The following is a 121,898-nucleotide window of genomic DNA, read 5'->3' on the forward strand; positions in this document are numbered from 1 at the left end:
CTACCAACATCTATCATTAAAATTTGTGCCAAAGATATGATTAATTCCACCCATAACTGATGAATGTTTTCTGGCTGTATTTCTCAAGGCAAATATCTCTAATAATACCACATATTAAAAGCCGTATAAATACACAGATGGAGAAACAAAAACAGACACAGACCATGTAAGCAATAAAGAGTTCGTGCAGAACTAGAAACAAAATAGAAGTTCACCTCGGTCAGAGGTATGGGGTTAATTTCTCTTGCTGAGGCTCAGGTTTCCCCTTGATGGGTCTTTAAACTTCACCGAAGTTCTAGTGGAGGGGTATCTTTCTTCTTTGTTAACCAAACATGCCCAGGTAGAGCTGCTTCTCTTTCCGATGGTAGCTGCTGAGTTCCGACTGCGTTAGCTGAAGGTACCGCCGGACACTGGCGTCTTAGAACAGGGCAAAGAAGGCAATTAGAGACAGGCCATAATCGTACCTCTGGGCAGAAGAGGATTATGAACACACTTCCATTTCCTAAAATCTTTCCATTTGCATATATCACAACAATTCTATGCAATAGTAAATCTCATTCATTAATTATGTGCATTATCAAAAAATCTTGTACAGGGATGCTAACTTAATAATGAAAAGGAGCTTGAAGAGATAGTTTTTGTCAGAGCAAGTCTCTAAAGCTACTATACATGGCTGGCAGTTAATCTATGTACTTGAAGGTAAGAAATGTGAACAACGGCTCATATATCTTTATTAATTCATAATGGCTTTCCCGTTCAATTAGAGAGATTTTGCTGAATTATTGTAAGTTTGGGGACCCTCTTACTTCAGTAGCCGCTCTAAGCCAGAATGCAAAATGGGAGACAGTTTTCAGTGCTGAACCACCAACACAGGAATGAGTCTGTCATTCTCTTCACAATATTCTTTTTCCCTTGGAAATAAGCCTCAAATTTTCTCTCAGGAGGCCTGTCCTTCTAAGAAGGTCATACCTGGGGTTAGCTGAGCTAAAGGATAAATGGATAGTTAAGCAAAGGATAGACCCCAGCTGGAGAACTGGTAGAAATGAGGATTATCATGTTTATTCATTGGAATCCAGATCCTATTTTTGTCCCCATCTCGGAACTGAAACTTGAAAAACAACATTTTAAGATGATTTCTGGAGCATATATAATATTGCTTTCCTGCAGAGGCAAGAATACAGGAGTAGAAGGCCTGTTTGTCATGTATCTTTTTACACTTTTTGAATTTTGAACATGTGAATGTATTATTACCTATTTTCAAAATTCAATAAATTGAAAGATAAAATAAAACACTCTCCCACAGATACTACCTCAGTGGAACAATTTTTTGTACTTACTACTTCAGTCTCCTTCTCTCACCTTTTGGTTGCCTATTGACAGCGGCCATGAGGTAATGCCGAGCCTGGTCATAGTCCTGCAGGTGGAAAAAGGCCACTCCAGCCCGATACAAGGCCTTGGCATTATCAGGCTGTCGCTCCAGGACTTTCTGACTGTATTCTTTTACCCGTTCGTAGTTTACTGGCTCCATCTGAAGAAGACAGGCTAATGGGGCCAAATGGAAGGAAGAGAGAAGAGGGAGGAGGACCTTATTACACTAAGTACCACTGCCCAACTCAAGGCAGTACCAAACCTAGGATGACGTCAACAACATTTACTCATCCAACAAATACATTTGAGTGTCCACCACATGCCAGACGTTCTTCTAGCCATTGGGGTTACAGCAGTGAATATAAGCCTTACATATCTCACAGTTTACTTCACTATCTACCAAATGCCTAGCATGTACCTAGTGTGGGACAGGCCCAGCTATAAAAGTTGATAAGAACATACTTTAAAATTTATTTATGGGGACTTCCCTGGTGGTCCAGTGGTTGGGACTTCGCGTGTCCACTGCAGGGGGTGCGGGTTCGATTCCTGGTCAGGGAACTGGGATGTTGCATGCTGCGTGGCACAGCCAAAAAAAAAAAAAAAATTATTTAAAACTCTTCATTGTATCTCTTCTACCCAGGGCTCTCTGTCTTGAATCTCCCATTTCACCACAATGCTTGTACCGAAGCTCTGTTAACAACAACCGTTGCCATTAATTGTGTGAGGAAATAGTAAGCGCTGTGCTATGTGCTTGTTTAATCTTCTCATCCACCCTCTGAAGTCACTATGTGTTACCATCTCCATTTAATGGATGAAGAAATCAAGGCTCACAAAGGTCAAGTAAGTTGTCCAAGATCCCACAGCTTCTAGGTGGAATGAGTAAGAAATCTGAACCAAGGACTCTCTAACTCAAAAATTACCACCATTCTCAATGCTAATATATTACTTCACTGTTCCCTTGGATGAAAGAATGGGACCTCAAACCACAAATCTGTTTAGGAGGCAATGTTCAGGTCAGTGTTCTGCCTTTCTATAAGTAAGAAGGGAAATGCATTCCCTGTTTCATAACTGTAGGAATTAAACATAGCATTATTAAATCACGGTGCTGAGAAGGAAGGAGAATCAGGGCTGATGTCTCCAACCCTTCTACAACATCCCCACCAAGTGGCCATATGGTTTATATCAATACTTAGGTACTTCCAAGCGGTCAGCTAACCCATCACTGTAGCTTCATTCATTCATTCGACAACTAGTTATGGAGCAGTGACCGCGTGCTAGGCGGAGTTAGGAGCAGGAGAGGAGAGGAACAAGACAGACACCTTGACGAGTAAATAGAGCTTGCATCCCAGTTCCCAGGTAGGAGGAATGCACTAAGAAATTCACTTATTTATTAGTGCTTTGAGGAAAACAGAACTGTGCTGGGACAGAGAGTGAATGAGGTCTGAGTGATGTTTGATTACAGAAGGCCTCCCTGAGAAAGTGACTTTTGGGCCAAGATCTGAATGACAAGGGTCATTCAAGGGACAGGGCATTCTAGCTGACAGAAGAGAGCCTACAAAGCTGGAAGGTGGACGCATGCTTTGTGAATTCGGTCTATGGAGGAGCCAGATCAAGTCAGGCCGTGCCGGGGAAGGTCAGAGTTTGAATATTTTCCTAAGTGTAATGCGATGCCATTGGACGGTTTTAGGCAGTGACATGGTCTGATTTCCTTATCTGTAAAATGGGGAAAATCATAACTACCTCGCAGAATTTTTATAAAGATGAGAGATACTATAAATAAACTGCCCAACATGTAAATTTCACTCACATGTAAGTGAAATTTAATTTTAGTGAGTCTTTATGGAGCATCTACCAAGCACCCCCAAGCAGAGGGTCTATAGATGGATAAGCCATAGTCTCTGCCTTCAAGTCTACCTGGAGAGTCATGATATTTACAAGTACCTATCTCATTTCCTTGATTTCTGGTCAATTCCCCAATGTGCATTCTATTCTCTAATAATGTACAGTATTCTGCAATAAGAGCTTAAGCTCTGCAATTAAGACTCTTCCCAGGTTTAATTTTAGCTCCACCACTTATTAGATGTTTCCTTAAAGCTACCTCAAAGGATTGCTGTGACACTTAAATAGGTTTATATGTATATTTGTATAAAGGGCTTAAACACGGCATTTCATAAATGTCACCTTAATGAGCCTTCCCTGACCACTACCTAACACTTCCATGCCTACGGCACTCACTATCCTCATTTTCTTTTCTTTTCTTTTCTTTTTTTTTGGGGGGGGCCACTCCACGCGGTATGTGTGATCTTAGTTCCCTGACCGGGGATGGAAACTGCACCCCCTGCATTGGAAGCATGGAGTCTTAACCACTGGACCGCCAGGGCAGTCCCTATCCCCATTTTCTGCTTTATTCTTTTCCGCATTACTTATCATCTTCTAATATATGTTACCTCTTCTGTTAATTGTCCATCTCCCCATGAGAGCAGGGATCTTTATCTGTTTAATAATACTGCAGTATCCTCAGTACCCAATAAATAATTGTTGAATGAACTGAAATATTAGCTACTCTAATTACTGTTACTTGAGTCTAAGAGGAGCTCTGGACACACACTGTAAAAAAGCTAGATTTTCACCAAATCACAGCTGATGAGTGTTGTATAAAGCAAAAAGAAAAAAATCATTTAAACAACTATTACAAAGTATAAAAACTACTCCTCGGCTTCCCTGGTGGCGCAGTGGTTGGAAGTCCGCCTGCTGGTGCAGGGGACGCGGGTTCATGCCCTGGTCCGGGAAGATCCCACATGTCGCGGAGCAGCTGGGCCCGTGAGCCATGGCCGCTGAGCCTGTGCGTCCGGAGCCTGTGCTCCGCAACGGGAGAGGCCACAACAGTGAGAGGCCCGCGTGCCGCAAAACAAAAACAAAAACAAAAACAAACAAACAAAAAAACCAAACTACTCCTAATGATTTCTATGGCCTCAACTGGGGACCATTCGAATATCTTAATATACTTCAAAATAACTTAATTAGCTCTATGGTTATTTTGCCTGCCATAAAACAGACCTAAGAAGTCTCCCTTCTTTTAGCAGATTAATCCTAGCGATACTAACTCTGGAATCCACCTCTTCATTCAAGGCCAGCTGGATAAGGAAGATACTGGTTACCCAGGTTACCATCTAGCTGATTTATAAGAAGAAGGAAAATGAGGAAAAGCTAATCAAAATATCTAAGATGGATAACTTACACCACCAGTTAAAGCAAGTGCCTTCTTTCCTATATTTTAAATATTAAAGAAACAACACTCTAAACGTAGGTTCAGTATTTTCTCCATAGCGTGCGAAATTCCCTAAACCTATCAGCATCACCCGGGAGTTTGTTAGAAATGCAAATTGGTATACACATCGCCCAACACACAAACCTCCGACCCATTAAATCGGAATCGTGGGGACAGGGCTCAAGAAGTTGTGTTTAACAAACTCTCCAAGTCAAGTCTGAGAAGCACTGCTCTACAGAAACTCTATTAGACCCTACAGATTGAAAATAAATCTCAGTTCTTGGCAGAATAACTAGATGACGGCAGAGAAGCACGTCAGTGTTTTTCCCAATGTTCTCAGACTTTCATGTCCCGGCCTTGACACTCTACCCACCCTTCAGCCCTGTTCTTACCAGCTAGGTTGTTGTAGCAGTCTGTCTGGGTGGTGCGCAGTACGTTTTCTTGTTCAGGTGTGAGGGCCGGGCCCTGGGGTCCCAGATTAGGTATCGGGGAGGGCAGACTTGGATCCAGACCCCGCAGCTGCAGCAGAGCTCGATGGTACCCACTCACAGCATCTCGGTACTTCCCCTCCCGGTAACATTGGTTCCCTTTCTCCTTGTACAGCTGGGCCTCCTGCAGGCGCTTCTCCATAACTTTGTAGCCCAGTGCTCTTGAGGAATTGGGAAGTGAAAGAGCAACCGAAGCTCTGGGGATAGGAGCGAAATAACCGATTTTGGTAGCCGACTTAAAAAAGCAGGAAATTCTCCTTCTCCAGGAGGCCTCTCAGGGAATGTTTCCTTGATTCTACTACAGCCCCTTCCTTTCTTCTCTGCAGTTATTTTTCAATCTCTAGAAGTGCAGGGGATTGATCAGGGAGAGGACGTGGGAAGAGTAAAGCCAGAGATTAATTGATTTCCTAAAGCGGCGACTCCGGGGTGAGGAGACTGCACGAAAAAGCGAAGGTCGTACTATAAAATTGTGGCCGGCGTGCAAACGCCAGCGGAATTTGCTTCCTCCTTTCCTTCGGACACACCTCCCTGACCTGGAAGTGGAGGGGAGTAGGCGGGGACAACTGCTAAAAGAGGTGTAGAGGGCTTGCCTCCATCCCAGCTCTTTGTTCGCACTTATTCAACCACCATTTGTTGACCTCCGGGCCAGGAGCTGGGGAACCGAGGTGAATGCGGTCCGTGCACCCCAAACACAGGCCGAAGGTGACGCGGCCGCAGCGCCGCTCTTGCAAGCCTCGCATGCCCCGCGCCCAGCCCCTCGCCCCCAGCAAGTGGCCGAACCCGAAGTCTCCCCGCTGGGCTTCGATTTACCGGCGGAGAGTACGGAGAGGGCAGGGTCAGGCCTCCCGACCGCTTGGTGTCTAAAGGGTGGCGCGCATTGCTCCACGCCGCCCAATCAGAAGCGGCCCCGGAAAAGTAATCCCGCAGAAACGACCCCGCCTCTCCAGCCTCCCCAGTGGACCAACCGTGGGGAGGGCGGAAATCCTCTGGCAGCTTCGCCAATTGAAAAAAAAAAAAAAAAAAAAAAATCCGAAAGATCTTGAGGGACCAATCAGAATTGCAGATGACGATTCAAGTTGGCCAATACGGCGAGGTCAGGGTGTCTGTTGCTGGGTAGAAGTTGAAGGATGGGGGGGGGAAAAAGAGGGCCAGGGTTAGTTTCTGCAGTCCTTGCAAGGTTTTAGAGAGCCCTTTCGTTGACTAACCAGAAAGACAATTGCCAGTAGGCGTTCACGTTGCAAGAGCTTCCCTGCTTTCCTTCTGGCTTTTTTCTCTCTCAAGAAGTGGCTGCACGAATAGACACTAGGGAACAGAGATTAGCGAGCAAGCCCTACGACAACAGTGCGATCGGGTCAGACGGAAGTAAGGGTGGTGACGGGGTGGGAGGGGCGTGTGGCGAGGGAGCTCCGGGCGGCTGCGCGGAGCCCCGGCTGGAAGTACGGAGAGACGGGTGCGCTCACGCCTCGGTACTACGAGGCACTTGAGCCGAAGCCAGCCTTTCCCGTCTCCGGCTCCGGTGCGACTGCGCCGTGAAGCCGCTGGCGGCGATTGGCCCAGGGGGTGAGAGGGGGCGGGAGGTAGAGAGAGGGAAGTCCCTCGTCCTCGGCGCGCGCCCACCCGCCCGCCCGCTCGCGGCAGGGGAACCAAGGGGGCTGGAGAGGAAGCAGCTCCCCGCTGCGTTGTATTGGGCTCCGAGGGCCGAAAGGGGGAGGAAGGAAGGGCGAGAAACAAACACTACGTAGCGGAGGCTGCGCGCGGCCCTCTGCCTGCGTGCCTACGTGCGTGCGCTCGCTCGCGCGGGCTCAGTGCTGGCGCGTGAGGCGGAGGCGGGCGGCGGCGGCGCCTGCGCGGTCGGGCTCGGTCGACTGTTCGCAGGGGAGGAGGCGGCGGGAGGCGGAGGAGGCGGCGGCGGCGATGGAGGTGAAGCGGCTGAAAGTGACCGAGCTGCGGTCGGAGCTGCAGCGGCGCGGCCTGGACTCGCGCGGCCTCAAGGTGGATCTGGCGCAGCGGCTGCAGGAGGCGCTGGACGCCGAGATGCTCGAGGACGAGGCCGGCGGTGGCGGGGCCGGGCCCGGCGGGGCCTGCAAGGCGGAGCCTCGGCCTGTGGCCGCGTCGGGCGGCGGCCCGGGCGGGGACGAGGAGGAGGACGAAGAGGAGGAGGAGGAGGAGGACGAGGAGGCGCTGCTTGAGGACGAAGACGAAGAGCCACCCCCTGCCCAGGCCTCGGGCCAGGCCGCACAGCCGCCGCCGGAGCCCCCGGAGGCGGCAGTCGTGGAGGCCGCGGCCGAGCCCGATGCTTCCGAGAAACCGGCGGAGGAGGCCACAGCCGAGTCAGGTGGGGTGAACGGTGGCGAAGAGCAGGGCACCGGCAGGGGGGAGGAAGATGAGCCGGAGGATCGGAGCGGAGACGAGACGCCGGGATCCGAGGCGCCGGGTGACAAGGCCGCAGAGGAACAGGGTGAGGAGCTGGCAGCGGAGCCCGGCTCCAACCTGCCGGGTGCGCCCCTGACCCAGCACCAAGCCCTGCATCGCGGGGTTCGATTCCCATCGCCATTCGGTGGGACTCCCCAGGGGAGGTGGCTTTCGTCCTCTACCCACCTTTTTGGGGGGTTTGACTACCTCTGGTGGCCCCACTCTCTGCAGGCGGGAGGTTCCTGCCTAACTTGGTTGCTTGGTGGTAGTGGATGGAAGTAAGCGATGTTGCTTGCGAACTGCTTATGTGCTACCTGTTGGAGCAGCCTCCCGCGGTGCTGGTTATCTTTTCCTAAACCGAGAATGCACTGAGGAATTGTTGATTACACGGACAGCCAGACCGACTGTTGGAGGCTTCGGCCCGACTGTTGACTTTTTCGCCATAAAATTAAGCAATAAGCTCAGTTCGTCAAAGTTCGCTCCATCGAAAGCTCAATATTAGAGTTTGAGCCACACCGAAAATCTGGAAATCTAACATTGCTCCTGCTTTAGCAGCAGCTCCTGCTTCAGCAGCCTGTGGTGTGAGGGTGTCAAGTTTAATCGTTAACTACGGAAGAAAAAATTTTAATCTACAGCATTTAGAATGTTAATCAACATTATTTGGCTAGGGGTTTAACCTTGCCTGAATTCTTAGAACTAAATTTTGATCTTTCATCTGAGTGGATGGATGGGCAAATTTGTATATTTGCTGTACACTTAGCTAGCTTTTTACATTTCGGGTCCTTGACTTCCTGAATTGAAATGATTGGGGTGTTGGTGGGTCCATTGAGTAACCTTGTGGAAGAGACTGTATACAGTTGCCCTAGGGAGTTAGTGACCTTTCTCTCTTTGAAGTAATTGGATGGTTGGAGCTGGTCCATAACTGTCTTGTCAGAGTAGGGGGGAAAACTAGAGCTGCTTCCCATTCTTAATATGAAGTGGCTTGCTTTAGTTCCTTTTATAATACATTTTTTTAGGCTGCTGCTTGGTATGATGGTATAATTGGAACCCATTCTACAACAGCCACATGCAACTTGCAGATTGTCCTATGTTCTGGAACAAAAATCCCATTACATAACCTTTGACTTAACGTGTACCGCCAGATAGCAGATAAAAAAAGGTTAAAGGATAAAGGACTTCTTTAAAGAAGTTATTATTAAAAACTTTAGTGTTACAAACCAAAAACAGTCCAAGGAAAAATTGGTTTTTTTCTCCTCTTGTGAAGAATGTTGCTAAATATATGACAACACTTTTCTGCCCCAAATTACGTGCAGTAAAGATGCAGTATTATTTATGGGTCTCTTGTGAATTAATGGTTTGCTCCTGCAAGTTTCAGTAAAAATCTGTGATAAAAATACAGCTCTGTATATACACCACAGTCCATTAGCTATGTAGGTAAAGCTGTGGATGGCTGTGCGTTTCAAAGCTGGAAAGGCAAACTCTTAAAAAAAAAAAAAATTGAGGCTTCTGTAACATGAAGCTGTGGAAAAGTGTTGGAAAACATATATTAAGTGTCCAGCTTAAATCCAAATCTGATAGTCAGGAATCGAAGTTATGAAGTTTTTAAAAAACTTATGGGATGTTTCTTTTATGTCATATTGGTGGGAAAATCTGCAAGTTTGACCTGATTTAAGCAGATAAATTTAGAATGCAAAAATTGCCGAATTTTTAATCTACTGCTTGACTGTAATTAGCCCATAATGTCCCTTTTTTTTTTTTTTTTTAAATAAAATCCCAGCCAATGACAGGAAGATGATCATCTTTGGAAATAAAACATTCTGTGCATGCAATGGGAAAAACCTGGCTCTTCTGACGAGACAGATATGCAGGTCCTCCTTTAGTTTCTGTTGGTTCTGAGCTTATTCTACACACCAGTATGAAAACTGCTGATTTTCTTTCCCTCCTTTTTGTAGGAGATGACCAAGATAGTGAAAAGTCAAAACCAGCAGGCTCAGATGGTGAGCGGCGGGGGGTAAAGAGACAGCGGGATGAGAAGGATGAACATGGCCGAGCTTACTATGAATTCCGAGAGGAGGCTTACCACAGCCGGTGAGGGAAATAGTCCCTTTCATTGAAGGGAGTGTCTGCTCTGATTTTGGTATACCTGATGTTGACTGGAGAGTCTGGAAAGAGGGGTGGATTAAAAATGGAATAGGTTTTTACAGGCCTAAGTTTTAGATTAAATCTACCCTGAAAGCTCCTGTTGCCCTTTTCACATTTGTTGAAAGAAGCTGCCTGCTGGAATTTTGTATTTGCTGATAAACAGACCTGATGTCATGCAGACACCTCTCAAATTAGAGGACTTTGGTTACACTGTATTTGCTTTTCTCTCATGTGTATAGTTCAAAGTCTCCACCACCCCCGGAAGAAGAGGCAAAAGATGAGGAAGAGGATCAGACTCTCGTGAACCTGGACACGTGTATGTATAAGGCAGACAGGTTGAGGTTTTAAACCAATCAAAAGTGATTTTGGAGATTAAAACTTCATGGCCTGCAGCTTTGAAGAGATTTAAACTTTGTATCCATTCTTGAGAACTGGGTATATTTGTGTTCTGTTGGTGGCTTCAAGTGTTGGGCATTGGAGTAAACAGATTGCTTCTTTCTTAACAGATACCTCGGATCTCCATTTTCAAGTGAGCAAAGACCGCTATGGAGGGCAGCCACTTTTCTCAGAGAAGTTCCCCACTCTTTGGTCTGGGGCAAGAAGTACTTATGGAGTGACAAAGGGGAGAGTCTGCTTTGAGGCCAAGGTAGTGTGTACAGCTCATTAGGACCACTCATTTATTAAATTAGTCATTAAACTACTATGTAGTGGGCCCCAGTACATAGTAGTTTACTGCCCACCAGTATTTTATTAGTGCAAAAGAAGGTACCACACTTGAATGACAACTGTAGCTCCAGTAACCGAGAAATTGACCCTCATGGCTTTGGTTTAAGTTCATTGACAGTTGTTTTTCTGATGTTGAGTTGTGATAGTTGTCGTTTTCGGTTTGTATCAAAATCTTGTCTAACTCAGACTTTGCTCGAGTATCTGAAATTTCCTTTCCTGACTTGGCCAGGTAACCCAGAATCTCCCAATGAAAGAAGGCTGCACAGAGGTTTCTCTCCTTCGAGTTGGATGGTCTGTTGATTTTTCCCATCCACAGCTTGGTAAAGTTATTTTAAACTTAATCATTTTTGTGTTTGCTGCTCTGTGGGAGGTTTGAGTGTAGATAACTAATTTGCTGATTATTCTAGGTGAGGATGAATTCTCTTACGGTTTCGATGGACGAGGACTCAAGGCAGAGAATGGGCAGTTTGAGGAATTTGGCCAGACTTTTGGGGAGAATGATGTCATTGGCTGCTTTGCTGTAAGTGCTCCTGAAAGTTGTAGGTTTGTAGCAAGGAGTAAACAGAGGGCACTAGGGATCAATTTGCTTCCCGTCAGCTGCTATCTTTTCTGCGTTTGATGCATTGCTCACATAGTTGTTTAGTACAGCAGTTGGAGTAGAGAAAAAAAGAGTAAATTGTAAGATTAATCAACCTCAAGTTCTGTGTGCCCATAAATGCTCTTGTCTTTCGTCATTGTAGAATTTTGAGGCTGAAGAAGTAGAACTTTCCTTTTCCAAGAATGGAGAAGACCTTGGTGTGGCATTCCGTATCAACAAGGAATCCCTGGCTGACCGGGCCCTCCTACCCCATGTCCTCTGCAAAAATTGTGTTGTAGAATTAAATTTTGGTCAGAAGGAGGAGCCCTTCTTCCCACCGCCAGAAGAGTTTGTGTTCATCCATGCCGTGCCTGTGGAGGAGCGCGTGCGCACTGCGGTCCCTCCCAAGACCATAGAGGAGTGTGAGGTATGTCGGAGAGTGTGCAGAACCTTGGTGCTCATGCTTGGAATGGTGGGTGGGTCGCCTTTCTTCTGAAAACTTTACCCAACTTGGGGAAGGGGAGGATGTTCTTAAACTGGGCTTTGTAAACATGACCCTAACTTATTTTTTATAGCATTCCTGGTTCTGTGTACTTGCAGGTGATTCTGATGGTGGGACTGCCTGGATCTGGAAAGACCCAGTGGGCACTGAAATACGCAAAAGAAAACCCTGAGAAAAGATACAATGTCCTGGGAGCTGAGACTGTGCTCAATCAAATGAGGGTGAGTTGCTGAGAGGGGTTAGTCAGCTGTGATACTAGCTCTTGAGGTACCAAGAAACTTATATAATCTTCTCCCAGTGGAGTTGGTCTTTCAGGTGTCTGAGAACAAGGGTCCCACAAATAAAGAAATGAGTTCTCAGTATGTGTTTATGGTAGATTTTTTTCTTTTCCTTTGCTGTGTTGTCAGATCTGAAAGCTGGTAAAGTCTGGCGTATATCCCGATTGAGACTGGAAATGAGTTCTGTAGGAAGTGGACGACATTCACAGCACTGAGGGATGTCAGTGAACTGACGTGGTGGTGCGGCGTTTACAGGGACTCTGGGCTTTAACTTACTGTGTAACTCTTTGTGTTTCTCTTCCTCTCAAACTCGTTAGATGAAGGGGCTCGAGGAGCCACAGATGGACCCCAAAAGCCGAGACCTTTTAGTTCAGCAAGCCTCCCAGTGCCTTAGTAAGCTGGTCCAGATTGCTTCCCGGACAAAGAGGAACTTCATTCTTGATCAGGTATTGTTCAAACATTCAAAAGAAACCTAATTTAACAGTAGGTCCAAAGATAAAAGATTTGGTATCCATTTAATCTGATAAAATTGCTCAGGGACTTCACTGGTGGTCCAGTGGGTAAGACTCCATGCTCCCAATGCAGGGGGCCTGGGTTCAATCCCTAGTCAGGGAACTAGATCCCGCATGCATGCTGCAACTAAGACCCGGCACAGCCAAAATAAATAATTTTTTTTTTAATCCCTTAAAAAAAAAATTGCTCAGAGTCAAAATAGGGTGCATATATAGAGAAAGACTGAATTAAGTAACAGCATCAGGTTACCTGATTATGACTGAGTGGTTGTGTTACGGTTGTAATGTGTTTTGAACTCAGAGATACAACTCTTAGTGTTTTTACCAGAGAGTGTATGGACCCAGACTGTAAAACACATTGTAGAGGCAATGGAAGGAGCGTTGGAGCTTTGGATTCATGGCTCCACCACTTACTAGGTTTGTGACCTTGGACAAGTCCTGGCCTCTCTGAGTCTCAATTTTCATGTTGTGTAAAACAGGATAACATCATGTAGCTTTTGAAGAATTCAAAGAGATTGTGTAAATAAGACCCCTAATCTAGTGCCTCACTTGTGAAAGATACTCAGTAATTGTTGGTTGAATTAGTGTTTAATTTTTATTCCTAAAACGTCTATTACTCCTCTTGTCCCTAGTGTAACGTGTACAACTCTGGCCAACGGCGGAAGCTATTGCTGTTTAAGACTTTCTCTCGGAAAGTGGTGGTGGTCGTCCCTAATGAGGAGGACTGGAAGAAGAGGCTGGAGCTGAGGAAGGAAGTGGAGGGAGATGATGTGCCTGAGTCTATAATGCTGGAGATGAAAGGTGGGCTAAACTCTACAAGTTAGGGGTCCTGTCCTTGGTCCATGCACACCTCACTAGAGCCTCTTAGCACCTGGAGGATTCTCCACATGTAAAGTGTAAATCTGTGGAATAAATTAATGGGTGTGATCACTTGAAGATTAATGAATGAGCAGAGTGAATGGTGAAGCAGTAACCCCTTGATTCATTCTGATAAAATACAAAAAGAGAAATGGTGTTAGACCACAGGATGATAGCCTTAAGGCAGAGGCTTCAATGAGTCAGTTATTCATTTAGTAAATACTTAAAAACGAGTGTCTACTATCTGTCCAGTACTGTTCTAGACGTAGGGAAAGAATGAATGAAATGAAGCTCTGCCTTCACCGAATTTATATTCTAGAGATGGGACATGCTTGTGGTTCAGATTAAAATGGTAGTGGTTGGAGTGAATGATCTCATCAGTATATTTTGATTTCTAGTATCACGTTAGGCCTGTTTTTTATTTTTGTTGTTTGTTTGTTTTGGTTTTTGATACGTGTGTTACAAAGCCTTTCAGCAAGGTTCCCTAGAAGGCAAAATTAACTATCTTGATTGATCTAGTTTTTTTGCTGTTCACCTCAGAGTTTGGTTTTTCCCCCGTGCTGCCTTCAGCGCCTGGCATCCCACCTGAGCTGTCAACTACTGGCTCTTTGAATTCTGATAATGCCCAGGCATGGGAGCTGGTTACACATTTAAGAGCTGGATTCTCCAAGTTTACTTAGAATGAACTAGGCCAGTCCGTAACCGGTACTCAAGCACTTGGAGGAATTTAGTTCAGTTTTATAAAACGGAGGGCTAACTGGATTCATCTAAGAATCAGGAGAGCCTCATTGAACTGAATTCTGCTGGGACTCAGCCTCTGAACTTGATGTCTAGAGACTGGCGAGTGTGCTGGCCCATCACACACGGGGTTTTCATGAGGACCCCTGCTCTTGTTAACTGGTTTCCTTGTATAGATGAGTAAGTGCCTTTAGGCTGGGGTCAGTTTCTTCTTGAGTCTCTTTAAAAGTGTATTTCTTATCTCACCAACACCAAAACTTTCTCAGTTACTTTTAGCCTCTGGCTGCCTGCTTCTGTCCTGATAAGAAACCTTAACCCAGTTCACTCTTAATTTATTATGGATCACTTGAGAACTTGTAAGTCTACAGTTTGCAGATAGCCCTTTGCCTGGGGCTGTTACAGTTCAGGGAAAACCCATAGAGTGAACCCAGCACGCTTCTGTGCATTAATAGATGAGGCTTAGAAAATCCTATTCTTGTAGTGGGGTTTTCATTATGAGATCTTATCCGTCTACATACTTGGAGGCCCACAAGCTTCTCTCTTACTCTTACAGCCAACTTCTCTCTGCCTGAAAAATGCGACTATATGGATGAGGTGACATACGGGGAGCTGGAGAAGGAGGAAGCTCAGCCCATTGTCACTAAGTACAAGGAGGAGGCAAGGAAGCTGCTGCCCCCCTCGGAGAAGCGGACAAACCGCCGGAACAATCGAAACAAGCGAAACCGGCAGAACCGAAGCAGAGGCCAAGGCTACGGTGAGTCCTGGGGACCTGCCAGCCCGAGCCTCAGTCTGTTCTCTGTGCTGAGTGCAGCAGGACCCACAGGGAAAGGGCAGGCAAACCAAGTCAGATCACCAACAATAAGGAAGTCCCTTCTTATGGAGCTTATTTCTTCCTGTGTTCTTTACTCCCAGCTTCTTGTGCTTTTTCCATAATCCTTCAACAAAAGGTAGTTATTTTTCAACAAAAATATTTGTTTCCTTGAAAAGCAATGCTTGAGCCTGTTCATTTATCTAGTTTTCATTTTTACATATGGATTCCCCATTCACTATTGTAGTTTATTTGAAGGATTTGTGCAGTGAAATCAGATTCTTATCTTTTTCCTTGCTACTTTGTCTATTGGATCAACCCAACTGTATAGAGCAGAAAGTGAATGCATTATTCAGTAATCTGGGGGGGGGGGCGGTGTTAGACAGTAAGTTAGCTTATTAGTGGAATTAATTTCCCTCCTGAATGTCTAGTTTGTCAGTTAACACCCCCCGCCACAGTGTGCACTCACTGTGCATTAAAAATGCGTGTGTGTGTATGTGTGTGTGTGTAATTATAAGTGTAAGTCAACAAAATTTTTGAGTGCCTGCTACGTGCTGGGCAGTGGGAATACCAACAGTTCCTACCCTGGAAGAGCTTGTCATTTAGACTTTGTTCATTTGTATAAAATGATGGGTCTGGGTTATATGATATCCAGGATCCCTTCCAGGGCTGAAAGTCTGTGACTCTACTAATGGCAGTTTTTACTCATGTTTCTAACTCTGCCATGTATCCTTTTGGCATCTTAAATGTTTTGCAGGAATTGGGGAGCTTCAAAAGGTGAAACCAAGGTGGCTTGGTTTTCTTGTGTCTCTATTCCTCTGCCCTCCCCCACCTCAGACTTTTTAAAAGATCCTGGCTGGTGCTTTAATTAACATTGTGTGAGCCTGGCAGAAGCAGGCCTCCTATTGCCCCAGAATTGCCTTTGGCTCCGACTTTTTGATTTCCACTCAGATGTGGAGCCAGGACCCCATGCCAGCTGTCTGAGCGCGCTCTCCATTTCTCTTCCAGTGGGCGGGCAGCGCCGAGGCTACGACAACCGGGCCTACGGGCAGCAGTACTGGGGGCAGTCTGGAAACAGAGGGGTGAGTGCAGCTCTCCTTCTGCTCCTCCCTCTGGGCCGTGACAGCCATTCCTATTGGCTTGGGGGAGCAGAGTGGTTTGGGCTGTTTTCTCAGGGCTTAGGGTTTTGCCCATTTAATTTGTTCCTCTGGAAGACTTTATCCTGGGAAGGTCAAGCTTGTTTATAATATCAAGTGAAGATGTGTCTCATTTAAGACGGGGGATAGCAGTGGATTGTGATGACGAAAGCCCATACATCTTCACTCTTTCTCTTTCTCCTTTCTCAGGGTTACCGTAATTTCTACGATCGATACAGGGGAGACTACGATCGGTTCTATGGGCGAGATTATGAGTACAACAGATACAGAGACTATTACAGACAATACAGTCGGGATGTAAGTATCATCTGGGGATAGAGAGATGAAGGGGGGCAGGACCAAAGGGATGAGTGTCATGCCTCTCCGTCCTCAGCCAGCTGTGGCTCCAAGTGATGGAGTTTCCCCTTTCTTCTAGTGGCAGAATTACTACTACCACCATCCCCAGGACAGAGACCGATACTACAGGAACTACTACGGTTACCAAGGGTATCGGTGAAGCCCCTGCCATTGTCGCCTGTCAGCCATGAAGCTGAATCTCTGGGGGTGCCAAGCACCCCCCAAAACACAACCAAGGAAAACAGGGGCTGCCGGGGTGGGGCTGAGCTGCCGGGGAGGGGCGGTGGGGGGAGGGTGCGCAAGCAGGGGTGGGGAGGGGGGTGGAGACAAACAACAAAACTGTACATTTTTTTTTAAAGTTTGTTGAAAAGAATATTGTCTTATTCTATAAAACATTTCAAACCTAGTTAGATATTTGTAATCAAAAAAACATTTGCTCAGAAAGCAGCACTTAGGGCTGCCTGTCCTATACCCTGCAGTCAGACAGGAAAAGAACTGAAAATGTCACCCTTCTGACATTCTGAGGCCGCTGGACTGGCAGCCGAGTAAGGGAGAGTGAAGGCGAGGTAGTGCGCAGAGGGTGGGGAGGCGTGTGAGGGCACCCTCCGTACAGGCAGGAGCTGGGACAGAGGGAGAGCTTGTGACTGGGGCAGTGAAAATAAACGATCAGCTCTTATCAATCACTTGCACCAACTAACCGTTTGTATTTTCTTTACCGACCTTTCCCTCTTGGGATATCTGGTCCGGTGGGCTGGGAGGCCATAGTGTCCCTATCTCCACGTTCCTGTGCCTTTGTGCTGTTTGGCTGAGGCATGGAGACTACCAGTTGGGCGGTTCTGTTATATAGGATCCCCACGCCAAGGAGGCATGGGGACTGTTCCTGATTGCAGGGCAGAACAGCTTGCAGCCTCTCTGTATCTGTTAATGGATTTCCATAAAATCCGGGGGAAGAGTTGGGGTTGCAGCCCTCAGCCTGAAGACTGTGATTTGCCAGTCTCTACTCTCTGTCTTCCAAGGTTGAGACAGGTGGGAAGTCTCTGAAATCATCTCTGTTAGAGAATCTGTCCTCTTATAGTTCAAGAGAAGGAACGTTTCTCAGGGTTTCAGCTCACACAGAAACGAAGCAGGATTCTTTTCAATGCAGCAGGATATGTATATAGGCGAATCCTGTGGTGTGGGCTACCAGGCCCAGGCGCTGAGAATAGCAGCTATTTTCTACAGTGTTGAGGGCCGGGGCCCTGCTGGCTTTTTTGATACACAGCTAGAGAGTGAATAGGAAAGGGGAGGGTGGGGGGTGGGAGGCAGCTCCGTGGGGCTGCTGGAACTTGGGAAGAGCATGAATGTGAGCGTGTGCAGCGTGTGCATGAAAGAGAGCACCCCTTCCCGGCTCGTTGAAACAGGATTCCTCCTGGGCTGCCTTCCCTGTGTGTCCCAGAGAGGCCTCTAGCCAAGAGACTTCAGTCGGGAGACTTAATTGTTTGTAACTTTACCAGCACCCTCCCAGTTCTTGACAGACGGCTTCAGGTTGCGGGTTCAAGAATATGGGTGGGTTATGGGAATGCTCTTTCAATACTGAGCTTCAGTTTTCGTTCACCTTCCTGCTCAGCATTGTGTCAGCCAAGAACTTACTCAGCGGCCACCACACATCGCTGCACTACATGGCGAGGGGAGCCCTGGGTTGTGCTGCTAGAAGGTACTTCACTTCCATCTCCGTACCTGGGCAGAGTCCTCTGTTGAAAACTTTGTGCTGAGATTGGACCCCTCTCTCCCTCTCCCACGGTTACTGCCGTGCCCAGGAGGGTGCACAGGCCCTCGTTCTGGCCCTCTAGTCGCCCTTCTGCTCCACGAGGACCTCTGACCCGGAGGCTGGAACGGGGGGCTGGTAGGCAATACGTTTGCTTGCTCAAAATGATGTCCTTTCTCTGGGCACCTGCTTTTTCTGTGGTGCCATCAAATGGATTTGTGTGTGGCAGTGGGTGAAGTGATTGCATGAATTTTTCTGTAACCCACTAACTTTTTATTATCATTAAGGGGAGTTTTTGAGAAAGCTTTGCTCATAGTGTCAGGGAGGTAAAAAGGAGGAGGTAGAAACTGGAGCCCAAAGAAATTCCCTTAGGGCAAGATTATGTTATAACAAAATTGACTCTGAGGCAGAATCTGCCACCCCTATTCAAACGTTTAGTTCTCCAGCAAATAGCATCTTTTTATAGTCTACAACACGGTTCGGGGATGCTAGGCCCTCAGGACCAGGGGGACAAAGCTTTAGCCGCTTTAGGTTTTTTGGGGGGGAGGGGAGGTACTTGCTGTTAATTTTTGACACTAGAAAGTCATTTTTTTAAGAAACTTTTTCTAGGTGGGTGGAGAGTGAAACTGCCACGTCCTTGTCGGTTTAGTCCAAGAGATCACTCGCAACAACAGTAGATGTCTGGGTTTTGCTTCTGTTTTTTTATTATGAAAAAACAATGTTAAGGGGGAAGATATGGATTAGCAGGCGGGATCCCTACCCTTGTTTTCCTTAGAAGACTTGTTTAGTGTTTTATCAGACGTCTGTTGTAGTTATAGATGGAAAAGCTTGTGAGAAAAACAAACACCACATGGAGCCTGTAAATGTTATTGCACAACCTGTAAAGCATTCTTGGAAGTGGCCAGTAAAAAAGGGTTTTACCATTTAAAAAAAATGTAACTGTGTCATTGTTTACATCTGTAACTTTTTCCTCCCCTGTTCTCATTACAACATTATGGCAAAAATGTAGGCACCGTAGCTTCCAGTTTTAGAATAAATAACCATTTGGATTGAATTCACCCTCTCTCCTGTCGCCGCACTGACTGGGTAGAGTGTGTCATTGGGGGCTTTATTTATTTCTGATGCTGCTCCTCAAGTTGTACTGGGTTCCGACCAAGGTTGGCTTTCCTCTTTGATGGCTTTTCTCCCTTCCTATTCTGCCATGCTTTCACTTGGGAACCAGCCATACCTTCACTCGGGGTTTGTTGGCTTACTTAAGTGCTTGATTTTTTACTAAGAGCTTGAGCCATTGGAGTACAAGAAAATAAATTATAACTCATGACCTCTGTGTATTTGGCCTATACTAAAACCAGTTGGATGCTTGAAGTTAAATGTAGGGTTCCATTTAGGAGCCAGATTAAGTTTATTCGTAATTACCACTTAAGAGGAAAAGTCTACTTATTCAACAGAAGATGTTTGATGGGGATTCTTTCCTAGTGACTATGTAGAATGAGAAGGTAACTTTGATTGACAAAAGCACTCCTGCATTACTAGCACCGAACTGATACTGATTGTAACTTCTGATAAATGGTCAAGGACTTATTAAGGCTGGGCTCCCACAGGCTTATGACATCTAGTGTTTTGAAGCAGTGGTGATACAGGTATAGTTATTGCTCTAACTCCTCCCTCTGTACATGATAGAGAGTCCCACCCCAGGGGCTTACAGCTTTGGGCCCAAAGGCTATCCTTGATTTCAGTGTCTGCCCATTCTCTAGGATACTTAAAGTTACTCAGTGTTGTAGCTAATCATTTTAAATGGTTATTTATAGCTCATGCCTTGTCTCTAGTAACCTCTAGACGCCCCCTTTGCCCCCAGCTAGGGCTGCAGCCATTCATCCCTAATCTGATGAGTATGAAAATTGAATGTGTAGACAAATTGAGCAGAGGTTGCTTTTTTTTTTTTTGTTAAATAACCTAATATCAAGATCACATTTATTGAGCACGTCTGACTTCTTACCAAGTCTGAGCTGATGCGGGCATTTTCAGTTACCCCTCTGGAATTTGCCCAACACTGTAATACCTTAGGAAAAGAGAAAGATTCTTCTAGTGCCTTCTATGCCCTGCTTGCCATTTACGCATGTTTAGTACAATCGTGGGATATCTGGATGCCTGCCGTACGCCAGACACTTGACAGGATGCACTGATTAAACAGACTTGATCCTTAGAGGAGTTTTCAACGGGCATTAAGAAAGAACTAAGCAGGCTCCTGAACACAATGGGGGTAGGTCCCTACTTCAGGAGGGCAGCCAGGTTACTTTCCTTGGTTTCTTCCTCTCTGGGATGAGGGAATTAAATATCTCCAGGGCCTATGAGGGCTCAGGAATTCATCGACAGCCGGGAAGCTGCTATTCCTGAAGGTGCCTCAAGTTCACTGGGTACTCCTGGAGCCCGTGGAGACGTCCATAGGAGACTTAAGTTCAGTTCCTGGTAGAACCCCCTTTATTCCTTCGGTTTCCTCTCTGTTCCCCTCCCCTGCTGTCTTCCTGTGTGAAGGTGTGGGCAAGCTGGGGGCGATGTGCTGTCTCTAATATAGGTCACCCCCTTCTGCAAGGCAGCCTCTGGCAGCCGACCCTACCCGCAAGTGTATCCCAGGACGAAGCATGACCCAGGCTTGCCCCGGGAAGCATGTATCACTGGGTAGGGGGTGGGGAATCTTGACAACCCATGAGGAGCAGACATCCTGAGACTTACTTTCTCTGCCTTGGCCCTGGTCCCACCTCCGTATGTGTCTTTCTTTCCCTTGGAAGGTAACGGCTTCTGGAAAGGTATTCTGGGGCTTTATAAACCTCCCGCCAAGTTTGAGTCCGGGAGGCGCTCATGAGACAAACCTCTGGCCGGGCAGCTTGCTGGACCACTAGAGGGGTGGTAGGCGCACCAGGGGCGGGGACACTGCTCCTGGCGGATGTGACAGAAGGGGCCTGAATGGGAAGTGGGAGAAGAGCAAACCCCAGTTCTAACAGGAAGCCCAAACTGAGCAACTTCGGGCTTATCCAACTCCTAGGGAGAAGAGGAAGCGCCCAAGGAGCAGCGCCCCGAACCGAACGGCGCCGGGCATAGTCAGTCCTCACACTTCTGTTTCCGCTCCAAAGGAGTCTCTACTAGGCAAGATAACAAGAGACCTAGATTCTCTCATAAGATCCACGCGACCGGCGCCTACTGCTGGCGTGCTTGCTGGGACCCCCTCGTCCCATGATCCTTGGCTATAGCCGCCAGTGTGCCTTCACCTGGATCGGGTGGACGTCGGCTTCCGGCCTCCGGGTTGGGTAGGGGTGGGTAGGAGTGGGTATCGAGTTGACGAGGGAAGGAGCAGCCATTTTGAGACTGATGAGCACGGAAGGGACCATATTGAGAACTCTGGATGCCTGGGGCCGCCATTTTAAGTATGGGCCCAGCTGAGAAGCCCTGTACGGTGAAACGCGGTGACATGCGGCCGCCATATTTGTGCGGATCCCCCTGGCGGCGGCCATCTTGAACGGAGACCTGCTGTGGGCGTCGCCATCTTAGAAGTAAAACGGCCCCTTTCCAGGAACTGGAACCAAGCTCTTCCCCTCTCACTGGGTACCTCCTGTCTGCGACTGCCCATCGGAATGCCTCCCTAAGTCCACCCCGTTCGGTCTGTTTTCATTTTCACTTGTCTTCATTGCTCTCGTGTGTGTGTGTGTGTGTGTGTGTGTGTGTGTGTGTGTGTGTGTGTGTGTGTATGTGTATGTGAATGCTCTCCGTAGCCTCTAAGTGTCTGTCTGTAACTTAATTCTTCCACTTGAGACGTTCTCTCATGCCCGCCATCCACCCTAACCCGGTGGATCTCCGATCCTAGACAATGTCGAACCCGCTTTGACTGGCCCTGTTCCCTGGTTATGGCAAGCTTTTCCACCTGCCGCACCCACTCCCTATCCCCCAAGAACGGTAACACAGGACCTGTCCTCTGAGACTCTGGATGACTTTATTCTTCAAATGGCTTTACACTTCCAATAGTTCCAGGTGAGACTGAGAGCAAGCACCCAGCCCATCCCTCTCTTCATTGTCTGAGCGGGTCACAGAGGGAAGCGGGCAGGACGCCGGCAGAGTCTGACAGCCCTTCTGTGGGTGGAGCTAAGGGTGCCCCGAGTCACGGGGTGCTTTGGGTCCGCCTCAGTGGGCGAGGAAATGGGGTCGGCAGATAGGTGAGGGAGGGCCTTGTGCTTCAGCTAACCTCACAGGTTTGGGAAAGGGCTACGGATGGGATCCAGGGACCCTAGGGGGCTCACCACAGTTCCTGACATAAATGAGGAAGGGCCCGGGAGAGGGAAAGGTGAAGAGTTGTGAGGAGGGACAAGGCAGCTCAGAGGAGGGCACAGAAGAATTTCTTCTCCCGGAAAGGGTTCTCCGAAGTGGGCACAGGGGTGATGAGGGGATCCTCACAGGCGTGGGCATCACAATAAGTCATCAGGTCTGCTGCTGCCTTGGACACCTGGGGCACAGCCAGGAGGGGAACTGTTAGCCAGAAACCCTGAAATGGACTGCAGCCTCCCTCCCCAAATGGATAATCTTTTGCCATCTCTAGGGCTCCTTAAGACAGTCTTCTCTTCCCTCATCACCCACAGAGACCTGGGGCCAGCTCTCCTTAGTCGTCTCCCAAGACGACTCCTGTGATCTCAGGGAGTCAATGAAAGAAAGCATCTCTTATCCTGAGGTTTGGGAGCCTACGGTACAGGCTGCCAACTAATGGGATCCAGGGCCCCACCCACCTTTATTCGGCACAAGCTGGCTTCAATCTTAAGCTGTTCCACCATCTTGCGGGCTTGCCCAATACTCATAGTGCTGTTCACAGGGGTCTCCCCTTTCATCCTGGAGAAAAGAGAGAGCTCAGAGCATGATAGGGGGCCCTGCACAATCTCAGCTGAAGGCCCCCCTCTGTGCTTACTCCTCATCAACCTTTACAAGGCCGGGTCATATGCCCCAATATTTTACTCCCCTCTTATCCCCAACCTCCGTGGTCTTTCCCATTCCTGTCTTCCTCAGCTAAGGGAATGGAGAAGTGGGATGAGATGCTCCCCAAACTCCTACATGGCCTGGGCCACAGATCATTAAACATATAAATGATTTAAGGCTTCCGAGCCCTCAAGTTATGTGTGTTTCCAGCTCTGAAAACCACAACTAGAAAGAGGCCCGCCCTAATGAGGAGAGTACAGAACCCCCACCTGCCCCCTTGAGCCCCAAAGGGAGAAAAGCAGGATGCTCGCTACTCACCTGAGGCCACGGGCAGCGACAGTCCTGGGGAGAAGGATCGTGGGGTGCACCAAAACCTTCTGCCTGAGATGGGTGCCCCACCTTGCAGGGAGTTGGCAGCTGAGAATATCTGACGCAGCAGCAGAAGCAGCTAATACAAGGCCACTGGGGAGGGTCAAGTCAGAGGCCAGTGGAGGGCTGGTCCCAGTTTCTGCAGCTCCAGCACTGGCTGTTACCTGAAAGATGAAGGATGCTAGAAGGAGCTGCTCAGATCATGGCACATACCAACTGTCTGGCCAGTGGGGGAGCCTGGCTGCTGCCTGCAGCCCCCGTGCACGCCCCCAATGTTACTGTCTCACTACCTGCCCCTCCCCCATTGCAGGCATCCAGAGTCTGTGCTAGAGACCTCCCCAAAGGAGCTGGAAGTAGCTGAGTCCCAGGTAGATTCCCCCCTCAAATGGGGTGGTCTGGACCTGTGACAGCCCCTGCAGTGGAGTCAGTACTGACTGCGTGAGACCCTGCTCATTTGAAAATCTGACATCAGCTGGGCAGTCGCCCCCTCCATCCCTCCTCCCTCTACTCTGACACAGCATTTAACACCTGAATCTTCATTTCTCTCCCAGGGACCCTCCGTTCCCCATATCCAGGAAAATGTGATGAGCTACAGGTATCAGCTTCTAGATCACCACTTTAACGTTCTAGCTACAAGTGACTCGAGTGGAAGATCCAGGGACAGCGAGGTCCATCAGGAAGATGTCTAAAGAAATGGCAGACCAAAGAGAAGAAGGAGCAGCTGGGGAAAGAGAGGCATGCAGAGATCAGATCAAAGAATCGGACAAAGACGAGGTAGGGGAGAGTCGGCGGGTGTTTCTGGAAATAGATGGGCTTCCTGGGTGGGTGTGTGTATTGGTTTGAGATTGCCTCCCACGGCTGCAGTGTGTTGTGCTTGGTGCTGTGAGATGGACGCAAAGATGTACACAACACTGATCCTTCTGAGGAATCTTATTTGGGGTGGATAGACATATACAAGAGAGAAAGTGCCACCCGCCAAAACCTAGTCTAGATAATGCGCTGTGGGGACTCTGAGGGAAAGTCTAGTTAGGGTCGGAGGAGGTCGATCACGCATCGTAAAAGCTGGAGACAAAACACGGGCCTGAAATGCTACCGCTCTTGTGAATAGGGGACAGCCAGCCCGCTGGCGCAACGCGCAAGATGCACAGGTACCCGCAGACTGCAACGCTCTCGGGGTGAATGCTCTCTGCCTTGGAAGCCCACAGATCCAAGGAGCTGTGGGCAATGAAAATCAGCGCCAGCTGGATGCCCGCCTCTCCCCCTCTTCAGGGGTTAAATGGCGGAGAGTGAAGGTGTGGGCGGAGGGCCGTGATTGCGGCCTCGAGGGGCGGGCTGAGGGATCCTGCTGACTCATATCTGGAGCATATCTTGGGGCCTGGAGGGAGGCGCCTGTCCCCTTTGGTTTTGGTATCCGGAGGGTAACGGACCGCAGGAACGGACAGTGCCGGGCGCGAGGAGGTAGGAACTTGGCGGCCCGGAAGGCCCCGCCCCCTGCACCGGGCCCCGCCCCGGACGAGCCCCGCCCCCAGTGCTACAAAGGGGGCCGGCGAAAAGGGGGAGGGACTTCCCCGGGAGGCGGAAGTGCCTTCTCGCGGTTGCCCAGGCAGCTCGCGGCTGGTGAGTCTGCACCTCTGTGGCGGCCCGCTGGCTGGTTTCTATGTTGCTGCGGTTGGGTGGGGGCTCCGGGCGCCGCGGCCACCGCCGAGCCAGAGGGGGCTGGCGGGGAGCGGCCGTTGGCTGTAGGACGCCCTGCCCGGAGTGGGGCGCGGCCTTCTCTGAGAGCGACTGCAGCTCCAGGAGGAGAGAAGCTCGGTAGGGAATTGTGGCTGCGCTGAGGTTGCTGGCTTTGAGTCCGGCTGTGCGACCTTAGGCAAGTCGCGCGTGCTCTCCGTGCAGCCACCTCGCAGTGTGGAATCGTGTCATCGTGTGTGTAAAACCGCCTTGGAAGAATTTTAAGGTGCTCATCCTCTGTATGTTACGTATTACTATGAATGACTGTCAAGGCGGCTGTCCCAGAATCAGGTGACCCGAGGATGGGTTCAGCTGAGGAACTCTAGCACAGGTGGTGGAGAGAGCACAGTGGAGGAAAGGAAGGGATAATTGGCTGAGAAACGCAATCAATTGGAGAAAGGCCATATGAAACAAAGACTTTGCTATGTCTTGCTATCTCTGGTTCCTCAAAGCCAGTCCGGTAAGCTTGTCCTTTTTGTCCCCACCTCCCCCGTGAAAAGAGCTATTCTTTCCCCTTCTCTGTCTTTTTCCAGGAACGACCAGCTGCTTCATCCCATGGCCAGGGGTGGCGTCCAGGTGGCAGAGCACCTAGGAACTCAAGGCCTGAACCCGGGGCCAGACCCCCTGCACTCCCCATCATGGTCAATGACCCACCAGTACCTGCCTTACTGTGGGCCCAGGAGATGGGCCACGTCCTGGCAGGCCGTGCCCGCAAGCTGCTACTGCAGTTTGGGGTGCTCTTCTGTACCATCCTCCTCCTGCTCTGGGTGTCTGTCTTCCTCTATGGCTCCTTCTACTATTCCTACATGCCGACAGTCAGCCACCTCAGCCCCGTGCATTTCTACTACAGGTGAGAGGGGTCTTCTATCAAAGTAGAGGAATTCAGTGAGAGAATTGCTGCAAGGACCCTTGGAGCTTATTCAGGTCAACCCCCTTATTTACGGAGGAGGACACTTGAGCCCAGTGTGCTTATACTGATTTCTTTTATAGCCCAAGGTTGGGGCAGGTCTGGGCTTGTAGGGCTCTAGGGTCCTAGTCCTGTCTCTGGTTACTGGAACCTGGTTAAAAAGAAGAAAAAAAAAATCCCTCTCCAAGATTGTCATTATGAGGGTCAGTTCAATTTAGGCTGGATCAGACCTCTCTCAGGGCCACTGTAGACTTTTGAGCCAACCCAACCGCTTGGGTCATCTCAGAACTAATCTGGCCTTCAGTAGAGGAGGTATTATTAGGAAAGCAGTAGTTTGCCTTTTACATTACTTCTTCCCACTCCCGGATAGTCTGCTGCAAGAGAATTTATGGAAACACAGGGTGTCTGGGTACATAAACTCCCAGAGTCCTACTTCTTGCCTTGGGGCCTCAATTCCTTCCCATTTTACAGACCCTGCCAAATTCTCGCCCCTTCTTTTTTTTTTTTTTTTTTTTTTGCTGTACGCAGGCCTCTCACTGTTGCGGCCTCTCCCGTTGCGGAGCACAGGCTCCGGACGCGCAGGCTCAGCGGCCATGGCTCACGGGCCCAGCCGCTCCGCGGCGTGTGGGATCTTCCCGGACCAGGGCACGAACCCGTGTTCCCTGCATCGGCAGGCGGACTCTCAACCACTGCGCTACCAGGGAAGCCCATCTCCCCTTCTTTTAACAATGACTACAGGACCAATCAAGAGGTGCTTACAAGGGCACTATTATCAATGGTCCAAAGTTGTTTTCTTTTTTTTCCCCTGTCCTGAGTCCGTGGTCATGAGCTGTAATTTCTAAGGCAGAGCTGCTTAAAGTTTTACTTATTTATTTTATTTTATTTTATTTTATTTATTTATTTATTGGCTGTGTTGGGTCTTCCGTTGCTGTGCGCTGGCTTTCTCTAGTAGCCAGCAGGGGGCCACTCTTCGTTGCAGTGCGAGGGCTTTTCACTGCAGTGGCTTCTCTTGTTGTGGAGCACAGGATCTAGGCACGCAAGCCTCAGTAGTTGTGGCACACGGACTTCAGTAGTTGTGGCTCACGGGCTCAAGAGCGCAGGCTCAGCAGTTGTGGCACACGGGCTCAGTTGCTCCGCGGCATGTGGGATCCTCCCGGACCAGGGCTCGAACCCGTGTCCCCTGCATTAGCAGGCGGACTCCTAACCACTGCGCCACCAGGGAAGCCCTGCTTAAACTTTTAAGAGGCACGATGGCCTGGCCCCTGGCCCAGGTTCAGCTTATGAAAGCTATGGCCCTTCCTGCCATAAAAACCTATATGTATGGCCATGTGCAGTTTTGCCTACAATTCAAAGGGTTCGTGAGCCTCTTAAAGATCATCTGTGGATCCCTTTGGAAGAGTTTTCTCAAACTAGGCCCCAGACCAGAATTCCTAAATCAGAATCTGGAGGAGTGGGACCCAGGGATTTGCATTTTTAGCAGCTCCCCAGGTGAGTCTTTAGAAACACTTAAGTCCGAAACTATTCAACTAAGTGTCCATAGGTTCCCATTTAAGAATGTCTGCCCTAATGCAAGGAAATAAATGGAAGTAGCAGGAAGAGAACTAAAGACTCATTCTGTTGTCTTGAATCTCCTGGCTGCATTTCTTCTCCATCTCTGTCTATAACAGAGAAGCGTGCCCATTCTGGGAGAAGGGATGGGGGATAGGAAAGGGAGCCCTAGGGGCCAAGGAGGTGTGTGGACAAGTCAGACAGACTCTGTAACTTAGCAGAGTATCATCCCCATTCTCATTTAGGACCGACTGTGATTCCGCCGCCTCCTTACTCTGCTCCTTCCCTGTGGCCAATGTCTCACTGGCTAAGGGTGGACGTGATCGGGTGAGTATGGGAGCTGACGAGAGGTTTCATTAGAGCTTTGATGACTTGAAACAGGAAGGCTTGAGAAAGACCTGGATGTCAGGGACCGAGTAATAGAGACTAAAAGGAAGGCTTTCAAGGAAAGGGAGGTTAAAGAAAAATGAAAGTCCAAATGAATTGTGTGGATTATTCTTTCCTCCTTCTTAAATTGTTTCAGCCAGGCCATATCTACTAGATAAGATGTATTTTAGATCTAAATGAACCTAAATTAACAGATCAGCTATCTCACAGAACTAGGATGGAATCCACCCAAGAGTTTTGAAAGTATGTTAAATTATGAACCCGTTGGCAGGTATGTGTAACCTGCCATTACAAAGGGTACTGTGCCAGAGGACTGGCCAAATGCCAGTATGCCTTCAACAAACCTGGAAACCCTGGGGAATGCAGAATGGGAATGCATCCTTCTCTATTAGGCAAGCTGCTGGAGGCTCTGAAAAAGGGTAGGATCCCAGAACACTTCAGAAGGATCTTGGAGGATCAAGAGCATTTCTGATCACCAGAGTTTTTTGAGTTGTCAGCAATGTAATGAGAAGTCATCAGAAATCAGACTAATTAAGAGTTTAAATACCATTTGAAAATGATTTTTCAAAAATTATACTTGGGAGGATACTGACCTAAAGATAAAAAACACAGGATAGAAATAAATGGTCACTCTGAAGGGAGGAGTGCAAGCTGTAGAGTCTGGGGCCCCCTGGGGTTGACGATACAAATAACCTGGGAGACCGTGTATCCTGTATCCTGTGAAATCTTCCAGTTTACTGCCAGGGTAACACTATCCAGAAAGCTTACCACGTGGGATGAGTGGATCCCAAATGGAGATTTCAAAGTGGTGAAGTGGGGAAGGGAATTCCCTGGCGGTCCAGTCGTTAGGACTCCACACTTTCACTGCCGAGGGTCCAGGTTCAATTGCTGGTGGCGGGGGGACTAAGATCCTGCAAGCTTCACAGTGTGGCCAAAAAAAAAAAAAGTGGTGAAGTGGAATGTTGGGCATTGCAAGACAGAGGATTATCATTTTAGTTCTGCTACTCAGGGAAGTAACTTGGAGATTATTATAGAATGTTCTGTGAAAACATTGGTTCAATGTGTTTTTGTAGCTTAATAATAATAATAATAATAAATGGAATATATTGAGGGGAATAGAAACAAAGCCACAGTACATTTGCACCTGGGATGCTGCACGCATTTATGTGGCTGCCCATAATAGATCATAATGGTTGGTGCTGCAAGGAGCCTGAAACAATCGGGTACCAGGCTGCTGGATGAGGAAGGAATGGAAGGATGAAGGGTGAGGCCCAAGTCCCTGATAATTAAAGCAGATTGATCATTTCATTCACTTCTAGTGAACATTTTTGAATGAATGCATGAAATAATGGGTCTACTCTGTGTGTAACACCTTGTTTAGAAATAGAAGATGTGGTCCTGCTTTCAAGGAGCTCACAGGATTGACAGAAATCTATACATTGCATTAAGTAGGAAAGATGCAGATTCTGCATTTCAAAAGAATTTGTGAAGAATTAGTCAGGTGTGAGACTATGGAGATGGTGAGGCTCAAAGTGGGCCTTTTAAGGAAGGGTGAATACTGTGTGGGAATGGAGGAGAGGGAGAACCTGCCCATCAGGCAGACAAATGTGAACAAAGGCAAGACTCATTCACAAGATTCTGGTATTAGATTTTGTGGATGCCCTTGGAGGAGATTACATAATTATTGGTTTAAAAAGAAAAAAAAAAATATAAAAATCTTTATTGAGGTATAATTCACATAGTGTACAAGTCACCATTCAAAATGTACAGTTCAGTCGTTTTTAGTATATTCAGAGTTGAGCAACCATCACCATAATCAATTTTAGAAGATTTTCATCACCCCAGAAAGAAACCCATACCCACTACCTAGCAGTCACTCCCAATTTCCCTCCTGCCCACCCAGAGAACTACATATTTTAATGTTTCAAGGAATTCAGTGAAGCAACTGGCTTAGATTCATCTGGCCTCTACAGGGGGGTAGGAATCTCATGGAATCCATTTTTGTCAAGGCGTAATTCAGACCGAAAATAAGAATCTGTATAAAGAAAGACTTCGATCAGTGTTTTTTTCACCTATTACCCTATGGATAAAATGCTCAAAGTACCCTCATAGCCATATCTAGATTTTGGAGCTAGTACACTATTAGGGTTAGGGGAAAGTTTTTTTCAACTTCTTTTTTTTTTTTAATCCACTCCCTCTTTGGGTAAAACCAGAAGCTTTACCATCACCCCTGTGATCCTTATGTATCACCCTGAGGGGGTCATGCATAGGACAAGCATAGCTGAATATAGGATTAGAGGAATAGAGGAACAGTCAGGAAAAACTAGGGTATGTTTGGTGGCACATCTTTAACCTTTTGAGGTTAATCCCAGTGAAGAAGCCTTCCTGCTGTGAGTCTCAGGGTTCTACCAACAGATCCAAGATAAAGGACCCAAAATGACATAAGATGGTCTTGAGTGACAGTGACTGTGTGACAGCTGGCTAGGGAGATGGTGAGCACTTCTGGCACTCGGTTAATTAATAGTGTAAGTGAAGGTAGGCTGGGTCCGGGGGGATGGCCTCACGGGGACAGAGAGACCTGAGTCACAGATGGCCCAGTTGGCAACATGACGGTTCACTTTTGGAAAAGAAATGTGACACAGCCTTTCTCGAATAGACTGATTCAGTAGAGCAGACAGGATACTGAAGATCTCAGAAGTGGGAGGGATCCAGCCACCAGAAGGGGGCAGCACTTTCTTGGGACCAGAGAGACTGAGAGGCTTGTTTTGAGAGCGGAGGGTTGTGGCAGAGTGTTTGGAGGGGAAGGGGGGAGGTGGTACAGGGGCAGCGCAATTAAAAAAAAATTTTTTTAAAGAGATGGGGCTACCTTGGGCAGGTGCTGATGTATGGACAGCCGTACCGCGTTACCTTAGAGCTTGAGCTGCCAGAGTCTCCTGTGAATCAAGATTTGGGCATGTTCTTGGTCACCATTTCATGCTACACCAGAGGCGGCCGAATCATCTCCACCTCTTCACGCTCCGTGAGTGTTCATTCCTGGCCCGTCTAGGAGGGTGTGGAGAATGATGACACATGTCAGAGTATCTGGGTGGGGCTTCAGGAGAAAACATCCCAGCTCTGAAGTCACAGACACATCAGGATAGGCAAGAGGTATCCGTTTGCCACACCAAACACCCCCTAACATCTGATGAGCATGTCCAGCTTTGGGGTAAAGTCTGAAGAGTGGAGCCACCCTGCAAACAGGGGCTTCTTTGGAGCCAGGCAAGCCTGGCCTCGAATCCTCGCTCAGAAACATGCCAGCTGAGGGGCAATTTACTTAAGCCCTTAGTTATGAAGTCCTATAAGTGAATATAGTAGTAACTCCCTCATAACAAGACTAGTTTGGATCCAGTGAGGAAATGGTGTTCAATAAATGTTAGACTCCATTCTTAATTATCAGCAGAACCATATCATGAAGCAGATCCCCGAATGTCCACATGGGGGAAAAGGCTTCAGATGGTACACCGGAACATACAGTCTGTTCTGGATTATAGAGCCATTTGGGGGGAAGGTAGATCAGAGACAGTGTGGGGCTTCACCTAGGAGGGTTTCTTAGAAAAGGGGGCTTTGTTGTATGGGAATAGAGGCACGCGGCCGGCTAGGGCGGGGCAGGGATGTCATTCAAGTGTTTGCAACGGTTGGGTCAAGACTTGGGTTTTGGGGGCGTGGTAGGAAGTGAAAGTGAGGGAGCAGGGACCGGGGAAGAAGCAGCCTTCCTAGCCTGCTCAGGGGTGGTGGGGGGGCGGGCACCCGTCCCCAGCCTCTTCCTCCTGGCCCTGGCAGGTGATGCTGCATTACCGCTCAAACCTGCTCCAGATGCTTGACACCCTGGTCTTCTCTAGCCTCCTGCTGTTTGGCTTTGCAGAGCAGAAGCAGGTCCTGGAGGTGGAGCTGTACCCAGAATACAGGGAGAACTCGGTAAGGGGGGAAGGAGGACTAGGACACAGCCCTCCCCACGAGCCCAGGATTTTACCTGAGGAGCTCCTGGGCTCGGTCAGGAGGGACAGCTGTGGAGGCTGGAAGCGGGCCTCAGATTGGCCTGGTAAGAGTGACAGCGGCAGGATCCTGGCCTGATGTGCTGCCACCACTGCCCACCCGCCTGCAGTATGTGCCGACCACCGGAGCCATTATCGAGATCCACAGCAAGCGCGTCCAGCTGTACGGAGCCTACCTCCGCATCCACGCCCACTTCACTGGGCTCAGGTGAGAAAGCGCCGACGCGGCCTGGGCAGCTCTCGTGGGGCTGTCCTTAAGTGAAGAGGGTCCTAAGCAGAGGCAACGGGTTTTACGGGTTTTACTTAGGCCACAGATTCTCAACCCTGGCTGCACATCAGCATATCAGGTCCCTGGGGAACTTTAAAAAAATACTGATGCCTGGGCCCCACCCCAAGACCAGGATTTGTTAGGGTCATACCAGGCCGTCAGACTTTTTGAAAGCACCCCAGGGAAAGGTCATGTGCAGTCAGTGTTGAGAACTGCTCTCTTGAGCACATTGGCTCAGTGGGTGGGAGGCAGGGGATGCAGCCCAGCTCTAGCCAAACTGGTGAATCACCCTAGAAGTTATTTCTGGGAAATGAGAAGGCTGGTACTCCCTGGCAGCTGCTACTTCCCTCCTGTCTCTGCTTCCTGCTTCAGGTACCTGCTGTACAACTTCCCGATGACCTGCGCCTTCGTTGGTGTCGCCAGCAACTTCACCTTCCTCAGCGTCATTGTGCTCTTCAGCTACATGCAGTGGGTGTGGCGGGGCATCTGGCCCCGACACCGCCTCTCTCTGCAGGTCGCAAAGGACCCCTTTCCTCTCCCCTTCACGATCCTTCTTTGGGGAGTGGGCAGGAGCATGTTGGGGGCTGGGGCTGAAGGGCCCTGATCACCGGTGAGGGAAGGCAGTCCTTGCTGCTCAGGAGTTTCCGCCCTACAGGTAAACATCCGAAACAGAGACAGGTCCCGCAAGGAAGTCCAGCGGAGGATCCCTGCCCATCAGCCAGGTAAAGGTGATGGCTGGGGGCTGGGTGAGGAGGCTCCTGCGCCGTCCAGTATGAGGCTTTAGGTGCTCACATACCAAGCTGAAGGTCAAGGGAAAGGCTGAATGGGGTGAAGTTGGCACTACCATCCAGGTGCACCTGCCCTAGCCCTGCCCTGTCCTCTACCCCCTTTGGAGGCACAGGGCCCCGAGGCCAGGAGGAGTCCGCTCAGCTGTCACCCATTACAGAGGATAGTGAGAGCCGTGCGGGTCCCTCGGAGCCAGGTAAGGTGCAGCAGCCCGACCTCCTTCCTGACTCCTCTCAGCCCTCCCCTTCAGCCTCCTCCAGACTGACCTCTGCCCTCCCCCTGGGGCTGCAGAAGGCCAGCTGTCTGAGGAGGAGAAACCAGATCAACAGCCCCTGAGTGGCGAGGAGGAGCTAGAGCCCGAGGCCAGTGACGGTGAGGGGCACTCTGCAGCGGGACCTGGGTGGACTGGGGTTGGCCTGTGGCTAGGGAGAAGACCACGTTGGGTGGGGGCAGGAGCCCCTGCTCTGGAATTTCCCATTTGGGATTTTGTTTCCCCTTCCCCTGGCCCAGGTTCAGGCTCCTGGGAAGATGCAGCTCTGCTGACGGAGGCCAACCTGCCTGTTTCTGCCCCTGCCCTTGCCCCGGAGACCGTGGGCAGCTCTGAACCCTCCACAGGCACTGTCCGACAGCGCCCCATTTGCTCTAGTTCCTGAAGAGAATAGGGCAGAGTCCCCACACTCCAGCCCTCCCCACCCCCGATCCCTTTCCCTTTCCGGGGCTCCCCCAATAAACTCTTTTCATGCCAGCTGCCTCCCTGACTCTGAAGTGGATTCAGGGCCATTTGAAAACGTGATGTTCCCCAGGCATCCCCCACCCCGATTGGAGGAGGTTGTCTTGTCAGGGGCTACCGATGGGGAAGACCTCCAGACCCTGGACTATTTCAGGCACAGCTGTTTCCATTCATCAGCCTAGGACGTCCAAGGAGCGAAAACCTGCCCACTCCATCCATGTGACTCTCATCTCCCTCTGGGGAGGGGGATAGCATAGGGCGGGTCTGGAAAGCTGGGATACATCATTCTGGCCTCTGTACCCCTCCCTTTCTCAGTCCATTGGGAGGCAGAAGACAGGAAATGACTGCCATGGATGTGGTATGATTTTTTACTGAAACAGCATTTTGTAGCCCAGGCCCCATGCTGTCCACAGCTGTTTTTCTCTCTGATACCAGCCAGGTGGCCCTGTCCTTTGTGTTCCCCTCCTCACCCCCTCACATGACTTCAGCCTTTGGATTCTCAGCTCCTGGCTGCTTTCCACATTCCACTGCTCTTTCAGAACCCAGGCATCCTGGCCTCCAGCTGAAACCGCTGCATGTGGCTTCCCCCACCCCTGGCCCCGTGACTCAGGCCCTCTGAAGGGACCAGCCCTCTTCTTGGCACTCACCGGGGAGGGGGGCAGGGGAAGGGGGGCCAGGTGGTGACATCACAGTTGAGGGGTATAAAAACCTTGGGCCAAAGCAGAATTGAAATTGAAGACACTGAGAAAACCCGACTGCACACAGCCTGTGCTCCTGGGGACCTCTTAGGACCCTCGGCCTGCTACTCACTGCATCAAGGCCTACCCACTGGTAAGGTGCTGCTTGTGAATCAGGGAGGTGGGGGGCAGGCAGGGACCAGGACTTTGATAGGTGGGGAGGGAGGGTTCCAGGGCCTCTGTGTCCCATCTCTTCTCCTTTCTCACTTCCATCTCCTTTCTGGGTTTCTGCATGTGTCGTTGACTGATTGATACTTATTTTACTTAGATGGTGTCTCTGGGTGGCAGCTGGGAACTATGTCACCTTCCTTCCCCAGGCTGCGTAAATCATTTACTCTTCTCCCCTCAGCACTCAGTTTATTCATTAACTGTTTCTCGTGCTTCACGCATTGCTGGTCGCACACTTCTCTCTGTCGGGTCAGACATTTTATTCTTTTTCGCCCAAAACCAAGCACATAGGCTGTTCAGAAGTTGGATGACAAAGGGCTGTATTGTCTCATTCCCACCTCCTTCCTGTTCTCCTCTTAGTTCCCGGTCGTGTTTCCCTGTCTCTAGAGCTTTTGTTGAGGGAGGGGAGCCTGCAAGGTGTGACGGCTGGCCGGCCTTCACCCTTCCCCCTCCTTCCCTTCCAGACCCCATGCCGGGCTCTCCCCGCCTTCTGTGGCTCCTGGCTGTCACCTTCTCCTTGGTTCCCAGAGCGCAGCCCTTGGCGGGAGACTCGGAAGAAGAAGAGCAAGATGAGACACCTTTGCCGGCTGTCCCCTGTGACTACGACCGCTGCCGCCACCTGCAGGTGCCCTGCCAGGAGCTGCAGAGGGCCGGCCCGACGACGTGCCTGTGCCCCGGCCTCTCCAGCGCCGCGCAGCCGCCCGACCCGCCACGCCTGGGGGAAGTGCGCATGGAGGCCGAGGCGGGCCGCGCCGTGGTGCACTGGTGCGCCCCCTTCTCCCCGGTCCACCAGTACTGGCTGCTGCTTTGGGAAGGCGCCGGGGCTCCGCAGAAGGGGCCCCCCCTCAACTCGACGGTCCGCCGAGCGGAGCTGAAGGGCCTGAAGCCCGGGGGCGCATACGTCGTCTGCGTGGTGGCCGCCAACGCGGCCGGGGAGAGCAGAGCGCCCGGGGCCGAGGGCCTCGACGGCGCGGGCGGCCCCGCCTTCGGGCCCTGCGGCCGGCTGACCGTGCTGCCAAGGCCGCTCACGCTGCTGCACGGGGCCGTGGGCGTGGGCTCGGCGCTGGCCCTGCTCAGCTGCTCTGCCCTGGTCTGGCACTTCTGCCTGCGCGAGCGCTGGGGCTGCCCCCGCCGAGGCCGCCCGAGCGGTGCGGGACTCTGAGGCCGCCCAGGGGCCTCTCCGGCCAAACTAAGCCCGGCGCCGCTCCGGGGGAGGTGGCGGCCCCGGCGGACGGAGGGATGGAAGGCCGGGCGCTGGGCCCCCACTGAGTCGGTTCAGGCTCCAGACTTCCCACTCTGCCCCGAACTTAAGTTTAAGAATAGAGAAGGTCGGCAAATTTTTTCTTAAGGGACCAGAATAATTTAGGCTTTGTGGTTCCAGGGGATAAAAGCGAAGATATCATGTAGTTCTTACACAACCATGTAACCATTTAAAAATGTAAAAATCATTCTTAGCTCTTGGGCCTTACAAGTCAGGCCCTGGCCAGATTCGGCCCGTTGACTACGGTTAGTCTACTTCTGTCGTACAGCCTCAAAAGGGCCCTGCCACTATGGGTGGCTTCCATGGGGTTTTGAGAATAAGCTGCTGCGGGATGGGAGTTTGGGGCTAGAGACCACTCCTTCTCCTTCTGCCTTTTTGTTTAGATAGTGAGGATGCGCACCGAGTTAGAATCCACCTGTGTCTGAGGCGGCTGGAAATAAATGACTGACATGGGGTGGAGAAGAGAAGGACTGCCCAAGCTGCTGTCTGGGACAAGCTTGCGGTTTTGCTAGTAAAAATATAATAATAATAATACAATAATAACAAAGGATTCCCCCTCCCCCATTTGTGTTTATTGTATATTCACTGTAACAACATTAAAGGAGATGTAAAAGGAAGACATTTTCCATTTTCATGATCCTTTTCAATTCCCTGTCCACACACCGATGTTTTGGAGTAGTATACATACTTTCGAGTTTATTTTTAAATTAACTGGATGTAGAAAAGTCGAAGTTGCTACACAGTTTATTCCTCACTTTTACTGATCTTATAACCTTTTTTTAAATTATAAAAGTAACACATACAAATTTCAGTACTGAAGAGGATAAAATGAAAGTTCCCTCCTCCTCAAGAGGTGATTGCCTGTAGCAGAGCAAATTTTTCTCTAAGCAATGCAAATATTTTTTTTCATTATATATATATACATATATATATATGTATATATATATATTTTTTATTTTTTATTTTTTGCGGTACGCGGGCCTCTCACTGCTGTGGGCTCTCCCGTTGCGGAGCACAGGCTCCGGACGCGCAGGCTCAGCGGCCATGGCTCACGAGCCCAGCCGCTCCGCGGCATGAGGGATCTTCCCGGACCGGGGCACGAACCAGTGTCCCCTGCATCGGCAGGTGGACTCTCAACCACTGTGCCACCAGGGAAGCCCTCATTCAATATATTATGGATAATGTTCCATGTTGGTAAATCACAGCCTTCTTAGTTATGTGAAAGGCATAACTTCCCATTGGAGGATGCTCCTTAACTGACAATAGCCTTGGCTCTTTGTTAGAACATTTGTCTTCAGCGTCTGCTATGGACATCCTTGTTTGTTTGTGTATCCTCACATGTTTGTGTATTTCCATAGGGTACTTACCTGGAAGTAGGTGAGAGAGGCAGTACTATACAATTTAATTATTATTCTATTATTGGAACTCTAGAATAAATTTAGAACACATTTGTTATTGAGAATACACTCACCACATTGCCGTGAATACTTTGTCTTTTTAATCTGATTTCTGTATTTCCTCAGCATTTATTCATTTACAAATAGTGAGGGCCTCACTATCTCACTTTTTTGTTCTGTTTTTTTTTTTTCCGTACTTTTTCTTCCCTACTGTCTTAATATTAAAGACGCGCTTTACATGCATTCGTACTTAATCTCTATCACAATCGTTCTAAGAGATGGTGTCACCTTTTCACAGATAAGTTTGAGGTTCTAAATGGTTTGAAGCTATTCAGTACAAGTAAGGAGGTGAATTAGGATTTCTCGACACAAGTTGCCCATCTCCAAAGCTGATGATCTTCATTCCACTGCAGAGAGGCAGCACAGCCTACCGGTTCCAGCACGCACACTGCATGGGTTTGAATCCTAGCTCTGCGACCTTCGGTAAATTATCTCATCTTTCTGTGTCTGTTTCCTGTGACTAATAATAGTATCTACAGCATATGGATTGTTGTGATGATTAAATATGAATTAACCATATAAAATTCTTTAGTGCATATATTATCAATATCAGCAACTTATTATTCTGCCTCCTAAAAAACATTTAAAGTGAGCTTTAACTTAAGGGACCTAACAGCCTAGGTAGTGGCGGCGGGCTAAGTAATCAACAAGACTACACACCAGGGGGACAAATGCTAATGGAGTAAATACCGGGGCTGGGAGGTGGAGAGGGGGTGGTCAAGGCAGGCTTCCCTTAGAAAGCAAACCCAGGGACTTCCCTGGTGGTCCAGTGGTTAAGATTCCGCGCTTCCACAGCAGGGGGCGCAGGTTTGATCCCTGGGGACCTAAGATCCCACATGCGGTGCGGCCAAAAAAAAAAAAAAAGGAAAGAAAAAAAAAGCAAACCCAGGGTGCAGTCCGAAAAACGAATGGGAGTTAACCAAGCCCACAGAAGAGGCAGGACATCCCAGACACAGAGGGACGACTATGTGCAAAGGCCGGGAGGAGGGAGAGTTTTGCAATCTGCACAAGTTACCCTCAAGTGGTGAGAGATGAGCTCCACACCAACTACCAACATTTACACAGTATAGTCTTGCCAGGCACCTAAGGTTGGTGCTATTGTTATCCTCACTTTACAGATGGGACATTAACAAAAGAAAGGGTAGGAAGAGGGAAGAGATATGGGAACATATGTATATGTAGAACTGATTCACTTTGTTATAAAGCAGAAACTAACACACCATTGTAAAGCAATTATACTCCAATAAAGATGTAAAAAAAAAAAAAAAAGAAAGGGTAGGAGGAAGCCAGACTACCAGCATTTAAGTTTCGTCCTAGGTGACTGAGGGGTCATGGAGAAGCCTTAATCAGGGGGGTGATGACAGGATCAGTTATTGTGTTTTGCAAAGATCCCTTTGGCAGTCGCGCGGAGGACAGCTCAATTGCCGGAGAGGATGAGGAGGTCAAAGGGTGCGCACATTTCTATGGCTCCTGATAAACACTGCTAAATAATTTTCCAACCGGTTGCACTAAGGGGCCATATCGAGAGCTGTCTTGATTCGCCCAAGGGTTTCAGGGCGGCATCGCCCTTCTACACCGCTGCGGGGCACCCGGGCTTGGGTGGGGGAATGTGAGCTGCCTCCCGGGCCGCTACTCCCACGCCCCGCCTGTCCCCTCAGAGCCAGGTCCTGACAGCCGGGCCAGGCCTGTGTTTTCTGGCTCTTTGCGGCACCCGTCCACGTCCGCCTCCACGTGACCCAAACAGATTCGGGCACTTCCGCTTCCTCTAGCCTTTCTTCTCGTCGGTGTCCAGGGCCGGTCCGGAGCCAGTAAGTGAGGCGAGCGTCCGGCTGGGGCCGTTGGGGGCGGTTGTGCGCGCCGGCGGGGGACGCCCCACGCTGACCCCTCCGGCCGTCTCGCTCCCTCCAGGTCCCCGCGGAAGCGGCGGTGGCGGCGTCATGGCGGAGCTGACGGCTCTGGAGAGTCTCATCGAGATGGGCTTCCCCAGGGGACGCGCGTAAGGGAGCCCCCTAACACCCGTCCGCGGGGGTCGCCGACCTGTCCAGGCCTTTACCCCTGCCTGGCCTCAGGCTCTACGCCCCAGCCTGACCATCGCCATGGCTCGTGGGCGCTATTCACGGTGTTTCTGCCCCCAGGGAGAAGGCTCTGGCCCTCACAGGGAACCAGGGCATCGAGGCTGCGATGGACTGGTGAGCGCTCAGACCGGGTAGCAGGGGACTGGGGACTCCTACGAGGGGCAGCCTGAACATTAATCTCTCTCCCGACTTTCCCTGCCAGGTTGATGGAGCATGAAGATGACCCAGACGTGGACGAGCCACTAGCGACCCCCCTTGGACATATCCTGGGACGGGAACCCACACCCACTGAGCAAGGTGGCCCTGAAAGTCCTGACGGAGGGACCCAATGTGATTATTCAGGAGGGCCTGAGGAGGAGGATGACGGGTAATAATACTGATTGCTTGTTTGTAGGACCTGGGTCTGTTGTGGGAGAAAGCAAACCCATTTTGACTGAAGAGGAAAGACAGGAACAGACTAAGAGGTATGAAGAACAAGCTCACATTTCTGAGGCTCATCCTCCTCCTCTCCCCAGAGGTGTTTTGGGACTGTGTTCCCGGATTCTGTTTTCTGAATCCCTTGTTAATAAACACACCTTCCCAATTTATGTCCATTTCTCTTAAAACTCTTTCCTCTCTGCAATAAAGGATGTTGGAGCTGGTGGCCCAAAAGCAGCGGGAGCGTGAAGAAAGAGAGGAGCGGGAGGCACTGGAACGGGAGCGGCAGCGCAGGAGACAAGGGCAAGAGTTGTCAGCTGCCCGACAGCGGCTACAGGAAGATGAGATGCGCCGGGCTGCTGAGGAGCGGAGGAGGGAAAAGGCTGAAGAGTTAGCAGCCAGGTCTGGGTGCTGGGGGTGTTGGCTAAGAGATGAGAAAGGAATCAAGATTTGCTTTGTCAGTGTCTGACCTACTTTCGTTCTGTCTGCATTCCAGACAAAGAGTCCGAGAAAAGATCGAAAGGGACAAAGCAGAGAGAGCCAAGAAGGTAGGTGATTGGGTACATACTGAGGGTAATGAAGTAGGGAGACTAGTAAATCCCCTTTTCTAGCTTCAGAGGGAAAGGTTGGGCTTAGTGCCTGATTGTTTAACTTTGTCCTCCAGTATGGTGGTCATGTGGGTTCTCAGCCATGCCCACCAACAACAGAGCCAGGCCCTGTTCCCTCCTCTCCCAGCAAGGAGCCTCCCACGAAGCGAGAGTATGACCAGTGTCGCATACAGGTACTGATTCTGATTCCTGTCTTGCTCCTGGGACCCTTGGTTGGCTTGTAAGGCACCCAGCCCAGCCCAGAGCTTTTTTCAGTTATGTTCCCTTTGCCAAACCTCTCCCATCTTTGTAAATGACTTTTGAAATCCTACCTCCTCTGCTCTTAGGAAAGATATCAAATTTTACTTGCCCCAGTCTTATATAAATCTATCTCTCTTTCTTATTCGGCAGTTAACTTCTTACTTGTTCATCATATTTTCATTTGATTTATTATACAGCTATTTGCATGATGTGGTACCTATCCAGATATTTTGTGTAACCTTGTCTTTGTTTTCCTTAAATTGTGAGGGAGCTAGGAGTCTCTCTTTTCAGTGTTCAGTAAAGCCAAGCCTAAGTGGTTGTTCATTAGGTGCTTTAATAGCAATTATGATGGTTCAGTCTCTCTAAGAGGAAGAAGAAGCCAACTTTGCTCTTTTTCTTTTCCTTACCTGGGCACTTCACTCAGTTTTGACACTCACAATTCTGTATTTCTGTCTTGCCTTCCAGGTCAGGCTGCCAGATGGGAGCTCACTGACCCAGACATTCCGGGCACGGGAACAGCTGGCAGCTGTGAGGCTCTATGTGGAGCTCCACCGTGGGGAGGAGCTAGGAGGGGGCCAGGACCCTGTGCAGTTGCTTAGTGGCTTCCCCCGGCGGGCCTTCTCAGAGGCTGACATGGAGCGGCCTCTGCAGGAGCTGGGTATGACACGTGGGACCTGAAACCAGGAGGGGGATACGGGACATGCCTGAGAAGGGAAGGGGTGCAAAGAAGGGACTTTGTGGAGATAATGTGAGGCCAGGAATTTGGGGCGGGGGGAGGGCAAAAAGCAGATCTTTTGGTTCAAACCTGTTTCGTTCCATCTTCAGGACTTGTGCCTTCTGCTGTCCTCATTGTGGCCAAGAAATGTCCCGGCTGAGAGGCCTTTATCCCACCATCCTTCTCTGACCTTTCTTCATCTTTGATAAAGCACTGACATCACCTTCCTAATAAATAGACCCTCTGAGTTCTGTATGTGACTGACTCCTTCCTGAATGGCCGGGAGGGACAAAAGGAAGCCTTTTAGAATAGACCCTATGCTTCCTCTTAAATTTCTAATCTCTGGGTCTGATGAGTTGCTTGGGAGGTTGAAGGGGAGAGGTGCTGGAGTGTGGGGTGTACGTTGGATAGCATCTTTTGCTCCTATGGGAAAGGCAGTACCTAAGCCTGAAATCCTTAGTAGCTATGTGCCTTGACTTCTTTAATTAAACCTAGTTTCTTCTTTAGTAAAACAGGGATAATAGTGCCTGTTAATTGGGGTTGTGGGGGCTTACGTAATGCTGATGTCAGGTGCTTTGGCACCGTGCCTGGCACCTGGTAAGTCCCCAGTTAAGTATTAGCTACTAGAAGGGTAGTTTTTAAAATGTGGCCATTCACAGTGAGAGGAGCCATAGTGTGACCTTCACAACTGCATCTCTTCTGCACTAAAAAGTGTTGAGTACTTAATATATACCACACAGTTTTAAGTGCTTTGTATGTATTAACTGAGATATGAAGGCAGTATTATCTAGCTGTAGGTACAATGATTCCATTTTAGAGATTGGGACACCAAAGCACATGACTTGTCCAAACTGACACAGCTAGCAAGTAGCAGAACCTGGACACATCTCTGGGGAGCCTGACTCTAGGGCTCAGGCTCTGAACTGCCAAGCTCCCCTTGTGCTGCTGCTGCTCCCCTCATCCTCGTGCTCCTCAGACAGCTGCTGACCTCCCTCCTCTCATACCCCGACTAGGAAAGAGGCCACAAGTAAACCGTAAAGATCGCACATGACAAATGTGCTCAGCTTACGACTTCACCATCTAGTAGCTGAAAACTGCACCAATGCTCATATCTGGGTTTACACCTCAGTGTTACCAAGCTTTATTTAGTGTGTTCCGGCTTTATTTAATACAAGCAGCCCCACCCCCGGCCCCCGCCTCCCATCCCCCATCAATTGCAATCTTGTTTGGAACCACAGGACATAAAATAGACAAAAGGGGAGTGAATTGGTTGACTTCGCTGTAGGGCGGCCACCCCACTGATAGCTTTATCTCATCCCATCAGTGGCATCGCCAATGGATCCTATGACGGATTCAGAAATTGAAAACCACTACAGTGAAAACCTTGTGGGAGGAAAACCCCAGTGCATTTAGTGAGAGGCTGCCCTGTGCCTGGCACTGCACTTTACATTCCTAAGTTCACCTTTTTACAACTCTCAAAATAATTCTCACCACTTATTTATTTATTTATGTATTTATCTGCACCAGGTCTTGGTTGCAGCACTATGGATCTTCGGTGCAGCATATGGGATCTCTTAGTTGTGGCATGTGGACTCTTGTTGCAGTACCTGGGATCTAGTTCCCTGACCAGGGATTGAACCAGGGCCCCCTGCATTGGGAGCACGGAGTCAGCCACTGGACCACCAGGAAAGTCCCAATTATCACCTTTTATGGAACAGGGCTAAGGCTCAGAGGTTAAAAACATGCAGGAGTTGAAACAAGATCTGACTCAAAGCACACTCCTTTTACCGCTCCTACCACGGTGGCCTCCAAAGGTTAAATTAAGGTCACAGAAGGCATTATGGCACATGTTAATTGCTAGAAGCCCCTCTCCAACCTCATTCGAAGGACAGGCACCCAGGGTGTCCTCTATGGGTATTTACTGCACAAGAATTTCCAGGATAACATCACTTGGTTATCCCCGAAAGTACACTCACGCAAACCACGTGACCTGACGTGTGTTTTGAAAACGTGGTCGCTCTGCCTATAGGGCTTCAGCGTCACGTGAGGGGCGGGGCAGGCGGGAGCTACACTCAAGCCCGCCCTCAGTACTGACCCCCATAACACTCTAGGCCTTTATGGGCGTCCAGCCGCAGCGCTCACTCTCTGGATGGAGGAACATGATTTATTGGTTCCTTCAGTTAGCCACATCCGATGCCCTGGCCCAAGACGTGTACGTTAAAACGCAGTGCAGGGTTTGGGGGGGAACGTGCTCACCCGGCGGCAGCTCCCCAGGTCCCGAAGAGGTCTGCGCGTGTCTGGACTCCCCGCCGGCCCACAGAGGAGTAAGGCCGGATCGGGCTCCTGCGCTGCAGCGGAGGTCCCGGCGCGCACGGGGGCACGTCTGGCCTTAGGCTGACTTCCCGCCGTCGCCACTCATCCAGTTCTTTCTCCAGGCGACGTTCTCTTGCGTGGCCGCTGCCTCCTGCAGAGTGGCCAGAAGTAGCTGTTTGGTCCTGGCCACCTCGTCCCTGCGCTGCGGGTCCTGCCCCGGCATCTCCTGCGGGCAGGAAGGGAGGTTCGTAGTCCGGGCTACCAGCCTGCGGTTCTCCGCCCGCTCGCCCCACCTCGGCCTCCCAACTGCTCACACCTTCAGCATCGCCTGCTTCTGCTGCTCTCCCGGGGTCACGAGGACAAAGAGCGCGGTGCCCACGCCAGCCCCCGCGCCCAGCACTGCGCCCGCGATCAGCGCTTTGCGCAGGGTCTCCATGGCCGACCGCGCGACCAGCGAGGCGCCCTCCGGGGCCTCCGGTAGCCTAGCAAGGCCGCCGCGACGTCTCAATCTGCGCAGTCTAGAACGCCTCACACAGGAAACCATAGAGACGGGGCCGGGCTAGAGGGGGCCGGGCTAGAGAGGGCCTGGCCAGAGAAACGTTTCGAAGCTAGAGCGCCTGGGTGTTAAGACGAGGTTTAGCAGAGGTTGACCACGTCAAGAGGTGTTGGCACCCAGGGCCGAGCGTGGGGCCCCTTGTCATGAAATCCCGAAGAGGATTGCTAAGGGGAGAGTAAGTGTCTTCATTGTTGATGTGAGTTTTACAATTGCCCAGCTCCGGAATGTCCTGATCAATAGAGGGTCAGGGCTGTGCTCTGTAGTTTCCTACAATTACTTGTGCTTTTCCAATACAGTACATAAGGACATTCAGATACTTATAAACATCAATCTATTGACTGCCTTCAATCCCTTCAACTCCTGAACAAAAACTCAAAGCCTAGTGTACCGGGTGGGGAGAAGGGTATATTTATGTTTTCTTTTTATTTTACTTGTTGAAAGTAAACGTTACCTTTCTCTTCATGGTATATAACCTTGGTTTTTGTGTTTTTTTTTTTTTAAACCATGAAAACCATGGATTTTGTGTAACACCAAATTCTAGTTTGGAGAAGAAACACCTCTTAGTTGTGTGACCCCGGGCAAATCGTTTAAGTTCTTTGTTTCTCGGTTTCTGCATCGGAAAATGAGGCTAATAACAGTATTTATCTCATAGTTTTAGGATAATTAAATAAGTTTATATTGAAAAGCATTTAAAACAGTTCCTGGCAAATAGCATACACCATAAAAATATTCATTAAATAAGATACAAAGAAACATGTCAATGTGGGAGACCCAGTAAGAACCAGGAAATTCCAAGTTTGTTATCAAAGCTCTTCACTCACAGGGCTTTAATCCAGATGCCCTCATTAACTCCTACTTCTGCCTTTCCCAGTGTCATCAGGGAGTGAGTAGAAATAAAGCTCCTATCCCGCCTCTTGGGATTGTCCCCTCCCCTGGAAGGCCCATAATCTCCTTGCATGTCAGCCTCTTCTCCTCAGAAGTGATTAAGGGGCCAGGCTCCAAAGCAGATTAAAGGAACAGTCTGTGGGGTGCTCTGGGCAGGGGTACTCTACTGAGTTCAACCACCCTGCACTCCAAGAATCAGCACCCATGGCCCTTGTGCCAGGGAGCAGCGAGGATGGGCCTTGGCCTAGAGATAGCCCAGGCTCCTCCCAGCAACCAGAAAGTCCTAGACTGATCAACCCTCTCTGGGAGGACAGAGGAGAAATTGGCCAGGTTGAAGGTCACCAGGACGTTCAGGTTAGTACTTCCCCACCTTGTGTCTTGCTGTTGGCTCATTCCAATTTGGCCCAAGCCCCCTGCTGTGCCCATCCAGGTTGTCTGTCAAAAGACCCGCCTCCCCTCTGTCGTGGTGGAAGCCCCTGAGGCTGAAGCGAATGAAGAGAGTGGGGAGCTCCGGTGGCCACACGAGGAGCTGCAGCTGCTCACTGATGATGAGGAAGAGGAGGTTGAGGTCTTCTTCAAGGACCAAAGTGAAGAACCAGGTGAGGGAGGTGGCTGGTTCAAATGAGGCTGTTGTGAATGGGATGGTCTAAGCAGGACAGCTTAGTCGTGTCTCTTGCATTAAGCAGCAAGCAGTAGGTGCTCAGTAAACACAGTGAAGAAAAATGTAGAGGTGGGAGATAAAAGTCAAGGTGGTTGGCAAAGTTGATGAACTTTAAAAGGCAGTTGTGATGTCAGATAGGTGACACCTTTTAGTATGTATTTTTAATACTTTAAGATATTTGTCATGGGGGAAAGAATAAAATCACCCCAAATCCGACTACCCAGAGATTAACATTTTGGATGCCTTCTCCTCCAGATTTTTCTTCATGTCTATATACTGTTACAGAAGCTACTTTTACTATGTGCCAGGCACTGTGCTGAACACTTTTATGTGTATTTTTCAGGACCCAGTGAGGAAGGATACTTTCTCCCTCAGGAGGAAACTGAAGCTGTTAAGTTAGGCTCTTCATTATAATTGCTATATTATTTTTATAAGCAAAAGAAATTACACGAATTTATCTTTAAAAAAATCCAGTAATATATCAGGTATATTTTTCACTGTTAATGGGCTCTTTAACTCCCTCCCTCCCACCCCCCAGGCTGGACTTGGAGCTCACTGGACCCCAAATTTCCCTTAAGAACCTTTAACCCAGAACTCAGCTGGGGGCAGGAACAGGTAGATCAAGATGCCTCCTGGATTCCAGAGGAGACAGATTGTCAGGAAGCCCCCAATCCCTGTCCTCTCTGGGACTCAGCATCAGGTTCCCGTGTGTGCAGAAGCTGCTTTGTGGAATATTCCCATTTCCTGCCTCCCAGGAACTTTGAGGGTAAGTATCACTCTCCCTCAAACATTTTACCTAGGTTTATGAAGCCCTTCTACCTATCCTTTCACAATCTTCCCCTTTTACAAGTTGAGAAAAATGAAGGCTTACAGGTTAGGCCCCTGGGTCACACAAGTCATATCCAAGGAATTGGGATTAAGAATTCCTATCTGTGCTTTTAGGAGTTCGGTTAACTGGGGATGGGGAATGATCCACTTGTACCTTCTTTATTCAGCACTCATCTTGTGCCTCGCACTGCTAAATGTTTCACCTGTTGTTGTATGGAATCCACAGAACTCCAGGTATTATTCCAACCCTGCAGATGAGTAAACTGGGGCACAGAAATATTCAATACTGTGTGCACACAGCTAATATGAAAGCCCGGATCCAAATCCTCATTTTCCAGTCATCTTGCCAAGACAAAAGATTTCTCCAACTCCTCACCCAACAGAAACACTAGGGTCAGGTTTTAAAAGTCTTTAATTGGAGCCTTGAACCAAGTAAGCAAAGTAGGTGATGCCTCCGAAAGGGCCCAGCTCCTGCACAGACACAGTCCAGCCTTGGGACCCTTGCTCCAGGCAGGGCAGCCGCACATCAGGGTCCTCATCTGAGAACTGAATCAGGGTCCCCCCAGGGCTTAGGACCCTCAGGCACTCTGACAGCAGCTGGTAAGCCCCAGGCAGACCAGCCCGGGCAAGAGCATCCCAGGCGCCCTTGTCTAGCACTAGATGGAAAGAGCCTGAGGAAGCCACTGGCTGCAGGTTCAGGGCATTAGCTTGCATGAAGTGGAGGCGTGAGGCAGGGTGCCCCGGGCACAGGGGTGTTTGGCCTTGGCCACCTTCCAGGAGTCTGTTCATGTGGGCCACAGCCACAGGAGAGAAGTCCACCCCCAACACGTCCACTGGGTGCGGGCATTTGGTGTAGAGGCCTGTACATAAGCTGGAGGTCCCACAGCCCACGTCCAACACCCGCGGTGGACAGGCAGCTGGTGCCTCCTGCAGCAGCGGCAGTAGGAGCCCCTGGGCTTCCTCGTATCCAAAGAACCAGTCGAAGGTGCCCGCGCTGCCCTGACGGGGCTGGGCGGGGAGCTTATCCCAGAGGCGGTGGTCCGCCAGGCAGTTACCAGTCAGGGAGCCTGTGGACGAGCGGAGGACTTGCGTCACCCAGCGCCCAGTTCTAGCAAAACGCGACAAAACCCGCACCAATGTGGCCTGGGCCTTTAAGCGGCACAGTTTCAGAGACTAGACTCCTGTGTAACGAAGAACCCAACTTGCCCTCCCTCTGTCCACCTTCCCTACCCGCCACGAAGCGACGCGCCCCCGCCGCCAGGCTCGCCAGGTGGAGGGTTCGGCGCAGGGCTGCCATCCGGAGGTGACGGCAAGGTCGGCCAGAGAAACTTCTGCGAAAGTGTCGCCCGTACTCCGGCAGGGGCCTGAGGTCCAAGGGAAGATGTGCAAAATACGCTGTGCGGAATCACGCGTACAGCCTCCCTAACGCTGCAGCCTCGGAAAAAAAGAACGCGGACACAAACTTACTACGGTACGAATGGCCTTTATTGTTTGCAACGGGAAGTGGAAGAGGAGGGGATGCGACAGCTCCGGCTCCTGGGGCGGCTCCACAGACCTGAAATCAAAGGAGAAGGCTTGAGCACCCCGGGGAGGAGTCTGTTGAACCTCGGTTCTGCCCTGCTCCTCGGAGCCCTGTGTCCCGGCGCTTGAGGATAGAACCCGCGGAATGGAAGCCGCCGGTACCGAAGACATGACGCCGAGGGGGCCGGAGCCCTTTCCCTCTACCTCCGTACATTACGCGGACCGGGACCGCACGCCCGATCCCCGCCAAGAAAAGGAGGGTCAACAGGCTCCACCCAGAACCCCCCCCACGGCTAGCCGGTGAAAACACTAACGTCAACACTTACTCAGTCGCTGTCGTCGAAAAGGCCAAGGCGCCCACTGGGCTCCTTTATATAGCTCCAGGACCCGCCCCCCCCCCCCGAGCTGCGATTGGCTAACGGAGGGCTGGGGGTGGGGCGCACACGGATCCTGCGCAGAGCTGAAACGCTGGACCCTGAGCTGGTTCGCAACGCAGCAATGGGTGCTCCGGGGGGAAAGATCAACCGGCCGCGAACGGTGACTGTGTGGGAGCCCGACCCTGTTTCACAAGCGTCCCGGAGCCCTTTACCCTCGCCCGAGATGGACTCGATGGGCCAGTGTCACCGGGTGCGGGGTCCTGGGTCGCGGTGCACGGCACCCCTCTGATTAAGCATCTTCCTCCCCCTTAGGAGCTGAAGAAGAAGCTGTTCAAGCGACGGCGGGTGTTGAACCGGGAGCGGCGACTGAAGCACCAGGTGGTCGGGGCTGTGATAGACGAAGGGCTGATCACGAGGCACCACCTCAAGAAGCGGGCGTGAGTGCCAGACCCTCTCCCTCTTGGTCCGCCCCACCAAGCCTCCTTCCCTCCTCCTTGTCGAGCTCCGGAGCAGCTAACACCTTTTTGCTTTCCTTGTGTACTCACGTTTATGCAAGGAACGTTTGTGCCTAAACTCTGCTAGTCCCTCACTGTACCTGTAGCTCACAACCTTTCTTTGGTTCTTGGACTCTGATGAGAATCTAAGGAGAGCTGTGGACTCCCCCACCTCCCCAAGTAACATTATACATTCACACAGATTTTTTTATAAGTACATTTAAAAGTACACACATAAGTGTGCGGTGAACCATTTGATGAATTTTCACAAGGGCACATGTGAGATTTTGCATATAATCTGAGTCTTGGGGCAGAGTTCCCACCCCATCCTTTCATTGACTTGTTTATTATAAATATTTAGTTTATAAAGCGGCATAATAAATATATTTGGTCCTTGTCTCTGCTTTCTGGCAGAGCTAAATTTCCTGAGTGATAAGAGTGACTCTTTTTTCATAAGGATCCCCTTTTGAGCACACCTAAATTTATGCAAATGGTGACTTAGCATAGGGCTGGTCATCAGAAAGATGAAGTGATTAGAGGATTGGAAATTTAATTCCCTCGCACTGCCTGTGGGAAGGGGGTGGGTGGGTGCTGTAGATTAAGCTCTACACAGCCTCTTGAACCAGCTCCTGATTGGTCAACTGGTGGAGGTACTGGGAGGCTGGCTCACCTGGAGACAGCGTGGAACCTCTGGCCCCTTGCATACTTTACCCTGTGCTTCTCTTCCAACTGACTGTTCCTCAGTTGTATCGTTTTATAATAAATCAGTAACTGCAAATACGTGTTTCCCTGAGTTCTTTGAGCTGTTCTAGCAAATTATCGAGTCTGAGAAGGGGATCATGAGAACCCCAATTTATGGCTGGTCAATCAGAAGTACAGGTTACAACCTGGATCTGTGATTGGCATTTGAAGTGGGGGAAGCCTTAACCTGTGGTATCTGTTGCTATGTCCTGGTAGATAGTGTCCAAATGGAGTTAAATTTGTAGGACACCCAGTCAATGTCCATTGAGAATTTGGAGAATTACTTGATGTGGGAAACCTCCCCCACCCACCACATCTGCTGTTAGAAGTAACAAGAATAAGGGACTTCCCTGGCGGTCCAGTGGTTAAGACCAATTGCGCTTCCAATACAGGGAGCATGGGTTCGATCCCTGGTCAAGGGAACTAAGATCCTGCATGTCGAACGGCCAATATATATATATATATATATATATATATATATATATATATATATATATATATATATATATATATATTTTTTTTTTTTTATTTGTAAAATAAGAGGAGGAAACGTTTCTATTATGTACTAAATTTTAGCAATTAATGTTACTTTACGTATGTGTTAAGACTAGTTTTAGGTAAAGTAACAGTTCTTTGACTTGGATCCAAAGACCTTTTCAGTAACCAGAACCACTGTGTGGTCTGTATTGGTTCAGGTTAACCTGGATATTTTTGTTCTTACCAATCCTTCAGGTCCAGTGCACGTGCCAACATTACTCTGTCTGGGAAGAAGCGCAGAAAACTCCTCCAGCAGATCCGGCTTGCCCAGAAAGAGAAAGCAGCCATGGAAGGTAAGGCGATGGCACAGAAGTTGGGGTGAGGGGGCAGCCTGGGTTCATTTGGGTTCTTTAATGCTTCCTCTTTCCCTTTGCTCAGTGGAAGTCCCCCTCAAGTCAGCCAGGACTAGTGAACCACAGCCCAAATCAAAAAAGAAGACAAAAGCCCCCCAGGATGTAGACATGGAGGACCTTGAAGATAAGAGCTAAATCTCACACCCCTTCCACCAGAAGATTCTCAGCTGGAGCCAGGAGGACTCGATGGTTATTTCAGAGGACTTTGGAGAAAGCGTTGCTCCTTTTCACTGTCCCCAGATTCCTCTTTCCTAATGGCCTAGTGACCTGCCCTGGAGGGATGTATTGAGAGGAAGAGGGTAGAAAAGAAAGATTGGAGAGGGGGTCCTAAGCAGTCAACTCCATTTGTAATAAAGCCCTAGCATTCTCACTGAGATGTGTGTGATTAAATGTAGGAATGGGGATAGGCCATGAAAAGGGGCTGTGAGTGTGGATACAACACAATTGGGAAACAGGACCCACAGTTCTTACTTGACCAAAAGCAACAAGAAGCCACCCTCCATGATGGCCCTGTCTCCCTGATGAGTGACACTCCATCTTTCCATTTCTGACAAAAATAAGGTGTTCTGTAGAGATGGCAGAGGAGGTAAAGGTCTTGATACTGGCCCTGCCACCTCCCCTGTGTGACCAGGGTGGACAAGTGACCGTGGTTGTCTCTGCTTCCTTTGCTGGATTATATTTTTAATAAAGTGAACATTATTTTTCCCTTGTAACGTTCAGAAATTCTGTTTGTTGGAAGCCAGGGCTGGGGTGGTTAATTAAAGTGAGAAGCTGTGTGTGCAGAGATGTGGTCAACTGGGGAAAAGCATATTCTCTCCTTGCTCTGTTAATCAGTGCAGGCTTCCTGGAAGAGGGAGGGTTTGGGTACAGTGTTGTGCTCCCCTCTCCTCAAGTTTATATTTTGAACATTTTCAAACCTTCGGTAAAGTTAAGAGATTAGCACACTAAGCCCCTAAATATGCACTCTACTTGGATTTACCAGTTTTTAACATTCGGCTATACTTGATCTCCTTACCCGCTTGCATACATATGTGTGTGTTCAAGTATGTATAATTGTTGTCTTTGCTGACTCATTTGAAAGTCAATTGCAGATGAGATTTTATCCCTAAGGACATGCTTCTATATAGCCAAAACACCTAAGACATTTAACATTGGTGGAATAGCTAAAATGCAGGTTTTCATATTCACACTTTGTGGATAATAGTTTTTATAGCTGTTTATTGTTTCCTCAATCCAGAAACCGTTAAGGATCATGCGTAGCATTTAATTGTCATGTCCCTTTAGTCTCCTTCAATCCAGAACAGTACCCCTACCTTGTCTTAGGTGACTTGGTGTCTTCGAAGAGTCCAGCCTAAATTAATTAATTAAAGAATATCTCACAGCCTGGGTTTGTCTGAGTGTTTCCATATGTTTCCTCATCAATACATGTAGGTTAAGCATTTCTGGGAAAAATTCTACATAGAGGATATTGTGTACTTCCCATTGCATTTCATCAGGAAGTAAGTGTTGACTGAAAAATAAAAATACACAACCTAAAGGCTGAGAATTATGTTTGATTCAGCAGACTTGCTGAAAACTTAAACCTGGAAGACCTCTCAGATAGCTCTGAGGTAAGGGAGGAGTCAGGATATAGAGGAGTTTTTGCAACAAAAACCAGGTAGTTGGAACATCAAAGATTATTGTTAATTAAAGAAAATCAGACTTCTCAGGTTAATTAATTTAGTGCTTTTCTATGTATGGGAAGACGCAAGAGTCTCGGCTCTTTGAAATCATTCCTTTGATATGCTCCTTAGCTACCTATGGCCAGTATCCTGTTCTTTGGGCAGCCTGTTTGGAGACCGTTGGAGACAGCCATAGTGGCTGCTTGATGGCCGCAACATTGTTTGTTTTCTGATCTAGCAGGCAGGCGAATTTTTCGTCCACACATATAATATCAGTTTGTCTCATTATTGGTGATTCCTAATGTTAAGTGGGTGTCTGTCAGATTTCTCCACGGTTAAGGTATTCGTCCCCTTTGTAATTAATAAGCAATCTATGGAGTGATACTTTGAGATTGTATGAATACCCTGTTCCCCAATGACCTCTCAACAATGGTTTTAGCATCCATGATGATCCATACCTGAATTAGTTACTGCTGCAAAATGGTGATTTTTCTAATTGTATCATTAATTCATCCATGTTACTCATTTTACATATTCTGTAAAGGAAACCCCTACTTCCTTTTAAAATCTCATTTAGGTTGTTAAACATCTGTTACTATCACCTTTTCATGCTCCAAATCATACCAAACTGGCCAGCCAAAGCCTGTGTCTTTTGTTGGGGGGGGACGGGGGGGCACGCAGGATACAGAATCTTGGTTCCCCAACCAGGGATTGAACCTGTGCCCCCTGCAATGGAGGCACAGAGTCTTAACCACTGGACCACCAAGAAAGTCCTGGTCCTGTGTCCTTTTGACACAGCACCACCAGTATCTTAACAATTCCTTGCTGTCTGGCACAATATGTTCCAGGCTCACCTGCTACTTCCCCTGGGCTAAAACTTGGTATCAGCTATTTTTCTATGGAGACAGTATTATGTCCAGTTTTGAACACAGGAAAAAGTACTTGTGTGAAACTGAAATATATTCAGATGCGGTAAGGAGAGGAGGGGAGAAGCTGCAGGGAGAAGGAATTTCAACATCTTGGGATTCCCATCACCTTTCATAATTTTGTTCTACCCCCTGTGCCTAAGGCAGAAAGGAGCTTGCTGTGTTCAAAGAAGAGTTTCTGTATCTGGTATTGTGCTAAATTCTTTACACAAATAATCTGAAGTGGGAATTCCCTGGCAGTCCAGTGGTTAGGACTCCATGCTTCCACTGCGGGGGCATGGGTTTGATCCCTGGTCGGAGAACTAAGATCCTGCATGCTGCATGGCATGGCCAAAAAAAGAAAAAGAAAAAAAAAAGAGAGAGAAAGAAATAGGTGAATAATCTGAAGTGATCTTTGCAAAAAGTTTGTGAGATACGATACCGCATGCGCCATTTTACAGATAAGGAAAGGGGCTCCGAGCAGCTGAGTCACTTGCTCAGGGTTACGTTGCTAATTAATAGCAGACATGAATCCAGATCTGTCTAACTCCGAAACAAGCACCCTTAGATTGTGAAATCTTTAAGGGCAAGGACCACATAATAGTCTCATAGCTGGAAGAATTTATTGGGTTCAAAAGGCACTTTTGTTTTTTGGCCATGCCGTGAGGCAAGCGGATCTTAGTTCCCCCACCAGGGATCTAACGCATGCCCCCTGCAGTGGAAATGCAGAGTCGTAACCACTGGACTAGCAGGGAAGTCCCCAAAAACCACTTTTCATAGATCAAAAGTCAAGGCCCAGAGAAGGGAAGTGTTAGGTCCAAGTTTGAAGCAGAGCTAGGAGCAGAAATTGTCTCATATTTACTGTCCTGGAGCATATACGCTTCATGAGTGATCAAACTTCTGAAACTTAAGAATAAATATAGAACCACCATAATTAATCATTTAGCTTTTAAAACACAGTCACTTCAAAGATATCTTTAGAACCTATCACCTGGTGTTATTCTAACTCACATTTCCACTGAGAACAGTAAGCCCTCTGGTTAATACAGGCCTCAGAACCTACTTTCCTTTTCACTCATCCAACCAACTATTAAGAACCTGCTACATGCCAGGAAGACACTGTTGTATGTGATGATGATAAAGCCTTTAACAAAACTGGCAACATCCCTATTGTCAAAGAGCTGGAGTTCATTCAACAAATATAATAAAAACAGCTATTGCTTATGTAGTGCTTACCTACCATTGCAGGCAACAAGTGCTATACAGTAAGCATATTACCTGGTTTCAATTTTCACAAGCCCGTGAGGTAATTGTACTATTAACATCCTGATTTCCAGAAAAGGAAACAGGCAGAGAGGGGTTAAATGAAGTACACAGCCGGTTAGTGAAATAGCTGGAACGTGATCTAGATAGACTGGTTGGAGCAGGGGCTCTTGATGAGGTGAATTTTTTTTTTTTTTTTTTTTTTTTTGCGGTACGCGAGCCTCTCACTGTTGTGGCCTCTCCCGTTGCGGAGCACAGGCTGCGGACGCGCAGGCTCAGCGGCTATGGCTCACGGGCCCAGCCGCTCCGCGACACGCGGGATCCTCGCGGACCGGGGCACGAACCCGTGTCCCCTGCATCGGCAGGCGGACTCTCAAACACTGCGCCACCAGGGAATCTCTGAGGAGGTGTATTATATCCTCATAAGGTTACCAAGCTCTCTCTGCAGCTATGGGGATGTGAGGTTGGGGAAGGTCCCCCTGCACTGGGAGACTGGGGAGCCTGACAAAGATGGTAGTGCCAACCTAGGACTGGGAGAACACCTTCAGCGTAGCCAGCCCAATTTATTTCAGGCTTCCCCCTCTCCCTCTCTTTCCTTGTCTTCTCTTCATCTTCTCTTACGGACTTTCACTCCTTTCTTTCCGTCTCTCTTGCGCTTTCCCTCTTCCCTTCTCTCCTTTAACTGCTTTTTACATTGTCACTGGTTATTGATTAAAATGTTTCCTAAGGTGCTTCCATTTTTAAAACCTCGAGAGTTGAAAATTTTGTTTCGGCTTTAGGAAAATTAATTAAATCCAATTAAGTGGTCGCAGCTAGCCTTAGTATGTGTAAATGGCCCTCTCGCGGGGGGGGGGGAGGAATGGTTGCGTTGAGGGTGGGTCGGCTTCCCGCTGTCATGGGTGCAGCCCCGTTCTGGGACGCCGACTCATCTCGGAACCAATGTGTGAGGGTCACGGACGTCGCCGGATTGGTTTTCCTGACAGGCTTGGTCTCTGGTTCCTTTCAGGTTTCCCGGCAGCGCGCATGCGCTCCCTGCGCTCCGCCGCTACCGCTTCGGGCTCGGGCTAGGGCTCCGGGATGTCCGCGTTGTGCGACCCTCCCGGGGCCCCAGGGCCTCCCGGGCCTGCCCCGGTCTCCCACGGTCCCGCGCCGCTCAGGTAGTCAGAGCCCCTGGCATCTTTCCCTACCACGGGGTCCCGCGCCGATAACCAGCCTTCTCGGCAGAAACCCGGATCCCACCTCGAGAACTCGCGTCAGGGTTCTCAGAGATCCCCGGTCGGTTCTCCCCAGAACTCAGGGACTGCCTCACCAAAACTCTGGGCTCCAGTGCCCGCACTCCCAAGATCTCGGTGCTGCCTCCCCCTAAACCCCAATGCCCAGTTACCCCAGATCCTGGCCTTGCTCTTCCAAGAGTTGGGAATATTAGAACTCCTGGGAACCCAGGTCCCCTGACTTCATGGAGACTCCCTGAGCACCCAGGCCCAGAAACCCACAGAATGCTTTCTTCTAGCCTTTCCCTTGCTCTCCAACGGAGACACTCCCCTCACCGTAGAGTGTTTTGTTTTGTTTTGTTTTTTTTGAGGAACCAGAGATGAATGGCACAGTCAGAGCCTTATCAACCTCTAGAGGATGCTGTCTTCTTTGGCAGAAAATGCAATAAGAGGAAATAACACTGGCTTCTGAACCTCTAAGACTGAACCCATATGTTTCAGGAGGGGAAGGGTTGAAGGGCATTAGCTCGTCTCTGCCGTGGGGCACCTTGATTCCTGGGGCATACTGAGGGTTCTGGGAAGGTGGTGGCTGTTGATGTGGTGGAGTCCAAGTGGTTGGTGGTTAGGATGCTTGCAGAATATGGGAAGAAGCAGGTTTGGGGAGGGAGAGCTCTTAATAAGGGGCAAATTTGGGCTTAGAATTTTCTTTCCATTAAAAGCAAAATCCAGCGTTCTTGTTTCTATGTAGGGGGGAGTGCAGTAAAGCTAGAAAGGTGTGTTTAAAGCAGATGTTACAGGAACACAAAATATACTTACTCAATTCACCAAATATTTATTGAGTATTTCCCATATTCCAGGCACCCCAGTAGAAGAGGATCCAGTGTTGAAAAGCAGAGAACTGTTAACTACCCTCCTGGAGTTTATAGTCTGATTAGTTACCTTGGTTTCCTTCTCTGTAAAATGGGATCATAATGGTACCTACCTTATTGGGCTGTTATCTGTATTGAAATAATACAAGTAAAGTACTTAAAAGAGAACTTGATGTATTACAAGAGTTATCTAATATTGATAATATTGTTATTTATTTAAAAAATAGCATTTACTGAGTAACTAGTGTGACCTAGATATGGTGCTTACGTGCTTTAGGAACATTATCTTTTGAGGGAGGTACAGTTATCCCTATTCTACATAGAAAGAAACTGAAGCTCACAGAGGGAATGTAACTTGCTCAACAACTCCCAACACTCTAACTCTGCTTCTTTTGCTTCCTTACAGTGCTCAGGAGCTGTCGCAGGAAATCAAGGCCTTTCTGACTGGTGTAGACCCTGTTCTGGGCCACCAACTCTCGGCTCGGGAACATGCTCGCTGTGGCCTTCTCTTGCTCCGCTCTTTGCCACCTGCGCGGGCTGCTGTGCTTGACCACTTGCGAGGTGTCTTTGATGAGAGTGTCCGGGCCCACCTGGCTGCCCTGGATGAAAGCCCTGTGGCTGGTCCACCTCACCTGCGTCCACCGCCACCCTCTCATGTCCCTGCTGGGGGACCTGGTCTAGAGGATGTGGTGCAGGAAGTGCAGCAGGTGCTGTCTGAGTTTATCCGGGCCAACCCGAAGGCCTGGGCACCTGTGATTAGTGCATGGTCCATTGACCTCATGGGGCAACTGAGCAGCACTTACTCGGGCCAGCACCAGCGTGTGCCCCATGCCACTGGCTCTCTCAACGAATTGCTGCAGCTGTGGATGGGCTGTCGGGCCACACGCACATTAATGGACATCTATGTTCAATGCCTCTCAGCTCTCATTGGCAGTTGCCCAGATGCTTGCGTGGATGCCTTGCTGGATACCTCTGTCCAGCATTCCCCACACTTCGACTGGGTTGTGGCGCATATTGGCTCCTCTTTTCCCGGCACCATCATCTCCCGAGTTCTCTCCTGTGGCCTTAAGGACTTCTGTGTTCACAGTGGGGCTGGAGGTGGAGCTGGTGGCAGTGGTGGAGGCTCTTCTCAGACCCCCTCTACAGACTCCTTCCCTGGATCTCCTGCTATCCCTGGGGAGAAACGGGTGCCCAAGATTGCCTCAGTTGTAGGCATCCTAGGGCACCTGGCCTCCCGCCATGGAGACAGCATCCGACGGGAGCTCCTGCGAATGTTTCATGACAGTCTGGCAGGGGGCACTGGCGGCCGGAGTGGGGATCCCTCCCTTCAGGCCACAGTTCCCTTCCTCCTGCAGCTGGCAGTCATGTCACCAGCTTTGCTGGGCACAGTCTCTGGAGAGCTGGTGGATTGCCTTAAGCCCCCAGCTGTGCTGAGTCAGCTGCAGCAACACCTGCAGGGATTCCCCCGAGAGGAGCTGGACAACATGCTGAACCTGGCCGTGCACCTGGTGAGCCAGGCCTCTGGGGCAGGTGCCTACCGCCTGCTGCAGTTCCTGGTGGACACAGCCATGCCTGCCTCAGTCATCACCACCCAGGGCCTGGCTGTGCCAGACACCGTGCGTGAGGCCTGTGACCGGCTGATCCAGCTACTGCTGCTGCACCTGCAAAAGCTGGTTCATCACCGGGGAGGGTCTCCTGGGGAAGGGGTGCTGGGCCCACCCCCGCCCCCCCGCCCTGTGCCCTTTCTAGATGCGCTAAGAAACCACGTTGGAGAGCTGTGTGGAGAGACGTTACGTTTGGAACGGAAACGCTTCCTCTGGCAACACCAGCTCCTTGGCCTGCTCTCTGTTTATACCCGGCCTAGCTGCGGACCTGAGGCCTTGGGCCATCTCCTGAGCCGGGCCCGAAGCCCTGAAGAGTTGAGTCTGGCCACTCAGTTATACGCAGGGCTGGTGGTCAGTCTCTCTGGCCTCCTGCCCCTGGCCTTCCGAAGCTGCCTGGCTAGGGTACATGCAGGGACTTTGCAACCTCCCTTCACGGCTCGGTTCCTGCGTAACTTGGCACTGCTAGTGGGGTGGGAACAGCAGGGTGGTGAGGGCCCTGCAGCCCTAGGGGCCCGGTTTGGGGAGTCTGCCTCAGCTCATCTGTCTGACCTGGCTCCTCTCCTGCTCCATCCTGAGGAGGAAGTAGCCGAAGCCTCTGCCTCCCTCCTGGCCATTTGTCCCTTTCCTCCGGAAGCCCTGTGCCCTTCCCAACTCCTGGGACTGGTGAGAGCTGGAGTGCATCGCTTCTTTGCCTCTCTCAGGCTGCACGGTCCCCCAGGGGTGGCTTCCGCCTCCCAGCTTCTTACCCGCCTCTCCCAGACCTCCCCGGCTGGGCTCAAGGCTGTCCTGCAGCTGCTAGTTGAGGGAGCCTTACATCAGGGCAACACAGAACTGTTTGGTGGGGAAGTGGATGGGGACAATGAGACTCTCTCAGTTGTTTCAGCTCCTTTGGCTTCAGCCTCCCTGTTGGACACAAACCGGCGGCACACTGCAGCTGTGCCGGGCCCTGGAGGGATTTGGTCTGTTTTCCACGCTGGAGTCATCGGCCGTGGCCTAAAGCCACCCAAATTTGCCCAATCACGCAATCAGCAAGAAGTGATGTATAACACCCAGAGCCTCCTCAGCCTCCTGGTGCACTGCTGCAGTGCCCCTGGGGGGACTGAATGTGTGGGCTGCTGGGGGGCTCCCACCCTGAGCCCGGAGGCAGCCAAAGCAGTGGCAGTGACCTTGGTGGAGAGTGTGTGTCCCGATGCAGCCGGTGCTGAGCTAGCCTGGCCTCCTGAGGAGCATGCCCGGGCCACCGTGGAGCGGGATCTCCGCATTGGCCGGCGCTTCCGGGAACAGCCTCTGCTCTTTGAGCTGTTAAAGTTGGTAGCAGCTGCTCCCCCAGCCCTGTGCTACTGTTCCGTGCTGTTGCGGGGGCTGCTGGCCGCCCTCTTGGGCCACTGGGAAGCCTCTCGCCACCCTGATACAGCCCACTCCCCCTGGCACCTGGAGGCATCCTGCACCCTGGTGGCTGTCATGGCTGAGGGAAGCCTCCTGCCACCAGCCCTGGGGAATATGCACGAGGTATTTAGCCAACTGGCACCTTTTGAAGTGCGTCTGCTGCTGCTCAGTGTCTGGGGCTTTCTCCGGGAGCACGGGCCCTTGCCCCAGAAGTTCATCTTCCAGTCAGAGCGTGGCCGCTTCATCCGGGACTTCTCCAGGGAGGGTGGGGGTGAAGGTGGAGCCCATCTGGCTGTGCTGCACAGTGTCCTCCACCGCAATATTGACCGCCTGGGCCTTTTCTCTGGCCGTTTCCAGGCACCTTCACCGTCCAATCTCCTTCGGCAGGGGACATAGCCTTTCCATGCTCCAGAAGCCGAGGGAGGTTGAGCCAGGAGAGACAGACGGGGCTAAGGTGCTGAAGAAAGGTGGAGGTTTCTCTTCTAAGACCTTGGCCTAAAAGAGCGCTGTCACTTTCTTCCTCCCCCACCTTTTTTTCTAAATAAAACTTGCCGAGTTGAGAGAAACAAGAGTCCAGTGCCTCTGTCTAATGCGGAGAGCCGGCAAATTCGGACAGCGCCTGGCTCTGAACAATCCCGCCCTCTCCCTCAAGCCCCGCCCTGGCCCCGCCCCCACAAGCATTTAGCGTACGCTCTCGGCCAATGAGACAGAAGCCAGGGTTCAGTGTGGCCGGCCAATCAGGAAGCCGGAAGGGGCGGGCGCTAAGATACGTGACTCAACGCGCGCTGGGGGAGGGGAAGCTCCGGGTCAAGGAGCAAACCCGGCACAAGATGGCGGCGGTAGCGGCAGTGGCGGCGCGTAGGAGGCGGTGAGGAGCCCGGATCCCGGGGGCGCGCCCGGGACGCCCCCAGACCCCCAAACCCCGTATCTCTCCTTCCTGTATGTTCTCCTGAGACTCCGCCACCTCCAGCCTCGTGAGGACTCTTTGTCTCTCTGGAGGCGGCCTTAGGTGCCCCCAGCCTCCTCGCCGCGTCGGGGGGCCCTTGTTTCTGGGGCTCTCCGCTCCGGCCCGGTGGCTCTAGAAGGCCGCAGCCTTGCGTTCTTCTTGGCCTTGGCCGCCCTCAGCCGCCGCCCTCCCCTGGCGGCTTGCGGCGGTTAACGCTGCCGCCTCTTTCCTGCAATGCGCGGGGCCATCGGGGCAGAGGAAGAGATGCGGCCCGGCCTCCGGGAATGCAGCCTGCTGCCCTGCGGCCCCTCAGCCGCGCTGGAAGCACCGTGGCCAGCAGCCTTGCATCCACTGCCCTTCTCGCCCTCCCCTCGAGAGCCCCGGACCCTGCCCTGCCCTTGTCTTCACGTGGACACCAGCCCTGGCTTGTTTGGTGTCCACGGTCGTTGGGCACGGCTGGGGCAGGATCCCGTTAAGTTCACAGTCGACCTGGATGACGTTGCTCAAACACAACAGTGGTTTGTTCTGCATTTATATTACTGAAAAGACGGTTCGAAACAGTCATCAGCGCCACAGAGTGTTTACCAGGACCTAACGGATGTATCGGGGTGGGAGAGGCACGTACTGTCGGCAGTGGTGAAAAAAGCGTGGATTCGACTCCAGAAGCCTGTGACCTGAAACAATAAATGGGTGCACTTTTCCCTGCGACTCATTCCTGACCTTGGCTTGTGACCACCTCTTGCCCAGGGGCGTTCAAGGCATTCCTGAGTTCTTAGGGCCTTTCAACAGGTCACATCTGAAAAATCTTTCAGAAATCCTATCCCCACTGGCGTCTCTCCAAACCCATTTTATAGATTGTGCAAGTAGGACTCCACTTCTGATTACTGCTGCTTTGGGCTGGTGAACACGGGGTCAGTTGCTCAGGGTGTCCGCTGCAGTCACTCCTCAGGACCTGGGCCACATGCCTTGCTTTTGAGTTTTCTGGTAGCATTTCTTCTGCTTGTTTTGCTACTACTTGTTCCTGCTTGACCTATTAAACCACAAAGCCTGGTGTTTTCCTCATCTTTCTGTGTGGCCTGGCTTGCCTTGCACATTCTTCTGGAACTGGAGGGCTTACTGTGTTCTGTGATCTCCTTTCTAGTGATTTTCTTTACCTTTAGCTTTCAAGCAGATACTGAGGATATGCTGGATACAATGTGTTTGTAGGCCCTACTCTTTGGTTACCCTCTTAGCAGGTAGCAAAGTTTTAATGCTGAGGAGAAGTGTGTGTTTTTGTTTGTTCTCCCTTATTTCGAACACTTCCTCAGAGTGTGCTCCTAATCAGCCACTGGGAGAGCATGTTTAAACTGCAGATTCCCTGGGACCCGGGAATCTTCATTTAGTAAGCACTGCACATAACTCTTAACAGATGCTAAAGTGTGAGAATCCCTATTTAGGATTTACTCAGAATGGATGAGTATATCCTTAACAAACTAACTTGATCAGATAAGCCTGTTAGTCCCTTGTCTGTCATTTGATAGCATGTTGGGGAAGTGACAAGTTTGTGGTAACCTTGGTGTGATGGTCCTCAATGAGGCAGGCCCTGCTGGTGGTTAGTGCAATGTGCTGTACATCATGAAGTACCTGGGCCCTGCAGTTAGGCAGAGCTGAGTTCACCAGTGTCACCTCATACTGGCTGTTAAATCTTGGATGAATTATTGAACCTTTTATACCTCAGTGCTCCCATCTGGGAAAAATCCCAATCCTACATTCACCAAGAAAACAGTGAAACAAAGGGAAAAGAGTTATTAGGGTGTGTAAAGAATTGGTTCTGAACACTGGTTGCCTATTAGAATTGTTTAGGGGAGTTTAAAATCTGATGCCCAGGTCCCACTTCAGGCCAATTAGATTGAAATCTCAGGGTGAGACCTGGGCCTAGACACTACTGAAAACTGCAGGGAGAGTTAAAGGTTAGTATAAGGCAGTTAGCCAGGCCCCGGGGTGCCTATTAGGACTCAATACAGGTTAGCTGTTGTTATTCTTTTCAAGCTTAGGTGGTGACAGTGGTGACTTATGTCAAAGATATAGCAGTGGAGATCAGAGGAGCAGGATGCCTAGAGTGTTAGGGATGTTAGGACCCTAGGAACCTGTGACCAGCAGGCTAGCTGAGGGTACATCTTGAACTTTTTCACTGTAGGTCCCCCCAGTGTCTTGCCAATGAAAAGGCATGGCTTACTTTGTTTCTCTGTTCCACACATATGGTACCACCACTTCCCCTGGGACTGGCTGTTACTGTTCCTTTCCTCTGAGAGGCTGATGTAACCTGAGTCAATACCAGGCCTCTGAAGGCCAAGGATCCTTTGTCCACTTCCTCTGCCTTTCGAAGGAAAGGTGTGCGTGAGCCAGCTCCTCAGGCCTGACACTTAACCCCTGTCCACTCTGCCTTGTTTTCTGTTTAATGGGACTCTATCTTTCTCCCCTTTTAGGGTTGTGGTGGGAAGAGGCCTTTACCTCAGAAGGTGGGGCCCTTTCTGACCCTGTGCTGATCGTGCCCTCTTTGTCCTTTTCCCCCCTAGGTCTTGGACTGGTTTGGTACTGGCTTGTTTAGGGGTCTGCCTAGGAATTACACTTGCTGTGGATAGAAGCAACTTTAAGACCTGCGAAGAGAGTTCCTTCTGCAAGTATGATATTTCTGGGAGACTAGAACGGAAAGTAGGGTAATGTGGGAGGTGTCTGTGGCAGATGAGGTAGCCTGGGGCACTGCAGCTGATAGAAGGACTTAGGGGCCTTGGGGAACCCTCCCCCGTTCTCAATCATTTCACATTGGCAGGAGGCAACGAAGCATACGGCCAGGCCATTCTCCATACCGAGCCTTGCTGGACTCTCTGCAGCTTGGTCCTGATGCCCTCACAGTCCATCTGATCAACGAAGTCACTAAGGTCGGGAGAAAAGGAAGAGTCTGGTGGGGGTGGAGAAATGGCTAAGGGGTAATTCGGGAAGAGGAAACTTATAGCCAACATCCTGTGCCATCTAACCTGGGACTTGTACTTTGTGAGGAATTCAGATTTCAGATCCCTTAGGCAAAGGGCTAGGAGGAGGAGACCCCCTCGGGAGAGAAATGGGTTCAGAGGGCATTTCCTGGTATAGCCCTTTCCTTTCTCCAGACCCAGACCTCTGCCTCCACAGGTGTTGCTTGTGCTGGAGCTCCAGGGGCTTCGAAGGAACATGACTCGGATCAGAATTGATGAACTAGAGCCCCGGCGGCCCCGATACCGTGTGCCAGACGTGTTGGTGGCTGATCCCCCCACAGCTGGGTAAATTTTTCCTGAGAAACATACCCATCTCCATGGCCCTTTTCTCCTTCCTAATGAACCTTTATTTGGCAGCTGACTTTCTCTTCCGCATTGGGATAATAGCTGAATAGCACCCGGCAGCTCTCCTCAGCCTTCCCTCATCTGTTCCTCTGTTTCACTTGTTTTCTCGACTGATCGATTGATTGGCCAAGCTGCTTGGCTTGCGGGATCTTAGTTCCCCAACCGGGGATTGAACCTGCGCTCTCGGCAGTGAAAGCACAGGGTCTTAATCACTGGACTGCCAGGGAATTCCCTCACTTGTTTTCTCTTTCGCCCTTTATCTTCATTCAGTCACCAAAGAAATACTGCTTCCTCTTCTGTGCCAGGCCTGGCCTAGGTGCTGGAGATACAAGAGGGAGTCAGCAAGGCCATGGAGCTCGCCTTCCAGGAATACGGTGTCTCTGTGGTTGGTTCCTCCCTTCCCTTCCTGTCCTGTCCCCCCGTCTTGTCTCATCTGTTTTTTTCTTCTCTTTTCTCTCTCTTTTCTTTCTCCCCTTCCTCCCTTCCTTCCCTCTTTCCCTCCTTCCCTTCCTCCCTCCTCAATTTCTCCTCAGATATTCAGGATAGGATTATTCAAATACTCGGGTCATGACACATCGTCGTCATTATTCCACACATGGCTCTCTGTTAAGTATTTAACTTAGAAAATAACATGATAACATGATAAACCCTTCACCTAACCCAAACATATACATCTCACTATCCTGTACTCCTTCAGAGATGATTGTTATTCTGAAGTTTATTATTCCCTTGTTTTTTTGTTCTCACAGTTATATCGTGGGTACGTATATACATATACACACTTCATACGTTTGCCTAAGCAATAAATTATGTGATTTTGTTTTTGAGTTTTATAGGGAAAATATCTTAGTGAATGTGGTCTTTTGGGATTTCCTTTTTTCACTTAACTGGATTTAACTTTGTTGCATGTAGCTCCAGAAACTCATTTTTACTGCTGTATAATATTATGTTTATGAATATATCCCGATTTACTTATACATTTCTGTGTTGATGGGCATTTGGGTTGTTTCCAGTGTTGGCGTGAACATTCTTGTCCATGTCTCCTGTCTCCCTGTGCAGGAGTTTCTCTTTGGTGTATAGCTAAGAGAAGAACTGCAGAGTTGTAGAATATGGAAATCATCAACTTTCCAAGATAAAGCCAAAGTGGCTTACCAATTTACACTTCCACCAGCAATATATAAGAGGCTTATTGAACTGCATCTTCTTCAACCCTTGGTACTATTGGACTTAATTTTTGTCAGTGGAATGGCTGTAGGATGATACCATGTGGTGGTCTTGGCTTGCTTGTCTTTCCCAGTTTATTACTGATATTGAGCATGTCTTCATATATTTATCTGTCATTCTGGTTTACTACTCTGTGAAATGGAAGTTCACTGCTCTGCTTATTTTCCTTTTATGTTGTTTGTCGTCACTGATTTGTAGAAATTCATTAGTCTTGATACCAATTCTTTATTACTTACATGTATTGCAGCTATCGTTTCCCAGATTGTAGCTTATCTTTTTACTTTTCTAAAGGTGCCTTGAAAAAAAAATATTTTTTAATTTTATTTTTAAATTTTATTTATTTATTTATTTTTGGCTGCATTGGGTCTTTCGTTGCTGTGTGCAGGCTACTCTTCGTTGCAGTGCGCGGGCTTCTCTTTGAGGGGCACAAGCTCTAGGTGCGCAGGCTCAGTAGTTGTGGCTCGAGGGCTTAGGGATCTTAGGCTCCGTGGCCTGTGGGATCTTCCCAGACCAAGGATCGAACCCATGTCCCCTGCACTGGCAGGCAGATTCTTAACCACTGCACCACCAGGGAAGTCCCAATGATTTTTTAATTTGAGAATAGTTTTAGATTTATAGGAAAGTTCCAAGAATATTATGAGAGGTCCTGTATACCCTGTACTCCTGTTTTCCCCTATTAACATTATTGTGGTATATTTGTCATACATAATGAATTGATATCATTATTGTTAACTAAAGTTCTTATTTTTTCTTTTTTTTCTTTTTTCATTCCTTTTTTTAAAGTGTTTTTATTTTTTTTAATTTTATTTATTTATTTATTTTGGCTGCATTGGGTCTTCATTGCTGCGTGCGGGCTTTCTCTAGTTGTGGCGAGCGGGGGCTGCTCTTCATTGCGGTGCACAGGCTTCTCATTGCGGTGGCTCCTCTTGTTGCGGAGCACGGGCTCTAGGTTCGTGGGCTTCAGTAGTTGTGGTGCTCTGGCTCAGTAGTTGTGGCGCACGAGCTTAGCTGCTCCAAGACATGTGGGATCTTCCCGGACCGCTGATCAAACCCGTGTCCCCTGCGTTGATAGGCGGATTCTTAACCACTGCGCCACCATTTCATTTTTTTTTAATTGAAGTGTAGTTGATGTACAATATTACGTAAGTTATGGGTGTACAATATAGTGATTCACAATTTTTAAAGGTTGTACACCATTAATAGCTATTATAAAATAACGGCTATATTCCTTGTGTTGTACGATATATCCTTGTAGCTTAAAGTCCATATTTTATTCAGATTTCCTTAGTTTTTTGTTATTTATTTATTTATTTATGGCTGCATTAGGTCTTCGTTGCTGCGTGCGGGCTTTCTCTAGTTGCAGCAAGCAAGCTTCTCATTTCAGTGACTTCTTTTGTTGCGGAGCATGGGCTTTAGGCGCATGGTCTTCAGTAGTTGTGGTGCACGGGCTTAGTTGCCCTGAAGCATGTGGGATCTTCCCGGACCAGGGATTGAATCCGAGTCCCCTGCATTGGCAGGCGGATTCTTCACTACGCCACCAGGGAAGTCCCAGATTTCCTTAGTTTTTACCTAATGTCCTTCTTCTGCTTCACGATCCCATTCAGGATACTGTTTTATATTTAGTTGTCATGTCTCCTGAGGCTCCTCTAGACTGGGACAGTTCCTCAGACTTCTCTTGTTTTTGATTACCCTTAGGTTATCTTTCAATAAATAGAAATGCTGAATTTTATGTTGTCAGGTAGATAAGTCTCTTACCTTTTGGTGTTAGTGTTTTCTAAGTTGTGTTTAAATAATTGTTCTCTACCTCAGAGTCAGAAAAATATTTTTTTATATTTTCTTCTAAAGGTTTTACTTTAAAATTTTAAGTCATAATCTGTCTGGAGTTGATATTTGTATCTGGTATGAGGTAGGAGTGCGATACCATTTCTTTTCTATACAGAAAATGTGTTTTTCCACTCTGTTGTTTTTGTTTGTTTGTTTTAAATGTTGAGCCTTCTTTTAATTTATTTATTTTTATTTTTGGCTGTGTTGGGTCTTCGTTTCTGTACAAGGGCTTTCTCTAGTTGTGGCAAGCGGGGGCCACTCTTCATCACGGTGCGTGGGCCTCTCACTGTTGCGGCCTCTCTTGATGCGGAGCACAGTCTCCAGACGCGTAGGCTCAGTAGTTGTGGCTCACGGGCCCAGTTGCTCCGCAGCATTTGGGATCTTCCCAGACCAGGGATCGAACCCGTGTCCCCTGCATTAGCAGGCAGATTCTTAACCACTGCGCCACCAGGGAAGCCTTCTACTCTGTTATTGAATAGTCCTCCTGACCTCACTGAACTGCCATGCCATCTGTTACATTTCAACATTCTAAGATGCTTGGGTCTGTTTCCAGGCTCTTTATTTGATTCCTTTGGTCAACTTATCTGTCCCTGTACTGTTACCACACTGCCTGTATAGCTCTTAGCAGGTCCCCCGTCTTCTAAGTGTCATGACTACTCCTGGCACTTTGCACTTCCTTATATCCCTTTTGATCTCTTTCCCAGGCTTTCTGTCTCTGGCCGGGATGACAACAGCGTGGAGCTAACCATGGCTGAGGGACCCTATAAAATCATCTTGACGGCACGGCCATTCCGCCTTGACTTACTGGAGGACCGCAGCCTTCTGCTCAGTGTCAATGCCCGAGGACTCTTAAATTTTGAGCACCAGAGGGCTCCCAGGGTCTCGTGAGTACAGGGGTCAGGAGTGAAGGAACCTAGGGGTGTTGTAGGGTCTGGCACTGGGTCCCTGGGAGGAGACAGGGTGGTAGTAGAGCCAGGTCGGGGCTGGGGGCTGGGAGAAGCTGACCATCAGGGAGGGTAGGAAGCAGACCTGGGTCTAAGTTTTCTCCATTTCCTGTACAGACCAGGAGGCAGTCACTTTTGTCCGTGAGCTGTACCCTGGGCACCACCTCCCTGAGAGGCCTGCTGGGGTCTGCCTTTCCCTCTTCCCCCTCTCACACCATCACACTTCCCAGATTTATTTTCTTCCTTTTTTTTGTTTTGTTTTGTTTTGTTTTTTGTTTTTAATTTCTTCCCCCACCCCATCTCTGGAAGTTTGTCGACTGAAACTCACTTTTATGTTTCTGTTTTTGTGTTGGTTTTGTGCCTCCTTTTCCCCTTCCCTACCCATCTCCTCCTGCCCCAGTTTCTCGGATAAAGTTAGTCTCACGCTCGGTAGCATTTGGGATAAGATCAAGAACCTTTTCTCTAGGTAAATCCATGACCACTGGTGCTGTATCTGTTCCTCTGCCCTTACCCGCCCTTCACTCTGGCCCCCAGGGAAGGTGCCCCAGACCCTTCCATACCCTGTCCTTCACTCACCTCTTTTTCCCCAGCTATATGGTCTCTGGTTCCCGTTCCCCATTCCCCTGGCTAGGAGCCCCCTGGGAGTAGGAAGATGAAATGTTGGATATCCTTGAGGAATGTAGGGAGCTTCTTGCTTTGCCAAGGGGTGGAGAGATGCTGCCTGTTGCTGGGGTTCCTGCCTCTCAGCTGGCGTGCACTGAGGCTCTGGGCAGAGCTGCTTGCCAGCTGCCCTTGAAAGCATCCTTTGGCAGAATCTCTTGTTTGAGTCCCTTTGTAGAGGCTTGACCATGGTTATGACTCACTTGTCTTTGCAAAACCCTGTGTCACGCCAAGAGGCTGAGGCCCGGTGAGGGAAGTTTGGGCCAGAGTCTCTTGGTAGAGGCAGCAGGGCTAGGACTGGCATTCCGAACCCAGGCCCTTGAACCTGTCTGCCTGTCTCTTCTGGAATGCTGGCAGAGGCTGGTGGTTTGGGCCTGTGTTTGGAAGGCACCTCTTGGTGGCATTTACTTCTCATTTCCCTTTCTCATTTCTCTCCCTGTCCTTTGCACACTTATCTGCTCACTGGGGGTCCCTTTCCAAGCTTTAACATTCAGTCCCTTCCTCCAATGCCTTCGTTCCTTTGGACCCTTGGCTCTCTATTCCCTCACCCCTCCTTCCACTAGCCCCTCGTCCCTGCCCCCTCTGGATTGGAGCAGACAGCTCTCCTACCTTCCAGGCAAGGATCAAAAGACCCAGCTGAGGGCGATGGGGCCCAGCCCGAGGAAACACCTGGGGATGGTGACAAGGCAAGTTGATGGGGGTGGGCGGTTGGAGCACAGGGCTGGCTGGGAGGGTGGAGGGGAAAGGCCCACAAGAAATTTGAGCTTAGTCTTGCCATCACGGATGGGATTTAGAAAATGGGCAAGGGAAGAGAGAGGACCTGGTGTGTGATTGAGTAGTGGTCTGCTTTCTCCTTCCAGCCAGACGAGACCCAGGGGAAGGCAGAGCAAGATGAGCCAGGAGCCTGGGAAGAGACATTTAAAACTCACACTGACAGCAAGCCCTATGGTGAGGGGCTGGGAGAGCCTTGGGCAGGAGGACAGGGAGTCCTTGCCAAGCAGAAGCTCTGGAGCTCATCTTTTGCTTTTCTTCCAGGCCCCACGTCTGTGAGTTTGGACTTCTCTCTGCCAGGCATGGAGCATGTGTATGGGATCCCCGAGCATGCAGACAACCTGAGGCTGAAAGTCACTGAGTGAGTCCTACAGTGACATCAGGATATGGGGGGAGGGAAGGGGTCAGAAGTCAGGGCTGTGGGAGATGTGCATACAGATTAGACACTCCAGACAAGCATGGCTCACTTCCTGTGCCAGAGAACCTTTGGCCATCAGAAAATTCTGCTTTGAGAAAGGGCAGAGGGGCCAGTTTTTATCCCTCATTGGTGTCTATGGGGCTGGGGCTGTGCGTGCCATGGCCTGGGGCCAGTCTGTCTGTCTGCCTGCAGGGGTGGGGAGCCGTATCGCCTCTACAATTTGGACGTGTTCCAGTATGAGCTGTACAACCGCATGGCCCTATATGGGTCTGTGCCTGTGCTCCTAGCACACAGCCCTCATCGGGACCTGGGCATCTTCTGGCTCAACGCCGCGGAGACCTGGGTTGACATATCCTCCAACACTGCAGGCAAGGTGAGAGCACAGGCATGGGGAACGATAAGGGAGGGAATCGTCAGGCCTTGAGACAAATGGGTGTGTTAGGGGCATTTGCTTTGAAGAGGCTGGTAGGGTGGCCTATTTGGATACCTGTTTGGGGACTGGGTGAGAGACAGGCCCTGGGCCTTGTGAGCAGCATATGAGTTTCCCAGACACTCCCAGAAGACACAGACTCATGGGGAAGGTATTTCCTTTTTTGCATTTATTAATACGTTTGTTATTGAGTATGCGTTAGGAGCTCTAGACCCTTTTCTAGGTGCTGGGGATATATTGCTCACTGAGTTAGGAAAGGAGGAAGACAGATTAAACAGGTAACAGAGGGAAGATGAGTTCAGTGGTGGTAAGTTCTAAGAAAGAAGTGCAGCGGTCATGTGATGGGGTGGGCAGTGCTGCTTATGATGGGGCCCAGGGAAGCCTCACTGAGGAGTTAACATTTAATCTCAGCCCGAAGTGACTCAAGGAGCCAGCTGTGTGAGGACTCTGAGGAAAACACTGCTGCTTTGTCTTTGGGTTGGGAAGCAAGAGGGTGGTATCAGACCTCTCTCTGGTCCCCTCTGCAGACCCTGTTTGGGAAGATGCTGGACTACCTACAGGGCTCTGGGGAGACCCCACAGACAGATGTTCGCTGGATATCAGAGAGTGGCATCATTGATGTCTTCCTGCTACTTGGGCCGTCTGTCTTTGATGTCTTCCGGCAGTACGCTAGCCTCACAGGTACGCGGTGTCCCTACTCTGTCAGCCTGCAGCCTCCCTTTCTGGTCCTTGGCTTCTTGAGGGATGACTGCATTTTCAGAAATCCTGTGCCTTGGCCTGTTCTCTAGCCCTGTGCCCTTTCATCTCCCTCATTGGCCCCGGGTTGAGCCTGACCCCATTGTGACCCCCATCCCTCACTGAACCTGCAGGGACCCAGGTATTGCCCCCGCTCTTCTCCCTCGGCTACCACCAGAGCCGCTGGAACTATCGGGATGAGGCTGACGTTCTGGAAGTCGATCAGGGCTTTGATGATCACAACCTGCCTTGCGATGTCATCTGGCTGGACATTGAGCATGCTGATGGCAAGCGGTATTTCACCTGGGACCCCAGCCGTTTCCCCCAGCCCCTCACCATGCTTGAGCATTTGGCCTCCAAGAGGCGGAAGGTAAGAGGGCCGCAGCCATGGTTGGTTTTCTCAGGCATGATAGCCCTGGAGAACTCTGACCACCCATGTTCCATGCCCCCAGCTGGTGGCCATCGTGGACCCCCACATCAAGGTGGACTCTGGCTACCGCGTACATGAAGAGTTGCAGAACCTGGGTCTGTACGTTAAAACCCGGGATGGCTCTGACTACGAAGGCTGGTGCTGGCCAGGTAGGTGGGCCCGGAATTGAAGGAGGCTATTAGGAGACCAGGGAGCTAGAGTGGAGGCTGTTTTGCCCCTCCGGGGTTGAAAGCCATCCTTGATTTCTTCTAGGTGCAGCTGGTTACCCTGATTTCACCAATCCCAAGATGAGGGCCTGGTGGGCTAACATGTTTCGCTTTGACAATTATGAGGTATGGCAGCCCCTCCCCGACCTGCCTCTGTCTTTCCCACTCTACCTCTTGGAATCAGTCATTCTCTGCCTGCTAGCCCTGCTATGGTTGGTTGCTCATAAGATATCGGGGCCTTGATGATCCTGGGAGGGCCCTGAGAAATGCATCTTTCTGGATTCCTAGGAGCTCTCTGCTCTGACACTGTTTGTCTTCTTCCTCCCCTCTGTCGTCTGTCCCCATTTTCTGCCTTGTGTTCTCAGGGCTCATCTCCCAACCTCTATGTCTGGAATGACATGAATGAACCGTCTGTGTTCAATGGTCCTGAGGTCACCATGCTCAAGGATGCCCAGCATTATGGGGGCTGGGAGCACCGAGACGTGCATAACATCTATGGCCTCTACGTGGTAAGGGACTGAGAGAGGAGAGACCAAGGGCTGAGAACTTGCACCGATGACAGCTGGCTTTTGCTCCTCACTACCCTTCTTTCCTGTTCCCACGCAGCACATGGCGACTGCTGATGGGCTGGTGCTGCGCTCCGGGGGCATAGAACGCCCCTTTGTCCTGAGCAGGGCTTTCTTTGCTGGCTCCCAGCGCTTTGGTAAGATTTGGAGAATAAAGCCGTAGCAGAGGGACCTGGGCCTGGTTCTTGGAGAAGTCTGTCCATCCTCTGAGAGTTACGTACTTCCTTCCAGCTGTTCACTAAAGCGAGGCAGGGAGTGGGAGGGTCAGTCCCTGTTGAAGTGCTCTTGTGAACTCCGCCATCTTCAGCAGGACTCTGGGGGCCCCAGAGGAGATGTGGCAGGTTAGAGAGGTCAGCTATATAAAAGGCTGAGCCCCTTCACTGTTTGCAAGCTCCCTCCCTCTTTTCTTCCTCAGGAGCCGTGTGGACAGGTGACAATGCTGCCGAATGGGACCATTTGAAGATCTCTATTCCTATGTGTCTCAGCTTGGGGCTGGTGGGACTTTCCTTCTGCGGAGGTGAGGGGGGGAGGAACTTGGAGCCTTGCTCTGGCGGGAGAGGGGCAAGGTAGAGGGCATGAAACCTAGGCCTGAGCAGAGAACTGACAGTCCACGGTGGGGCCTTGGGGGGCTCCTTAGGCAGCAGCCCTCCTTCACCCTCTTTTCCAACCGGTTTCCTCCCTCCCCTCTCTAGCGGATGTGGGCGGCTTCTTCAAAAATCCAGAGCCAGAGCTGCTTGTGCGCTGGTACCAGATGGGTGCCTACCAGCCATTCTTCCGGGCACATGCCCACTTGGACACTGGTCGGCGAGAGCCGTGGTTGTTACCGTCTCAGTACCATGACATAATCCGAGACGCCTTGGGTCAGCGATATTCCCTACTGCCCTTCTGGTACACCCTCTTCTATCAGGCCCATCGTGAAGGGATTCCTATCATGAGGTGAGGCATTCAGTTGGGTCTGTGTAGAATGGACTGAGATGGCTGGGAGACTGGGTTCCATCTCTGGGCCTCTTTCTTCATTCGCCAGGGCCTTGTAAAGGAGGGAAATCTGACTGCAAGGTCAAGAGTAAGAAGAGACCAGTGGGGAGATGAAGAGCAGTAAACGTTACTGAGTGCTTATGACATGCCAGGCATTACTCATCACTATCCCCAGAGCCAGAAACAAGTCAGACAAGTGTGCTACCCTTGTGGAGCTTACATTCTTGGGAGGAAGACAGAGAGACATGTAAACAAATATGGAAATAGGAAAACTGCCCAAACTGGCAAGCTTTTTGAAGAAAATAGAACAGGGTAATGGAGTTAAGTTCCACAAACAGGCCACGTAGGGCTTCCCTGGTGGCGCAGTGGTTGGGAGTCCGCCTACCGATGCAGGGGACACGGGTTCGTGCCCCGGTCCGGGAAGATCCCACGTGCCGTGGAGCGGCTGGTCCTGTGAGCCATGGCCGCTGAGCCTGCGCGTCCGGAGCCTGTGCTCCGCAACGGGAGAGGCCACAACAGTGAGAGGCCCGCATACCGCAAAAAAAAAAAAAAAAACCAGGCCACGTAAAGATGAGCCCTGACTGATGAGTAAGACAGACTTTTGTGACTCAGAGGAAGAATGTTCCAAGCAGGGGAGACTCCAAGTGCAAAAATTATGAAATGGAAATGAGTTTGTTGTGTTCCAGGAGTAGGAACAAACCAGTGTGTCTCAGGGATAAAGAACCAGAGGGAGAGGTAGATGAGGTGGAGTGGAAAATTCAACCTGAACTGGAGGGCTTTTCAGGCCAGGATAATGAAGTGGCCGCTGGGAGGTAGCTAAGCGGAGCAGTTTCCAGAGGGAGCAGGGTGGGAGGAGGCAGGGAGACGGGTTAGGAAGTTAAATGTCTAGACCAAGGTTAGAGCGCATAGCTGAGTCCCTAAGCCTGCTGGGCTGTCTGGCTGCCAGCTTGCGGGTCTTTCCCCTGTGCTCTTCTTTTTGCCAGTGCCTGGGGTAGCATCTTTGACTTCTGCCAAACAGCAAGTGTCTTCCTTTCTTGTCCTGCTTCCTTCCTAGGCCCCTGTGGGTGCATTATCCTCAGGATGTGACCACCTTCAGTATAGATGATCAGTTCCTGCTTGGTGAGAAACCAAGGGGGACAGTTAGTGGTGGGTTGGGATAGGGCTGACAGTTAGTGGTGGGTTGGGATAGGGCTGAGAAGAAGCAAGCACTGTGAGAGACATGTCTGTGGATGTGCAGGGAGGGAGGAGTGAACGAGGCCAGGGGTGCAAGGGGGTGGGTGCTCTAGGGCTCCCTCTTTGGGAACTGATCTCCCCAATTCAGAGTTGATTCTGCTGTGTCTTAGGGGATGCATTGCTGGTTCACCCTGTATCAGACTCTGAGGCTCATGGCGTGCAGGTCTATCTGCCTGGCCAAGGGGAGGTGAGTTAAGGAAGGGTGTGGTGGGGAAAGGTGGTGGAGGTCAGAGAGGGTAAATAGAGTGGGGGGTCCTCTGTGCAGTGAGTGACCGAGTATATCTTCTGCACCCACAGGTGTGGTATGACGTTCATAGCTACCAGAAGCATCATGGTCCCCAGACCCTGTATCTGCCTGTAACTCTAAGCAGTGTGAGTATGCCTGGCCCAGCTGCCAGCTCCATCTGCCTGTAGGTTTCCAGAAGGGGAGAGAGTGTATACTTTGGAGTCCAGTTCCTAAGGGGACACAGATACGCACGAGCAAAAGGTATTGCAGAGCCCAGGGTTGAACAACAGGGCTACTTCATCCCAGCACTGCTCTTGCCCTAGATCCCTGTGTTCCAGCGTGGAGGGACAATTGTGCCCCGCTGGATGCGAGTGCGGCGTTCTTCAGACTGCATGAAGGATGACCCCATCACTCTTTTCGTTGCACTCAGCCTCCAGGTGAGCGCATAGGCAGGGAGCCTCCTCAACCATCTGCCTACCTTCCTAGGATTCAGTCCCCTGGGGATGTGCCCCTCACTCCCTCTTGGGCTCAGGCTCTCGCCTACCCCACTTCCTGCTCAGGGTACGGCCCAAGGAGAGCTCTTTCTAGATGATGGGCACACGTTCAACTATCAGACTCGCCGTGAGTTCCTGCTGCGTCGATTCTCATTCTCTGGCAACACCCTTGTCTCCAGGTAAGGAGGTACCCTTCCTTGGCAGCCTCCGGGATGCTTAACAGCTCACTGGGCTCTTACATCATGGCCTTGCTCTGCTCTCCTCCTTTCTGCTCTGACAGTTTTTTTCCTGATGGGTATCCATTTTTGCTTCCTCCAGCTCAGCAGACCCCAAAGGCCACTTTGAGACACCAATTTGGATTGAGCGGGTGGTGATAATAGGGGCTGGAAAGCCAGCAACCGTGGTACTCCAAACAAAAGGTGAGTGATCTGGCCTCCAGGTGGGGAAAGAGGAGAAGCAGGGGCAGGGTTGGGGACCCCCTGCGTATAGGAAAGTAGTTGCTATTGACTCTGGCACTCTTTCTCTTTCCTCCACCAGGATCTCCTGAGAGTCGCCTGTCCTTCCAGCATGACCCTGAGACCTCTGTGTTGATCCTGCGCAAGCCTGGCGTCAGTGTGGTATCCGACTGGAGTATTCACCTGCGATAACCCAAGGGATGTTGGGGTGGGGTGTGATGGTTGTGATAGTTACTCTTCCTTCTGCCCTGGAGTTTGACCTTCCCCAGACTTCACCTTTCTTATCTCAAGATCCACATTCTGCCAACATCTGGGCAGGATGAGAGGGCTTTCCCTGGGCTCTGAATTCATTTTGTGATCTCCTGACCTCTCCCACCCCATTGACACCACATCTCCCTTCATCCCCAAATATTCTGTTGCTCTGACTGGAGCACATTCACCTGTGAAGACCTGGGGACCACAGGGCCCTTGCTTTCCCTTCTCTTTTCTTTCTTCTGGGGGCCCTGAGTCTCCTCCATGCCCTCTCCATTCATGTCTCTTGTGTGTTGATGCCATTTCTTGGAAGAAGATGAGGGCAGTGAGCTCTAGGGCTCCTTTTCTCCTTCCCCTTCCCTCCCCAGCAAATTGTTCTCCCTCCTTTTATTTCTTCCTCCTGGCTCTTCTCTATCAGGCCTCCCCTTTTTATGCCCCATTGATGCACTGGGTCCACCCCTTACCCTGATAAGGGATGAATGGATCAAAGGAGTGAGGTTGCTGGAAAACATCCTCTTCCCTGGCATCCCAGCCTTTTCTCTCCCTGCTTCTATCTAGAGCAGCTGCGGTTCTGACAGGGGCAGTTCTACCTCCCCTGTCCCTTGGGGGAAAGAAGTTTCCACTCCTTAAGAGGGGATGAGCGAGACTTCTTTTGCCTCCTAAAATTTTGTCCCCTTGAGGGGCATTCCAGATGGAGAAATCAGTTGTGGTTTCATCGAATCGTGGTCACCTGTATTTATTGCTGGGGGAAGGCTGAGGGTGGGGGGGATGATCATGTGCGCTCAGGGTTGGCCCAGGGCCCTGGGTGGGGGGTGGGGGAGGACTAACTGGGGACGATGGGGAACGTTTGTGGGAATTTTTTTTACTTCCTTTTGGCCCCCAGCTGTGACAGGTTTTGATAAAAGGAGAAACAATAAAGAGAGAAACCATAAATAACTGTTGGCGTCTGGATTCCAGTTCTGGCCTGAACCACAGACCCCTAAAAGCCCGAGGACCTGACATTTTCATTTAGCTTCAGCATAAGCCTCATTGGTTGAGCAAAATGAGTGAGTGCAAGCCTCCTTCAGCTTGCTTGATGACATTTTTTTTTAATTAATTTATTTATTTTTGGCTGCATTGGGTCCTCGTTGCTGCACGTGGGCTTTCTCTAGTTGTGGCGAGCGGGGGCTACTCTTCGTTGTGGTGTGTGGGCTTCTCATTGCGGTGGCTTCTCTTTGTTGCGGAGCATGGGCTCTAGGCGCATGGACTTCAGTAGTTGTGGTACGCGGGCTCTGTAGTTGTGGCTCACAGGCTCTAGAACGCAGGCTGAGTAGTTGCGCACGGGCTTAGTTGCTCCGTGGCATGTGGGATCTTCCTGGACCAGGGCTGGAACCCATGTCCCCTGCATTGGCAGGCGGATTCTTAGCCATTGCGCCACAGGGATGTCCCTGATGCCGGTATTTTCATAGAGGAGCCCAGCAAGGTCATCAGATTTTAGTAGGCCTAGTTAATAGTGGTGACCAGAGCTAACGGGGTCCCTCTTGAATAGAAATAGCTATATGTCAGATGTTCTCATACTAAAGACTGCTTCTCTTTTTTTTTTTTTTTTTTGTGGTATGCGGGTCTCTCACTGTTGGGGCCTCTCCCGTTGCAGAGCACAGGCTCCGAACGCACAGGCTTAGCGGCCATGGCTCACGGGCCCAGCCGCTCTGCGGCATGTGGGATCCTCCCAGACCAGGGCACGAACCCGTGTCGCCTGCATCAGCAGGCAGACTCAACCGCTGCGCCACCAGGGAAGCCCAAGACTGCTTCTCTTTTTTTTTTTTTTTTTTTAGCGGTACGCGGGCCTCTCACTGTTGTGGCCTCTCCCGTTGCGGAGCACAGCCTCCAGATGCGCAGGCTCAGCGGCTATGGCTCACGGGCCCAGCCGCTCCGAGGCGTGTAGGATCTTCCCGGACCGGGGCACGAACCCGCGTCCCCTGCATCGGCAGGCGGACTCTCAACCACTGCGCCACCAGGGAAGCCCCCAAGGCTGCTTCTCTTTAGCTAGCAACATTTTAAAAAATTTCCCATTGTTTTAGTGACAGGAAGTAGTTTCCTCCATTTTGCAGACTGACCACAAGTCTTAGAGATTATTTTAACAAGAAACTAGGTTTGTTTGGAAAAATTACTGCTCAGGATGGTTTATGCCTGTGAGGAGTTAGGGGATGTGTTCATGGAATTCCTCAGCTCAAACATTTCCAGGGGCTTCCTGGGTGGTGCAGTGGTTAAGAATCCGGCTGCCAATGTAGGGGACACGGGTTCGAGCCCTGGTCTGGGAAGATCCCACGTGCCGTGGAGCAACTAAGCCCGTGAGCCACAACTACTGAGCCTGCACTCTAGAGCCTGTGAGCCACAACTACTGAGCCCGCGTGCCACAGCTACTGAAGCCCGCGTGCCTAGAGCCCATGCTCCACAACGAGAGAAGCCACTGCAATGAGAAGCCCATGAGCCGCAATGAAGAGTAGCCCCCGCTGGCCGCAACTAGAGAAAGCCTACGGGCAGCAACGAAGACCCAATGCAGCCAAAAGTAAACAAATAAATAAATAAATTTATTTAAAAAAGAAATTTCCAGTTAATTCCCTGGGAGATAGCTCATTGCCTTGGCATTTTACCCCCACCCCTACTGTCAGCTGTTTCAGTGTGGGCCAGAGGAGACAATACAGCTCCTGGAGTCAGGTATCTAGAAGGGACATAGAAAATTGTACAATGGGAATTACATGATTTGGCGCAATTTTAGTTACTTATCTGTAAAATGGGGACAATACCTATCTCTTACACAAAAGTGGACCAAGATCCTGTTACAACCCTGAAGAAGAGCAGTTTGCTCCTGAACTACTGCCAGATGTGCTGGAAAAACACTATGGATATAAACTCTTCATCCCAGAAAGGGACCTGATTCCGAGTCATACTAGAAATTCCCCCCCAAAAAAATTGCAAGAAATATTAGAATGCGAGAGGTTGATTAATTAATGAAATATCAAAAATACCCCTTTACTATTTTTTGGTTTAATTTATTAGATTACTATGTATTTTTTGCATTTTTGCCGGGAGTACCTTGTTAAATCTCAAAATTCTGCAACACCAATTTTTAGAGTGATAATATCCTAAATTGTATTAAAATTATAATCAAAGGATTATAGTGAGGATTGTATGAGACACCCAGGGCACAGGCTTGGCACATGATAGGCCCTAGATTTCACTCATCCATCATTCATGTAACAAGTATGTATTGAGCTACTGTTACTACCTGCAGTGACTGATGGATGAATGAATGGCTATAAGGAGAAAATCTGCGCAGAGGGACTAGAGATCAAGGGGAGGGTCCCAAAGCCACTGCCAAGTACCCTACCTGGCTTTTGACCGCGGGCCGAGCGCGCTTGATACGCCGGATGTGACGTCACCCACTACCGTGGTTCCCAGAACCAGGCGGTGGGAGCGGAAATTAACCCGGAGGGAGGGAGTGTGCAGACTGACCGGAAGTGGGCCGCGAAGTTAGCTGCCAGCTCCAGCTCCTGGGAGCAGGTCGAGAGGAGGGTGAGGAGGGCGGGATAAGGGGCGGGGCCGCTGCAGGGGCGGGGCTTGCAGGCTGGCGGGCTGGGGGCGGGGACCTTCGTTCCTGCAGGATCCCGCCTGCCCAGGCGCCGGCGGTGGCGCGGCCATGAAGCTGAAGCTGAAGAACGTGTTCCTCGCCTACTTCCTGGTGTCGATCGCCGGCCTCCTCTACGCGCTGGTGCAGCTCGGTGAGCGGGGCGGGGCGGGGCGGGGGCGCGGCGGGTCGGCCCGAGGGCACCCGCCGCCGAGCGTCCCGCCCTGGGGATGAGCCCCCGCGCAGACCCCATTCATCCGGCTCGGCCCTCCGACAGCCCTCTGCGGCCGCCGGGCGCACTCTCCTCTCTAGAACGCACCGCGGCTGCCCGCCGCACCTCGGGTGAAATCAGGCTCCTTCCCAGAGCCTGCAAGGCCCCGCATGATCCTGCCTCGGTCTGCCTCTCTAACCCCATTTCCTAACCCTCTCGCTCGCTCTGCTCCGGCTACAATGGGTTCATGACAGTTTCTTGAAAACCCCACGCTCATTGCTTCCAAGCACTTAACCTGTCCCCGCTGCCTGTGGTGCTCTTCTCCCAGCTCTTTCCCAGCTGCCTCTTTCTCATCCTTAAGGTTTCAGCTCACATGTCACCGCCTCACAGGCCTTCCTTGACCACCTTAGCTAAAATAACTCTTCTTAATCTGGATTCTCTTTAAGTCTCTATCCTATTTGTTTCCTTCATGGCCCTTACCACAGTTTCTAATAATTTTATTAATTTGTTTCTTTGCTTAGTGTCCAGCTCCTCCACTAAACTGAAACCTCCATGAGGGCAGGGACCATGTCTGTTTGGTTTCCTGCTGCATCCCGGGCACCTAAGGCAGTGCCTCCCAGGAGGAGCATTCAATAAATATTTATCCAATGATGGAATCAATGAATTTAATGAGTCTTTGGTCACACAGCCAGTGGAACAGATTGAACCCTGCCTCCTATGCAGGGATTTAGAGACTGGGCCACTGCATGATCCTCAGATATTTGAAAGACTGTCCTGTTTTAGGAGATCAACTTGTTCTTTATGGTTCCAGAAGGCAGAATTAGGACCAGCAGGTAGAAAGGATGGAGGCAGGTAATCAGCTCAATAGCCAAATGAAAACTGTAATGCATGGAATTGGTAAAGTCGGAGAGGGACTGCTAATTGAGGCAGTGAGCTCCCCACCACCCAAGGCGTAGAAAAGCTGTTAGAGAAGTTGTAAAGAGAGCCCTGGACTGGCTAGTTGAACGGAAGGTTATGGCCCTTTGGGATGCTGAACATACTGTGGTTCTCTGCCCCCATCCCTGCCTCCTGGGACCAGGCCAGCCATGTGACTGCCTCTCTCCCCTGCGGGCAGCAGCAGAGCAGCTTCGGCAGAAGGATCTGAGGATTTCCCAGCTGCAAGCCGATCTCCGCCGCCCACCCCCTGCCCCTGCCCAGCCCCCTGAACCTGAGGCTCTGCCTACTATCTATGTTGTTACCCCCACCTATGCCAGGTATGGGCTGTGATGCACCCAACATCTGCATGGACCAAGAGGCTGGGGTCGATGATGAGTTTCGGGAAGTGCTGGGCCAGGGGATGTTCCTCGAGCTAAGGCATGCCAAATGACAGGCTAAATGAACCACATCATTACTCAAAGATTTGTGGGAAAATGTTTTTCTATTAAAATAGGGATGTGCTGTGAAGTAGAATACAATATTCCTGAGAAATTTTAAGGTAGAACAATAAAGTTGCAAAGAAATTCTGAACTTGCCAGTGAGTTCACTCTCCTTAGGGAGCCTTTGGTGAGAAAGTTTGGGAACCCCTTGACTAAACTGAAGTAGAAAAGGACTTGGCCCTGCAGTCATACGGGGGTCTAGAAATAGTTACACCAGCTATTATTTGCGGTGTGTTTACTCTCTGCCCCACACTGTGCTAAGCGTGTTCCTTTTTTTTTTTTTTTAAATAAAACGTAGCGTTATTAGTGACACAAACCAACTGGGGAATGTGGTTTTGAATCTGTAGCCAAAAGGGCTTGCTGACATCTGCCCGGAATCAGATGGCTGACCCACCTACGCCAGGGCATCTCTAGACCCTCTCCACCTCCCTACACACACCATCAAGCCTGGGGCGGGCAGGCCCATCTGAAGGGTAAAGAAGCCTGCAAGAGACTGGGCCCCTACCTTCCCAGTTTCTTGTCTAAACTTGGATAAATCTTCGTCCCCTGAAGAGGAATGAGCGTAAGGTCTCCTCTAAACTCTTCTACCTGGAAATACAAACATAGGCGGCAAAGAACATGGTCCTACTGGTATTCTAAAAAGTCATGATCTTATTTAATCTTTAAAACAACATTGTTTTAAAGTACTGTTATTTTAAAGTTATGTAAAGGAAACTGAGGCTTGGGGAGACGGAGCCATTTCCCCAGATGTCTCACCTAATAAGTTACAAAACTGGCGTTCAAACCCAGATCTGATTTCAAAGCCTGTGCCCTTAATTTATAGTCAGAGCCCTGGGGTTGAGGTGAGTGACAGACATGGACATTAAGAACAGGGCAGGTGAATCAATTCCCTGGCGGTCCAGTGGTTAGGACTCAGCGCTTCCACTGCAGTGGGCATGGGTTCCATCCCTGGTCTGGGAACTAAGATCCTGCAAGCTGAGTGGCTTGGTCAGAAAACAAGACAAGACAAAGAAAAGAACAGGGCGTTTGGGTGCTGGCTGGGGAAAGGTCACGGGTGGGGGGTGTGGGGGGGGCAGTGCTAGGAGTGGCCCAGGAGAAGCCATATGTACCCTCTGGAGTGGGCAAATGGTGCCTACCCCTTTCCCTCCTGCATCTTTCCCCCTGCAGGCTGGTGCAGAAGGCGGAGCTGGTGCGGCTATCTCAGACCCTAAGCCTGGTGCCCCGGCTGCACTGGCTGCTGGTAGAGGATGCTGAGGGCCCCACCCCATTGGTCTCGGGGCTGCTGGCTGCCTCTGGCCTCCTCTTCACACACCTGGCGGTCCTCACCCCCAAGGCCCAACGACTCCGGGAGGGCGAGCCAGGCTGGGTTCGGCCCCGAGGTGTAGAGCAACGGAACAGGGCCCTGGACTGGCTCCGGAGCAGAGGGGGTGCTGTGGCGGGAGAGAAGGATCCACCCCCACCAGGCACCCGGGGAGTCGTGTACTTTGCTGATGACGACAACACCTACAGCCGGGAACTCTTTGAGGAGGTGAGCACTGGGATGGGGCTGGGGAAACAGGCCAGGTGGAGCCCGCTTCATCTTTTTCCCTAGGTGAGGAGTGGGCAGCGGTGGGGCAGAGTGACTCAAGTGGTCCTTCCTGCTGCTCCCGTTCCTCTGGGCCACCTCCTGTCTGTTTCTTCTTTCCTGACTTCTGTTAGATGCGCTGGACCCGTGGAGTCTCAGTGTGGCCAGTGGGGCTGGTGGGCGGCCTGCGATTCGAGGGCCCTCGCGTACAGGATGGCCGGGTTGTGGGCTTCCACACGGCATGGGAACCCAATAGGCCCTTCCCAGTGGATATGGCGGGATTTGCTGTCTCCCTGCCCTTGCTGTTGGCTAAACCCAATGCCCGGTTTGACGCTACTGCTCCTCGGGGCCACCTGGAGAGCAGTCTCCTGAGCCACCTTGTAGATCCCAAGGACCTGGAGCCTCGGGCTGCCAACTGCACTCGGGTAAGGGGATGGAGGTGGGCACAGAAATCTGACTGTGGGATGGATGGGTGATGGGAGAAGTGGAATGAGGCCCTGGGGAGTAGGATCAAGGATGGGTGTTTGAACCAGGAGAGACCCTCCAGGGCTCAGATTCAACCTTGCTTGCTCTCCTGAAGGGGAAGCTGGGAGGCAGGGAAGGAAAGTGGTCTTCCTGCCACTCTGTCTCCTGGCACCCGTGTGACACAGAGAGGGTAAGGGATTAAGCCCCATTTTACAGGCACTAAAGCCTCCCCCCACCCGTCCTTCATACTTGGCAGCCAACCCGGTGTGTGTCGAGGGGGTTGGAGAATCCGTTCTACACTGCGTGCCCCAGAGGCTTGGCTGTGGCTGGGCCCGGCTCTAACTGAAAGCTCTCGGGACAGGTTCTGGTGTGGCATACGCGGACAGAGAAGCCCAAGACGAAGCAGGAGGAGCAGCTGCAGCGGCAGGGCCGAGGCTCAGACCCAGCTGTCGAGGTGTGATGGCGGCCCTCCACTGCCCACCACCTCATCAGACACGGATCTGTGGGACTGGATCCCTGGACTGCCGAGGATGTGGTTTTCCAAGTCCTGAGCCCGCAGAGCCAGGGGCGGCCCTTCTGACCCTTCAACCCCAGGGCGTGGCCCAGCTGCTTCTCCCCTCCCCCAGCCTGCCTTGTGGCACTGCCCACAGGCTAGGGACAAGCGGCCCTTGTGTTGAGCCAGATGGGCCCTGTCTGGGGCGGAGCAGAAAACAGAGAGTCTCGGGAGGGAGGGCGGCTGAGTGACTGGGTAACTTATTGGGGCTGGGCATGCACTGGGGGGCTGGAGGAGCTGGGCTGGACCCCCCCACCTGAGCATGCTGACCCCCCACCCCCACCCCAACCTCCAGAATAAAAACTCTCAACCTGGAGGGGCTTCTGTTTTCCTTCACTTCCCATGTCAGGTTCTTGCATTTGATCCTTACCAGGTCAAAACCCTGGAGTCCTGGCTTCTCCATCAGATGGAAATCAGTTCTCTCAGGGCCCCCACCCCCTTGAAGAGAAAGATCAGTGGCTTCAGTCCAAAAGCTTTATTGAGTCCGTGTACCAGAAGCAGCCTCCAGTCCTCCCCATGTCACTTTCCCACCACTCTGGTTTTTTTCTCTTCTTCCCTGGTGGTTCTGGCCATGGGCTGGGCCCTAGGACACCTGGTTTTCTCTCCTACTCCAGTCCAGCTCACTGACTATCCTTAACCCTCTAATCCCAGAGATCCCTCCTCCCCCACCTGGAGCCTATAAGGAGTTGTGAGGTTTCCAGTCTTGTCCATCCCTCCCCTTCCCCCCACCCCTCATCCCCACCCCAAGCTCCAGGCCACTAGGTCTCAGGTAGACCCTCCTTGGGAGGTTCCTCTTCTGGTGGGGCCTCCTCAGGTGCTGGCCTGCGGGCCACCCCTCCCTGTAGCCATGCTGTTTTCAGCATGTCTTTCAGCCCAGCAGGAAAGAGATAGCCCTGGGCCTCTCCCTCCCCATCGATGACTCCTCCGAGCCCCTCCAGTGCCGTTTGCAGGTACCGCAGGCCCAAGAGTACCAGAGTCTGTGGGGAAAGCAAGGGGCAAGAGGTCAATAAGGGTCAGCAGTTCCAGGGGCCCCCGGGTTGGAGGCGGTGAGGAGGCCCAGAGGAGGCCTCAGACACTTTGCTGACTCACCTGCAGCAGGAAGGTAACAGCCAGCATGTTGCCCAGCGTGCTCGCCAGCCCCTGCAGGTGCCCCAGCAGCACCTCATGGCATCCTTGGGCCCAGAGGTTTAGGTTGGGCTGTCGGGGATCAAAGAGGGGGTGGGCGTGGGGGTCTGAGAGCTGGCTTTGCAGGCAAGGTCTGGGTGAGTGGGGATTACAGCAGGAGAAAGGGACCCCATCAATCAGATATAGGCCTTCCACATTGCTCTGGATCCGGCTGCAAAAGGAGGGGCAGGGGTGTTAGGATGTCTGGAGATAGAGGCCTAGGGGAGAAGCTTCAGGGCACAGGAGTTGAGAAGGGAAAAAACGAGTGAGACATTTACTGACTGCTTTACTATGTTCCAGGCATGCATACATAATTCATTTATCCTTACAACAACTCTGTAAGGTGGTACTTTTATCATCTCCAGTTTACAGACAAGCAAATGGGCCCAGAGCAGTTTGGTAACATGCCCTGGGTCACACAGCTAAAACATGGATGGCAGAGCTGTGCCCCATTCTCTCAATCACTAGACTCTATTCATTGCCTGTCTGGGTGAGGTGGGGTTTCCAGGAAGGAGGAAGAGGAGGAGAAGAAGGAAGAGGGAGGAGGAGAAGCAAATCACTCACTTAACCACGTCCTGGTCATTGGGATCCAGGTAACGGTTGCTGACCCACTGGATCCCAAACCAATCCCTGTACCCATGGCGCCCGCAGCAGTGGTGCCTCAGCTGCAGCTCATCCAACAGCCGTTTGGCTTGACAGCGTCCAGGGACCTCTGTGTCCTTGTAGTTAGCCAAGGCAGTCCCCAGGCCCTCCTCCAGTCCTGTGTCCAGAGTCCCAGGTAAAGCCAGGGCTAGCCCCAGGGCAAGAACCAGGAGCCCCCCACCACCAGCTGTGCCAGCCACCAGCAGCGGGCCCAGGACCCCTCGCCAGGGAGGGTATTGAGCTGCATCCAGACTGGCCCTGCTGGCTCCTGAACCCACCAGTCCTGTGCCCAGAGCCACTGCACTGGCTGCCAAGGCAACCTGGGGCAGGGCAGCGACCGGGCAGGAGGGAGCCAAGAAGGTGCCAAGGTGCCACAGCTGGACCAGGAGGTGCCCGCTACAGAGGAGGGTGAGACCACCGACCAGCGCCAGCAGCCAGGAGAGGAGCCAGAGGCCCTGCGCCAGACGGATGCGGGGCTGGAGGGGCAGCACCAGGGGCAGCACCGGCGCCATCTCCCATCTCTGCCCAAGGGACAGCAGAGCTGTCAGGGACAGGGGTTGGCCGCGGCAGGATGCTGCGTCAGCCCAGCCTGGCTTGAGCTGGGCTAATGCCACCCTGACCCCAATACCCTGGGCATCCTCCCGCCACAGCCTTAATAACCCTCTGCCCTGTCCCCTGCCAGTCCCAATTCGGGATGCCTTGGCCTTGCCCCTTAGGAAAAGCCCCGCCCCCGGGCAAAAGGCCTATTTCGTGACCCCGCCCCTGCCCCCTCGCGGAAGTGGGGAGGGGCTGGTCGGTTCTGCCTCGACAGGCTAGGGGCTAGGGGCGGGAGACCTCACGGCCAGCGCTCCTTCCCAGGTCCCCAGGGAGTCCGAGGGCCAGGATCCCGGAAGGGCCTGGAGGGCGGTGGCCGGGGGTTAGCGGGTTGGCCCCGCCCCCGAAAGGAGCTGCGAGGCCCGGACAGGGAGGGGTTACCAGGCGGCCCGGCCCCCCCCACCTCGTCCCGCCCCCCCCTCCCGCGCTTCCTGGCGGCTTCGCGTCCGGCGCCTGTTTGTGCTGCGGCGCTGGGGCCCGGGACGGCCCCGCCACCCCACCCCCGGGAGCCGAGAGCGGCCCCGGGAGAGTCCGAGGTCCCGGCGGGCCCCGGAGCCTGCGGCCCCCGCCCCACAGCGCCCCCTCCAGGCCCTTTCCCCGCGCCCGACAGCGCCCCCGGGGGGTGGCTCGGCTCCCTTGCGCGCGCGCCCCGGGGTGCTTCCCCTTCCCCTCTCTCTGGCCATGGCCCCCGCGGCTTAGACGCCTCCTCCGCCGCCGCCGCCGCCGCTCGGAGCAAGCCGGGGGCCGGATGGACGGGGCCGGGGGGCCCGGTGAGTACGGGGCGGGGCGGGCGGCGTGCCCCTTCCCGGAGCGCCGGCCGGTCGGGCGCTGCCATTGCTCGACGGCTGTTCGGGGCGTCCCCGCGTGCTCCTCGGCCCCGGGGGCTCTGAGCATCCTCCACTGTTCCTCAGGTCGCTCTCCCTAGTTACTTGGGTCCTCCAACTGTCATTTCGGACTTCCCCAACGTCATCCTACCTCCCGTGTTACTCTGGGCCCCTCGAAAATTTCCTTACCTCCTGTGTTACTCTGGGCCTCTTTTCCTGGTATTTTGGGTCTTTTTACTTCTGACCCCCACTGTTACCCTGGGACCTTCGCTGTGACTCTTCTCTCCACTCATACCCTCTCCTGTCACTCTAGATGTCTTCTCCTTCTCTGAGTCCTCAGGATGACTGTATTCTTGTGTCCCCCACCCCCTCTTTTCTCCGGGTGCTCCCTCTCAGTTTCTCTGCCTTCTCTGGAGACCTGAGCTTGCTCTGGGCTGGGCCCCGTCGTCCCTCACCAGCACTACGCCTCTGCCTGTGGTTCCCACGTTCCTCGCCAGTACTCCATATTTTCCCCCTGGTACTCCATGGTACTCCCTGTCTTTGCGGAGGCTGGGACGGCAGCAGGAAGGGAGCTTTGCCAGGTTCCTCGCCTGCCGTGCCACAAGGAGGCCCTTGATCCTTTACCACCCATCTCCTCCCCTCTGGGAGTGCATCCAAGCCTGGAGCTGCTCGAAGGGGGCAGGTCCTATTGGACAAATGCACAACTGGGGGCAGAGAGAATCCCCTCAAGCCTTTCCCCAGGTGGTGGGTACATTCTGACTGCTTCTTGCCCCTTTCCCAGGTGAGGGCCCTGCTCAGGAGGCCCTGCAGTCCTTGAGCCGGCGGCTTCAGGTGCAGGAGAAGGAGATGGAGCTGGTAAAGGCAGCCTTGGCAGAAGCTCTTCGCCTGCTGCGGCTGCAGGCGCCTCCCACCTCCCTGCAGGACCCTGGCACACCAGGCCCTACAAGGGACAGGTATGCATGTTGTCAAACCTTCTTCCTCCCCCTTGCTGGGGCCTCCAGGGGCATCGGGTTGATGCACTGTCTCCCCAGCAGCCCTGCAGCTCCCCCGGGACTGCCACCCACACGCAGCCCCTCCTCGGTGAGCCGAGGCACCCAGACAGAGACAGAGGTGGAGACGGAGTCATCCCCTGGCCCCCCTGGCCTGAGCAACGGGCCCGCAGCCCCGCAGGGGGGCGGTGAAGAGCCCGGTGGGACCCAGTCTGAAGGAGGGGGCAGCAGCAGCAGTGGCACTGGCTCGCCCGGCCCCCCAGGGCTCCTCAGGCTGGTGCAGCCCCCACAGCGTACTGACACGTGAGTGTCCTGCGGCAGAGGCTGGGAGGGGAGGGAGGAGTGGGGAGCACGATCCTAGGGAATGACTTTCACCTGCTTACTGTGCTCCGACCAGGCCACGGAGAAACTCTTCCTCCTCCTCATCCCCCTCAGAGCGGCCCCGCCAGAAACTCTCCCGGAAGGCAGCTTCCTCGGCCAACCTGTTATTGCGGTCAGGGAGCACAGAGAGGTGGGCGAGGCTCCCCTCCCCCAACCCGCCCCACCCTAGGCTCAGGTTCTTGACTTTCCACATCCCTCACCTCACTTCCCTGGGTGGGGTGGGGGGACCTCATTGCCCAACAGGAAGAAGGGAACAAGCACTCCTGGGGCGCCTGCTGTGTACCCGGCACTGTGCTAAACCCTCGACCTCCTCCATCTCAATTCAGTCCCCACGACATCCCTGGGGGGTAGGTGGTCTCATGCTGATCATTGTCCAGGTGAGGAAGCAGGCTCAGAGAGGGTAAGTCATTTGCCTGGGGTCACACAGCTAGAGCCAGGATTCCAACCCAACTCTTCCTGACTCCAGTTCCCCTGCCCTTTCCACCATATCACAACATACCTTCCAAGAGGGTTTTCCAAAAGCACCCATGATTTTTATGGGTGACGGTCCTCAGAGTCTCAGCCTTCTCCCACACCCCAACGTACCAAGCTTTACTTCTAGAGAGCAAGGGGAAATCCTAGTGGCTGAGCGTAGTTGCCTCAGAGTGTGTACAGGCCCCAGGACACCTGAGTGTTCATTCTAGCCCTATCCTTGGCCTCTCTTTTATTCTCTGAAGAGGGATCGTCACCTTATTATCATCTAAGGACAGTGATCTCTGGAATTCACCTGTCACTTTCCCCTTGAGAGATAAAGACTATTCTTGCTTACCTCTCAGATCCCTGAAAGGCAGGGCTGATGTACATTCTGGATTCACTAAAGGCCCATTTTACAGATGGGGAAATGAAGCGGTTGATAGCCAGAGGCCTGGTGGTCTGGAGGAAAGTGTCACCCCACCCTGCCTCTTACAGGCTTACTCAGCCTCTTTAGCCTCAGTCTTCTCCGTTAGCCTTAAATGGAGCTAAAAGTCCCCCCCTGAGCCCTGAATGCTCACGATGCAAACTGAAAGTCTGCAGAGGAGACTGTGACCTCTAGGGTAACCTCCTTTCTTACGTCCTGCCCCTCCACGATTATGTCTTGGGACCTGACCCCAATCCCTGTGCTTTCCTTCCTTCGCAACAGCCGCGGGGGAAAAGACCCCCTCTCCAGCCCTGGGGGTCCTGGATCTCGGAGGAGCAATTATAATTTAGGTATGTATAGAGGGATCTGGAAGAACTTGGGTGATGGGGTTAGGGTTTGGGCTGCAGCCCCAGGAGCTATTTTGGGGGACCTGTGAGGTATGGCGGGTTGAGTTCTGCTCTGGCTTTCCTGGAAGGGAAGCTACAGGGTGGTGATTGACACCCCCTTCTTTTTTCTGTAGAAGGTATCTCAGTGAAGATGTTCCTTCGCGGCCGCCCCATTACCATGTACATCCCGTCTGGCATCCGCAGCCTCGAGGAGCTGCCCAGCGGCCCACCCCCGGAGACCCTCAGCCTTGACTGGGTGTATCCTGCCCCTTCCAGTCCCATGGGAACCACCCTTCCCATCATGAAACGTCCCCACCCCTTGCACCTCCTGGGTCTGCAAGGAGAGTGAGACCTCTGAATCCTCCCCTTCCATCCTCTGCCAGTGGCGCTGCTAGCCAGAGCTCTGTCTTTCTCTCCTTTTCCTTATGGTGCCCTTGATCTGACCCTTTCCTTGACCACGATCCCCACTCCAGTTACGGGTACCGGGGTCGTGACTCCCGCTCTAATCTGTTTGTGCTGCGCTCTGGGGAGGTGGTCTACTTTATCGCCTGTGTGGTGGTGCTGTACCGGCCCGGGGGAGGCCCAGGGGGTCCTGGAGGTGGCGGCCAGAGACATTACCGGGGGCACACGGACTGCGTTCGATGGTGAGGGTCCTAGGGCTTGGGAGTGGGCAGCTCTAGGCATGGGGATGGTGGGCTTGGCAGGAGGAGGGTCTGGGTGGGTGTGGAGGAACAGGAGAGGAGAGTGGCCTGGGTGGTCTTGAGAGACCGACCCCCTTCCCTAGAGTGTCTCCTCCCCCACTTAGCCTGGCTGTTCACCCTGATGGTGTGCGTGTAGCCTCAGGACAGACAGCCGGAGTGGATAAGGATGGAAAGGTAAGGCCACAGTCACACGCCAGGCAGACAGGATGAAATTCCAGCCCAGCTGTCCTTCACACCCCTGACCCCTTCTCCTCCACCAGCCCCTGCAGCCTGTGGTTCACGTCTGGGACTCAGAGACGCTGCTGAAGCTGCAGGAGATCGGACTGGGGGCCTTCGAGCGGGGTGTGGGGGCCCTGGCCTTTTCAGTTGCGGTGAGCTGGCCCCAGCGCCTCGAGGCCCCCATCTTCCTTGTCCGGGAACCCCCTCCTTGTACTTCACCAGGAAGCCTCAGAAGTCCTGGCCTTCCTGAGCCCCAGCCAGCCGGTTCTCCTAAGAGACAGTGTGGCCCCTTCCCCTGCTCTCTCAGCCTGTCGTGGCACCCCTTGCCTAGTTTGGACCATGAACCCTGAGACCTCCAGGCCTTACTCGGCCCCTGTGATGTGTCTCGCATCTTCAGGATCTGGGTGCTTTCCTCTGTGTGGTGGATGATTCCAATGAGCACATGCTGTCTGTGTGGGACTGCAGCCGGGGAACGAAGCTGGCTGAGATCAAGGTGAGGTGTCCAGGTGGCCGCCTGGTGGGGCGCTGAGGTTGAGGTGCTGGGAGTGGTGGAGTGCAGAGGTACATGTACCTCCTTTCTGGCCTGGTCCCCTGGAGCAAGCCTCCTAGCCTCTCTGAGGCTGTGAAGTGGGGACCACGGAGGTTCTGACCTCGTGAGGGACACCGTGTTAGGCATTAGTGAGTGACTGACAGCAGTGCTCTTAGGGGACCAGGGCCTTGGAGGAGAGGTCGTCCTGAGGGTTCTGGACTTCTGCAGACCGGTTGTCAGGATGCCAGTTGAAGAGAGTCTGGTAGAATGAAGGTGCACAGGGCTTGGGGTGGTTGAATCTAGTATCTTCCCTTCAGAGTACAAATGACTCAGTCCTGGCCGTTGGCTTCAACCCTCGCGACAGCAGCTGCATTGTCACCAGCGGGAAATCCCACGTCCACTTCTGGAACTGGAGTGGTGGAGCAGGGGTTCCTGGGAACGGGACCCTCACCAGGAAACAGGGTGTCTTTGGGGTGAGGTGTGGATGGGTGCAGGGTGGTGGGGGAGGGCAGCGTGGCGATGGAAGTATTGGTCTGAGTACTGTAGACCCTGATGCTACCCAACTCCCAACTGTCCCGAGACTTGTAGTGTCTTTGACCTCTGCTCTCTGCTCGCCTGGCTCCTAGAAATACAAGAAACCCAAGTTTATCCCCTGCTTTGTGTTCCTTCCGGATGGAGACATTCTCACAGGGGACTCAGAGGGGAACATTCTCACCTGGGGGCGGAGCCTCTCAGATTCCAGGACCCCAGGCAGGGGCGGGGCCAAAGGTACGTGATTGGGGGTGGCATCTGGGAAGGCTAGTTCCCCAGAGGGTCTGTGAAAACAGAGGAGAGGATTGCCCGTCCTTTTCCCTTGAGAATTGATCATGCTCTGTCAGAGGGTGGGGCCCTCTGTGGGGCTAGTCTAGGCGGGCAGGGGGCAGCATGGCAGAGAGGGCTGGGGCTTTGGAGTGTGCCAGATCCTGGGTTCAAATCCCAGTTTCGCCCCTAGTTGCCTGGCCTTTAGGAAGTTACCTCACTTCTTGGAGCCTTGGTTGTCCAGTCTGTAAACTGGGGAGAAGAACCGAGGATCAGACTAGGCACTCAGCAGCTGGCAGTTATTACTCTATTGTGACGGCCTAGGCTGCTCCTGTTCCCTACTTCCCTGAACCCCAAAAGCATGACCCACCCAGGACTTTGCCAACAGAGACCTATGGGATTGTGGCCCAGGCGCACGCTCATGAAGGTTCTATCTTCGCCCTGTGTCTCCGGCGGGACGGGACCGTGCTGAGTGGTGGTGGGCGGGACCGCCGGCTGGTCCAGTGGGGGCCTGGGTTGGTGGCCCTCCAGGAAGCTGAGGTGAGGGCTGGGCTGGGGTCAAGGGAAGGAGAGGGAAGAGGAGTGGTCAGCGGGCCCCTGACTTTCTGCCATCACTCTGCAGATTCCTGAACACTTTGGGGCCGTGCGGGCCATTGCAGAGGGGCTGGGCTCTGAGCTGCTGGTGGGAACCACGAAGAATGCATTGCTGAGGGGACATCTGGACCAGGGCTTCTCCCCTGTAATCCAGGTCGGGGGGGCCAAGGGTTCGAGCGAGCAGGAAGGGAAGGGCTGTTGGGGAGGGGCAGAGGTGACAGCGCATGCTCTGCCGCAGGGCCACACGGACGAGCTCTGGGGGCTCTGCACACATCCCTTCCAGAACCGTTTCCTCACCTGTGGCCACGACCGGCAGCTCTGCCTGTGGGATGGGGAGGGCCATGCGCTGGCCTGGAGCATCGACCTCAAGGTAGAGCTCTGTGTCCCCGGATCCTCAGTGTCACGCCCACCATGACTCCTGTGGCCACCACTCCTTCCCCAACACCCCCTTCCCTTTTGCTCCCAGAGGCAGCCCGTTTGTACTGGTGTGGCTGTACTGGTTGCTAAACTATTCATTCTTCTGTACTGATGCCTCCAGTGCCCCCTGAGCACTGCCCTCCCCCCAGCCCTTAGATGTTCTCTTGATCCAGCAACTGATGGTTAATCTCCGGCACAGCTGTGGGGTGTCACTTCTGGTTGTTAAGTGTTTTGAGTAGCACCTCTGCTTAGGCTCCAGTGATACCCTGCCTCCATCCCAGGTTTCCTGTCCCTCTCAACCTTGAGAGGAGGAGGCTTTGACATTGTTATCAAGATGACAAGGTATCCATCTTAGTTCCCTCACTAGAAAGGCATCTTCTTGAATTCACCTTTTCCCCTCCCAGGAGACTGGTCTCTGTGCTGACTTCCACCCCAGTGGGGCAGTTGTGGCCGTAGGACTGAACACAGGGAGGTGAGAGGGAGCCAGGACTCCTGGGAGGGGAAAGCAGGAGGTATGGGAAGGGTTTCTGGTAATGGCGGGGGTGGAGGAGTGTGATCGCTGCCTGCTCAGGAGCCCCAACTGCACCCTCCCTCTTCTCAGTGCTTTTCCCTGCAGCCTGGGTCTCCCCTGCTCTCCTATGGCAGCTGTCATCACACCCTCCCCCATCCATTCTCCCCTCCAAGCAAGCCTGGGAGTGGAGGAGGTGGCAGCTCAGGCTAGAGAAGCAGCGGGGATGGGAGGGGCATAGGGGAGACTAACACAGGGAAGTGACAAGCTTAACAGACTCCACAAGGCCCTGGTAGTTGGGCCCCTGTTCTCCCTTTCAGACGGCATCAGGAGCCCCTCAGCTTTTATCTGCCCGTAGCCCCTTCCCACTTCCCAGCATAAGACTGCAATGGTAGATAACCTCTCTGTCCACATCATAGCCTTTCTTTTGGTGTCTCTGAGGCTCTCTGACTTGCCAACCCCTACCCTGCTCAGGACAGGTATCCTCACACCTGCTTTCCACCCCCCTCCCTTCTAGGTGGCTAGTTTTGGACACAGAAACCAGAGAGATCGTGTCCGACATCACTGATGGCAATGAGCAGCTCTCAGTGGTCCGGTACAGCCCAGGTGGGAGCCACCCCCACCCTGGACCTAGACTCATCCCTGGCCCTTCCCTCTCTGAGTGACTGTCTTTATAGATGGGTTGTACCTGGCCATCGGTTCCCATGACAACATGATCTACATCTATAGCATTTCCAGTGATGGTGCCAAGTCCAGCCGCTTTGGCCGCTGTGTGGTGAGGAAGCTGGGGTGGAGGGCAGGGCATTGCCATAGCAGGTAAACTAATGTACTTTAGGAGGGTGAGGGGATGGGAAATGGTGGCTACATTGTTAGTCTCTTGACCCTTGCTCCCAGGGTCACTCCAGCTTCATCACTCACCTTGACTGGTCCAAGGATGGGAACTTCATCATGTCCAATTCTGGGGACTATGAGATCCTTTACTGTGAGTGACAGTAGGGGAGGGCATGGGGAGAGGGTAACAGGGGTGGGTTTTATTTATGTGAGGGGGCTCCTGGTTGGGAGGGGATGAAGGAGAAGGTGTGGGGGAACTCCAGGTGGAGGGGCAGTCAGACAGGGAGGTAGAGATGGGTTTGAAGTGGAGTCAGAGTTATACACATAGGAGAAATGTTGTCATTTGGACAAAAAAACCACACACACAGTTCTGCACCATGTCTTGTTCCCACAAGGCCTTGGGGGAGTTGAAAAATGCACCAGGAAAAGATTGTTTTGGAAAAGTTTCTCAGGACAGGTGTGGAGGGATTGATTTTCAAGGGAGGAGGAACTGATGAGAAACAGGAGAACTTCAGCTGAGAACTCAGGAAGCACATGGGGCTCGGTGTTCCCCTGGGCTGAGGGCTACCACCCTGACCAGATCACCTCAAGCCAGTCTTTCCAACCCTTCCATGGCATCTTCCCCACTGAGGGCAGGGTGAGAGCTGAGCTGGGTGGGCTCCCTCTCCCCAGGGGACGTGGCTGGAGGCTGTAAGCTGCTGAGGAATCGTTATGAGAGCCGAGACCGGGAGTGGGCCACCTACACCTGCGTGCTGGGCTTCCATGTCTACGGTGAGCCGGGGCCCGGGGCCGCGGAACCCTGTGGGAGAGGTGCGGGGACAAGGTGCAGCCCATCCCGGGCTCGCAATGCTGGACAGGTGTAGAGGGGTGGGCGTCAAGAAACTGGCAGATCCAGCCCAGGAGGCCCCTCCGGCCGGCCCTCGGGACCGGGAAGGATTGCCTGGAACGCGCGGCCGGTGGGTGGGTGGCCGGGCCGCCTGAGCGCCGGAAATGGTGCCGCTCTGGACCGTGGGTGGCGGCCGGGAGGCCGGGCTGAGGCTGGCCGCTGTGCTAGGCGTGTGGCCTGACGGCTCGGATGGAACCGACATCAACTCCCTGTGCCGCTCCCACAACGAGCGCGTGGTGGCCGTGGCAGACGACTTCTGCAAAGTGCACCTCTTCCAGTACCCGTGCGCCCGCGCCAAGGTAAGGCCTCCCGGGGCCTCCGGGGCCGGTCGGGAGGGGTCCCAGGGCTCCGCGGCCAATGTAGTTCGGCCTTCCTTCCTGCCCAGGCGCCGAGCCTCGTGTACGGTGGTCACGGCAGCCACGTGACCAGCGTCCGGTTCACGCACGACGACTCGCACCTCGTCTCGCTGGGCGGCAAGGACGCCAGCATCTTCCAGTGGCGAGTGCTGGGCCCTGGGGGCGCGGGGCCGGCGCCTGCAACGCCCTCTCGAACCCCCTCCCTGTCCCCCGCCTCCTCTCTCGACGTCTGACCGCTGTCCTACGGGACCCACAGGCCCTGCAGCGGGGCCCCGCCCCACCCAAATTCCCCATTACCGGGGCCGACCCGGTCCTCGACTTCGAGACATTCCCAAAAGCGCATTTCCCTGGAGGGGGCGAACGGCACCCCTGCACACACTGTATAGACCCGCTGGCTGAGCCGGGCAGCCCCAGCCGGGGCCCTGACTCCCGCTGCCTGCTGAGGGGCAATAAACCAAAAGCAAAGTCGCCTCCGGGTCCTTTTGTGGGGCGCGACTGGGCGCCTAGGGCCTTTGTGGGGATGGGGAGGAAGGAAAAGGGGAATGCGGAAAGGGTGAGGGAGCGTTGACCTTTCATGCAAATAACAGGCAAAGCCGCTTGCAAATAACTCCGAGAAGCGCAAAGGCGCTTCGAGTCTTCCGCGGCCGCATGCGGAGCTGCAGCACTCCGGCGAGGAAAGAGTTAAGCCCAACTCCTCTCCCCGGCCTCGGGGGCGGGGCCGAGCCGCAACGGAAATAACCGAGCGCCGGGCCGCGGTTGGCCGGAGGGAGCCGAACTCCTTCCGGAAGTAGCCGAGCTTTGAGGTCTCGTTCTCCGACCGGAGCCGAGCGCTGGGCCTTGTTCTGCGGATCCGCCGAACGTGTTCCGGAAGGAGGCGAACCCCGAGGCGGGCAGGGCAAGCCTTCGCGGCGGCCCTCCGAGTCCAACGTCTGGCGGGGCTCGGCGAGCGCGGGGGGAGCTGCAGCCTGGCTCCGGTCCGGCGGGAGCCGAGCTCCTTCCGGAAGAAGCCGAGCGGGCCGGCGCCGGCCTCGGCGTCCCGGGCTAGAGGCGGTAGAGGCGGCGGCGACAGCGCGGGCCGGGATGAACCGCGACGGCTGAGGCGGCGGAGGTGCCGGCTGCGCGGGCCCGACTGAGACTTCTGCGAAGCACCAGCCCCGCGCTCCGGGCTAAGCTTCGAGCCCTGCCCCAGTGAGCCTCCCGGACCCCTTTGTGCGGCCGGAGGCGGCGGCGGGAACGGCCATGGCGGCCAACATGTACCGAGTGGGGGGTAAGTACCGGGCGTAGGGGCTGCGGGGCCCGGGGCGGGAGAGGTTGGGGGCCGGGATCGGAGAAGCTCGGCACCTGGTGGCGCGGGGAGCCGCGTTTGGGGCGGCGTGGTCCAGAACGCGGACCGGAACCGGAACCGGGAGCACAGGGAGGGAGGGCGCGGGGATCGCGACTCGGCTGAGCACCGAGACTCCCGGAGAGGCTTCGGGCGGCCCGACGGCAGTCGCGGGGCTGAGTCTGGGGTCGCCGGTGTCGCGGAGTGGGCTTGGGAAAGTGGTTCTGAAGGAATTGACAGGGCAGGCAGGGGGCGCGGAGGGCCGGGGCGGCCGCTTTGCCACCTGCGGGGGAGCCGTTGGGAGGTTTCCTCTTCCCAGGCGTTATTGTGCGCCTCGGTTCGCAAAGGTGGGGGCCCTGCGCAGGACTGAACAATTGCTCGCTTGGCCCAGACTGGGATGCAACTCCATCGCTGAGTCGTGGGGACTGCTGGGGAACCCCCTGCTTCTTGTCTCCTCCTGAAGGCTCACTTTTGAGTGAAGGATCTGATTTTAGAACTAAGTGATCAGGGGTGGAGGGTGGGGCATCCTTCCCTTATTTTCTGTTAGTCTCTCCATTTCCACATTTCAGCGTCCTCTCTACCTAGACCTAGACCCTTATCTCCTTTTGGTCTACTCGGGCCTGCTTTCGCTCCTCCCACCCTGGTGCTCGGCTCTGCCCATCTACTCCTCTGATCTTCCCGGTTCTTCCCCACCCCCTCCTACAGATTACGTCTATTTTGAGAACTCCTCCAGCAATCCTTACCTGGTTAGAAGGATTGAAGAGCTCAACAAGGTGAGTGGAGCAGAGTCCCCCCCACCAACCTCCTCTTTCTTTTGAGGTCTCTAAGTTCAGGTGAATGAGAGAGAGAGGGAGAGAGAGAGAGAGATAACACAAACCCTATCCTAATTACCCATTCATATTCATTCATTCATTTATTCATTCATTCCCCACATTCAGGAAAGGCTATTGAAAGCTTAGTGGGAACTTTGCTATTCTGTCTCTTGGGGGCCAAGGAAAGGGATTTGGAAGTCTGTCCTTAAATGTAAATCTCTTGATTCATAATTTCTTGGGCTTTTCTTACATCCTTTACACTTGTCCACTGTTGTTAGTCTCTTCTTTATGCACTTCCACTTTCAAATGATTAGTTTACACCACCATTTTTTCTCTCCTTAGACTGCAAATGGAAACGTGGAGGCAAAGGTTGTGTGCCTTTTCCGGCGAAGGGACATTTCTAGTAGCCTCAACAGCCTGGCTGATAGTAATGCCAGTAAGTGTCTTTGTACCCCACCCCCGGCCCCCTGTCTCCTCCTGCCCATGATCTGAAGCCCGCGCATGTCTCTGCAGGTGTTTCTCTTGGTAGCATGCCCAAGGCAGGGGTGTGAGTTTGGGGGGTGGTAAATGCCTGGTCTGCAGAGGGAGGCCTGTTTTTACCCGTTGGGTTGGAAGCAGGGTGGAGAGGCCATGATAAGGAAAGCCAGAATTTGGCTTGTATGTGAGTGTGTATTTAAGAGATGATAGTATTTAAATAGGGGATGATGAGGAGCTTTAGAGAAGCAGGACTCTTGGGGGTCAGTTTTGGTTATGTTGGGACAATGGGTGGTGACTGTGAAGGTCAGGTGAAGAGGAAGAGATCGTATTTAGAAGCCTGCGTAACAGGGAAGCAGGTTTTTTTTGTTTTTTTGTTTTTGTGGCCATGAGGTGGTGAGGATACATGGGTGGGAGAGAATAAATAGGAAGCCAGGAAAGTTTTATTGCACTTTTCCTCTTTCTCACCTATCCTGGCTTCCCCTTTGCTCCACTTTACATCTTTCCGTTTTCTTTTTGCCCTCTCCTACTTCTCTTTATGCTTTCATCATCTTTTCAGATACATATTCTTCTGTTTCCCTTAGTTTCTTTTTCTTTTTCTACTTTGGCTTTCTTTCCCCTTCCTCTTTTTCTTCCTAAATTATTTTTCTCATTTTAGGCTTTTTTGGGCCTTGGATATGAAGGGGTTAATGAGGACCTGGGCCTACCAAGTTCTCCAGCCCTCTGGGGTTTCCAGTCCCATCTGGCAGGGGCTGACCTTGGCCTTGTCCAATCAGAAAGGGTGTGGGGGGTGTGGTCCCCCTTGCCTTAGGGCAGGGTTTCCGGAGCACACAGGCGAGGGGTGGAGCCTACCGCACACCCCCCTTTCTCCCTGAGGTTGGGAACAATGCACCAATGAGCCTGGGCCTGTGGCTCTTTGGCCCCCTCCCTGTTTGGTTGGCACCCAGCCAAGTTAACCCTTTCCACCAAGGTTTCAGGGCAAGTTGCAGCTCCTTGGGGAGGAAGGTGTTGGCACTGGCTTGAGAGGTACTGTCCTTGAAAGCCCCACAAACAAACGATTGTTAGCCAAGTAGAAAACAAGGGATAGTTAGGGTTGCATGTGACGTTTAAGAGCAGAGTCTCCTGAAATTTGCAAAGAGGAACTGGTAACCATACTCCTGTGTGGTGCTTTTATTTATTTATTTAATTTGGATTTCTGGACCCCAGGCTAGTTTAGCAAGAGTGGGATATTCTTGCTGGGTCTCATGTGAGCAGATCTCTGCTGTATGAGTGGTGCCTGAGCACTGGCACCTGGGTCTGTGATGTGTTTCTGTGGCAGTCTTTGTACTCTCAGCAGTTCTTCCCTAAGAACATTCGTTAGTGATGGAGAGTTGGGAGTATCTGTAACGGGGGTGGGGGTGGGGAAGCTAAGAGGGAAAGCTGGTGGTGTGAGAGGCAGGTGTCTAGGGAATATGAGGAAAACAAGTGAGACAGGAAATATTTTCCCTGGGTTAGAGGTTCTAAGGTGGCTTCTTTCTGAATTACTTTCTGACTCGGCGTCTTCCTCCTAAATCTCCCAGGGGAGTTTGAGGAGGAATCAAAGCAGCCAGGGGTGTCGGAACAGCAGCGACATCAACTGAAGCACCGGGAGCTTTTTCTTTCTCGGCAATTCGAATCGTTACCAGCCACTCACATAAGGTATAGGACAATCAGGGCCACTGTGGCCTGCATGCACTTATCTAGAAGGTGGAAAGGAGGGACTAGTGTATTGGAGCTGCTGTACAGAGGAAATGAGGACCTCACCCAGGGTTTTCTGACCTCTCTCCTGTAGGGGGAAATGCAGTGTGACCCTCTTGAATGAGACAGATATCTTGAGCCAGTACCTGGAAAAGGAGGTGAGAAAGAGGTGTCGGGAGAAGAGGGAGGGAAGTGGGTATTGCCCCGAAAGGCAAGAAGAAAGTCTGACTGGGATGAGGTACAGGTTGACAGGCTGCCTGTCTTGGGAACTCTGGATACACCCCACTGCCCCCTGCCTATGAGGACTGCTGCCCTGCTTACCTTCTCTCTTTCCATCTCCAGGACTGCTTTTTTTACTCACTGGTGTTTGACCCTGTGCAGAAGACACTTCTAGCTGATCAGGGGGAGATTCGAGTTGGTTGCAAATACCAAGCTGAGATCCCAGATCGCCTGGCAGAGGGTATGCAGCAGGAGACACTGTATTATGGCTACGGGGTTGTGTAACGTCAGAGTCTCTGAATGGTGTGCCCTGGCGTTGTGTGGTACACAGTCTGCATGGCTCTGTGTTGTGAACCTGGCAGAATGGGACCTTAGGAACTGGAAAGGGGCAAATGGGCACATTGGGAAGAGAAGTCTGAGAGTTGAGGTGGCTGACAGAATCCAAGGAGGAGACGAGGTGTTATTTTGTCAAGACATCTATTATCCTCCCCGATGATACCATTTCCCCATTCCCCAGGAGAATCTGATAATCGGAACCAACAGAAGATGGAGATGAAAGTTTGGGATCCAGACAACCCTCTCACAGACCGGCAGATTGATCAGTTTCTCGTGGTGGCCCGGTGAGCGGTGGGTGGATGGGGCAGATGGGCTGGGGGTGGTGTGGACATGGTTCTGATTCATGTTCGTAGAGATGGACTTTATTTATTTTTGGCCTGGGTGTTGTCCTTTTTTCTCATCTGGCTTGGTTCCTCAGCCCACTCGCGCTTTCTGCTTTCCCTGACTTCTCACTCCCCCCCTTAGAGCTGTGGGGACCTTCGCAAGAGCCCTAGATTGCAGCAGCTCCATTCGGCAGCCAAGCTTGCACATGAGTGCAGCCGCTGCTTCCCGAGATATCACTCTGGTGAGCAGAAGTTGGTGGGTAGTTGGGTAGGCTGGGCTTTGTGGGGACCTGCAGAGCCTTGGGACTCTGCAGGGAGGAGGGTATCTCTGAGGGAGTGGGAGTACTTAAAGAGCAACAGAGGAGTGGTGCTGAGGGTTTCAGGTCATCATCATTGTTTCCCACCTCTCCTGTAGTTTCACGCCATGGATACATTGCAAAGGAACGGCTACGACCTGGCTAAGGCCATGTCGACCCTGGTGCCCCAGGGGGGCCCGGTGCTGTGTCGGGATGAGATGGAGGAATGGTCAGCCTCAGAGGCTATGCTATTTGAGGAGGCCCTGGAGAAGTACGGGAAGGATTTCAATGATATTCGCCAGGACTTTGTAAGTGGATGGGGCTAGGAGGAGAGGTGGAAGAGGTGACAGGTGAGGGAACCAGGACCAGGGGCCAGACAGCAGCTCATCCTTCTTCCTTGTGCCTCCTCAGCTACCCTGGAAGTCACTGGCCAGCATAGTTCAATTTTATTACATGTGGAAAACCACAGACCGATACATTCAGCAGGTAAGGTCTGGGCTGGGGAGGCTGGACCAGAGGCCTCCTGCTCACCTCTGCCTTTGAAGTTGATGACATCCTCCCTGCTGAGATGCTCTGATCCTTTTTACTTTTTCTCCTTCCTGCAGAAAAGATTGAAAGCTGCTGAAGCAGACAGCAAACTAAAACAAGTCTACATCCCCACCTAGTAAGTGTGATGGGTAGGGGAGACAGGCATGTTTCCCTTCTCTGCCCCTAACCTGTGCTTTCCTAAGTGATTGGGGGGTGGGCCGGAGACGCGGTCAAGTTATAGAGACAAAGTGGAAGTGGATTCTTTTCCTTGACCACTTCCTGGTTTCTCCCCCATTAGCACCAAACCAAACCCTAACCAGATCATCTCTGTGGGCTCAAAACCTGGCATGAATGGGGCTGGATTCCAGAAGGGCCTGACTTGTGAGAGTTGCCACAGTGAGTTCCAGGGAGGGATAGGGATGCCGGGGGTGAGCCGGGCGTTTGCTCTGACCCAGCAACCTGAGAGGCTCAGGTGGCCTCCGGACCATTCCCTCCTCTCCATGCTCCTGCAGCCACACAGTCTGCCCAGTGGTATGCCTGGGGCCCACCCAACATGCAGTGCCGCCTCTGTGCTTCCTGTTGGATCTACTGGAAGAAGTACGGGGGACTGAAGACCCCAACCCAGCTTGAGGGGGCTGCTCGGGGCACCACAGTAAGGATGGATGATGAGGGACAGGTTGGGGAGAGCAGTAAGCTAATTGATGTGAGCTTTAAGCGAAGGCCACAACACCCAGCTCCAGTAAGGTGATGGCTTGACTGGGGTGGGGGTGGGGTGGTACTAGACAGTGGTTGGGGAGCCAGGCAGGTCGCGATGGCAGCAAAGAGATCAGGCAGGAGTAAAAGACCCTCCATCAAGAATGGAAGAAGGGAGCCTTGGTGACTGACTGTTCTCCTCCTTTTCCTATGTCCTTCTTCCAGGAGCCACACTCGAGGGGTCATTTATCCAGACCCGAAGCCCAAAGTCTCTCCCCCTATACGACCAGCGCCAACCGGGCCAAGCTGCTGGCTAAGAACAGGCAAACATTCCTGCTCCAGACCACGAAGCTGACCCGTCTTGCCAGACGCATGTGCAGGGACCTGTTACAACCGAGGAGGGCTGCCCGACGACCTTATGCCCCCATCAATGCCAATGCCATCAAGGCAGAGTGTAAGGGCAGGAGTGCTGGGGCTGGTGGCAGGTTTGGGGTTGCTCTGGCCAGAGACCAGTGTTTCTCTGGGTGTTTAAGGACAGTAGTAAGGCTAGTAGGCCACAAGGATTCGTTACGAGGTTAGGCATGGTTCCTGGCCCCAGAGGAGGCCTGAATAGGGAAGCCCCTTCAAAAGTGTTCATCTTTGTTCTCCAGGCTCCATTCGACTCCCTAAGGCTGCCAAGACTCCACTGAAGATTCACCCTTTGGTGCGGCTCCCCCTGGCAACTATCGTCAAAGATCTGGGTAAGGGTGGGTATAGGATGGGGAACCTTTAGGGTGGTGTCCGGCTCCCGGTCCTTTTATCATCAAGATCCTTCTCTTCCCCTGCTTTTTTCTTTCCCATTGAGTCCAAAGAGGTTTAGTCTAACAGACTGTACTTTTGTAGGTTAAAAATGTTATTTTTCACATGCTATCCAGTATAACTATATACTGATTGATAAGATCATACTCGTGTGACTTTTGAAATACTGGTGATTACTCTCCAGACCCCTCCCCCATCACTGCTTTTGGGGATGCATACAGAAGAGAAAGTGTGAACGTCCTCTAAGGTTTCCTTTCTTTTTTTTCCCTGACAGTGGCCCAGGCACCTCTGAAACCAAAAACACCTCGGGGTACCAAGACACCGATCAACAGAAACCAGCTGACCCAGAACCGGGGACTGGGGGGCATCATGGTGAAACGGGCCTATGAGACTGTGAGTTGACAGACTGGAGTGGGCCAGGTTGAGTTGGGTGGGCTTTCATATCTGATAGGTGTCTGAGAGTCCCCTCTCGCATTGTGCTGCCCTATCCTTTTCCAGATGGCAGGAGTCCCCTTCTCTGCCAATGGAAGGCCTCTGGCCTCAGGGATTCGCTCAAGCTCACAGCCAGCAGCCAAGCGTCAGAAACTAAACCCAGCTGATGCACCCAATCCTGTGGTGTTTGTGGCCACAAAAGATACCAGGTAGGGAGCCCTCCATGGGAGGGGCTGAGAGGTTGACAACCTAGATTGGTGGATATGGGAAAGGAAATAGGAAGGAGTATCTGAGCAAGACCAGCTCCACGAAGACTGGGTGCAGGGTGGGGATGTTAGGAAGGAATGGGCTGGAAGGTGGAATTGTAGTGGAATGTGGGGTTTCATCTCGAAGGTCTTTGCTTTTTTTTATTGTCCTCTTCTCTTCTTGGCCAGAGCCCTGCGGAAGGCTCTGACTCACCTGGAAATGCGGCGAGCTGCCCGCCGGCCCAACTTGCCCCTGAAGGTGAAGCCACCACTGATAGCAGTGCGGCCCCCAGTCCCTCTTCCTCCATCCTCACATCCTGCCAGCACCAGTGAGCCCATTGTCCTGGAAGATTGAGCATCTGTGGGGAAGGGAGGTGGGCTGAAAGCTAGAGGGTGGGTGCACAGGGCACCTAGCCTCCCTTCCCTTTAGTATCAAAGGGAATGAGGAGTGAAGGAGGGAGGGAGCAAGTGAGTGTGTCCTTGGAGGGGTTGGACGCCCTCTGGTGTTAGCACTTGGAGGCTTGTCCCCTTCCAGTGCTTCTCCGTGCCTGGTGGTGGAGGGCAGACTGCAGGAACTGGCCCATTGTGGGAACCTAGCCTGTTTTGGGGGGATAGGACCCACAGTTGTCTTGGACAGTTTTGGGGGGAGGGTTTTTAAATTTTTTTAAAAATTTGCCTCCCTTTGTGAAGGGATGGGGAGGGGAAGAGTAAACAGATATCAGGTGGTGGTATCTGGTTGGGGGAGGGGGGGCGTGCACTGCCATGACTGCCATGTCTTTTTTTTTTTTTTTTTTTTTTTTCTAATTGAGGGTTTCTCTTCCTGTCCGGTGTCCGGACTTTCCTAATTGGAGTTTGAGGTCCCCAAGCTGGTATCAACCCCAGCCTATGCTCGCTCTTTCCTTTCCTCCCCTTGTCCCCTCTGCCTTTTGTACGCCAGTTCTCAGAAATAAAGACCTTTTGTCTGTTTTTTTAACCTTGGATTCTGTAATTGGTTCTTATAGTAACAAATAAAAAGCTGTTTTCTTCAGCTCCTCCTGGCTCAGCTATTCTCTGCCGTGTGCATGCGTGTGTGTGTGTGTGTGTGTGTGTGTGTGTGTGTGTGAAGGTGCTTCTTTATTTCCTAACTCTTACTCCCCCCTCCTTTTTACTTAGGGGATTCTGGGAGTTGTTAGAGGCCAGAACAGGATGTAGCCCACTTTGGGGTGTATTGTAGGATCATATCACCTAGCTCTGTGGTGTATTTGCACAGACTGCTGCTTCAAGGATCCCCAAGGGCAGCCTCAGCAACTGCCTTGATATTGGGGCCCACTCTAGTGCTGTTTCCTCTCTTTTTAAGTTTGGGAGACAGATTAGACATTTGAGCTGGCCCCAACAAGAGGAGCACCTTAGGAGAGAACGAGAAGTTAAGTCTACTGTGTGCTCCTTGAGCACTTTCTTTAGAGATGGGGAAAAGCCTCAGCAGTTGTGACTTGCTCAAGGTTAGATCCTGAGATGTCTGCCTCAGGTCCGCTGCTCTTTCCACAGCCGGAAGCTGTGGAAAGCTGTGAGTTGATCAAACACAGCAGGAGCTGCTTAGCCCAGCTGATAGGCCCCTCCATCTCATGGTCCTTGTCCCTGGGGCCTCCCTAGCTCTCTTACTCCCACCCTGGCCTGAGCCAACACCTCGGTAGTGTCGGGCGGAACTGACCACTATAACAGTCTAGGAGGAAGCAGCACCCTCCAGTGTCTTCACTCAGCTGCCACCATAGCAGTTTCCGCTAAATGCCTTTAAGTGGGCCGGTGGCTCTGGCTCCTGGTGGGTGCACCCCACGCAGCCCGCTAACGCGGAAGAGAGGCGATCTGGCTGTAGCCCGTGGAGTCCGGCAGGTGCCCGGTGGGGGCAGAGCTCCCCAACCAGGGTTAGGAAGAGGTCGCAGAACTCCCATTCTGGGAGAGGACCGACGGCAGAGGGAAAGGGTAACAGCCCTGAGGAGGTTGGGAGTTTAGGGACAGTGCGGGCTTCGTGGAGGATCCGCCTTTATTCACTAGGTAAATATGGGGTTGAGGATACAGTCTCTACTGCCCCTTGAAGGAGGACACAGCCTGCTCTCAACCACCCAGCAGGGAAACCGCTTGCCGTCTAGCCGAGGGCCCGGCAAGAAACCCGGCACACTCTGTGGCTGCCTTATGAATATTCACGACCTTTGGGCCAATCAACGTCTGAACAGCTCAGAGCACACCAATGGGCTTACCGCATGCAGATAAGCATCGTAGATGGTATTCCTAAAGCTGGTAGAGACTTAAGTCGGGCTGGAAACGGAACCTTGAGCGGAAAGAGCTCGGTTTTCGGAGGAGTGTACCTTGCGATTGGGCGACGGTTACGTCACTTCCTATCGGACGGGCGGAAGTTGCTTCCCAGCGTGTTGCAATTTGTAGAAGTGAGTTCCGGTTGTGGCCGAAGTGGTTGCGTTTTGTTAGTACCGGACAGTTGTGATGGCTGCGGCGGATTCGGATGTCGAACCGCTGCCTCGCGGGGGTTTCCGCTGCTGCCTCTGCCACGTCACTACGGCCAACCGTAAGCGGTGGCTAGTGAGGGGGGTGTTTATGGGCTTTCGTCTTTGGGCCCTAGCGAAAGTTAGGGTTATAGGTCATAGTTCTTGCCAAGTCGGTTGGTAGGGTCTCACCTCCGTTTTCTCTCCGCTGTCCGAAGGGATTACAGAGTGGGGGAGAGTCCCACCACCTTACACCCCAGCTTCCCAGTATCCGAAATCTCGACGACAGAAGTCTCGTTATTTTATTTCCTCTTTAACCGTCATCTGTTGGATATTACGTTTGTGCCTGCTACTCCGCTGGGCTCTAGCGCGGGGAGAGGGGATTTAGAGATGAAGGAGCTCACCACCTAGAGATGGAGACAATTTCAGTACCCTATAGATGTGTTTGGAAAGCTGCAGGGTCACAGAGAAGGTAGTAGTAAAGTGAGGGAAGCCCTACAGAGGGGCTTCCCAAAGGCAGAGATGGGTGAAGTAACATGGTATGCATGTTGGGAACGTGGGTTTGGAAAAGGAGACAAGGTCCTTTTGTGACAGCGCAGGAGTCTCAATGAAACCTCATATTCCACTTTTGAAGTCTGGAATCATAATCTCCCCTGAACATGATCTTTCATTCTTTTCCTTTGTGAATGGCACTACCACTTGTCCAATAGGGCAAGCCAGAAATCCAGGATAGTCTTCTCTGGCCCCACATATACACTGGTGACATCAAGCAGCTGACTCAAAATGTAATAAAAATTTAAAAATCAGCTAAGTTTTCCCGCATTCACCATGTACCAGACTCTCAGGCAAGTGCTGTATATGAATAATATGAATGTGGTAGGTACTATTATTATCTCAATTTTATACCTCAGGAGACATGAACAGCGAGGTTAAGTAAGTTGCCCAAGATTTCGCACAGCTTGACAGACCTGGGATTTGATTCTGGGTAGTGTGACTTCTGATCCTGCACTTGTAATCTCTATACTATACCCAGAAATGATAAATGGGAAATAGTCTAGGGTCCTGATTTATTTAGTCCTTCTATAAATGACCTAGATAAGTTACCTGTTAATTTCTTTACAGTGTGCAGGTGTGGCTTTACCTAGCACTTGTAGATGGTTTAAGAAATACTTGTGGGGCTTCCCCGGTGGCACACTGGTTAAGAATCCGCCTGCCAGTGCAGGGGACACAGGTTCCAGCCCTGGTCCGGGAAGATCCCACATGACGTAGAGCAACTAAGCCTGTGCACCACCACTACTGAGCTTGCGCTCTAGAGCCTGCGAGCCACAGCTACTGAGCCCACGTGCCACAACTACTGAAACCTGTGCGCCTAGAGCCTGCGCTCCACAACAAGAGAAGGCACTGCAATGAGAAGCCCGCATACTGCAACGAAGACCCAGTGCAGCCAAAAAAAAAAAAAGAAATTAAAAAAAAAAAAAGGAAATGCGTTTCTGTCAAAAAAAAAAAAAAAGAAATACTTGTGTACAGCCAGTTCTCCTGGGAACCACTTAAAATGCTTTATATAGGGCCTCCCTGGTGGCGCAGTGGTTGAGAGTCCGCCTGCCGATGCAGGGGATACGGGTTCGTGCCCCGGTCTGGGAGGATCCCATATGCCGCGGAGCGGCTGGGCCCGTGAGCCATGGCTGCTGAGCCTGCGCGTCCGGAGCCTGTGCTCCGCAACGGGAGAGGCCACAACAGTGAGAGGCCCGCGTACCACAAAAAAAAAAAAAAAAAAAAAAAAAAAAAAAAAAAAAAAAAAAAATGCTTTATATAGACAAATGGACAAGAGAGGAAGCTGCAAGGAGCCAGGACTTTGTCAGAATCAGTAGGATCTAGGTATGCCGAGAACAAAGTTGGGGTAGGTACACTGAAGAGCAGTTCGGATGTTTTTGTCCTCACGTTTGTCTTTGCAGGACCCAGCCTAGAGGCCCACCTGGGAGGCCGAAAGCACCGGCACCTGGTAGAACTACGAGCTGCTCGAAAGGCCCAGGGACTTCGAAGCGTGTTTGTCAGTGGCTTTCCCCGGGATGTGGATTCTACTCAGCTCTCTGAGTACTTCCAGGCATTTGGACCCGTGGCCAGTGTTGTCATGGACAAGGACAAGGTAGAGTGAGTGGCTCTGGGAGTAAAGAATGAGTCAGGTGTCCTACACACCAAAAGAAATGGGGGAGGGAGACCAGCAGCCTGTTTCTGCTGGTTCCTAGTGTGGCTTGCCCTTGGTGGACACTCCAGTACTTGGGCTAGTCCAGCTTTGTGAGTCTCTCACCCTCGCCCCCCACCCCTGCTTGGATTTTATCAGTTCGTCAGAATTAGTCATTGGGGAACTTGTTGGTCATTTATTTATTCAATCAGTCTTTTATTTGCCAAATATTTATTAGCTGCTAACTTTGTACTAGGCACTGCTTAGAACTGCATTCTGAGTAGTGCATAGGGTAGTCATGGTTCCTGCTTGCACAGACCTTACAGTCTAGTGGAGGAAGTAGACAATTAAATGAGTAACTACTACAGTGAAGTGGGTGCTTTTTTTTTTTTTTTTTTTTTTTTTTTTTGCGTTACGCGGGCTTCTCACTGCTGTGGCCTCTCCCATTGCGGATCACAGGCTCCTGGATGCGCAGGCTCAGCGGCCATGGCGCACGGACCCAGCCGCTCCGCGGCATGTGGGATCCTCCCAGACCGGGGCACGAACCCGCATCCCCTGCATCGGCAGGCGGACTCTCAACCACTGCGCCACCAGGGAAGCCCGAAGTGGGTGCTTTAAGACCACACCATTGGGAGATCTATCCTAACCCTTCAAGAAACTGGTTGATAAACCAGCTAGCAGTTTATTAAATTATGCTGAAAGGTACTGAGGTCATCCGGTCAGAACACCCTGTCCTCTGGACAATGCAAGACAAACAGACTTTTTCTTTGTGGTCCTTTTTGTCTTGCTTCCATGCCGACCTTTTGTCAGAGTCTCTCTAGTCCCCTGGAAGAAGTTTGCCATTGTGGTGATGTGCTCCGTGGTCATATTGTAGCTCTGAGGCTACACTCTGGTTTTGTGGGCTTAGATGATCCCAAATCTACTTAGCAGCCCAGGTCTTCTCTTACCACGCCGTGGGGTCTGTTTTTCTTAGAAATTGCATTAAGCAACTGACTCACAATGGTTTAAACAAACAGGGTTCAATGGTTCTCTTATAACAAGAAGTCCAGACCTGGGCCATCCAAGATTTTACTGTTTTCCTGCTCTGTCATTATTGGCATATGGCTCTCACTTCATAGTTGTGATTATGCTGGTTCCACATCTTCCAGCAAGAAGCAGCAGCAGGTTGAAGGGCAGACCATCAAAGGCTAGGGTCATCTGAGTCTGATCCCTTCCCCCGGTTTCTTTATTTCCCAGGCAAATATTTCTCAGAGGCCTCTTCAGCAGACATCTCCTTATATTTCATTGTCCAGAACTCTGTCTATCGCCTGGTTACTCCTAGCTACAGGGAAGCCTGGGAAATGAAGTTTTTTTTAGCTGGGCACTTTGTCCCTCTGAGCAAAAAGCAGGGTTCTTTTAATAAGGAAGATGGGAGAATGTATATTGGGTGGGCAGTTGGCAGTGTCTGTCCCAGGTGACTTCTTCAGAAAGCTCAATGCCACCCCTTTTGTTCATATTTATTTCAATTGTAAAGAAAGATCTTTTCCTGAACTTAAACCTCAAGTTTTTGAGGCTTCTATCAATAATTATAACAATAATGACTAAAATTTTTATGGAGCAGTTATTATGTACCAATTATATGCTAAGTACTGTATGTCTTATTTAATCTCCACAACATTTCCTTGAGATCATCACTGGGGAAGTTGGAGGTTTGGGGGAGTCCCTGCTTGGGAGGCAGTCACAAGTTACTTAACCTCTCTGAGTTTCAGCTGCTTAATTTGTAAAAAGGGAATAATAATACATACCTTGTTGTAGGAATCTTACGAGACTTCGAGATAGCTTACATGAACTGTTCGGTTAATAATAAGCCCTCAGGGGGCACGGGTTCAGTCCCTGGTCGTGGAACTAAGATCTTGCATACCACACAGCGCGGCCTAAAAAAAAAAACTTGCAAAAAAAAAAAAAGACCTCGGTAAATAGTGGCTCTAGATGGGGATGCTGGTATTGAGAGGAGAAAAATGGCGGGGACACGTCCTTCTGAATCTGCTTATCCCGCCCTCCCTGATGCCTTTTGTGCAGTTCTTGAGAGAAATACGTGCACACAGACAAGGCCAGGCAAAGAGACACCTAATTGCTAACTGGGGCTCCGGCTGCAAATTTGGTGTTGCACTGCAGTCTGTTGAGCTGTGTGATTCCTCAGAATCAGAAGATTCGCTTGGGCAGGCCCAAGTGACTGCCTTTCTCCGTAGTTTCACTTTGGTTCTTTGTGCTGTTTGACATAGGGTAGAAGTGAGGGTAGACAGGGGACCCCGTTTTCTTCCCCCGCCTTGTATTGTCAATTGATGTTATATATTATTAAGATATATAATTCACTGGTTGTTAGTATATTTGCAAGATTCTGCAACCATCATATGATCTAATTCCAGAATGTTTTTTATCACCCCAAAAAGAAACTGTGAACCTATTATCTGTCCTTTTCCAATTGTGATTCAGGCCTGTGTGCTGGTGAAGCCATCCCCCTGGTTAATTTTTGTATATGGCGTGAGGTAGGGGTCCAACATCATTCTTTTACATGTGGTTATCCAGTTATCCCAGTTGAGAAGACTGTTCTTTTCCCATTGAATGGTCTTAACACCTTTGTTGAAAGTCAGTTGGTCATAGATGTACGAGTTTATTTCTGGAGTCTCAATTACATTCTCTTCATCTGAATGTCTGTCTTTTTTTAAAAAAAATAATTAATTAATTAATTTTTGGCTGCATTAGGTCTTCCTTGCTGCACACGGGCTTTCTCTAGTTGTGGCAAGCGGGGGCTAACCCTTCATTGCGGTGCACAGGCATCTCATTGCGGTGGCTTCTCTTTGTTGCAGAGCATGGGCTCAGGAGAGTGGGCTTCAGTAGTTGTGGCTTGTGGGCATAGTTGCCCTGCAGCATGTGGGATCTTCCTGGACCAGGGCTCGAACCTTTGTCCCCTGCCTTGGCAGGCGGATTCTTAACCACTGCACCACCAGGGATGTCCTGAATGTCTGTCTCTATGCCAGTACCACACTGTCTTTTTTTTTTTAATTAAAAAATGGTTTGGGAATTCCCTGGTGGTACCGTGGTTAGGACTCAGCGCTTTGGCTGTCGGGGCCTGGGTTCAATCCCTAGTCAGGGGACTAAGATCCCGCGAGGTGTGCGGCACGGCCAAAAAAAAATTTTTTTTTAATTGAGGTAACATTGGTTTGTAACATTATATAAATTTTATGTGTACAACATTATATTTCTATTTCTGTATACCCTACAGCGTGGTCACCACCAAAACTTTAGTTTCCATCCATCACCATACAGTTGATCCCCTTTACCCATTTTGCTCTGCTCCTTCCCCTCTGATAATCACTCCTCCTCTCTGTATCTATGTGTTTGTTTGGTTTGTTCCTTTATTTATTTATTTATTTATCTATTTAATAGATTTTTTTTTTTTTTTTTTTTTTTTTTTTTTTGCGGGACACGGGCCTCTCACTGTTGTGGCCTCTCCCATTGCGGAGCACAGGCTCCAGACGCGCAGGCTCAGCGGCCATGGCTCACGGGCCCAGCCGCTCCGCGGCATGTGGGATCTTCCCGGACCGGGGCACGAACCCGTGTCCCCTGCATCGGCAGGCGGACTCTCAACCACTGCACCACCAGGGAAGCCCATGATAGATGTTTTTATGGTATATATAGTACTTTATTTTTTAAAAAACTGTTTGTTTATTTATTTATTTATTTATTTGGGCTGTGCCAGGTCTTAGTTGCAGCACGCGGGATCTTTGTTGAGGCACGTGGGATCTTTTAGTTGCAGCATGCGAACTTCTTAGTTGTGGCATGCATGCGGGATCTAGTTCCCCGACCAGGGCTTGAACCCGGCCCCCTGCACTGGGAGTGTGGAGTCTTACCCACTGGACCACCAGGGAAGTCCCTGTTCATTTATTTTGTTTTTTGTTTGTTTTTTATATTCCATATATAAGGGAAGTCATATGGTATTTGTCTTTTTTTGTCTTACTCATTTCACTTAGCATAATACCCTCAAAGTCCATCCATGTTATTGCAAATGGCAAGATTTTTTTTTTAATAGCCGAGTAATATTCTATTTTATATATACACCTCATCTTCTTTATCCATTCATCCATTCAGGGGCACTTAGGTTGTTTCCATACCTTGGCTGTTGTAAATAATGCTGCAGTGGTGATGTGCTCCGTGGTCATACTGTATTTGTATTTCTGTGGTATCCGTTATTATTTCTCCTCTTTCATTTCATACATATATGTATGTGCATATATCTTTTCAAATTAGCGTTTTCATTTTCTTTGTATAATAACCCAGGAGTGGAATTGCTGGATTGAATGGTAATTTTAGTATTAATTTTTTTGAGGAATCTCCATACAGCTTTCCATAGCGGCTGCACCACTTTATATTCCCAACAGTGCACGAGGGTTCCCTTTTCTCCACATCCTCGCCAAGACTTATTTCTTGCCTTTTTGATAATAGCCATTATAATAGGCATGAGGTGATGTCTCATTGTAGTTTGTTTTTTTTTTAACCTTTTTATTTTTGGCTGTGTTGGGTCTTCATTGCTGTGCACGGGCTTTCTCTAGTTGCGGCAAGCGGGGGCTACTCTCCCTTGCGGTGGCTTCTCTTGTTGTGGAGCATGGGCTCTAGGCGCGCTGGCTTCATTAGTTGTGGCACGTGGGCTCAGTAGTGTGGCTCGCGGGCTCTAGAGCACAGGCTCAGTAGTTGTGGCGCACAGGCTTAGTTGCTCCGCGGCATGTGGGATCTTCCCGGATCAGGGCTCAAATCCATGTCCCCTGCATTGGCAGGCAGATTCTTAACCACTGTGCCACCAGGGAAGTCCAGTCTTTTTGTTTTTAAAATTTTGGTTGAGCTGTATAAGTTCTTTATATATTTTGGATATCAGCCCATTATCAGATATATCATTTGCAAGTATCTTCTCCCATTTGGTGGGTTGTCTTTGTATTTTATTGATGGTTTCCTTTTTGTGCAGAAGCTTTTTAGTTTGATGTCGTCCCATTTGTTTATTTTTGCTTTTGTTTCTCTTGCTTGAGGAGACATATCTAGAAAGATATTAAGACCAGTATCAAAGAGCTTACTGCCTGTGTTTTCTTCTAGGAGTTTTATGGTTTCAAGTGTTACATTCAAGTCTTTAATCTATTTTGAGTTTATTTTATTTTATTTTATTTATTTATTTTTTGGCGGTACGCGGGCCTCTCACTGTTGTGGCTTCTCCCGTTGCGGAGCACAGGCTCCGGATGCACAGGCCCAGCGGCCATGGCTCACGGGCCCAGCCACTCTGCGGCATGTGGGATCTTCCCGGACCGGGGCACGAACCCACGTTCCCTGCATCGGCAGGCGGACTCTCAACCATTGCGCCACCAGGGAAGCCCTATTTTGAGTTTATTTTTGTGTGTGATGTGAGATAGTGATCTAGTTTCATTTTTTGCATGTGGCTGTCAAGTTTTCTGAACACTGTTTATTTATTAATTTTTGCGGTACATGGGCCTCTCACTGCTGAGGCCTCTCCCGCTGTGGAGCACAGGCTCCGGACGCGCAGGCTCAGCAGCCATGGCTTACGGGCCCAGCCGCTCTGCAGCATGTGGGATCTTCCTGGACTGGGGCACGAACCCGTGTCCCCTGCATCAGCAGGCGGACTCTCAACCACTGTGCCACCAGGGAAGCCCTGAACACTGTTTATTGAAGAGACTGTTCTTACTCCATTGTATGTTCTTTGCTCCTTGTTGTAAATTAATAGTCCATATACATGTGGGTTTATTTCTGGGCTCTCAGTTCTGTTCCATTGATCTGTGTGTCTGTTTTTCTGCCAGTACCATGCTGTTTTGCTTATTATGATTTTGTAATATAGTTTGAAATCAGGGAGTGTGATACCTCCAGTTTTGTTCTTCTTTCTCAGGATTGCTTTGGCTATTTGGGGTCTTTTGTGGTTCCTATAAATTTTAGAATTTTTTGTTCTGTTTTTGTGAAAAATGTCCTTAGGATTTTGATAGGGATTGCATTGAACCTGTAGATTGCCTTAGGACATTTTGACAATGTTAATTTTTCCATTCCATGAGCATGGAATGTTTTTCTATTTATTTGTGTCTTCTTCAGTTTCTTTCAACAGTGTCTTATAGTTTTCAGTGTATATGTCTTTCACCTCCTTAAATTTTATTCCTAGGTATTTTATTCTTTTTGTTGTGATCGTAGATAGTTTTCTTTATTTTTCTTTCTGCTAGCTGATTGTTAGCATATAGGAAGAGAACAGATTTTTGTACCCTGCAACTTTACTGTATTCATTTATTATTTCTAATGGGTTTTGGTAGAGTCTTTAAGGTTTTCTATATATAAGGTCATGTCAACTGCAAATCGTGATAGTTTTGCTTCTCCTTCCCAATTTGATGCCTTTTATTTCTTTTTCTTGTCTAATTGATCTGGCTAGGACTTCAATACTGTTTTGAATAAGAGTGGTGACAGTGGGCATCCTTGTCTTGTTCCTGATAGCTTTCAGATTTTCACCATTGAGTATGATGTTAGCTATGGGTTTGTCATATATGACTTTTATTATATTGAGGTGCATTCCTTCTCTACCCATTTTATTGAGAGTTTCTATCATAAATGGGTATTGAATCTTATCAAATGCTTTTTCTACATCTACTGAGATGATCCTATTTTTATTCTTCAGTTTGTTAAAGTATGTGTCTTGTTGATTGATTCACGGATGTTGAACCGTCCCTGCATCCCACTTGATGGTGGTGTATGATCCTTTTAAGGTATTATTGTATTGGATTTGCTAATACTTTGTTGAACATTTTTGCATCTATGTTCCTGAGAGATATTAGCCTATAGTTTTCTTTTTTTGTGCTGTCTTTGTATGGTTTTGGTATCGGTGATGTTGGCCTTGTAAAAATAAGTTAGGGGGCTTCCCTGGTGGCGCAGTGGTTGAGAGTCTGCCTGCCGATGCAGGGGACATGGGTTCGCGCCCCGGTCCGGGAAGATCCCACATGTCACAGAGCGGCTAGGCCCGTGAGCCATGGCCGCTGAGCCTGTGCGTCCGGAGCCTGTGCTCTGCAACGGGAGAGGCCACAACAGTGAGAGGCCTGCGTACCCCGCCGCCAAAAAAAAAAAAGTTAGGAAGCGTTCCCTCCTCTTCAATTTTTTGGAATAGTTTGAGAAGGATAGGTATTAAGTCTTCGATGGTCCTGGACTTTTGTTTTTTGGGAAACTTTTTGATTACTGTTTCAGTCTCCTTACTCGTGATCAGTCTATTCAGGTTTTCCATTTCTTCATGATTCAGTCTTGGAAGGTTGTGTGATTCTAAGAATTTGTCCCTTTCTTCTAGGTTGTCCCTTTGTATGTTTGTTGGTGTATAGCTTTTCATATTCATAATATTCTCTTACCCTTTGTATTTCTGTGGTATCCGTTATTATTTCTCCTCTTTCATTTCTGATTTTATTTATCAGAGGCTTCTCTCTTTTTTTTCTTAGTGAGTCTAACTAAAGTTTTGTCATTAGTACCACACTGTCTTGATTACTGTAGAGAGTACCTTTGTATAAGCAGGATGAGGTTCTAGCTTTACCACTGAAGAGAATATAAAAAAAATATGGCCTTTTGCCAGAGCAGTTATATTTTTTCTGCTCCTGCTAACGTTTTACCTTAAAAAAAATGACCCAATGAATATCATTAAACTCAACCAAATCATAGCAGCACTGCTGTCATATTGCTGGTAAGTTCGTTGAAGATAGGGTTTATGTGTTTAGATTTATGCGTAACACAGTGATCATTACATGGATTGTTAATATTAAAAGAGTCTAATTAAAGCAGGAAAAGTTAGGGCATGAGTGATAGTATTACCAGTGAAATGTCATTGGGAAGACTGGGGTTTTATAAAATAGGTAAAATGAGGTTTTTCAGAGGCAGGCTTGGGTGAGAATAAAATGCATGCAATTTGAGTGAAGGAGATAATTGCTTTTCTAAATATGTTCCCTGGTGGGAATTCCCTGGCGGTCCAGTGATTAGGACTCCATGCTTTCGCTGCTGAGGGCGCAGGTTCAATCCCTGGTAGGAGAACTAAGATCCCATAAGCCTCGAGGCGTGGCCTAAATAAATAAATATGTTCTCTGATGTTATCAAAACAGCAAACAAATTTCCCAATTTATATGGTGGTCCCCAGTTTAAAGATTCTCACCCACTGTCAGACCATGTGTTTGGATTCTGGGTTCTAAAACCATCATCATTGTCCCTGTTGTGGTTTGACAGGGAGTGTTTGCCATTGTGGAGATGGGGGACATGGGTGCCCGGGAAGCTGTCCTCTCACAGCCCCAGCACAGCTTGGGAGGACATCGCCTGAGGGTCCGGCCACGGGAGCAGAAAGAGTTCCAGAGCCCAGCCTCCAAGTCCCCCAAAGGAGTGGCCCCCGACAGTCACCAGCTGGCAAAAGCACTAGCGGAGGCCCCGGACGTGGAGGCACAAATGCTGAAGCTCGTGGGGCTGAGGGAGCTGTCTGAGGCTGAGCGGCAGCTTCGGAGCCTCGTGGTGGCCCTGGTGCAGGAGGTCTTCACAGAGTTCTTCCCTGGTGAGTCACCTCCCTCACTGTGTCTGAGCCCTTCCTGTCCTTCCTCCCCTGTGTTTGCATCCCCAGTCCTCCCTAAGCTAGTGGTGTTCATTTGCCTGCTTTTCCATCTTTGTGCCCCATTTTGTTCTTCCACCACTTACTCCCTGCAGTGTCTCTTGACCTTTATTCTCTGCTCGGCACCCAGGCTGTGTGGTCCATCCTTTTGGCTCTTCCATAAACAGCTTTGACGTCCATGGCTGTGATCTTGACCTCTTCCTGGATCTGGGGGACTTGGACGAGCCCCAGGTATGTGACCATGGAGGCAGCTGTGAAGAGTCAGTGGAAATGGTCATGTCTGGGCAAACACTTGACCTCTCGTGCCTTAATTCTTCATCTATAAAATGGGGTAATAGGACCTGCCTGAAAGAGTTATTATAATTGGAGAAATGTGAATGTGTATGGATATTGGATAGGATAAAATGAATCAACATGGGATAAATGGCATTTGTAACAGGAAAAAAAGTCAGATTGCAAAATAGCATGTATAATATCTTATTCGGGGAGATAATGGGTTATGTTTTTGCTTATCTGTGTTTCTAACATTAATGTACAGATCCTGCCTTGGGAATAGGAAAGGGTCATTACTTTTTAAATAGACTATTTTTTAGAGCTGTTTTAGGTTCATAACAAAATTGAGCAGAAAGTACAGAGTTCCGGGCTTCCCTGGTGGCGCAGTGGTTGAGAGTCCGCCTGCCGATGCAGGGGACGCGGGTTCGTGCCCCGGTCTGGGAGGGTCCCACATGCCGTGGAGCGGCTGGGCCCGTGAGCCATGGCCGCTGAGCCTGCGCGTCCGGAGCCTGTGCTCCGCAACGGGAGAGGCCACAACAGTGAGAGGCCCGCGTACTGCAAAAAAAAAAAAAAAAAAAAAAAGAAAGTACAGAGTTCCCATATACCTCTCGCCCACAAAAGTTTTTTGTTGGTTTTTTTTGCTGCACCTCACAGCTTGCGGATCTTAGTTCCCCCACCAGGGATGGAACCCGTGCCTCCTGCAGTGGAAGTGCACTGGAGTCCTAACCACTGGACCACCAGGGAATTCCCTCTTTAGTCTTAGTTAATCTGGAACGGTTCCTCTGCCTTTTTTTGTTTTTCATGACAATAACGTTTTTGTAAAATACTGACCGTTCATTTTATGGCATTAAAAGGTTAATTTTTTTTTTCTTTGCTGTACGCGGGCCTCTCACTGTTGTGGCCTCTCCCGTTGCGGAGCACAGGCTCTGGACGCGCAGGCTCAGCGGCCATGGCTCACGGGCCCAGCCGCTCCACGGCATGTGGGATCTTCCCGGACCGGGGCACAAACCCGTGTCCCCTGCATCGGCAGGCGGACTCCCAACCACTGCGCCACCAGGGAAGCCCTAAGAGGTTAATTTTTAAAAAGGCTTGTGAAGGTTAAATGAGTTGATATTTATAAAGCCTTTAGAATAGGGCCTGGCACATGAGAAGCAGTAATAGATATATCTTAGGGATGGAATGTTCCCCGGTTAGGGGACTACAGGTGAGGCAGTTACTCAGCTCGTTTCCATCCACAGCCAGCCCCAAAGCCCGCAGAATCTCCATCCCTGGACTCGGCCCTTGCATCCCCACTGGATCCTCAAGCCCTGGCCTGCACCCCAGCCTCCCCTCCAGACTCACAGCCTCCAGCTTCTCCCCAAGACTCGGAAGCCCTGGACTGTGAAGTCCCTTCCTCCTCCCTGGCACCCCAGACTCCAGACTCTGCTTTGGCCTCTGAGACCCTCGCCTCTCCCCAGTCCCTGCCTCCATCCTCGCCACTGCAGGAGGACCGGGGAGAGGGGGACCTGGGGAAGGCCATGGAACTGGCAGAGGCCCTGAAGGGGGAGAAAGCGGAAGGGGGAGCCATGCTGGAGCTGGTGGGATCCATTCTTCGGGGCTGTGTCCCTGGAGCGTACCGAGTCCAAACTGTGCCCTCTGCCCGACGCCCTGTGGTCAAGTTCTGCCATCGGCCTTCAGGTCTCCACGGTGACGTCTCCCTCAGTAACCGGTACCTTTGTTTGGGGGGCGGCAGGGAAGGCCAGATGGGCACTCTGGGGAGGTTGAGGAGGGTGCCCTGCACCAGCTGAGCCTTGAGGTTGTCCTTATTTGGTCCTGTCTCTCTTTCTGATGCTCATCTCATGTCTGGCTTTCATTTCAGTGTTTGGAAAGTGTGTTTCTTGGGATACTGTTTTTAAGGATTTAGGAAAGAGTTCCATCCATGGTGAATAAGTTTTAGCATTGGGAAATGCTGAGTTAAACACAGGCGGGTTTCTCCCTTCCCTCCCTCTCCCCCACTTCCTCTTTCCTCCTTCTCCCTCCCTTCCTATCTTTTTTGCATAGTAAAGGCTCTGATCAGTCTTACAATAACATGCTCTGTAACTGTCTAAGACATTTATAGGATGTCGTGTTTCCCAGACACATTTGATGTTCTTTTGTACATACTCTCTCCAGACCATGTCAGAAAACTCCTCGGGAAACCCTCTGTTGGCCTTCTTCCATCTGGCCCCCATTACACAAGCCTGGAATGAGAGCTGGGGGTGGTAGGTTCCTGAGCCCTAACACCCTTGTCCCCCGCTCTGTCCCAGGCTGGCCCTGCATAACTCCCGCTTCCTGAGCCTCTGCTCTGAGCTGGATGGGCGAGTACGGCCCCTTGTGTACACTCTGCGCTGCTGGGCTCAGGGTCGAGGGCTGTCAGGTGAGAATAAATCAGGACCGACTTGGGGCTCTGTTCGTGTCGGGGCAAAGGCAGGGACTCAGGGAGAGAAGGACCGGGGTTGCGAAAACTGCCAAGGAGGGGCTCAGAACCGCCTCTAATCTAACCGGAATTAATTGATTATTTACCCAGGGAGTGGCCCGCTTCTCAATAACTACGCCCTGACCTTGCTCGTGATCTATTTCCTTCAGACCAGGGACCCTCCTGTGTTGCCCACTGTGTCCCAGCTCACCCAGAAAGCAGGTACAGTAGCCCAGCCTCCACCCGCTCTGTCTCGTGAGCTTCATCTCTCTTCCTCCTCTCACTTAGACATATTGAGCTTCCCTGAGAATGAGATCTCTGCTATCACTCCCATATCCACCCTCCCCCGCCCCCCCTTAATCTTCCTGCTTCCAGGCTCACCCTCACCTTTTTTACTTTCATAGGTGAGGGCGAACAGGTGGAGGTTGATGGCTGGGACTGTAGTTTTCCCAGGGATGCCTCGAGACTGGAGCCCAGCACCAATAAGGAGCCCCTGAGTGAGTTTGGGGAGGCTGGGAGAGGACTAATAAATGGTGCTAATGACACAGTTACTGGCACACAGCAACCTCGTGGGATAGCTAATATTGTTATTGCTACTTAACAGATGAAGAAACCATGCCTTGGAGTAATTAACTGGCTTGCCCAAGGTCATGCTGCTGGCAAGGGGAAGGGGCAGTATCTGGGGGCACCACGGGAGAGAGGTCTGACCTCTTGTTTATAGGGATGAGAGGAGCCTGGCTCTAGCACTCTTCTGAGCCACTTGGGAGGGAAAAAGAAAGTCCAGCTAAGGGAATGGCTCTGGCACAGGGCTGATCTCACTTCTGGCCTCCAAGTGAGCCCTTCTCCCTGGTCTTTCTCTTCCTCCAGGTTCCCTGCTGGCCCAGTTCTTCTCCTGCGTCTCTTGTTGGGATCTTCGTGGCTCACTGCTGTCCCTGCGGGAGGGTCGGGCACTGCCTGTGGCAGGGGGCCTGCCCTCTGATCTCTGGGAGGGTCTGCGCCTCGGTCCCATGAACCTCCAGGACCCCTTTGACCTGAGTCACAATGTGGCAGCCAATGTGACCAGCCGGGTGGTCGGGCGGCTACAGAACTGCTGCCAAGCAGCAGCCAGTTACTGCCGAAGCCTCCAGTACCAGTGCCGTTCCTCCCGGGGTCGGGACTGGGGGCTGCTTCCCCTTCTGCAGCCCAGCTCCCCCAGCTCCCTGCTGTCTGCAACACCCATCCCCTTACCCCCCGCTCCCTTCACCCAGCTCACTGCTGCCCTGGCCCAGGTGTTACAGGAGGCTTTGGGGTGCCATATAGAGCAGGGAACCAAGAGACTGCGGTCAGAGGGAGGTGGAACTGGGGAGCCTCCCCAGGGAGGGACAAGCAAAAGATTGAAACTAGACGGACAGAAAAAAAGCTGTGAGGGGGGCCAGGAGGAACAGCAGGGACGTGCAGGGGGCCACGGTGAAGATGGGGTGGAAGAAATGGCGATAGAGGCTGGAGAGTCAGTGCAAGACTGGGCCATGAGGAGCCCTGGGCAGCCAGGGGAGCTGGCCCCGGTGACCGGAAAGCATCTAGGCACTGGAGAAGAGGGGCAGTCAGCCCCCGCAGCGCTGGCTGAACAGGGGCCCAGAGGACCTGAGGCAGCCCGAGAAGGGTCTCAGGCCGAGGCAGGGGAGGGGGTGTCGCTCTCCTCAGTGGGCTGGCGCTGTGCCTTGTGCCACCGAGTGTGGCAGGGGCGGCGGCGTGCCCGAAGACGCTTGCAGCAGCAAATCAAGGAAGGAGTTGGAGCTGGTGCTGGCACAGGAGCAGAGTGGCTGGCAACTGAAGCTCGGGTCACGCGGCAGCTGAGAGGCCTGAGCAGTACTGAACAGGCGCCAGGGGCTGAGCCACTCCTGACCTTCGTGGTGTCTGTCTCCCAGGCTGACCAGACTCTCACTGTGACCCCACTCCGGGATTCTCAAGGCCTGTTCCCTGATCTCCATCATTTCTTACAGGTTTTCCTCCCTCAAGCACTTCGAAACCTGCTCAAGTGAAGATGGGGACCCTAAAGGGCAATAAAGCTGCTAGTTTAATAATAAACACTAGTTTCTGCTAATTTCCACCTGGTAATAATCCTCCTTCCCCCAGTGCTTCATGCAGCCTCTCACAGGTACCCTCTCTTGCCACCCTAAAATAGGCCTCTCAGTATGTTTCCTTCAGAGCCCAGGAGGAGTGTGTGTCTGGCACCTGGACCCACTCAGTAGAGTTCTGGAAAGATGGAGTGCTGGGTGGGTGGCTTGAGCGGCACCTGAGAAGTACCAAGTTTGCTTCCACATTTACCTTACTGCCCAGAGTTACGAATGGTGACAGGGCTTGAAATTTGGATTCAGGGTTTTTCATTCTCTCACTTAATAGAATTCATCCTGTTCTTAAATTGGGTTCAGATCTGAGCGTGGGTAAAGGGCGACCCATCCATTGAATTGTCAGCCCTTCCGGGGTGACAGGACGTGGCTGGGTTCTCCCTCAGCCCCTCCCTTGTTGCAGGCCCAAAGACTAGTGCCTCTTCTAAGCAGTAACAGCATCCTTGAGCTACAAGGTCGTTTAATGGAAAAAAACCTCATTTTTACAGAGGGCT

General features: G+C 51.2%; 16 protein-coding genes across 26 annotated transcripts; 11 read left to right on the forward strand and 5 right to left on the reverse strand.

The window, feature by feature from the left end:
• Positions 1-322: 322 nt before the first annotated feature.
• On the reverse strand, positions 323-5,266 carry TTC9C (tetratricopeptide repeat domain 9C; the record flags this gene model as incomplete). The annotated part of the gene is made up of 3 exons (XM_079708234.1): positions 323-417; positions 1,360-1,542; positions 5,029-5,266. The coding sequence occupies 3 exons, from the start codon at positions 5,264-5,266 to the stop codon at positions 323-325; spliced, it is 516 nt and encodes a 171-aa protein (XP_079564360.1).
• Positions 5,267-7,038: 1,772 nt separating this feature from the next.
• Positions 7,039-16,425, forward strand: HNRNPUL2 (heterogeneous nuclear ribonucleoprotein U like 2; the record flags this gene model as incomplete). The annotated part of the gene is made up of 14 exons (XM_079708536.1): positions 7,039-7,582; positions 9,489-9,624; positions 9,918-9,994; positions 10,185-10,324; positions 10,634-10,724; positions 10,812-10,924; positions 11,145-11,408; positions 11,582-11,704; positions 12,079-12,207; positions 12,906-13,074; positions 14,423-14,623; positions 15,686-15,759; positions 16,024-16,131; positions 16,250-16,425. 14 exons carry the CDS (start codon positions 7,039-7,041, stop codon positions 16,328-16,330), a joined length of 2,250 nt encoding a protein of 749 aa, XP_079564662.1. The 3' UTR covers positions 16,331-16,425.
• A 5,849-nt stretch (positions 16,426-22,274) lies between these two features.
• Positions 22,275-22,779, reverse strand: GNG3 (G protein subunit gamma 3; the record flags this gene model as incomplete). Its single annotated transcript, XM_079707684.1, has 2 exons — positions 22,275-22,403; positions 22,681-22,779. 2 exons carry the CDS (start codon positions 22,777-22,779, stop codon positions 22,275-22,277), a joined length of 228 nt encoding a protein of 75 aa, XP_079563810.1.
• Positions 22,780-23,896: 1,117 nt separating this feature from the next.
• On the forward strand, positions 23,897-33,642 carry BSCL2 (BSCL2 lipid droplet biogenesis associated, seipin). Of its 6 annotated transcripts, none has more exons than XM_079708519.1 (11): positions 23,897-24,007; positions 25,498-25,814; positions 27,665-27,746; positions 30,682-30,825; positions 31,626-31,760; positions 31,948-32,045; positions 32,478-32,619; positions 32,761-32,827; positions 33,001-33,087; positions 33,183-33,263; positions 33,402-33,642. In XM_079708519.1, exons 1-11 carry the CDS (start codon positions 23,915-23,917, stop codon positions 33,542-33,544), a joined length of 1,389 nt encoding a protein of 462 aa, XP_079564645.1. In that variant the 5' UTR covers positions 23,897-23,914; the 3' UTR covers positions 33,545-33,642. The 6 variants fall into 6 exon arrangements, with proteins under 6 accessions (XP_079564645.1, XP_079564646.1, XP_079564644.1 ...); XM_079708520.1 differs by having other exon boundaries at positions 33,007-33,087; XM_079708518.1 differs by having other exon boundaries at positions 32,761-32,826; positions 32,997-33,087.
• A 1,353-nt stretch (positions 33,643-34,995) lies between these two features.
• Positions 34,996-36,406, forward strand: LRRN4CL (LRRN4 C-terminal like; the record flags this gene model as incomplete). The annotated part of the gene is made up of 1 exon (XM_079709296.1): positions 34,996-36,406. The coding sequence occupies one exon, from the start codon at positions 34,996-34,998 to the stop codon at positions 35,686-35,688; it is 693 nt and encodes a 230-aa protein (XP_079565422.1). The 3' UTR covers positions 35,689-36,406.
• Positions 36,407-39,018: 2,612 nt separating this feature from the next.
• UBXN1 (UBX domain protein 1) lies at positions 39,019-41,548 on the forward strand. Its single transcript, XM_079709287.1, has 10 exons — positions 39,019-39,052; positions 39,153-39,240; positions 39,380-39,433; positions 39,522-39,616; positions 39,714-39,783; positions 39,947-40,138; positions 40,233-40,284; positions 40,401-40,517; positions 41,050-41,242; positions 41,410-41,548. The coding sequence occupies exons 2-10, from the start codon at positions 39,182-39,184 to the stop codon at positions 41,457-41,459; spliced, it is 882 nt and encodes a 293-aa protein (XP_079565413.1). The 5' UTR covers positions 39,019-39,052; positions 39,153-39,181; the 3' UTR covers positions 41,460-41,548.
• A 1,908-nt stretch (positions 41,549-43,456) lies between these two features.
• UQCC3 (ubiquinol-cytochrome c reductase complex assembly factor 3) lies at positions 43,457-44,120 on the reverse strand. Its single transcript, XM_079708233.1, has 2 exons — positions 43,929-44,120; positions 43,457-43,838 (listed from the first exon to the last, which is right to left on the reverse strand). The coding sequence occupies exons 1-2, from the start codon at positions 44,046-44,048 to the stop codon at positions 43,689-43,691; spliced, it is 270 nt and encodes an 89-aa protein (XP_079564359.1). The 5' UTR covers positions 44,049-44,120; the 3' UTR covers positions 43,457-43,688.
• Positions 44,121-45,257: 1,137 nt separating this feature from the next.
• LBHD1 (LBH domain containing 1) lies at positions 45,258-51,270 on the forward strand (the record flags this gene model as incomplete). Its single annotated transcript, XM_079708186.1, has 6 exons — positions 45,258-45,407; positions 45,484-45,652; positions 46,253-46,480; positions 48,753-48,877; positions 50,408-50,505; positions 50,591-51,270. The coding sequence occupies 6 exons, from the start codon at positions 45,258-45,260 to the stop codon at positions 50,619-50,621; spliced, it is 801 nt and encodes a 266-aa protein (XP_079564312.1). The 3' UTR covers positions 50,622-51,270.
• CSKMT (citrate synthase lysine methyltransferase) lies at positions 46,949-47,865 on the reverse strand. The gene is made up of 2 exons (XM_079708187.1): positions 47,773-47,865; positions 46,949-47,609 (listed from the first exon to the last, which is right to left on the reverse strand). Exons 1-2 carry the CDS (start codon positions 47,837-47,839, stop codon positions 46,954-46,956), a joined length of 723 nt encoding a protein of 240 aa, XP_079564313.1. The 5' UTR covers positions 47,840-47,865; the 3' UTR covers positions 46,949-46,953.
• A 4,186-nt stretch (positions 51,271-55,456) lies between the features above and the next one.
• On the forward strand, positions 55,457-60,024 carry INTS5 (integrator complex subunit 5). The gene is made up of 2 exons (XM_079709298.1): positions 55,457-55,551; positions 56,881-60,024. Exons 1-2 carry the CDS (start codon positions 55,472-55,474, stop codon positions 59,858-59,860), a joined length of 3,060 nt encoding a protein of 1,019 aa, XP_079565424.1. The 5' UTR covers positions 55,457-55,471; the 3' UTR covers positions 59,861-60,024.
• A 270-nt stretch (positions 60,025-60,294) lies between these two features.
• GANAB (glucosidase II alpha subunit) lies at positions 60,295-76,349 on the forward strand (the record flags this gene model as incomplete). Of its 5 annotated transcripts, none has more annotated exons than XM_079708469.1 (25): positions 60,295-60,332; positions 62,966-63,070; positions 63,220-63,328; positions 63,576-63,703; positions 67,516-67,695; positions 68,156-68,221; positions 69,032-69,105; positions 69,280-69,363; positions 69,451-69,547; positions 69,797-69,977; positions 70,562-70,715; positions 70,904-71,139; positions 71,222-71,348; positions 71,452-71,531; positions 71,771-71,914; positions 72,012-72,108; positions 72,387-72,488; positions 72,664-72,907; positions 74,001-74,065; positions 74,290-74,366; positions 74,477-74,551; positions 74,729-74,842; positions 74,966-75,078; positions 75,218-75,318; positions 75,437-76,349. In XM_079708469.1, 25 exons carry the CDS (start codon positions 60,295-60,297, stop codon positions 75,544-75,546), a joined length of 2,901 nt encoding a protein of 966 aa, XP_079564595.1. In that variant the 3' UTR covers positions 75,547-76,349. The 5 variants fall into 5 exon arrangements, with proteins under 5 accessions (XP_079564595.1, XP_079564594.1, XP_079564596.1 ...); XM_079708468.1 differs by having other exon boundaries at positions 69,032-69,101; positions 69,276-69,363; XM_079708470.1 differs by lacking the exon at positions 68,156-68,221 and having other exon boundaries at positions 69,032-69,101; positions 69,276-69,363.
• Positions 76,350-79,285: 2,936 nt separating this feature from the next.
• On the forward strand, positions 79,286-83,730 carry B3GAT3 (beta-1,3-glucuronyltransferase 3; the record flags this gene model as incomplete). The annotated part of the gene is made up of 5 exons (XM_079708130.1): positions 79,286-79,367; positions 80,545-80,677; positions 82,007-82,367; positions 82,538-82,828; positions 83,230-83,730. The coding sequence occupies 5 exons, from the start codon at positions 79,286-79,288 to the stop codon at positions 83,326-83,328; spliced, it is 966 nt and encodes a 321-aa protein (XP_079564256.1). The 3' UTR covers positions 83,329-83,730.
• Positions 83,731-84,175: 445 nt separating this feature from the next.
• On the reverse strand, positions 84,176-85,739 carry ROM1 (retinal outer segment membrane protein 1; the record flags this gene model as incomplete). Its single annotated transcript, XM_079708461.1, has 3 exons — positions 84,176-84,398; positions 84,511-84,757; positions 85,150-85,739. The coding sequence occupies 3 exons, from the start codon at positions 85,737-85,739 to the stop codon at positions 84,180-84,182; spliced, it is 1,056 nt and encodes a 351-aa protein (XP_079564587.1). The 3' UTR covers positions 84,176-84,179.
• An 830-nt stretch (positions 85,740-86,569) lies between these two features.
• EML3 (EMAP like 3) lies at positions 86,570-95,555 on the forward strand (the record flags this gene model as incomplete). 2 transcript variants are annotated; one of them, XM_079708459.1, is made up of 22 exons in its annotated part: positions 86,570-86,591; positions 87,427-87,598; positions 87,677-87,937; positions 88,032-88,145; positions 89,175-89,242; positions 89,413-89,536; positions 89,752-89,922; positions 90,084-90,153; positions 90,240-90,350; positions 90,596-90,691; positions 91,045-91,200; positions 91,354-91,495; positions 91,914-92,065; positions 92,148-92,273; positions 92,358-92,489; positions 92,941-93,008; positions 93,562-93,650; positions 93,722-93,819; positions 93,939-94,026; positions 94,548-94,646; positions 94,930-95,060; positions 95,147-95,555. In XM_079708459.1, 22 exons carry the CDS (start codon positions 86,570-86,572, stop codon positions 95,348-95,350), a joined length of 2,694 nt encoding a protein of 897 aa, XP_079564585.1. In that variant the 3' UTR covers positions 95,351-95,555. The 2 variants fall into 2 exon arrangements, with proteins under 2 accessions (XP_079564585.1, XP_079564586.1); XM_079708460.1 differs by having other exon boundaries at positions 87,680-87,937.
• An 801-nt stretch (positions 95,556-96,356) lies between these two features.
• On the forward strand, positions 96,357-104,283 carry MTA2 (metastasis associated 1 family member 2; the record flags this gene model as incomplete). The annotated part of the gene is made up of 18 exons (XM_079707577.1): positions 96,357-96,384; positions 97,144-97,211; positions 97,593-97,686; positions 99,284-99,401; positions 99,535-99,598; positions 99,783-99,900; positions 100,177-100,279; positions 100,461-100,560; positions 100,734-100,922; positions 101,026-101,100; positions 101,220-101,278; positions 101,441-101,538; positions 101,655-101,794; positions 102,061-102,289; positions 102,486-102,575; positions 102,908-103,026; positions 103,132-103,274; positions 103,500-104,283. 18 exons carry the CDS (start codon positions 96,357-96,359, stop codon positions 103,663-103,665), a joined length of 2,001 nt encoding a protein of 666 aa, XP_079563703.1. The 3' UTR covers positions 103,666-104,283.
• Positions 104,284-105,782: 1,499 nt separating this feature from the next.
• Positions 105,783-121,356, forward strand: TUT1 (terminal uridylyl transferase 1, U6 snRNA-specific; the record flags this gene model as incomplete). Its single annotated transcript, XM_079707736.1, has 9 exons — positions 105,783-105,864; positions 107,608-107,924; positions 116,223-116,538; positions 116,723-116,823; positions 118,104-118,573; positions 119,151-119,260; positions 119,411-119,521; positions 119,704-119,796; positions 120,167-121,356. The coding sequence occupies 9 exons, from the start codon at positions 105,783-105,785 to the stop codon at positions 121,315-121,317; spliced, it is 2,751 nt and encodes a 916-aa protein (XP_079563862.1). The 3' UTR covers positions 121,318-121,356.
• Positions 121,357-121,898: the final 542 nt, after the last annotated feature.

Source organism: Hyperoodon ampullatus, assembly GCF_949752795.1.
Source record: "Hyperoodon ampullatus genome assembly, chromosome: 7".
NCBI lineage: Eukaryota > Metazoa > Chordata > Mammalia > Artiodactyla > Ziphiidae > Hyperoodon > Hyperoodon ampullatus.

Bases quoted from the DNA above. Each gene is read 5' to 3' on its own strand.
- INTS5 (XM_079709298.1), top strand. From the start codon at position 55,472: ATGTCCGCGTTGTGCGACCCTCCCGGGGCCCCAGGGCCTCCCGGGCCT. The intron at 55,552-56,880 runs GTAGTCAGAGCC...GCTTCCTTACAG, and splicing joins CACGGTCCCGCGCCGCTCAG to TGCTCAGGAGCTGTCGCAGG.
- CSKMT (XM_079708187.1), bottom strand. From the start codon at position 47,839: ATGGCAGCCCTGCGCCGAACCCTCCACCTGGCGAGCCTGGCGGCGGGG. The intron at 47,610-47,772 runs GTAGGGAAGGTG...GCTCGTCCACAG, and splicing joins GGCGCGTCGCTTCGTGGCGG to GCTCCCTGACTGGTAACTGC.
- UQCC3 (XM_079708233.1), bottom strand. From the start codon at position 44,048: ATGGAGACCCTGCGCAAAGCGCTGATCGCGGGCGCAGTGCTGGGCGCG. The intron at 43,839-43,928 runs GTGTGAGCAGTT...TCCTGCCCGCAG, and splicing joins AGAAGCAGGCGATGCTGAAG to GAGATGCCGGGGCAGGACCC.
- BSCL2 (XM_079708518.1), top strand. From the start codon at position 23,915: ATGTCTAAAGAAATGGCAGACCAAAGAGAAGAAGGAGCAGCTGGGGAA. The intron at 31,761-31,947 runs GTAAGGGGGGAA...ACCCGCCTGCAG, and splicing joins CAGAATACAGGGAGAACTCG to TATGTGCCGACCACCGGAGC. The intron at 32,620-32,760 runs GTCGCAAAGGAC...TCCGCCCTACAG, and splicing joins GACACCGCCTCTCTCTGCAG to GTAAACATCCGAAACAGAGA.
- UBXN1 (XM_079709287.1), top strand. From the start codon at position 39,182: ATGGCGGAGCTGACGGCTCTGGAGAGTCTCATCGAGATGGGCTTCCCC. The intron at 39,241-39,379 runs GTAAGGGAGCCC...TTCTGCCCCCAG, and splicing joins GGCTTCCCCAGGGGACGCGC to GGAGAAGGCTCTGGCCCTCA. The intron at 39,784-39,946 runs GTATGAAGAACA...TCTGCAATAAAG, and splicing joins AGACAGGAACAGACTAAGAG to GATGTTGGAGCTGGTGGCCC.